We start from the raw sequence: 117,270 nt of genomic DNA on the forward strand, positions 1-117,270 counted from the left end.
AATGGGGTGAGAACTTAACCCCTGTCCAACTCCACTGGCAGAGGTAATAAGGTCAAAATCATTTTACACAAATACACTCCTGCATGGAAGCATCATTTCAACAGCTCGTAAGAGGAATGAATGGTTGGCATCCCACTCACAATTCAGGGTTCAAAATCAAATTCCCTCCATGAGTTTGAGTCTTACTTGTCTTTCCTGCAGCTGATGAAAGCCTCAGTGTCGGCATCAAGTGACTGGTCAAAAACCGCTGGTAAAACTCTAGGCTCAGGCGGAGATGACCTCATGACGTAGCCAACACACATACTGTACAAACACACAGAGAGGGAAGGAGGAAACCAAACTCTCTGCAAGGCAAACACACTCTTAGAATGGACGTGTTGAAAAATAACACAAAAAATGTGTTGTCACGTTTAACCCTATAAAGCCATTTGTATCATATATGATACACATTTTCAATTCTGTTTTTCGCTTTCAGTTTAATCAATACTTGACCAAAATACTGTTGTATACCTTTGAACACTTCCCCTGTTCACCCTGGACCATACCATTGGCACTTCAAGTACATATCATATATCATACAACAGAAAGGTCGTGTAATAACATATTTTTTGAATTTCTTTTTTTTATATATATTTTGTTATAGGACTAAATAAAGGGTTTAATTTAAAAAAAAAAAAAGGAATTTTCTGTCAATTCTTTCATAGTTCAGGCTTTATAGGGTTAACACATTTTGTGTTGATTTCAACACAAAATGTGTAAAGAAGCAAAAAAAATAAAAAATAAAAAAATAAAAAAATTAACACACTTAATATGTTGGACACAGTCTGTTATTTTACGGCGGAAAGGGGGCGCATTTTCTTCATTGTTCGCCATTCGCGCCACTCAAAGGAGGCAGAGATGGAGGCTGCATCACCTGGTGTGTTCCCAGACCCTTCAGTAAGTCTCCACAACCATAACATGTGTTAAATGTGCTAACACACTGATTGTGTTGAAAACAACACAAAATGTGCTGTCCTTAACTAGACACGCAGGTGTGTTAAAAATTAACACATGATGTGTTATTTTCAACACGTGTTTTGAGAGTGCACACACGAGAAGTTCAAAATGTGCATTAAATTATTTAAGACTTAGACAAGGCAAGCACAACAATGGTTTTTGTTCTCTATAGCTTGAGGGACACACACACACACTTTCTCGGGTCCTTTATGTTACCTATGAATAAGTCAGTCACGAGTATTGGCTGCTCTGGGGGCTTTTATGCTGTTGTCAACTACACCAAATATATTCCCAATTATTAATTATTATGGGATTCTTGGTTGGTATAGCAACATAACATGGGAATTTAGGAGGCTATACTTGAAGTTAAAGCTGCCCAAGGCAACATTTTTTGAGCAAAAATTCATGTTTTATCAGTGTAAATCACAAAGTGGAGCTGCCACCCAGGCAAATACACAGTCTCGATGATGTACGATGAAATGCCCCAGAATCATGCTCACTGGTTACAGTATTAGCAGATTTATATGAGTGTCAGTCTGGTCAGTGGCAGGAAATCATCTTGACACACACTGACAACCTGAAGCGCTTCATTCAGACAAAGCAGGGACTCAGCAGCAATCACTTTACAGGACTTCCAAGAAATGAAACCCACAAAATTCAGTGTCGCCAAAACACCTATAACTACATGGTACTTATTCACAGCTACACTATATTACCAAAAGTATTCGCTCACCTGCCTTTACTCATACTATGAACTGAAGTGCCATCCCATTCCTAACCCATAGAGTTCAATATGATGTCGGTCCACCTTTTGCAGCTATTACAGCTTCAACTCTTCTGGGAAGACTGTCCACAAGGTTGAGGAGAGTGTTTATAGGAATTTTTGACCATTCTTCCAAAAGCGCATTGGTGAGGTCACACACTGATGTTGGTCGAGAAGGCCTGGCTCTCAGTCTCCGCTCTAATTCATCCCAAAGGTGTTCTATTGGGTTCAGGTCAGGACTCTGTGCAGGCCAGTCAAGTTCATCCACACCAGACTCTGTCATCCATGTCTTTATGGACCTTGCTTTGTGCACTGGTGCACAGTCATGTTGGAAGAGGAAGGGGCCCGCTCCAAACTGTTCCCACAAGGTTGGGAGCATGGAATTGTCCAAAATGTTTTGGTATCCTGAAGCATTCAAAGTTCCTTTCACTGGAACTAAGGGGCCAAGCCCAGCTCCTGAAAAACAAGCCCACACCATAATTCCTCCTCCACCAAATTTCACAGTCGGCACAATGCAGTCTGAAATGTACCGTTCTCCTGGCAACCTCCAAACCCAGACTCGTCCATCAGATTGCCAGATGGAAAAGCGTGATTCATCACTCCAGAGAACGCGTCTCCACTGCTCTAGAAGCCAGTGGCGGCGTGCTTTACACCATTGCATCCGACGCTTTGCATTGCACTTGGTGATGTGTGGCTTGGCTGCAGCTGCTCGGCCATGGAAACCCATTCCATGAAGCTCTCTGCGTACTGTACTTGGGCTAATCTGAAGGTCACATGAAGTTTGTAGCTCTGTAGCAATTGACTGTGCAGAAAGTCGGCGACCTCTTTGCACTATGCGCTTCAGCATCCGCTGACCCCTCTCCGTCACTTTACGTGGCCTACTACTTTGTGGCTGAGTTGCTGTTGTTCCCAAACGCTTCCATTTTGTTATAATAGAGCTGACAGTTGACTGTGGAATATTTAGGAGCGAGGAAATTTCACGACTGGATTTGTTGCACAGGTGGCATCCTATGACAGTTCCACGCTGGAATTCACTGAGCTCCTGAGAGCGGCCCATTCTTTCACAAATGTCTTGTTTCACAGTCTGCATGCCTGAGTGCTTGATTTTATACACCTGTGGCCAGGCCAAGTGATTAGGACACCTGATTCTGATCATTTGAATGGGTGAGCGAATACTTTTGGTAATATAGTGTATCTGGCCTATGAGGATACTTGTGACTTGAAATCATTCCGATTACAGTAAAGACCCTTAACCACTGTGTTTGTGGTCGATGTGCCAGCAGCAGGACGGCTGACTGGTTCCAAGCAGCCAATAGCAGTAATGAAGCTTCTCAAGCCAGCGCTGGCACTTTGATACAGAGCTGACACAGCAGTTGAGATTTGATAATCTTTTAGGCCAAACCACTTTGGAACGTTTTTCAAGATCAAGCAGCATTTTGTCAGACGGGGTAACTAAAGCAGTGAATTCAAGTTCCTCTGCCATGTTTTAATCCATTCCTAATCTCCAGTTTGCCTGGAAAAACGTTTTTAAACCCAAACATTCAGAGATCCAGACAGATACAGGGGAGTGAAATCCAGCTGTCGGGGTCTAAACGCTGACCGATTAGCTCGGGCTGCGCTTTTAATCATGTGTTTCTATTTTGCTCAGCTTTGACATTGATGGTCTTTAACAGCGCAAAGCAACTGAACCTTGATATTACAAAGAGAAATCCACCCCAAAACAGAATTTATGTGTTTGATGACCATGAATCTCTTAGTTTCAATTAGCATTTTACATGGTTAAGGTCTTTTTTTTACGTTAAACTTCAAACGTGACAGTAGATAATTAAAACAGTGAATCCATTCTGATTTACAGGGAGCATCCGTCTGAATTACGGTGTTTCTTCATCCCCGACACAAACTGATCAACATGAAAAATGACAGATCACATTCTGACCACTCTCGTGATTAAACCCAAAATCCCAAATTTATTTGTCCATATACAACAAAAATACATTCAAATAGATGACTTGACTTAACATGGAAAAGTACGTACAACAGTCATACCTCCCCGTACCTCAAAATACATTTTACTTCAGTGTGAACAAATTATATTCTCCATTTGTTATATTTTTCTCTTTAGGGTCATTTTCTGCCGTTGTGATGACCCCAGTTCCCACAGAAATCCTTAAAGTTTCATCCAACATAAGCAATGGAAACCACCTTTTGCAGCACCAAACACATGCAAAACCTGTTTACATAGACAAGGCCACAAATATTTCAATTTCGGACATGTCACTGAAGAGAAAATCCACCTTAAGCCACAATTCAAGCACTAAAATAATGGACCCTTCAGTCTGGATTTGGTTTAGGATGGATATTCCCTTTTAACTCTGACACTAATTGATTCAAACAAGTCAAGGTAACAGAATCCACTTCCAAAACCATGACACTAATGCAAATGGACCAATCCAACAAACCAAATCCTCATCTCTTTGTTCTGCACCGCAAAAGCCAGGAAAAATTACACACCGGTCCCATGATGCAACTGTCATTCCGGGAGAGGGCATGGAATGATGCGGAAAAATACAGCGTCACAATAATATTCAAGACACTTCCAGGACATTGGTGGTCAAATGCATAAAGATATCCTCAAGCTCAAATGTCTCCTCTAATTGCTATTGTACATGCTATAATGTGATTTCAGAAAACAAATGAAGTGTAGTGAGAGGTTGTAACATAATACAGCTATGCTGCTACAGGTAGTGCAGTTTATTTTATGGCTGTGGATCAGGTAGTGAGGTCTGGAGTGTGTTGCTTCACAGAAGAAGGTTTTTGCTAAAGATTTTGTAATTATTTGCAGGGCCACGACAGGACCGTCCAAAGGCCTCTGCGTCATTTCAGTCATTTTCCAATGTTTTGTCTAAAGGAAATTCTTGTGTACATCTAGGCTCCCCCTTCAGCCTCAGTGGCCTGTGACTGACACTGAGTTGCATTTTCCCGGCAGACACTTGCAAGCAAGCCAGAGCACAGATCCATCAGAAATGTATACACTAAGGAGCTAATATATCGCCATGTTTAATACTTGTAGAATAAATACTGCTTGGTCATGTACTTTTGCCGCTTGAGCATAAAAATCGATTGGGTTCCAAAACAACGCAAGTATTTTGAGTTGAGGTGACACTCATCATGTCAACACAGATATTACAATCATGTTGTGCTATAGAACAGTAGAAACCTTACTTATTGCCCCATTATGGCTTATCTGTCACTTTAAGACACAGGCAGATACATTTAGCCCCTAACACACCTCAAGATTAAAGGTGCAGTGTGTAGTTCTGAGAGATACATTTTAAACCAAAATTCAAACTGTGATATAACAAATATATTAAAACTGTTTATAAAATTTAAACAAACTCTCCTCAGGGGAAAACTGGGTCCCCGGGACACTGAGGAGTTACCTGTTCATTACTGTTTACAACAGCAGGGCCCGCAAGTGTGTTCACCTACAGATTTACTGTTCAAAAAAGCATCTTCTAGCTTCTGATTAATGGGCTCCAAAAGACTTTTTTCTTTTGATTTGTTATAAAATGGGATTGAATAAATCAAAAAACTGCATGTATAGTAACAGGCTGTGCCAGAAGTGTAAAAAAAATATACATCACTGGCAAAACCACACAGTGCTCAAGTATAACTAACTGGCAACAGGAAGGGTCTGTTTTCATATTTGACATTTATGTAACCCTCTTGTATCCTGGAGCATTGATCTGTGAATGAACCAACCCTCCACTGTGTGAAATAGTCTGCTCTAAAATAATTGACCGTTGATACGGCAATAATGGAGTGTTAAGTGTACTTACTGAGCTTGCTCTTGTGCTTCTGAGTTTACGTTTTTTGTGAGTTATTAAAAAAGTTCTTTTCTAGTATGGAAGCCTACTGAACGCTAATTTACATGGATGCTGTTTATTTTATATACAGGACTAAAATGGAGCATGGGTGATTACAAATAAAACCGCAAAATACTATTTAGGCGTATTTTGACAAAATAGCTTATGATCAAGTCATAATAAATGAGCTCATAGGCTTTGTTGAAGAGTGAAAAAACCACAAAAGCATGAGTGTATTTTTCCTTGAAAATATTGAGAGCTGTCAGCAGTTTGGTCAGCCACAGAGTTCACAGGGAATCTGTCACAAAACCATATCAGTGAGACGGCATCAGGAAATGAAACTGATAAAATAACAGACTGACAGTCAGCCTCTGTAAACATCTTGTGTGTGTGGGTGTGTGTGTGTGTGTGTGTGTGTCTGTGTTTGGGTGTAATGTCACATTAACAGCAGGATAGAAATTATAAATAGAGTTGATACAAAAATATATTCATCAGTATAAAAAGATTTAAAAAAAAAAAAAAACTTCACAGCAGTGAAATATTTTCCTCTGTATGTAATAATCCTGCAGAAAAAAAAATCTCCAGCCTATGGCAGTCAACCTCTTTGGCCTGACCCTCCTGCTTCCCACCATCCTTTGTGTTTTTCTACAGTTCAGAGTGCAGTGGAGGAGTGGAGGGGTTGGAGGAGGAATCCCTCTCCACTCGTCTGCTACCACTCTCAATACCTCCATCCCTGCTCCTCCTCCTCCTCCGTTCCTCCTTGTCCTCCTCTTCCTCTTCGCCCTTCTTCTCTTTGGACTTTGAAGTTCTCTGCTGGGCATAGCCTGGTACTTCCTGGTCCATGGCTGACAGGAAGTCGTAGAATGGGACTACAGGAGTCCAACGATCCTCCTCTATCATTCCTACCCACATGGACACAGAGACAGAGGTGTAATTATAACACATTTTTAAAAACAGAGTTGTATGCATTAGGCTGAGTTGGCCTTTCACCCAAAAAAATGATATGGTCCTGTCAGTCCACCTGCATTGTTTCACTAAACTATATTACACTAGGGTAGCCCTCAATTTGAATTTATTCTAATATATTATTTTGATTTTACACCACACGTTTTCTTATTATAATTGTTATTCAGTGTATTAGTCTTGTTTTAAATGTGTTTTAATGTGTAAAATGTAGAACCAGGACTTAAAACCTGAACTGCTAGAGGCTTAAAAAAAACCCAATCACCAGTTTCCCCATGGAGCATGCAGGGAATGTGCCGGATGACAATAATGGATTAGCTGTGGTGTTTTGGACAGATGGAGACGAATCACAGCAGGACCAGTGCCTTGTGCAGGCTCTCACCCATACAAACTAAGGTCAACGTACTGGGTTCAAAGGCTGAAGGTTAATGATTTCAGATAGCCAAAAATTACATGGACAATCACTGCCATCATTTTAAAGATGTTTTATGGCAATTATATATGCAGACCCTTATCTCAGACCATCCTGCACAGACCTCTCAAATCTTAGACAAGCAGAGGAATGCTATGAGCTGGACTCTGTCACTGTTGTTCTGCTAGTACGCCTGAGAGTAAGAACAGCATTGCATAATAATGCAACAGGGGTGACTTATCCCTGTAATCTCTATTCACTGGAAGAAGAGGGCGGTATTGTCATAAAGCCCAGTTTCATTTCCCTGCAAAAGTAAATTTCCATAACTGGAACTTTCCACTGTTATATGTTCCTAGATAACTATAAATTCTATTTTATGATTCACTGTACAGCACTTTACCACATTCATTTTCCATATGAACTCATTAAAATCTTTCAATGCACACAAATTCAAGTAGCCCACAGCCTGGCCCATACATTACTGCTATTTCTAATATAGTTTCCATCATGGGATCCATTAAGTGTCTCACCTCTCAACATTTAGGCTGGTAAATGTTAATGAAATCAGCATTTAATAACATTCACTTAGGCTATTCTACTCCTGATGTCTGACAAGGATTGTGTTTCAGCGGGCTCCTTTGCCTTGAGCTTTCTTTCTCTATCTAATTTGATCCTTGAGCCTCAAATGCTCTGAGGTCTCAGAGCATCCCTGACATACACCTACCCTGTCTTATCTACCAACGACTCCAACAGTAGAACAACATTCAGTTCCTAGATCATTAAGCATTACATGCAACCAAAAATAAGAGGTCAAAGGTCAGGGTCTACTTCTGTTCATTCTATAAGAGTGAGACCCCAGCTGAACCCGGGATTGGGGTTTAGAGCCAAAGGTGAATAAGTGTAGTTCCCATCTGTGCTGAACAAGAGTTTTGTGCAAAAGGAAGGCCAGGCCAGTTGGATTCAATGACTGAAGCAAATGAAAGCCCCCGGTGTTAATTGAGGTTTTAAGGTTTTACTGCACGATTCAGTCTTTGAGCAGCCAGAAGAGAAGGAGTTTTTTTTTTTTAACCGTTTTAACAGACCTATAGCTCTCTCTCACATTCACAATGCCTAATGTTTGCATGCAATGTGCCACTAAGAGAGAGCAGTGAAGAAGGCTTACATCGTATCCAAACTGGTACATATTTCAGCACCATGGACAGAGAGTGGAGGTCTAATTATCATTTGTCATTTGTTAAACTGTCATATAAAATAAAGGAACGCATTACATTACATGCTATTTCCTGGTAGGTAACAAAGGGCTGTTAAAACACAGCAAAACAAAAGGCAAATGTGGCACAAAAAAGCAAATTTATTGTAGTTTGACAGTACTAAGACGGATTCAGTGTAGGAGGCTGATTCAAAACAGAGCGACTCAGCTAGGTATGACAACGTAGGGCAGCAGCCATACCTTGCCATACCTACCATTTGATAAGTTCCTATATTGTATAGAACTTCAAAAGCCTTGGTGAAAGTAGCTGAGCATCATTTTAATGATGAAGGTATTCGTCATTATCTTGTTTCAGTGTTCACTGAAGTGTAATTGATACATTTTAATTAAAATTTAAGTGTTTTTTACAATTGTTTACTGACATATGCCCAAATTCTCTATTAGCCTGTTGGGAAAACGTTTGTGCCAAAAAGGCGTACCACACACACATTGCTCATTTTTTAAAACGTTTAATAAACATTTTTTGAACTTGAACTGTCACAATATTATTTTATAGTGCTCTAAATCTAATAACACAAACAGAGGAAATATTCTGTTCAGAACATGGTAACAGCAGCTGATTCAAGTTATATCAATATTTGTTTTGGCTCTCCTGTGAAATTTGATATAACGCACTTACGCCCCTTTGGCTCCAAGCCCTCGTGGTTAAAACACACACCACACACTGCAAGCGCAATGCCAGAGCACTTCCAGAGGTGACTGGATGTCAGCCAGAGGCAGACAGGTGGAAATGCCATCCGTATAATGTGCTGACTTCAAAGAGAGAGCGTCTGCCATTCAGCAAGAAACAATATCTCCGCAGGTGGAAAATCTGCCAGAAGCAGAGGCAGCATACTGGCTGGTATGACTGTTATGATGTCAGCTACTTCTAGCCAGGTCACATTTTTAATGGTCATGATCAGTCCAACAGGGGTGAAGTTATAACGTTTATAACTGGTGTGAGGATAATTACCAGGATCTGAATATGAATAAAACCAGAGCTGCTTATTCATTTTAGGAAAAAGAAGGAAATGGTTATTATTTAAGACAGATCAGTTTAAAGTTGTTTCTTCTTATACAAGTATCTGGGAGTCCATGTTGACAAGGACCTCAAAATGAAATGCTTATACAAAAGACTCAATCCAGGTTGTTTTTTCTCAGGAACATTATGACCTTTGAGGGTTTTTTTTTGTTTGTTTTTTTAAATCAAGTCCCATCATTGTGCAGTGACTTGCTGGGGAAACCTCTAAGCTCATAAGAGGAAGTGTTGGAGTTCAGAAACAGAAAGCATTCTCAAGGGTGATGACCATCCTCTGAATGGTGTATTAAATTGTTTCAGGAGTGAATTCAGTGGCCACTTAATATTGGCTAGATGTTCCACAAAGTGTCTCAGGAGATCATTTATTCCAGCAGCTGTAAAGATTCTTAATAAGGTGACTGTTTTAGTCACTGGTAGTCCATTTTAGTATTTATTGTAATTTTTAATGCCTCCTTGTGGGACATGTTATCTGACCTTACTATGGCATTGATCAGGTATTGAATTTTAGTGTTTTAGGCTGTTATTTATTAACATATTTATTGGCTGTTAGCTGTATAACATCTAATATTTATTGTTTTAACATCACAAAACATCATATCACATATTGTCACAGCAGTTTTATTAGCTTGTTGATTCTTAAGCAATAACTGGGCCCTTTTGTACAAACTGTATTGTCTGTGTCTCTTTGTAATTTGTGTGGCTCTGTGCATTGGTGACAAACCCAGTTTGCCCTTTAAAGATTAATAAAGTGTATCTAAATGAGGTCTGAGTGCTGGAAAAAGGAAGAATAAGAGCTAGGTATTATTTTATTCTTGGATAGCAAATAGAATGACTAGAGAAAAGAAAGGATTCATTAGGGAGAAGGTCAAGTGAGGCATTTCTGAAAAAGATGAATTTGACAGGAGTGTTCTGTTCTGACTGGAAGGGAAAGATTATTCCACTGTTGAATACCCAAAGGTAAAAACAACATAGACTAATCTCAATTTCACCAGTTCATTCAGGCCATGTCAACAAGCAAGCTGACGTTTTGGCCTAGTGGCTTTTATCACATCAGGGTTATTCCACCATTAGGAATCCACAATAACATGTTGGTTGGGTCCCTTGGGTGGGATCTCAAGGACTACATGTTGGAAACCCCTGCTTTAGCTAGGCCAGCCAATAATGGGCTATCTAATATATAATGCAGCTTTTGGAATCCCACATTCTCCTGGACTTTTAGGCTTGCTTTTACTTGGTGTGTAGTTTGTCTTTATTGTAGTTTTCATTCTCCTGTGCACTTGGTGTTTTTTATTTTTCATGTTTGCTGCCTGGTTATACTGGTTTGTTAGTATGCTGGTGTACTGGCTGGGTACCATCTCATCATCTTATGTTTTATTCTTTTTTTTCTTATCATTTATTTTAGTTCATGTTTCTTCTTTTCATATACCGTGTAAAGTATTTTATGACACGTTTTTTTTTATAAATTCTCTATTAATTAAGGTTCTTACTATTTCTGTGTAATAACCTGTCCTAGGAGCAGTCTACATTGCCTATTTAATCACTTCTCCAAACCCATTTTTTTTAGATAATTGCTTTTATTCAGAAATTTTGTGTTGCACTTTTTCATTGCTGGTGAGTTCATCTGTTTTTTAATTCCTTTGTTCCTTTCCTTTGTTAAGTGTGTTGTCCAGAGTGTTAGATGGATAAAGAGTATTGTTAGATTATATAAACCTATCAAGGTGACAGCAGTACAAAAGGACAGATTGTATGCAGACATTGTTAGGAGGAAGAACATCTCGGATGGGAGAGACAGTGACAGGCTTCTGAATTATTTGTATAATTACTTATTCTCAATTTTGGAACTGCTTTATGTTATTATTATAGGTATTATGAAAGTGTATTATGTAATCCTCATTGGAACCTTATTCTATTGTGCTCTTTCTTCTTCCACTTCCATTTTATTTTTTAGGTCTCCCCTTTTTGCTATTGTGTACTCCACCCTGATTACCTGCGGCTGGTTCGCTCCCCTCCTCAATCCTCTGCAGCCACTGCAGGACAGAGTGTGCCACTATGGGGGTGTTGGAGGGGAAGTGGTAGATCTCTCCTCTGGAGGGCAGATGGGTGAGGACGAGAGCCGGGAGGGGGGGCAGAGTGCCCAGGTATGATTCCAGGACAGAGATACCAGCTGGAGTATGGCCGCTGGAAACACAAATGAACATAAAAAATGGGGATTTTTAAATATAAGTGGAAATGGTGGGAGGGCCCTGTTAATTTATGAAAACATCTGGGTATTGGGAGGAATAGTGTTGAACACACTAATATACATACAGGTGGATCCAGCAGGCCAGGTATCTCTCGGTCCTGCTCCCCTCACTCTCCACCACTCCTCTAATCTCCTCCACCACCGCCTCGTTCTCCCTCCTCCCCCACTCGTCCTCCTCCTCTCCCACAAAGAGGAGGAGTAGGGCTTTACCCAGCGAGAGGAAGGATGGCAGGTTTTCCACCGTCAGCTCAGGCTAGAGGACCAGAGAGAGAAAGAAGGAGGGAATAAAGACGATAGAGAGAGAAAGAAAAGAGACAAACAAGGGTGGAAAAGTGTAAAAATTACTCAGAAGCGCAAAACACAACATTAAAGTTCCATCATAAGCTCCACAATAATTGTTGTAAATTAAAACCATTGTTCACCCTAGATAGATAGATAGATAGATAGATAGATAGCAGAGTGCTTTGTCAAGTTGAGGAAAGCTCAACTTTTAAGTAGAGACTGTTTGATCTGGACCAACCAATCACAAGGAAGGAGAGGCAGGATTTGACACTATATTATATACTATATATACAAAAGTAGCAAACAATTTAACAGCAATCAATATGCTGTGACAAAATTACAAAAAGAGTATAGTCTCATACTCAATATTAGTGATGAGGGAAAAAAAATCAATTAAGTTACAAATAATGATTTTTTGTGATGATTTTTATATTGTGATGCGGAACCTGAATCAAAATTTTGTCCTTAAAAACACAGATGTACTTCCTGAGCACAGTCCTCTGATGACGGCTGTCTTCCCCAGCAGCATGTTTTCATGCTTTTTAATGTCTCTATGCCCACTTTTTAATATAGGCATTTTAACGTTACATTCCTTGTCAGTGCCTCTGAATATTAACTATCTTGAAGAGTGTCTTCCTTTTTTCCAAACAGCACCACAAGATTTCTTCAGATCCAATAAGAGCTCAGACGCTACATGACACTAAAACATCTGCATCCGTTTGCTGGTTCCATGCCAGTCTATAGCGTTGTTTACTTCAGAAAATGTGGATTCAATTTCTATAAGGACAGATTCATTTGGCCATGCAGCCAGGAAACCCTGCCCAAACTTACTGTAAATCCACATGTGGTGCTTGTTATTTGTGACATACTATGAACTGATTCCATATTGTGGCTCCAGCAAACTTCCAAGAAGTTACACCCCCATCATTCATACTGCTGTTATCCAGAATGATATTTACATACTGATTACATTCTTACTGATGGCTCATAAGCTGATGTAAGACACTCTGGCATTTGAAATTTTTATCTTGAAAGTTGAATTGTTGTTCTCTGTCAGACAACTGTGGAGAAAATGTTTCAATGTTGACAATTCAGCCAAGGAAAACATGTATATTTTGCATTTTTTGTATTTCTCATAATGATTTGCTGAGCCAAGTATGCACAAACACATGCACACACACAAACAAGCAGGCTTACCAGTGTGTGCAGCAGTGCAGTGTTGATGTGTGTGAGCAGCTCATCAGCAGAGGAAGACAGAGGCAATGGCGAGGGGCGAGTGTGTGTCCTCCAAGAAGGGAACACCAGCACTACAGGTAGGTCCAGTGTGTGGTCTGTGGCCCTGCCCACACACACACACACACACACACACAAAAAAGATTGTTTTGTCAGATTCCAACCAAAAAGAACTAGAGCATCTTTAAATCTATTTGCCACTTCAAAATAATAACAAAAAAACTGCCACCAGCTTATGAAGAACAGCTGTAGCTTCTCCAAAAGAACAAGAATGACTCAGTTTGGTGGAACTACCATTTCTCTGCCAGCTTGTCTGTCAGCAGTCCAGTCAGTGCCTGTCCTCTCAGTGACTTTGCTGCTTCAGTAAACACTGGTATACCTGAAAACACAGAAAGAAACATATCAGTTTAGAACCTCGTGTCACCTGACTAATACTAGAAAGACCAATGGATCTTGCATCTCTAAGAGAGCTAACATACCAGGTTTTTACAGGAAGTGGGCCTTGGAGGAGTCATGGTGAGACCTTATTAAAGCTTAGATATTTCTAAGATAAGATCAATGAGTTTGGCCGTTCTAGTGGAACTCAATCATTTAAAATTCACATAAATTCACCAGAAAACCAGCTTTACAGTTTTAGGCCAGTGGTTTTCAAAGTGGCGTCAAGGGACCCCTGGGGGTCCTTGAGGATCTTCCAGGGGGTCCTTGACAAAATGAGGAATAGGAACAGTTTTAAGTTCACTAGGATTTAATTCAGTAGAAATTATTAGAATTCAGAAAATGTATGAAGGATCATGTTAACATTGTACATATGTACAAGAAAACTTTATTTATTATGATTAACATTATTTAAAAGTGAGATCAGTGATGCTGGATTAATATCAGGTTTTTTGTGTTTAGGCTGCGCTCAGATGCTTTTCATCAGCATTTAACATTGAACACAAACCAAAATATCCCTTGAAGTAAGAGTCCCTACAGGGCAAAATCATTTCAAATGAGGGTCCAAGGCTTATTGAGAGTCAGCTTGAAAGTCAACATAAAAAAGTTTGAAAATCCCTGCTATATGCCATTAGTTTGACTGTATATCCAAACTGGCCCACACACAGTCATAAACCCACATTTAGATTGAGTGCAAGATAACACAATTCATGAACTGCTCTGAACTGGAACACATCCTCTGCCTCACTGCATGTGTTATGAATTTTGGGGCCAAAACAGCAGAAACTTACTAGATTACTATAGTGAGTTGGAGTATTCAGGTGTTACATTACTGACTTTTTGCAGCAGGCCATGAATCTGTAATAGATTACTTTTATAACATTGAAGGTAGTGTTTCCAACTCTGAAGTCATCATGCTCAGTTACGCCTGTAGCCAAACACACACCATGGCCTGGCTGGAACATTTACCTTATCTGATATATCTTCCAAATCCTATTATGTCTTTTTAAACCTGGAATACAGACATCAGCCCTCACATTTGGCTCTGACTGAGACAGACAATAATTAACACTCAAATTGTAACTTAATATAAATCATAATCATGGGCCTCTTAAGACAAAAATGGCAATCTCAAGCACAGCTGCATAAAATGAGTTTCTGTGTAAGACTGTTATATGTTTACTGTAAATGTTAAATCAAACTGAATAATTGTGGCAGCAAAGTGAATTTAATCATATCAAATTATGTTGGATGGGACACTGGGACTAAGAGCATATTTCATGTCTCGGGGCGAAAAGATGCATTTTGCAGCTTTAAATCTTGAAATCTAAAAAATGTTTGTTGTAATAGGATTACACGCCTCAAGGCAATGAAAACTGGAACATCTGTCATCCACTATATGCAAGAAAGGTTATTATTGGCCGCTGATGGTGCACCGACTGCCCAACATACAGTTATAACGTCCTACCTGAATGTGTGTGTGTGTTAAACAGCCCCAGCACCCTGTCAGGCCTGTAGCCTGCTACATCAGGGAGGGGCACCTCCTGTAGGAATGATGTCACTTCCTCTTCAGTGTGCAGCAACACTGGGGACGCTGGACAACTCCTTGTTGAAGAACAGACAGATAGGCAGGTGTTCACACATGTGCACACTCATCCCTAGGCATTGTTGTATGAAGGTCTCATGACAGTGTTGCAGTCTTTGTAACCTGCACTGGATGAAAGATTGAGCTACTACTAATCCCTCAAATGTAAAACTCAATATATTTTAGCTCCAAACAGTCATGGTCATCCATAAAGAAAACTGCCATGTTTGCTTGAAAATCCAATTCACTGTGTGTATTGCTTCAGTGAGGAACTCACAGCATGATGAAGCGATGCAGCGCTTCGCTACCCAGCATTCCACGGTAGCGCTGGGGTGATTCCTGGGGGCGGAGCAGCAAGACGGTAGGGAAAGCAGTGATTGGCTGGAATGGCGTCGGCTGGGAGCTGACTGGCTGGGCGGCGCAAAGGTCTGTCCATTCTCCACAGTCAACCACAGCCATCTGCACATCTGCAATCTCAGAGTCTGAGGAAATATATTAATAAATTAACTGGTCAGTTTGATTAATTAAAAACCAAGACCAAAATTAAACTAATTAAAATCACCACCAAAAAAAAAAAAAAAAAAAAAAAAAAAAAAAAAAAATCTGCAAATGGATCGATCGATCTGCTAGCCAGCATCAGCCACATCAACCAATGTCTAATCAATCAGTCCACCAGCAGCAACAATAATACAAAACTACTGGTAATAATCAGAATTATTAACTTTTATTTACTGTTTATTGCACTTTTCAGTCTTTGAGTGTTACAATAAAAATATGATTTAAAAACAATTTAAAAACAAGATTACAAGAAATAACCGAAAGCCTGTCTATAAAAAATGTGTTTTCATAATTTAAAGATTAAACATCCACCATACTAAGCTACTATACAATGACTACTACTAATACTATGACTTCATATAGTCTTATAAGTGGATAACAAATTACAGCCTAATTACAATTCTTGCCCAGGTGTCTTGAAGGCACCATACCAAGAGCATGTTTTAGCTGCATGGTCATGTTTACCTTCCAGCCGCTCTGCCACTTCAATGAAGGAGCTCAGAAAGGCCATGGAAACAGCATCCCCTAGTGGCAAAAAGGGACACTACAATTAATCTTACACACTTTTATGTTAACTTTAATGCGTGATTCATATTGAGGAAAGCTAAGAGGAGCCAGTGACTTGCCCAGACTGTGAATTTTAATGACACTATTCATTTGCTCAGTTGGCACAATCAATTGACTCCACATCCACTTGATGTAAAAATGTAACTGTATTCAGAAGATAAAGTGCATTTAAAGACTATATTTAGACCAAAAATAGACCAATGAAGAATAGGACTCTGCACTGTGTATTTTCATCCTAAATTACAACAGCCAATATCCCTCTCAAAACTTCATTAGTTTTTCATGCACTTTGGGAGATGACACACTGAGTAGGGAAAGCTTGGCTTACATTTGAGGTAGAAGAGCGCCACTGTCAGGCTGTTTTCTGCTACTGCTGTGTGGAAGCTGTCAGTGGTGAGCTGGGTAATGGAGTCCATGTTCAGAAGATGGCCTCGAGTTCTGTAAACAGACTCCTCGATCTCATCATCCAAGACGTCTGGAGGCACAAACACAGAAAGACATACACACACAAGCACATACAGATACATTGAGATTAAGATGTAAACCCAATTCTGTTCTACCGAGTCACAGTCTTTTCTACCTGATATGCTTCTCCTTTGCTCCTACATTTCCCCCTCTTCCATCAGACACCTTACCAAGTGTCTCCTCATCCTCATCCTCCTCTTCCTCTCCTTCCTCCTCCTCATCCTCCTCCCTGCCTTGGTTTGTGAAGAGCTCCATGACGTCCTCGAGGTTGGTCAGGGTCAAATATTTCACCTCTGACCCCTGGGAATAAACACACACACATGCTCACAGATGCCTTATGACACACACGTGGGTAAAAATACTGTAAAGAATATATTTGAGCTCCATACCTGCTCTGGCAGCCTGTACGCAGCGTTATATTCCTCAGGGGTTTTCACTGCTGGACTCTCTCTTTTACCACACACACACACACACACACACACACACACACACACACACACACACACACACAGAGGAAAAAAAACATGATTACAAAAAAGAATAGAGCGAATGTGTAGAACAATTTCATCACTTATAATTTCAATATATTATATAAAAATCTATCTCTGAATGATAAATACATAAATAACATACTGAGACAAAACAAAAATATATGCAGAAAAAGAAATTACATCAAAAATGAGTGTTAAATCAGTATGAAAATTAACGGATATATAAATATAGTAATCAATAGACTCATGAGGATGAACAAATAGCTTTACGGCATAAATACAAACAATAGCAATGTCATGCATATACATACAATAAAGATGCACAGATTTGCATGGGTAAAGAAAAAAACAAGAAAACAAGAAAATTCACGAGAAGCATAATTCATATATTTTATCAATTCTAATTATTTAATTTAAAAAAAAAAAAAAAAAAAAAAAAAAAAAGACTTACTCATCCCTGCCTGAAAAAAAGTAATAATCTATAATTCTGATCACTGGATACATTTGTGCTCCGTCACCTGTGTACCAGCACCAGCAGGGCAAGACCGCGGAGCCTCCAGGCCAGAGTGGTGGCCGTGTCCAGGTCCAGGTGCTCAGTGCTGGGCCGAGAGAACAGGAAGAGCTGGGGGGTCTGGAGGTGGGGGGGCTGGGGCGGCTGCACTGAGGAGGGATCTTCATACACTTCAGACTGTGGTAGACAGACACATACACTGGCTATAAAAGGTATTCATAGTATTTCAGTGGTGAATTGTTCTAATTTTACCTTTCCTTCTAGAAATCTCATTACATTGTTCAATTCATCCAAACAGAAACTTAAGGTAACTTTGTCTATTCTGTTATTAAAGGATGTCATGTAATTCCAGCTCCTCTGCTCCCAAAGAAAACACAAACTATCATCCTACCCCCCTCCCCACCCCACACAGTCAGCATCTATTACACACCTAAATGGCAAGGAAGGTGTCCCATCTCCCTGTGGTCCCTCTCGAGATTTCTTCCCTTTTTCTCTACTTAATCTGTGGGTTTTTGTGGAGTGTTTTCTTTACCACGATGAGGGTTCAAGTCAGAGGGTGTCCTCCTGTTGTGTTTGTTGTTAACTTGTGGGCTTGTAAAGCCCTTTGAAACTATAAACAGGAATTTGTGGTTCTAAATAAACTTGAACTTGAACTCCTTGAACTGAAATGAGTGTCTCTCTGCTCTCCCTCTCTTTTACTAGGGAAGTCACTGAAGAAATTGGGAAATATGCACTTTTATCAGCTGGTTTATACATAGTCTAGCAAAGTTAGACACCATCAGGGCTAAGACTGAACCAGCAATGCTGTGACGACTTGGCAGAGCTCATCATCATGCTACTGACCGATGTTAGTGTTCGTTTAATTTGGCGATTGAATACCACCAAATGCAACTTAGTGGCCACTAAAAATAAACTGAATGCAAACAATGTCCAAAGACATATAGTAAATATTGGAGGATTCTCAGCAAGAGAAATGATGAGAACTCCTCATATAGATAATAGATATCCTGAGGGGTTTCAGTTGACCTGTCTGTCTGTCTGTCTGTCTGTCTATCCATGCACCATGTATTTCCATCTCTCACTTTACCACTAGTGGAGCCTCCATGAGCTGCAGAAAGGAGTAGAGACCGAGGGTGGACAGGGGCTTCCTCATTGGGGTCAAAGGACACCGGTCAGAGGTCATCAGGGTCATGAAGCCCCTGTGAACCCTACAGTGGAGGAACCACGCGCCGGATGAGTGAGAAGACGCGCTGACACTAAGAAAGAGAAAGAGAGAGAGAGAGAGAGGGAAAGAGGGAGAAAGAGAGAGACAGGGTGAGAAGGTTATTAAGGTCACAAACCCTTTGACCCCTGCAAAGAACCAGACTGGATTAACAAACAGAACAACAGTTAAACCAAACCAACAGACAGGTGAAGGGGCAATGAGTAAGATTCTGCTCCACCTAATGTTACACAACCTCATTGTCAAGTTGTCTGAGGACCTCAGGAAGACGTGTACGGAACTGAAGCAACAGCTAATCTTAGCAAAAAACTAAAATAGGGAATAAATAATTGGAATAAATTTATTCAGGCAATCAAAGAAATATATGTATTATGCTTTCACAGCAAAAAAAAAAAAGTTAATATGAACTTCTTATTAGAACATACTGCTCACCTCAATGCTTACTTGCTAACTTGGGATGTGGTGGTGATGGCTTCCAAATTCTCTAACTTTCTGAATTCACTAACAAAATCTGTTTTAAAATATCTGTTCAACTCCATTCATTCACATGGAAGGGAATGACAAAATAAGCAAATAAATGATTTTTATTACATGATAATTACATCATGAAAGGACGCAACTACTTGGCAGCTTTTATGTTTCCAGTTAACACTGAGTTGTCGTATAACAGTATCAAACTACAGGACCTTCCAAGCTGGTGTCAAGCAATTCCAGAAGTTATTGTAGAATGAGCTGGATGCATCATTCAACACCTGGCAGCTAACAGTAACAGACAAAGTCAATGTTTGTCTCCAAGGCCTTACAGAGAAAATGTGATTCATGAGGGTGGGCATTCATATATTACTGGTAGTGAATGGGGCAGCAGGCATTTACTATGGCTGTGTGACATTGGCTGTAAGCGCTGCCCCCTTGTGGTTATCCAGTACAATAAAACAGAGTAGAACAGAATAGAATCTACCCTAAGTGTTCCAGAATAGGTCCTCCGGTGGTGAGGATGAACTGATATTTGGCTCCATACACAAACACCGTCTCCATCAGTGCCCTGTGCTCTGAGCAAAGCAATCAGAACAAACAATACAATTAATCAATCAACTGAGCCATCAGACAAAGTGTCAGCCACCATCAGTGGTCAGCCCTGCAGACAACAAGAGGAATGAGTCAATCACTTTGTAAGACAATCTACATCACTGAAAGATAATCTAATCAACAGAATCTTTCAATCAGTGAATTTGAAAGAAAGAAAGAAAGAAAGAAAGAAAGAAAGTGTAGATCAGTTCCATAATAAATAAGTAACATTAACAAACTGCATTTATCCATCTGTAATATTGGAGGTGGATGACATTGACTGCACCAGATCTGATTTTTAAGAAAACGTCCGTATCAGAGCAAACCAATATATTAATCTCATCTAACAATTTATATGCTCCCAATCACATCAAAAACACCCATCACTTTCTTCATCTTCATCCCTTGCTTCCCCTCCTTTCCATTCCACCCTTAATCAATCCCTCACTGCTCACTCTCTTCACACCTTGAGTTCCCAGCATCTGGACATATCCCAACACCAAGTCTGTTTTCCCCTTGGCCATCCGCTCCAAGGCCTGGAGGTCTGCGTCCGACTGCACATACCTCACCTCGTCAAACAGAATGGCACTGAGAGAGACATGGAGAGACACAGGAGCTCTGACTGCATGTCACCATCAAGCAAATTGTAAGAACATTTTCTAAAATAAATGCACTCCATTTCAAGGAAACAGGACTGAATTTCAGCCTGATAATATGCTTTAGGACAGGCAAATATTATAGGTAAGAACTGCCACATTCAGATGTGATCTTTTTTCACTCTTATTTTTTCCACACTATCCTCAATACAATTCTAGAAATAGTGAGTACTTGGGAGTGTACACTTACAACAGGACGTGGGAGACTATGGCATTGACGTCAAACACAGTGTCCACGTCAAAACTCTTCAACACCTCGCCACTCCTAAGAGAGGAAGAGAGAGAGGAGGAAGTCTGAATCACCTTCTAACTTAACTGATTACGCAAATTATTACATTCCATTTTGACAAAATCAAAATGAGCATTGTGCAAAGTATCCTGGGATCCTGAGTGGAACTGGATGGCCGCACCAACCTTGCAATCTAGGCTCAAATGTTTCAGTGGACATGAACATCTTGGTATCATTTGATCCAGTCGACACCGCCAAATATCATTAGCACTACAACTGTGACTGCAGTTATGACTTGTGTTGCTTGATTAAATTTTGTCTATCGTCAAGGCTTTCAGGAGAGCTTTACCCGTAGATCTAAGACTGTGTTCTATATGTAGGAAGTTAAAAGATCAGCAATACAAACAGAAGGAAAGCTATTTACTGCATTAAATGTTATAACTACATATTACAATCGCCTCTAAACTCAACAAGTATATACTGCAGGATAGCTGATAAAACTTTCTTAGTTCTGGCTTAAAGTTCTCAACTAGCAGCAGAAAGGAAAGACCTTCACAGTGAATACAATTTTTTTCTTTAAATCCAAAAAGCTGAGCTGACTTGCCCAAGTTAAATCACATAAGGCAGTTGCTCAGTCCAAACGTTTGATCAACAGAATAAATACAAGACCTGAACTCAAGAGAATTGTAAATCCATACAAGGTCAACTAATATGGCATAAATAACTTCCTCCCAGTCAGAAGAGGCCAGACATTAGCTAATTTTATAGATGTTTCCCAATTGGTGGAAACAAAACTGGACATCACTGAAAATTTATGTACAAGGTCAGTGAAAACATTTTAAACCTTCCATTCACTACAGTAGTAGATGTACTGTTGTGACTGACAACTATTTAGATAATGACAGTGTGTAGTGGAGAAGTTTGAAATATTATGTGTCCATCCAAGGACTGACATTCTCTAGCTCAAATGTGGACCACAATGCAACAGTTGCTGCAATATGTTTTGGACTGATAAAGCAGGGTTTAACCGATTTTGAGGTGTGACGATGTTCAAACATGAGACCCAAAAAAAAAAAAAGTGCAAATCTACTTAAAGGGATCAGAAGCACAAAAACATGGGACATGGGTTTTCACATTTAAAATGACATCTTGCACTAATGACTGACACAGTTCTTACTTTTTCTAACAATTGCGTTTGTACACGTCCAAGTGAGCCTGTATGACATGTTTCAAACCAGCAAAATATATATTGCACATATACAGTATGTCTGTAGATCTTTTCATATCTTCAGCATACCTAAACAGGTAGGCTTTCCTCATTAACTTCTCTCCTGAGCAGAACCCGGCCACTAGCTCTCTACTGCAGTTAACCTGGAGAGATGACACAAGAGGTACTGACAGGTCACCAGTCTGTCCATCTGAAACAGCAGTTCATTCATTCATCCAACCATCCACTCACTCACTAACAGAGTTCAGTGCATTTCACAGCTGGACAAAACAACAACAGAATAAGAACCATCAATCTATTCAATCTTAGGTTCTTGTGATGTTCATTTATTCATCCCATCTGTATTTCTTTAAGCCATCCTTTTATTTACCCATCAATCTATATTACATAAAATTTTTACACACCCCATAAAGTCTGAGAGTTTCTATTGGCTTGCATCCTGAAGTGGAAACCCATTAAATCAGACTCATCTTTTCAGTCGTGTGGTTTTACTTTGATTTTGCTGGTTTGTGTATCCATGCCTTGTTTAATGGCTTTTTATTTAAGGCATCAACACACATTCCTACAAAATTATTCCCTCCTGTGATTAGATGATGACGTTTCCTGACCCCCGGCTCTAAAATGCCTTTGATTACCTTGGCAACCGATATCCCATAATCGTGCAGGGCTTCAGCACACTTCTCCAGCTGGACTATGAAGAGAGAGATGGTGGGGGAGACTAGAAAGCGAGATGGGGGAGGAGGATCAGTGATCAATGGGTTAAGGTGATGTAGGCATCAATCCAAACACTGGACGACTATGATATGGAAAAAATCATACATTCAGGCTGAGCTCCTATCTGCTGGGTTTCACCATAACTCAACGGATCTCTTGCAGAAACTGCAGAGAGACAGCAGGAGTTGCTCTCATTGATAAATTGATTGGACCTTGGCTTGACACAGCACCAGACCCTTGCAACTGAGGCAAATTCCTGCGCCTTAATACATCAATACTGACCCAGTGTTTCAACACACAATGGTGAATGGAGGGTGCGTGTATTGAAGTTGCAACTTGCCGAATTCTCCAAATTCTTAAAAAGACTCCCTCTATCTCACGCTGCAGCTCTTATGCTACGTTCCAGAAATGTCAACAAGTTGGACATTTGGACATCCAACTTGGAAAAACAATTTCAAGTGGGAAATTTGGGCAAACCAAAAGTTTCCAAGATGCAATTATCTGTTGCCTTCTCAACGCAAACAATGTAAACACAACACAGCATTACTTTTTAAAATGCATTTAAAATCAACCAAATACACTTAGGTTTGATTTTCAACATTTAATGACATTAAATCCATCAGAAAATGTATGGAGTAAATGGCTAAACATAAATTTGAAATGTGTAGTTGCACTCACAGTGTCCAAGGTTCTCTGCTATCCTGCCAGCTAATGTTGCTAAATGTCACTGACATAACACAAGCTGCGGGGAACACAATGTCACACTGGGCCAATGAAATCTCACAGGCATCCATGTTTCCTCATGTTTTTTTTTTTTTTTTTTTTTACCAGCTGAACCACTGAAACATATAGAGGTTGTCCTTACAGTTGAATTTTAAAGGACCGTCCTTGTGATTTAGAAAGTTTGACCTGTCAGCTACAGTTTCCCCACATTTTACAGTGTAACAAACCATTTTGTAAATCATGATTTCACAGCATATAACTAAAATCTGTCTCTGTCCAATCATGAATTTCCAGTTGAAACAGTCACCTTATAATGTTCTGTTTCTGTGGCTAACAAAGACGTCACCATTCAAAAACCATGGACCTGATAACTTGCTGTGTAATGCAAGTTTCCCTGGGGACTATTTTCCGACAGTGAGACCGTTTCACTCTGCCCAATTTCAAGCAATTCAGGTCATTAAAGCTGTCATCACATTGTGCTCTGTGCTTGAAAAGATGCCATTCAGTACTAATAAAATAATTATGGTGTTACAATTATGACCTAAAACCTGGGACCCCTCTAGCGCTGTTTAGTTCAATACAGCATTTATTTTGTTTTTGTTTTTTATACCCACGTTCGTTAAGTTCACTCTTAGATGAATTTCATTAGCAAAACACCACGGCAGTGGGATACAAGTTCGAAATAGTTTATTGTATGGTGCAGAACTGAGATGATGTGCTGAAGGTCCGGAGGGAAGGATGTGCGATGAAGGGATGGAGGTAAGGGTCAAGGGATGAAGGGATAAGAGGAGGATCAGGGTTGAGAATGGATGGATAGAGATGATCAACAGATAAAGACTGATCGCTGGAAAACAGGAGGCGTGGTTTTTATTCCCAAATTTAGATATAAAACTTCATATTGTAATGAAAATTGCACCGGGACTTTTTCTTGTTTTTGGTGATGTAGGAATTCTACTTTGTTCTCCAGTCCAGCTCACTGTAACTCATTCTGATGAATGCATCACCTGTAAATGTATCATCATCTATATCGTTGCCTGCCTTTGCAGCTGTATTGCAGTTCTATTATTGCAAAAATTACAACCACAAATTTGGGGGAGGGAGTATGTTGTTGCTTATTAATTTAGAAGTATCATTGTCTGAGCAGCTTACCTTGATGCCCGAAGTAGACAAAGATCGTTTTCCCTGAATTCAATTTCTCACTGAATCCCTCGGCCGTATATTCGATTAGGTTCGACGTGTTTGCTGTCACCAAGCATCCTCCTGGGCTCAGCCACAGCAGGAAAACAGCAACATACAGCCACATCACGGCCAAGAAATGTGTCTTTGCTCGGAGGAAGATGTGCTATTGTGCTCCTGTGAAGAAAACATCTTTTATTAGACAAAGACATGCCATGACCAGGATGACACAAAACAGCAAGAAAACATGAGCGAACAGAAGGAAAAAAGCACCATTAGGGACGGGTTTTACTGATAAGCCTTGAGATTAGTGAATTCATGTTTTCACGGTGCAGAAAGGTTTATTACATGTAATGTGCTGTGATTTGCACCTGGTTGCCACTAATTTTCAAGTGGGTCCCTTGACCTCTGACCTCCAGCTCTCTGAATGAAAATGGGTTCTCTGGGCACCCATAGCTCTCCCCTTTTGCAGACATGCCCACCTTATGCTGATCCCATGCAGATTGGGCCACAAACCATGCAGTCCACATGTGTTCTTGTGGCCTGTTGTAAAATGGTGTGTTTGTGCAGACTGGGACTTAAACAGTCTTGGAGCTGCATCAATTGGCTTTGACTGGAAAGCTGAGACTCTTGTGGATTCCATGAGCCACATTTGATTCATGTGTGATGATGTTAGCCCCAATAGCAGCCATTTCATTGTAGTGAAACCATTTTTTTTTTTTTTTTTTTTGAATTTGCACATCACTGCATAAAATGATCTGTAGAGACATTAAAGATAATCAAAACCTCAAGAATCTTTATGACAAACTAGAGGATAATTCAAAAAATGCAGTATATTATAATAGCAAATCGCAATACTTCGGCACCCAAATATCGTGAAAGTACTGAATCGAGAGATCAGCATATCCTCCCTGCCCCTTGTGCCCACCTACAATGCAGACCAACATGTCCACTTTTTTTCAAATGGGGGCTCTTGGCCTATACTTTTATCTATATGTTGGACATGAAACTGTTTGAGAAATCCTGAACTAAACGCACAGATGTATAAGTGATCATAAAAAAGCAGTATTACCTGGTCGGGATTTTCTTACAATGGCGTTTTCTCTGCAGGTGCAAGTAATTAATGACCCAAATTTAACTAGTCGCAAACGATGGAGACCGTCAAAAATAAATAAAATTAAATACCACGGAGAAATACCCGCTAACTGTGTACTCAAAAAGTCTAAACTCCTTAGACCACTAAAAGAGCTGCACTTAAAGTAGGCAGGACAACGTTACATGTAATAGCAGCCTGAGTTAACAGCTAATTGTTTACTATGATAATATTCATGTTTTAATGGTCTTGCGTTAGCCTCCTGTATTTAGCTACAAGCTAATGCTACATATTGGCATATTTTCGACACATTGCAAGTTTACAAGGTTATTATTATTATATTCCGCGTGAAAAAAAACGTATCACAAGTGAAAAATGTTCGTTTTCTCAGTGAACTATTATCAAGTTAACACAGTCGAAACAACTTCCTGTTGTCGTATCGAAGTAAAACCTAGCTACAGCTGTCTATGTGTTGGGGAGTTATGGATTGATGCAGTTTAACTGCGTGAAATTGAGGAGTATGTATGTAAATTCAAATATAAGTGTTGGCTTTTAACCTCATAAGTCGCTGTGCCCCCCAATACTGAATTAGTCTATTTTTAAAGGTCAAATTCCACCGTATATTTTGAATGCGACGCCGCCACATAACCGGGGTTACCCTGGTTATGTCCCGCTAACTTGACGCAGCTCTCTGCAAGTTGTTTTGACGTCTCTCTTCCTGCGACACAAACCCACGTTCCCTCGGCGAGCCAATCACATGAAGGGATTTTTTGACTGTACTTAATGACCAATCACGTGAAATTAAGGGGCGGGTGCTTCAACAGCTGACATCATCACAAGCCAATCGAGTGGGGAAATTTTGGAGGCTGGGCGGCGCGGATGTCCAATGAAATTGCACATTGGGTAAGTGGGCGTAGACGCGTCCTTCGCCATGGAGATTCTCGCGGAAACTGGGGAGAACTGCGGCTCCAGAGCGAGGCGTTTTCGTGCGAAAAACAGTGCGACATTGAGCCAAGATGGCGCCAAACCGAGAGCCAGTTTCCGTATTATTAGAGAACACGGAGGCGGGTCTGAAACTACATCACAGCTGATCTGGAGCCCCCCGCCCCCCTAAGTTGTTTTTTTTTTGCAGAGAGCAGCTTTGCAGAGATTCACAGGGGTACCTCTCTCTTTTTCTTTCTCCCTCTCTTGTTTTTAGCCCAGCGTTTTTTTAAACTCCCTCTTTCTCCAGCCAAACCTCGGATTTAAATCCCTGCGCCGCTCAGTATGCCACTTCTTTTCAGAATAAACTGTTTTTTATCGCTTTTTTCACAGGAATATCCTCCTCTTTTTCCCTCACCCGCGGTGAAATTAACCCAAGTTTGACCTAATTTCAGTGTTGTTGTTTTTTACCTTCACAACACCTCCGTGTGGCAGTCTGGGCAAGTCAATGGAGATGTTTTCGGCGGAAAATGAGGTCAATTCTCATTTGTTTACCTCGGTGAAGGAGTCCCCAGGAGCTGCCATCTCCCCAACACTGGAGCTCAGTCTGACTATCATCTACACCGTCCTCTACTCGTTCCTGTTCATCTTCGTTTACCTGCAGCTCTGGCTCATTCTGCACTACGGACACAAGCGCTTCAGCTACCAGAGTGTGTTTCTGTTCCTGTGCCTGCTCTGGGCAGCGCTCAGGACAACACTCTTCTCGTTTTACTTTAAAAATGTGGTGCAGGCCAACCAGCTGCAGCCTCTGGCCTACTGGCTGCTCTACTGCTGCCCTGTCTGCCTGCAGTTCTTCACCCTCTGCCTGCTCAACCTCTACTTCACACAGGTAGGTGTGTGTGTGTGTGTGTGTGTGTGTGTGTGTGTGTGTGTGTGTGTGAGAGAGAGAGAGAGAGAGAGACAGAGAGAGAGTGAGAGACTGATGGAGAGACAGAATGGCAATAGAGAAAGAGAGCAAGGTAGGTGTGTGCACAGTGTACAGCAGATAGAGGATTTTGCAGTGTGTGTGTGTGTGTGTGTGTGTGTGTGACCTGATTCCATAAAACAGCTGACGTTGCAATACTGCACTCATTGTATCCATCTGACATGGTTCAACTTCAATGTATTTGCTGTTTGCTGGAAAATATACTGAACCTATTGCACAGTCCACACAGTGGATATGCAGGGAGACAGGAAAGTGTTCTGTTGTGTTGTGTGAAGAGACAGTGCTACATGGCTGCAGGTTAGGGAGGATTCCTTGTGAGTGAAGGTTTTCATGCTTGATCGCCATCGTCCACCACTACCCCGCTGTCTTTCTATCCCAAATTTCTCCAAAGAGTGTAATTCAGCACCAGTTAAAGGTGCTACTGGACACGTTTTAAAGGACCGTAGCGGTGACTTTGTGTGTTTAGTGTAATATCTACAAAATGTGTGTATGTCACTTTTCTGCTAATCTTTTCCCAAAGCAAGCAGTTGTACTTTACAACACCCATATCATTTTTCCTTCCTTTTATCCAACCACTGGTTTCCATTCATTCCACTATGATATGAAAATGAACTTTCAGAGACTTCACACTTTCCTCACACCAGTGTTCCATCACTGTAATAAAGTCCTCCACATTAGTTTTCTTAAAACGGCCAGAAAATAGTCCCTGAGGAAACATTTGCTTTACACAGCGAAACATCAGATCTGTGGGTTGTGAATGGCGATGATTTTCATAGCTGCAAATGTAGAGCCGGAAAATCCAGTGGGCATATTCAAAAATGTCAAAAGGTAGCAGATCCCAAATTTTCAAGTCAAGGATGACACACTTACATTTCACCTGTTTATTTGACTCACATCACACTGTTTTATCACACTTTAATATGGTACACTGTAGGAAATGGACCAAACATGCAAAATCACTGGTATGGTCCTTTGAGGCACCATGTTTGTTCCTTGCATGTTTTACCTAGTTAGTACCATGCAGGCATATTTTTACCTTACCACCGATTATCCAAAAACATGCCAGATTTTTCCCATGGCTCGTGCAGCACTGCCATCATGGGCTATGCATGGCAAATTGTGGACATACACACACTCACTCATGGAGGTTTAATGGGACACATGTCCAGCGTGCACCACGTCGAGAAAACACTGTGGACCACTGATTGGTCAGAGAGAAACTGAAATAACAAAGCAATCTCTCTCTGCCATCATCTGTGCTGTGTTTTACCTCTTGTGTCTCCGGGTCAGACTTTGGCCGGACCCACAGCTTTCACAGTTCCTGGCAGCTTCTGGCAGACAGTGGAAGGAGTGGAGGTCTGATGTGAAAATCACTACCAACATGATTATCGCCTCCAGGGAAATCAAAGACACCAGGGAGGGGGGAGGTTTATGGGAAATGTTGTCTTCATGTGGAGTAACATTAGCCTGAACAACATCACTGGTGTCAGACAGAGACCGCCAATCATCTCCATCATGGCCTCTTTTCTTTACAGTGGTTATTTCAAGATGCCACTATTACTGACAATAAGCACATTTTGCTATATCAAATAAAAAATGCTTGATGGACAATGTTGAGTAAAATTCTAAACATGTGACTAAAAGCTTGAGGTGAATAAACCTTTTATTCGATAAAAAGAAAGGCGGTGCTTTGGGGTGGAAACATTTGCGCTGAAAGAAAACAAGACATACATAGGATAATCCCATGACCGCTCGCCCTTTGACCTCTGACCTCAGCCAGAGCTGCTGTCATGGTAACGTTAACAGGTGGACAGATCAAGACATTCTTTCATCTTATACATGCAAAGAATGAAACGGCTGTATTAGATGGGAAACAGCAGTGCAAAGCAACCATTTATAAAGGTGTGGAAGTGCAAATGCACAAATGCGTCTTTCCAGAACAGGGAACAGCCATTTGGCTAGCAAGCAAACTGGTTGCTCGTAGCAACGGTCACATGATGATGACGTAGTAGGATGTGTCATCATTTGGCACCAACAGGGAGCTGCATTTAATTCACTTTAATGGATTTTACTGAAACGCAACTTAATTTCCTTGATTTTCCTGTGACACTTTGATTAATTAAAGTGTTTTACAATTAAGTGAAACTTGCTCACACTTAGTTGGTGCAGTTATATCTGTCGTCATGAAAAAAAGAATAAAAGCACAATGTGTATTAATTCACATTTACATTTATACAGTTGACACTACAATCTTGTCCCTGACCTTTTGGGAATATCTCCGCAACATAATCCTGCTCTGGAGCTGGGTTCATGGGTTTAGTTAGCCCTGGGCTAAGAGTGAGGATATCTCATATTCTAAGTTGTACGTGTGAACAGACAGTTGGCCCAGGGCTAGGTGTACTGTGAAAATGGCTTATGTGTTGTATTGCTATGCATATTACCATGCTTCACCGTATAGTAGCAGCAGAAGCATGGGGGTTGCTCTCTCATGGTATAACATCAAAATTCATTTGAATATGAAAGGCGGATTGCAAAAGTTATTAAAAATCACAGCTAGGATGTGACGATTCAAAGGTGCACTTTCCCAAGAGCTGACTTGATTTGCAGCAATGTTTTTCCCCCCGGCTGATGTTGTTTGTTGGGTTCGGTTCAAGTGTGTCACTGTGACTCACCAACATTTACCTTTTTAAAGGGTTTATGTAACAGAGAGTAAATATTTGATTGGATTAGGGGATGTCTTCTTGGTGAGTATGTCTCACACTGTTGTGGGCCTGCAGACATCACTGCAGAGATGTTTCTATATGTAGATACATTGTAGACATATGTGGTGTGCTGTGCCCAGATTCACATTGCTCACTAAACTATGGGTGAAATTCCCCAGCGGATCTTTTAAGGTCTATTTGATCTTATCTTAGGACTCTACCGAAGAGTACGCAGCCCCCAGAGGGTCACAGCGAGATTTTTTTTTTCATAACATCACAATAACTTTTGCGTTACCTCACTTTTTTTTTTTTGTGCTCTCTCGTAATAGTTTTGTTTTACCTCACAATACTTTTCTACTTCCGGTAGAAACCCCAGTATACGACAGCCCGGTCTTGTCAGCTCTTTGAATTTTACTTTGAACTGGACATTAGTTCTGCTGATATGGTACAACTGCTCACTAGGCACGGTTATGTTATGAGTGAAAGTAAACTGAAACACATTCTCAGATCAAGAGACATGAAGAATCAGAATCCGAATTGCAGAATTGTGAGCAAAATGTCAGAACTCTTAGATTAAAGTGAGAATTCTGAGATTAGATCTGTGCAAAAACTCAGAATCTCAAAATCCGTTCTAATGTCAGAATTCTTCAGACTTTTGAAGGAAAAGTCAGACGAATTCTGACTTCTGGTGAGGTCGTGTCGACATGTAGGGAGCGATGCGATGTGGCGTCATGCCCCACAGAGTCAACAGCTGCCCCGTGTCTATTTTCAATGCATCATGCCACCTGTTCTATTACTATCACCAATGTTGCCTGTTTGCAGAGAAATAGAAATTAAATCCATGGTTCGTTTACCTTTTGACTTGCTGCATGGATGCAGTTAGAAATAGATGTCGTCCTGTTCAGCAGTACAAAAAAAGTCACAAATGTGTGATCTGTGCCCTCCACATAACAAACCCAGTGAATCCCAGTTACTTTAATATACTAGCATTCAGATGCATGTAAAGGCTAATTTTTAAAATCTTGTGGTTAAGAGAGGTTGAATGAAATAAAAGCCTGCATCAGGGCTCATGGGTCTCTCAGGGGCTATTGTGACACTGCTGTGGTGTGCTCCTTGTTTTGACTCTGTATCAGCTGGACTACCATGTAACACCGAGTTGAAATTATCACAGAGTTTATCAACTTCCATTATTATCAGCAGAAATCCATTGAAGAGAGCCACCAGGATCTCGCAGTGAAAGCCTGTGTTGCATACAGGCCGAGCCTCCATTGATGTGAACGCTGTCCTATTCAATATGTGGACAAGACGCAAGCAAACATCCCCATCAGCTACATGCTATCACAGACTGTGTGTGTGTGTGTGTGTGTGTGTGTGTGTGTGTGTGTGTGTGTGTGTGTGTGTGTAGAGGGAGAGGGACAGAGAGACATTTGGTCAGCCACAGTTGTTGAACAGCTGCCCACTGCAAATATCAAAGACCAGTTTGTATCTGTCACTAACACACACACACACACACACACACACACACACACGTTGTGGTGGTTAACATATTATGACTCGTCAAGCCTATTGACTTATTTTAATGATTATCACTGGATGTTATCATGACTTTATTATTTTAATAATAATACTAATAATAATAATTCTGGAATAATTCTGGAATCATTAAGTGGCAGATTCATATAATACAAGGAACATGCGACTCAAACAAACTGAAGACATCACCATTTTCAATTTATGACATTTGGAAATTATTTTATTTCTAAACTCTTTTCCATTTACATCCACCTTCCGGGATGGAAGAAGTTCCTGTTCAAACAGCTTGCCTTGGCGATGTGTAGGACACACACACACACACACACACACACACACACACACACACACACACTGAGTAAAATCCTATAGAATCATGTTACAGTGGCCAGTGTCTTCCTGTGTGCTGGTTAATGTCAGACCTCAGCAGTTTATCCAAGTCACTCTGATCCTTCAGTTTTGCTCCAGTCATGCCTAATGTGCTCCTCTGGCCTGCTGTTAAATGGTGTGTTTGTGCATAAACAGTCTTGGAGCTGCATAAATGGGTTTGACTGGAAAGCTGAGACTCTTGTGGATTCAATGAGCCACATTTTATTAATGTGTGATGATGTTAGCTCCCATAGTAGTGAGACCATTTTTTTCAAACTTGACATCACTGTATAAAATGACCTATAATGACCTTTAAGATAATCACAGCCTCATGAAACTTTCTAGCTGCCTATAACCTAGAGCACAGGTACAAAAAATTATACAGTGATTGATGATTTTTTTTTAAGTTTTGAATCTTTTATTAACAGCTCTGATTGAAGAATAGATTTGCCAAAATTGTTTGTGAGAATTTTTCCCCCCTGTACAGCCCCTAATACTTTATAATGATGAATAGGTGGGCCTTGGGGTGGAAAAGGTTGAGCTCAATTGCTCAGAAAAAACAACCAGAGGACCTTTCTCTGCATGGACAGGACATCTCATTTTCATGATGTTTTCTACACCCAAAAGTGACAATAAACAACATTTAAATGAAAAATTCCCTATTTTACAACCTTTTAAGGTGCAGTGAATTAATCAGCCTTGTATGAGCAACATAAAAGTACTTCTTCAGGTAGCAGTGTGAATGTGTGCAGGCAGATTGTCATTCGGACACAGTGTGTGTATCAGCAGTGTGCTGGTGTGAAACCACAAGCTGAAACCTGACATAACATCATGCCACTATGACACAGCTCGCCATCTGACGCACCACTATGGAAACCATTCTGTGTGTGTGTGTGTGTGTGGTGCCATTTTGTGATGAGTCAGGCGTGAGTCGTGACATGTGATTTACTTCTCCTTGTTAAGTTCTTAACTCTTTCTTCCTTCCTCTCTGCACAGGGACTGTCATTTGACACAGGGTGCAGTGCTGCTTGAGAAATGGTGGAGTGCTGCAGGAAATGCTGACAGTGATGAGTTAAACTTGCTGAGATAAACACCATATTCCAAACGCATATGGAGAAATATTGTTGGCTAACACATTTTTGAAGGCATCACTTATTATAAAATAACTATTGCATGCTATAATAATTCAATAATGAGTTCAGTAATAGGTTTACATGAGCATACCACTGTGCAAATTGACCTTTTGCAACCCAGCAGCCCGCAGACAGGCTTTTATTGTGAAATGTTTTGTGTAACCTTAGTCAACAAAAAACAAAACTGCTACAGTGGCATATGAAGAGGCAATTTTTTCCTGTAAAGCACAGAACCTGGTCCAAAAATATATTTTTAAAAAAAAATGCTAACTAAAAGAAAGAAAGAAAAAAAACACAAAGAAAGAAAGAAAGAATAAAATAAAAATAAAGTTAGATTCCTTTTTTAGAGGAAAAGGCAAAGGAAGAAAAAGTAACCACATATAGAAAATATTTAAAAATGTTTAAAAATTATGTGCACAGAAATAGCAGAAATATATCAAGTAGTTCAAAAGTATTTAAAAAATAAAAATAAATGCATCTTCACAGGATAAAGGATTTTTTATTTATGTATTTGCCTTTTTATTTGGATTTTTTTTTTTTAAAGAAACAAAGCAAATTCCATTCAGTTTTCAAACAGGTTAAAGTCTGTAAGTGAATACATTGTTGATTTAAGTGCATATTATGTGGATCAAAAAGTCAAAGTAACCACACACACACACACACACACACACACACACACACACACATACACACAGTCAGACACGTAAACAGGCTGGTTGCTTCATTCTGGGTTACAAATTACCACCCTCTGGCCCACATTCTCACACAAACGGCTTCTGTGTGTGTGTGTGTGTGTGTGTGTGTGTGTGTGTGCCAATCATGTATCATCATGAACACAGAGTCATTAATTGGCAAGTTTAAAATGTCTACTTGGTAATTAGGCATGAGGCTTTCATCAGACCGTAGAAATATGTCTGGCTGTATTTCTGAGGAGCTGAGACTAGATTTTGGAAAACCTTGCTCAAACACAAAACGCCACTTCCTGGAAGTGTGGACTGACTCACTCGAGGCCAGTGTCCCAACTTTTCCACACTTAAATAGAACGTGTCTACAGCTCAGCTCCTCCGCTGCTGATGTTTTGCAATAAATCTTCTTGGAGCTGATATGTTTTTGCTGGTGTTCAAGTATTTTCATGCCAAGAAATGAGAGGGATTCATTGTTTTTGCCAGAGCAAAGTTTTTTAAGAGCATCTGAAACAGCATCTAGACCATCATGGGACACTAAAACTGTCCACTGAAAGGCAGACAGAATGTTCTTTCACGTGGGTGGTAACCTGTGAGCTCTCACCCATCACTCTCATGTGTTTAAACAACAAGGCTGATTTGCTGTCTGCAGAGAAACAGGATTCCCATAAAACTGCCATAATAATGAATTTATTTCCACATGGGAGGCAGGTTTTGGCGTGAGGAGAACCTCAGTCATGTGGACAACATGACCAATAATCACCTTTATAGTACTGGGCCAAAATCAGCTGAACACCATACTTGTCATTTTCCAGAGTCTATTTTCCAACCACAGGCTGCTCTCCATCATGCTGCTGTTAAAGGGAGGCGAAACTAAAATGTGCAATTTTGCATTAAAATGTATTTATGGTCATCACTGGGTGTAGAAATCATCCTGCAGCTGTGACACTCCTGCATGGCAGTTGTTTTCTCGAGCGGTTTTGCTGTGCATCAAAAGTCACTTTCACACCTAAGAGTGGAGCGAGCCAATCAGAACACCTCCCTCGGTTTTATTCCCCTCCCCCCCTTTGATTGACAGTTAAAATGCACCTGTTATCCTGGAATGGATTACTGCAGAGGCCCTGAAACTGCATTTTCTTCATTTTATTACAGTTATTGATTTTCAGGAACTCTTATAATGTTAGTGGATGAATCACAATACTTGCAGCAATAAAACTCAACATGCAGAGTGCAGACAACAATTATGGACATGATTCCAGTGTGAATGCTGTTCATGAACTTAGCAGAGTTATTGCATTATCCTCTTTTTATTTTGCCTCCATCCTGTCCTCCAGCTATCAGTCAAACAGTGCAGGCGGGACAGTGACGGCTTCCTCCTTCGACTTTCTGTTGACAGAGTTTGAGTGTCTGCAGGTGGCGCTCTTTTCTTTGTCTGATCAGTCCCGGTGGCTGTTGCTGCTCATGCAAACCACCCAGTTCTGCTTCCCTTTATTCTCAGCAAACTTGAAATGTAAATCGCGTCACTTCCTGTGCAGCAGGAAGGAGCTACCAGACACTGAGGCCCAATCCCAAACCAGCCCCGACACCCTCGCCCCGTCCACTCCTTCTCCATTTGTGCATTCACATCAAGGGTACGCCACATTAAGGACTGTCCCAAAGCACTTAGCAGGGAGTGGAAGTGGACAGGAAGTCCCTTGACCTGCAGATTTTATACACCAATTACAAGCAAACATAATTTATCTAACAGCATAATGAAGATTATGGTGATGTTGCACATTTGCAGGGACAGCTGAAGACACCAAGCACTCATGAGACTCAGAATATCAGTTTTGTTCATATACAGAGGTTCCCTCTGCAGCTGGGAGTGTGACTGCATGAGGAGTGTCCACACGAGCTGAACGGAGCAGAGTGGACATGCAGCTGTTTGCTGTGCTCACTTGGCTCGATCAGAATGAACTGGGGTCCAGTGGCAGCGCACATCCACCCCCAGAAAAAAATACTGCTTGTTAAATGGTTCATCAGAATGCTCTCTGGTTCTACAAAGGACCATCACCAGTTGAAGAACCTCCCTATTTAGCGGATGGTTCTACACATCCGCTGAACCATTTTGGTCCACAAAGAACTTTCTTAAAATGGTGCTCTAAAGAACCTGTTTTTGCTCATTTATGATCCCTAAAAGAACCATTTTTGATCGTTCTTTGCAGCACCTTTTGGGGCTCTTTAAATCACAACACCATTTCTGTGGATGTGGAACCAAAAATGGTTCGTTTATGGCATCACTCCAACGAACCATTTTTGGGTCCAGTTAGCAGCTTTATTTTTCGGTGTGCAGAGCAGTGAATAGTGTCACACTGCTTTGGGAACTGAGAGGATCATTACCACCAGCTGGACTACACAAGTTAACCCAGCCCAACAGGCATGGTTCTGTGCAAACCATCTCACAGTACTGATTTGAACAGAAGTCTGTTCTACTGGAGTGTCACTGCTTTGCAAAGTGTGAGGTGGGAGGGACCCGTTTGGGAAGGAGCCCGAATGTTTAGAACAGCAAATATCAAATCTTTCAGTAAATGGATATTGGGTGCATATCAACTGGCACAAAGATTTGTTTATGAAAATGCAGATTGTTACTAAAGCAAGCCTTGTGTTGACAGCGAGCACAGCGTGTGTGTGCTGAGACGCACAGCTGAGGTGAAAATGATGTGTCACATTAGCAGAGCTGTGAAGTGGCCAGTCATTTTTTCCCATTAACTGCTAGTTAATCTTTAAACACAGACATAATGTACAATGTACAGTATCTGCTCACACACAGCATCATGTGACAGGCAGCGCAACCTTTGCCCTGTGGTTTTTGTATGGTGTGTGTGTGTGTGTGTGTGATTTAAAGGTATACAGGACTCTCCCTTGGTTGTGTTACATTCACAGTTTTCTCTTTAATCGACCTCACCTGAGCTCACCTAGAGTTTTATAGAGCAGTTGCTTTAAAGATGGGGCCCTGGGACCCCTAAGGGTCCTTGATGGCCTTACAGGGGGGTCCTCAGCAAAATGAGGACTAGTGTAATTCTACTACAATGGAATTCAGCAGAAATCATGGCACAGCATTTTTGCATCTCACTACTTTGAATCTATTTATCAGGTTCCATGTGTGACATTTGTACAGTATAATACATAACACAAACCATAATATAATATTTTAAATCAGGGTTACTATAGGGCAAAATGACTTCAAATGGGGGTCCATGGCTTAATGAAAGTAAACTTGAAGGTCTGGAACATGGAACGTTTGAAAATCCCTGTTTTATCCAAGTATCAGAATTAATGAAGGTTGATTATATATTTTACCCGTTTAGAGGCATACTTTATCATATTCAGACAATTTTTCCCTCTAGTTGCTAGATTTTCAATTGCTATATCGTAATTTGATTTAAAACTAGGCAAAATGTGAGTTCAATCCATATTTTTAGCTTTTGAGTGCAAAGTTCAGTCTGCTGATGTGTGGCCCGAGTTGTCTCTGCCTCGTCTCTCTTTCCAGTTCAAATTTCATCAAGCCGCTCTTGAAAACATGTATTACCCAACACGATGTAATGAGCAGTATCAGCACTAATATTAGTGTGTTTCTCTCGGTCTAGGTGATGTTTAAGGCCAAAGCCAAGTATTCCCCCGAGCTCACCAAGTACAAGTAAGTGTGTCTTTTTGTTGCTGTAACTGGACCTCATGTTATTATTTGCAGTTATTCCTGTTTTTTTGACATGAAGACAAATGGGAGGAAGAAACCTGTTGGCCTACATGGATATTTTGCGTTGTAAAATGCTATTTGTCTTCCTGTGGCAGTTGGAAAATAGCTCCTATGTTGAAAATATCTATAAGGAGTGCAAGCGCTGCATTTAAACATATAAAAGTTTTCACTCACATTGTGAGAAGTACCTATTAAAGAACAGAAGTTGAGAATATGGATGTATGACTTGGGTCTCTCTCTCCTCAGGGTTCCTCTGCGTTTGTTCTTCCTGTGTGTCAGTATTTTCTTCTTGGTGGTGAATCTAACTTGTGCACTGCTGGTGCAAGGAGCTCTGGAGCGCTCGGAATCCCCGAGGTAAAACATCTCCTCGAATGTATCATTAAAAAAAAAAAAAAAATCTCTTGCCGCTCATTATTGAAAGGTATAATTGAGAGATTGAACATTTGAACTTGCACATTAATATCACAGTTAGTTCCCCGAGCATGAAAAAAAAAAACCCAGAAGACATTGACAGCTTTCCTCTTCATAGTTAAAGGATTTTTTTTTTTTTTTTTTTTTTTAATCAGAACTAGTTTTCTTTGCTTTATTGCTGTTAAATAATATCAGTTGGGAGTTGACAGTTAAATTCAATGATGTGTTTCAGTCAAACATATACATGTTATATATCAAACTGTTCAGTGTCTTCTGCTGAATCTAATAATTCCTGGTCTGAAGAACTTGCTCTTCTACTTTTTACACCACAACCTTCAAATTGGCCCAAACAGGCTTTTCCAGCAGAAACTAGCTTTAAACAGCTCTGTATGTCTGAGTTCATCATTCTCATTGGTTCAGTCAAACGTACACATTTTATATATCAAACTGCGGAGTGTCTTCTGCTGAATCCAACAATGTCAGGTTTGAAGAAATTGCAGTTGTAGTTTTTATGCTACAGTCTTCTGAAGCCATGTTCAACACAGATTTTACTAGCAGCGACCACCTACAATCACTGTAGCGTCGGTCTCTAATATGGCATCCACATCAAAAAAACGATGTCAGAGAAACGCATGAATACCAGAAAGTGACACTGATGTGTTGATGTGTCCACCCCCCAGTGAGGGAGGCATCAGACATGCGGTGCTGGCCCGGGTCCTGATCAACGACAGCCTCTTCGTGCTGTGCGCCGTCTCTCTGGCCGTCTGCATCTTCAAGATCGCTAAGATGTCCTCCGCCAACGTCTACCTTGAGTCCAAGGTAGGAACGCAACTGCACTCTAAATTTACAGGGACGATAAGTATGATGCGAATCAATTTATCAACCAGTAAATCGATACAGCCCAATAATAAGCGCTCGATGTGTGTTTTCAGGGGACATCAGTGTGCCAGGCGACAGCCATAGGAGCCATAGTGATCCTGCTCTACACATCCAGAGCCTGCTACAACCTGGTGGTGGTGGCTCTGTCGCCCCAAGACAGACCCAGCCCATTCAACTACGGCTGGTACAGTGTTTCTGACCAGGTACCATCAGAGTCCCTTTGATTATGAATGAAAAGTACATTTAGCTGGTGTGTGTGTGTGTGAGTGTGTGTATGTGTGAACAATCCATCTTAGGAGATTTTGGAAGGCAGTGCTTAGTAGGGTAAAGGGCTTTGTTTGACTATAAATAGCCATCTGTCTGTGTGTGTGTGTGTGCGTTTGTGTGTGTGTGTGTGTGTGTGTGTGTGTGTGTGTGTGTGTGTGTGTTGACCTACATCAGAGCTCAGCCTTTGAGACAGACAGCCCATTTTAAAGGGTTTCCTCGACCTGGTGTGTGTGCTGCTGTGCATGTGTTCAACATGATCTCCATCGTGTACATCCTCTGTGTCTTTGCGGGCGTAATCTGAAAATTACAGATTGTCCCTTTAATCTGTCATTACTACATACAAGCTGTCAGTCTGCCATCACAGCAGATCTGTTTGACAAGTTTCTACTTGTATGGCTCTCTGTATTCTTTTAAAAGTGTTGGCTGGAATGGCAGAAATATATTTCATAATAGGGAATGTATTGAATGTATGTATCTTTAAATGGCTTGAAAGTTCAAATGTGTGTGTGTGTGTGTGTGTTGCAGGCTGATGTGCAGGAGATCAGCGGTGAAGCCTACATTGTGTTTGGGATTATTTTGTTCTTCTGGGAGCTGCTGCCTACAAGCCTCGTGGTGGTTTTCTTCAGAGTCCAAAGACCCAACCAAAACCTGGTGAAGAGAAATAAACTCTATTCTATTCTATTCTATTCTATTCTATTCTATTCTATTCTATTCTATTCTATTCTATCCAGAGCTTTACTTAAAACACATTGCAGAAATGCAAATGCAACCCATAATCTACCACTGATCACAAAGTCTGATTTTAAAATAGTGTGTATGATATATTTCTATTAATACACGTCCAGAAACCACAAGCATCTTATTTTTCCTCAGATATTGATATGAGGAGGCAAACAAACGAGTAGGCAGGCTAGCTCTCTCTGAATGTTCTCTCTGAAGAGGTTTGTGGGAGTTGTGGGAAAATGTACAACTAGGACGTGAAATGTTCATAATAATCTAAATTTGACTTTGTTCTATCGAGTGTAAATGGTAATTATGAACCTGATGGAAAGGAACACATGGATGGGCAGACACTGTAGTGATGAAGCTTTATAGCAATCCAGGTATCAAGTGGCATCCTTGGCTGACTCACCAGAGTTTGATTTGAAGACCACAGAGCTCGATGAAAATGTAAGAAATTTTATAGTAAAATATGATTTCTTTCCCGTCTTCATGTTAGGCTCCAGGAGGCATGATCAACAGCCACAGTTTCAGCTCCAGAGCCTATTTCTTTGACAACCCTCGACGGTACGACAGTGATGACGACTTATCCAGGAGCATTAACAGCAGGGCTGACAGGGCCAGGTGGGTATGCACACACACACACACACACACACACACACACAGAAATACACACAAACATGCATGTATACAGCCACACTTATACGTTTGCCAACACTACATACAGTTATTGACACTATTCCAATGCCTTTAATTAAGGTTTACACAGTGTGGGTTTTGAAAGCCAATACTAATATTGAAGCTGCCAGAATTTTGTGCTGATATCTTTAAAAAAAAAAAAAAAAAAAAAAATCACCATTTCTGAACAAAAGCACATCATTGTGCTGTGGTAACAAGCCAACACTTTTTGTTCCTCACTACCGTTTGATTGACAGCCGCCAGCTGCACTTGAAGGCTGTCAATCAAACGGTGGTGGGAGGAATAAAAATTGAGGTTGTGTTCTGATTGGATCGCTCCACCTTTTATGTGAAAGTAGCTTTTTATCCCCAGCAAACAGTTGGTTTTACTCAGGAGAAATCACTTCAGATTTCAGAATCTCACAGGTTTATGCTTTTCCTACAGCCAATCAGTGAGATTATTATTGATCCCACTTATGGTCAAAGGAAAAGAGGAGGAAACTATGTAAAAAAAAAAAAAAAAAAAAATCCATTGATGTGTTTTTCTTCCCCGCTGTTAGTTTATCAAGGCGATAATTTAGCTGTGCTGCCAGAGCTTTTGATGTTGCTATGGTTACATATTGGGCAGTGGATACATTTAGAACCGTGATTAAGCTTGAGCCAAACTACATGTGCAATACACGGTGTTAATGCACACCTGCCAGCCAATCAGAAAAGAGTATTAACCCAGACCATGGCGTAATGATAATTAAAAACATTCTAATGCAAAATTACATATTTAAGTTTACTATCCCTTTAAGGCCAATATGTCTAACTGACATACTGGTCTAACCACACTTTCAATTCTAGTCTTTATGTTGAAAATTTTTTGCAATAGCTAAAATAACGTGTGTCTCTCTGTGGTGTTTGTGTCTGTCCCCCTCCCCTGTGTCAGTCTCCTGTCCACCACTCCCCAGCTGGGCTCCTCCAGCTGGTACGGCTCCATCCAGCGGAACGGCAGTTTGACGGGAGCCGTGGCGTCCGCCCAGCCCTCCTCCTCTACGGCGCCCCTCCTGTTTGCATACGGGAACATCCAGAATCACCACCACCACCACCACAACTACTACTCCACCCCGCAGAACAACAACTACCACCACCACCATCAGAGCAATTACTATTCCACGCCACAGAACTACTACTGCGGCTCGCAGACCTATTTCTGCACCCCGCAGAACTGACACCGCTCCGCGGGGCTTTGGGGACTTCTGGCTCAGGAGCCAAATTCGCATCACTGAAAGAGAAATAACTCCATCACCATCAGAGTACATGGCAATCGACCAATCAGAATGTTTGTTATGGCTTTGTGTTGATCTCAGCTCTGTAATTCCTGTCTTGTGCCATATTGCTTCCCTAACTAAAATCAAAGCGACTACCTAAGAGTGATGTTCTAGCCAAGTCTTGCTCAGGACCAAGTTGGGCAGCAGGAATAGAAAATAATCCTTCACCAAATGATTCTGGAGAAATGTGCTGGCTTGAGCATGTGAGGATTTTGCCTGGACAGTCATACTGTCGTATTCCTGGAAGACTGAGCGATCACTGCTTTCCGGAAACGTTACCGAAAACCTTTTTAGAACTTTTTAGGAAGTTGTATTAAAGCTTTCTGGATGCATTACTGTATTAAAATACCAAGATCCACTTTTTAGGTCCATGGTTTTGGCTCTGAGTTGGAACTAAACGTGTGTGAGCAGCCCCATAACGGCTGCTTGTGGGAGCTGCAAGTGACAGCCGAGGATACACGGCTTCTCACACGACTACATTCCATTTTCTTGCTTTATCTTCTGCTCAAGTTTTTGATTTCCTCGATTCTTTCAGACCTTTTGAACGTACCAGCATCCCCACTCAGAACTGTGATAGAGATTTCTCTCTTCGTTCTTTCTCCTTCACGAAGGAAAACAAAGACTTCAGAGGATGTGAGCTGCTTTAAAAGGCATGACTAAAAAGAAATCACGTCAGCAGAAAGCCAGGCCATCGACCAGTTTTTTGAAATGAACATGGCTGCTACTGAACACCGCAGTGACCAGTCTCTCTGTATATGGCTTTGGACCACATTATTTTCATTGTCATCATCCTCGTCTCCCCCTTTCCTTGTAAAATCTGGTTCAATCCAGTGGACAATCCTCATTCTTTGGACGCTACCATTCTGTGCAGCCAGGGGCCGTGGCGCCGCTGAAAACTGCAAGTCTGGCAATCAGCTTTGAACTGGGACCAAAAATGGCTGGCAGCACTGTTTGAGAATGGGTGCCCACGTGACGAAGAGTGCTTTAATTAACTGCGAAGAACACGTAACGCCACTTTAGAAAAAGTTTTTGGATACAAATCTAGATGTTGAGTATTTCGGACTAGTCCGGCAAGGCTATTTGGTTGATGTCATCGTACACTATTGTTTGGCTCCTGCTATATTACGCTTGTCTGTCGGGGAAATAGGCTACTAGCAACAGGATGCTGACGTCGGGCTCGTCCTTCCTTCAAATTCTACAGAAATATACAGTAAATGTGTTTAAAATGATATGCCACCCACAAATGGCATTTCATTGTGTTTCTAACCCTAGATATCATAATGCTCTTTAACATCGCTGTCCATGCATTTGGGTGGCAGGGAACATTTCAAGCCGCCAAGACGGCGACACAAACGGCATCAACAGGCTCATATCTGCACACAGAAGAACATACACAAGTTCTGCTAACTCATATGTAGCTGTTACATATTGTCAGGCTCAATCGCACATTCTCCGAAAATAACCTAAAGTAGGAGAAATAAATAAAAAAAATCAGTTCATTGAAGCTGTTGATGGGGCAGTAGTGTTTCAACAGGGGGCGCCGTAGCCTGCTATAATGATGGACATGGGCTTTAACACAATCTGCGCAGCTACAAGGACATATCACTGCTGTTGCATGGGAAAAAAGTTTCTCAAGTTACTCATAATGTGTTTTCTGATGGGTTTCAGTTAGCCAAGTTACTGGAGTCATGTAACCCGACAAACCAGACATCTATCGCCAAAATGACACACTCTTTGATGTGAATTTCATATTTCATATTTAGGAAATATAAAGTGTGTGTTTGTGTGTCTGGATTTGCCCACTGTTACATTAGGACCATGTAAACTGTCATGTTGTTAAGTGGTGACAAAGAAGACCACCAAAATCAGTTTTCGTGATGTTGCCATTTAGAATGGACCACATGAATTTTAGGAAAATATGTCCTTGATTTGGGCAGTAGGTAATATGGGTCATATGCAGCCTATAATCAACACGGAGCAGAAATCATCTCTAGGAATGTCTTCTTGTCCCTGAAACGTCTTTTCAAATGAGGCAACCCAAAAACTCAACGTGTAAATCAAGACTAACTGATCCTTTGTGAATTGTGAGGCAGCGTTTTGCACTTAATAGAATAATCTTTGAACTTCATGTTCTGAAAAAAAAAAAAAAAAAAAAAAAAGCTATGGATATGAATGTAGAATTTCATTGTCTCTTTTATTTGTGTGTGGGCGTGTGTGTGTGTCTGTCTTCGTCCTCTCTCTAGTAACTGTATCGTACAGCTGATTTTAATATTTATCCTTTGAGAAAAGAAATATCAATGTGCCATCACATCATGTCCTATCTATTAGTTTGATTCCTTAAGGAAAAGCTTTTTGCACAAATGATGGCTGGATGGATGGATGATAGGTTTTTGTTCTCGTGTCTCCCTGCTAATCAATCTCTAATCCCAGTTTGTCTCACTTGCATTTTGAGTCAGTTATGTGTGTGGTCTTTAATTATTTTGTTTTGGGGTATTTTTGCGAGGGCGGACACTGAATTTGAGGTTCAATCTTTTTATACGTTTAAAGTTTATTTTTCATTTTACATTGATTTTACTGTCTGATTGATTTTATTACTGTTTCTCTCCCATAATTCTTATAGACCATGGCCTTTAAGCAATATTTCACTTAGGTAGGACATTGACAGCTTTTGGTGTGTGTGTGTGTGTGTGTAACACTGTTGTCTTGACCAAAAGCCATGTCTGCGTAAACTAGGTTTGTCAACAGTTAATAATAATAATAATAATAATAATAATAATAATAATAATGATAATAATAATGATGATGATGATGATGATGAAATTCTATGACACCCATGTATTTGTTTAAATGACATGACTCAGCAGTCAAAACACACATGTAGATGACCATGCAAAATTTCTCTTCATACAAGAAAACATAAAAAAAAACAAAGTTGCAGTTGGGTTTTTCTCTCAGTAGCGAGAAGTGTTGGGAGTTCATCAACAGCCAGTCATCAGGAATGATGCCACTCTCTCTGATTTCGTTTACATCAGTCAAAGGTCATGGCTCAAGCACATCGACCTAGTAAAGCAGGGTGACAGACATACTTTAAGCTGAAATTAGACTAAGGTGCATTTGTTCCAACATCTTCAGGTAAAGCAGACCTGTCATTTTGATTTAAAGCAAACTGAATTGTTGTGTTGGCGTGCATAGTCCCTCTGGTGTGATAGGAGTCCACATGGTGGTGAAACAGTACTGGATTTCTATCCCTCTGTTCACTTCCATAGCAACACAGCTCTCAAAATAACACTTTCAACATGTAAATGAACACAAACAAAGTGAATTACGACAATATGAAAAGCAACAAGTCCCGGTACCCATTTTTTTTTTTAACATTATTTTTGTGTAATTACAATTATTTTTTTAAAAGTACTCTGAAGTTGTTTCTTTCTGGTGCAGATCTACTTTCCATTTCACATAGGAAAATAACAAGAAAAGAGACATTTAATTTACTCAAAAAATGGGTACCGGGACTGTATGTTTTTTATACTTGCATAATGCATTTTGTTTGCATTCATTTATGAGATAAAAGTGTTATTTTGGGAGCTGTTTTGCTGCATGATGGAAGACAGTGGTGTGAAAGAAACACAGCATTGTGGACTAGCAGCAGGAACTATACAACTCAACATTTTACCAAAGTTACATGTTGCTTTAAGACAAAGTCTCAAAGATTCATGAAAAAAGAAGCAAAGTTCTCTCACTTTATGGGTCCGTTGGTTCATCTGTTTCAGTAAACTGAACATTTGGAGTGCATGTCTCTGCAGCAGAGAGAACATGGTGTCATATTATCTTTCCAAGGTGATATTATTTCTGTAAAAATGTATATTTGCTAAATCCACTATGACCTGGCAACGAGTAATTGTTTTGTTAATTGTTTATGTTTTGAATTGTTTTATCTGTGGCCATAATGAATGTAACCCATTGTACTATAGATCACTAATGATGTATGCAAGGCAAGCACTACCATGTTTAAATAAAGGCCTACTGCACTGTTTTTAAAAGAACAACATCGAGTTCATCCAAATGATCTCAAACAGCTGGACCTTAACTAGACCACAAATCAGAGGATCTGTACCCAAAAGAAACACATCATCAGCAAACAACAATATAAAAAATGATATGACAGATTAAGGAGGTCATAGTCAAGATCATCTTGCTTCCTGATCCTATTGTGATGTATTTTGATGTACCCTATTTTGGACTTAATACGGTTGAGGCATGATTTAAAAATGCAAACCAATGAGAGATCAATTAGGGAGGCAGCATCACTTGATGTGAAGGGGCTGAGGGGGCAGGACTGATAAAAATCTGTGGCGTTATATTGGTTTAACCGTAAATCAACATATAATATTCTGGGGGGAAAAAAACCTCTGAGATTAAGTTTGTATATTTACAAGAAAAGTTTGAATAATATCTTAGATTAAAGTAGTAAAATTATGAGAAAAAGGCTTGCAAATTTACAAGAAAAAACTTGTGATTCTGGGCTAAAATCTACAGGATTTCCTTGTTACTAAATTCTAATGCAAAGTAGAATTTGATGAGAGCATCGGCTGCAGGCCTGATTCACGGCAAGCAGCGTTTTTCACATAAATTTTTGACTTTAAAATCTCAGAATATTCAGGGTTTTTTTCTCATAAATTTGTGAAGTTTTTTCCTCATAAATTTACCACTTTAATCTCAGAAATTCTACGTTTTTTTCTCAGAATATTACCCCCCTCTCCCATCTCCATATTTTCCCCCTATAATCATAAAATCATAAAAATTTGCTAACATGGGAATTTTTTTTTTATTTCATTGTAATTTTCAAGAGCTTTGAAAATACTCATGACTATGTCAGTGCAAACAGCACTCAGGCTAACTTTTGGCCTTCTTGAGCCAGCCGGCCTGCAGAACACACTGTGTATGGTGGCCTGTGAGTGCCACATGTCAGCAGTGTGTGACAAATGGCCCATGAAGGTCTCCACCAGCAGAGGTAAACAACAGCTGGCCGGCTGCTGCGGTGCCTGGTCAAGACGAGCCTCAGCACAGGGTCAGTTACCTTCATAACCTCTCGATCAAATGATCCAAAAACAGCAGCAAAAATCACAACAGCCTCATAAATAATTTTTGGAAACCTGTAGGCGCTTGGTATTTCTATATTGTTGAGTGTTTGAGGTTGTCTTCTTCAGTCCCTTGTCATCATGCCATCATGGGGTTGAAACTTGTCTTTGCCTATATGATCAGATTAAGAGTTATTTTGTAATCCAATAAATTATTTCTGAGCATTAAAAACAATATTTCCCTCAACAAGTGGGGAAAGAAAATAGTGGCTCGCAGCGGGATTGGCTGATCCTCCGCCACCCAAAATGAACAGCAGCACGGAGCACCGAGTTCATGATGCATTCAGGTGCTCAAACGGCTGGGAAACTGGAGAACGTCTGCGTTTGCCGCTGGGTGACCGGCTCCAGCTCCATGCTCACTGCACATACTCCACCTTTGCATGCTGTGATGTGTGATTTACCATTCATATGGAAGGATGATTCAGAAAATATGATCACATATAGAAATGAATAAGTCTGTTGTGGTAAGTACATTGGGTTTGGCGTTTCCCACCTCAAGGAGCAGCCTGGTCATGTGATACCCTCAGCAGTTAAGTTTATGAGGAACATCCGAATGTGGCATGAAGTCAACTCAGCTGACCGGCTCGCTGCAAAACATGGCCACTCTGTAATGAAGCATTAAGACTTAGATCAAACAAAGTTAACCCCTTCAGCTCTGGTTTTCCCTTAAAATTTCCCCTTAAGTTGCTTCAAAATTAGAAAAAGCATCCTTACATCACACTTACACTGAGTGAAATATTCAAAACCAAGATGTCATTGCTTTATAGCTGCAGCATCACATCACTTAAAAAAAGATCTCCATGTCTTGTGCATCATTTTAGACACATTTCCCTGGAACTCAGCAGGGCATATTTGGGATCTTTGAAAATATTGGGATCCTCACTAGAATTTGAAATACAGCTCTGTGGGTTTCATCACCGATGCGACTGACTGGAGTGAAGAGTTTAAAGAACCATATCAGTGATTTTGGCCCATTTCCTACAGTTTCCACACATTTTACATTGCAACAAGCCATTTTGCAAATCATGTGAGCGGACTAAAGTTTTCACAACATACAATCAAAATCCTTCCGTTTTCAAATTAGAATTTTTGGTTGAAACACCCATCTTATAATATTCTACTTGTCACCATTCATACACCACAGAACTGATAATTGGCTGAAGAAAGCAAATGTTTGCTTGGGGACTTTTTTCTCTGGCGGATGGAGCATTTCACTCCGACCAGTTTCAAGTCATCAACACACAACAGTGCTGCTGCTTTTAGGAAAACTAATGTGGACGACTTCATTATGGTGATGGAATACTGGTGTGAAGAAAGTTTGAAGTTCATTTTCATATCATAGTGGAATGAATGGAAACCAATGGCTGGATAAAAGGGAGGAAAATGATATGGGAGCTGTAAAATGTGACTTATTGTTTCAGAGAAAGATTAGCAGAAATGTAAAGTTTATATTTCTTGTGGATGCATGGAGGTCAGAACATAGTCACAAAAATATTTAGTCTAATAGTCCAATAATGCAAATGAGATCAAATAACTTTGGCATGCTTGTCGTGTGTGTGTGTGTGTGTGTGTGTGTGTGTGTGTGTGTGTGTGTGTGTGTGTGTGTGTGTGTGTGTGTTTGTGAGTGAAAGCAGCTTTGGCTGTAGTGCTGAATGGACTGATTTGATTGGACCTGAAAGACTAATGATTCTGCATTCCTGAGCTGTGGCCAGCTCTCATCTCTTTAACTATCTCTCTCTCTCTCTCTCTCTCTCTCACACACACACACACACCGCTGTTGTCCTCTGTCTTCCACACCTCATGAGTCTTGTTACCAGTCAGTTCCTGATCCATCCCTCTGCTCTCTGCTTCTGCCAGTTTTTTAAAAATCTAAACCTACTAAATCATTTTGCACATTTTTTCTCCATAAAAGTGCATTATTTATTCATTTATTTATTTATGCATCTACCTATTTATCTATATATTTATATACTCCAGTTGTGTTCTATGTCAGGATGCTAAGATTGATGATGTTGTTTTTCTGATACTTGTAAATTTGTCTCCTGTGCTAAGATTGATGATACGCTTGATAATTGTAATTGTAAATTCCACCTTAAATGATTAATTAGTGACCTTTATGCAGACTAATCCACATTCCTCATTATAGTTTCTTGTATTTTGTACCCAGCTTTTGTTTTTAGACTTCTTATAAAGGTTTGCATTTTGTTTCTTTCTTCCTTCTTCTTTTCTTCTTTTTTCCCTTCCTCTATTCCTTTTTCCTTCCTTCCTCTATTCATTACTTCTCTCTCTCCTCCTTCTTTCCTTCCCTCCTCTCTCCTCTAAAAGTATCTGGGTCTTAAAGACATGTCCTGGGTGTAGTGAGGAGCTCAGTGAGGCTCCAGGTTGCCGCAGTGGACACTCAGCACTGGACTCGCCACACATACACACTGGCACTGATCCAAAGCTGCAACATGTTTTTCCAAGACCCGCTGACCTCCATGACATGTGACCTGCCCCCCCCCTCCCCAGGACCCTCTCACTCCTCCTGGTGGCAGCTACAGGTGTCGACATGACAAGTTTGACATGAATATAGCAGGTAGACACAGGTGTTACTATTGATACACTCAGCACAATGCCACCAGATGGACTGAAGGAGGACTGTGACACCAGGCCCTTTGTGTTGGCTCCCCCTAGTGTCCATTCTCATATTTTCCCTTACACATTATTTCTCAAATATTGTAGTCCTGTTATTGAGCCCTTGCATTGTTGAGGAATCTGATACTAAGGCCTTTATTACTCCTAATAGGAATAAATGATGTGACTGTGGATTAGTGCATTATGATATCTACTGTTGACAGGAGGTGGGCTTGTTTGCATTTTGTTTCCCTCTCTAAGTGCCTTTTCATTTCGTTATTTTATACTTGTTCATGTGTCAGTTTCACTGGACAACATGGCTGACAAGTGCATTATTGCATATTTTTTAGACTTGTTAATTCATCTCCTATACTATATATTGTGTATGTTCTGGATACCTGTTAATTTGCCTCCTATAACTGATGATATGATTAACAAGTGCACTTTTTATTTCACTATTACTTTATACTTGTTAATTTGCCTCCTATTCTTAGATTGATATGGCTGACAAGTGAATGTTTTAATTTAATATTATTTATTATAACACTTAATTTGTCTCCTATGCAAGTCTTAATGATGCGGTTGACAAGTGTATTTTTATTTTATTAGTAATACTATTATTTTGATACATTTTAATTTGTGTCCTATGGCAGGATATGTGCTGTAGTTGAAAGGTGTATTATTGTATGTTGTGTATGTTTTTGATACTTGTTCAATTGTACTAAGATGACAAGTGCATTTATTTATTTAATTATTTTTGGTACTTTTTTTTTTTTTTTTTCTCCTATGCTTAGACTGATGTGGTCAACACAGTGCACTTCTTCTGTATTCTCCTGGGCACCCACTTTTATTTTTCTCTTTGCCCTTTGTATGTTTTGTGCTAGATGTATACATATTTCTTCAATAGTTAGGCACTTCGAGGTCATGTGCTGTCGTGAGCTTGGATTTCAGAGTTTGTCCTTGGTTGCAGTCTATGAATGTTTTTACTGACCTGGCACTATATTTTGGTGCATGCTGAACAGCATAAAAGTTAATTTTTTTTTAACATTACATGCTGGTTGTAGCACCACCTTGAAGAAATCTGACTTTATCCTTCAGCTTATGTTGTGTTGGGCCAGACGGGACAGTTGTGCAAAGTTTGTTTTTTTCTCATGCACGGGAAGGCAGGTTTAGTACAAGGTCTGTGACTGATCTCTAATATAAATAATACATTTTTTTCTTTACACCAATTCCATATCCTCTTTAATAAGAGCTTGGCCTGTTCTAGTATAACATACAGAATTCCTTACACTTCTTGTCACCCGCTCATTTTTCCTCTTCATCTTCGATTTATCCACAGCCTCTCAGTTTGTCCTGTGCCATCACTGTGCTGCAGCTCTAATTCATCTTGATGTTCTTGCTGGCTTCAGTGATAAATGCTACCAGGCTGGATTTATAGCTGAGTAAAAACTAACTTAGAATGTGCCAAGTGCCTGTGAGGAAAAAAAAAAAAAAAAACTAATACTATTAAATCCCATTATAAGAAGACAAAGAAGATGACCTTAAAAATGTCTCCATATCACAGATATTTCAAGATTTAGGTGCCACTACTGAAATGACAGGTGAATAATATTAGAATAATGAAACAATTAAAAACACATGAGAAGCACTTGATTTATTTGATCGCAGAGGTGACAAGTCCACTGTTGAGGCAGATTTAAATGTCTGGAAATATTCTCAAACGGAGAAAATCATCTTTCTGCTGTCCCTGGTCACAGTCAGAGAGTAGCAGCCCAGCAGCTGGTAGGAGTTCAGTGTCTCGATAAATCAAACGCACCTCAAGAACTGTGAAACCCTGAAACCTCCTCAAATCCACTGTATATCCTGTCCAGGGCTGCAGGTTCAGTTCACATCAGATTGTCGTGAACTCCGCCACCTCCTTCCCCACAAAACACACACAAAGAAACGGAGCATTCCTCTTCCACAGGACCGCTTACTGGCAACCAGCCTGTCATACTGACACTCACTCTGTTAAGGCAACATGGTCGTCAGGCCTCCAGTAAATACACACACACAGCCACACACACACAGCCACACACACACACAATGATGTGATCACATAGGGAACCAGTGGAAACATGCCAGGTCTGCAGCCATTCTTGTCTCAATCTGAGAAAGTGAGAAAAGGGTATTTTGTCCAAAATGTTGGAATATCTCTTTAACCTTTTGTGTTATTGCAGTTTTTCTATACCAAACATCTTCAAGTGGTTATCAAGTAGAGTTGCAACTATCAATTATTTTCATTATCAGTTAATCTGTTGATTATTTTCTCAATTAATCCTTACTAGTTAGTTGTTTGGTCCATAAAATGTCAGAAAATGGTGAAAGTGGTTGATGTCAGGTTCCCACAGCTCATGGAAATGTCTTCAAATGTCGAAAGAGACCAGAAAATATTCACATCTGAGAAGCTAGAATCTGAGAATTTAGAAATTTTCTTCATAAAAATGACTCAAAACGATGAATCCATTATTAAAATAGTTGGCAACGAATTGATTATCTGCCTAATCGTTGCAGCTCTGCTTTCAAGTGTCTCATTTTGGGTAATCCAGAGAAGTATTGCTTGGGTTATCATTCCTTCAAAAGTCATTCCATCTGCCAGCAGACAAAACTGATGCTGAACAAAATACTGGAACAATTTCCGTAGGATTTCCAAGAAATTTTGGTACTGTATCATTTTTCATAATTTTCTCAGGGCAAAAACTATTTAAAATCAACTTTTTTTATTATTTTCAATCTAAAATCTTGTTTTTCACTCATTCCTCCATCATTAAAAAAAAAAAAAAAACTGTGTATTGGACCGGCTTTGCAACCCAAAGCCTGGGAGTCTTTCCACACAGCAGGCTGAATAAAATCTTGTCACCCAGTCATGAAGCGTTTTCGGCACTTCAGAGCACGGCTGGACCGCACACTCAGCTCAGAGGAACTGTGTGTTTTGCCCTGCTGGGTTGCCTTGGTGTTTCAACGGCCACAGTACTCTTATTTTCTTGTTAGTTTGGAGTCCTGACATATTTAAGAAAGTTTTAAAAGCTTTAGTTTTCAGAAATCGTTACTTAAAAATGTGTTGAAAGTGTGTGCCCTCTGACCCAACAGAGGCTGGGCCTTCGTGGACCCATTTTGGATGGCTAGTTTTAACACAGACGGCAGAAGACGAGAAGAACAGCTCATCACAGGTCCCAGCCTGGAGTCGAGGAAACCATGCAAAGGTCACCAGAGAGGTCCCAAAGACTTTTAAATTCAAAGGTCATCATCGTCACTGCTGTCCCAGGAGGCGTAGCCTATGCATCTCTGTGGGAGGAGCTTCTGCGTCTGTCAGGACTCCTCTCCGCCGTCCTGGTTGATCACATGCCGGTATCTGTGGCTGCTGCTGGGCTCTTTCTGCCGGCAGATGAGGCTCAGGAGGATGACGATGAAGAAGAAGAGGAGACAGCCGGACACCGCTAAGCCGATGATCACGTCTGGAGAGAGGAAAAAGAGACAAAAGGTGAGAGCAGGTAGACAGGGAGATGAAGAGGCAGTGATGGTCAATTATGATTTAAAAAAAAAAAAAAAGAAAAAAGAAAGAAGAAATGGTAAGACAAAAAAAAAAAAAAAATTCCTTGCACCAACTTGCAAATGCCAATTTATTAAATTCAGATATTTTAGTGTCTTGCCTGGGCAGGGCAGGGCTGAGCAAAGCCACCCTGTATAAAGGTTCAAATATCAATCAACTGACTGATCGATCAATCTACGATCGATCTATCCTAAAAAGTATGATTTCATACAACCAAACTGTACTGTGTGTACGTGTTTGCAGCTCACTTTTGTTTTCCCGCTTTGAAGACACTTGACACTCTTTGTCCCGGTCCTCTGCTATGGACGGCTTGGTGAGTCTCACAAAGTCGTCCAGGGGGCAGTCGAGGGTGCAGTTGGGCAGCAGCAGCGGGTACGGCTCCACCGTGCTGTCGTTCCGGTAAAACATCGACACTGAAAACGAGCTGGACAGCCAGGAACGGAGAGGGAGGCAGAGAAAATGACAAAGACACACATCAGTGAGAAAGAGGTGCGAATGAAAGAGCTGACCCTCAACATTTTATTTGCACACTTACTCATTTAACTGCATAATAATGGTTTTATGAATCAGCCAGTCTTGAAGACATGGTTTTTAATGTCCCATAAAGGTCTACATTCTGTTTATGACACTTTCCCACTCTGACAAGGATAAAATTGAAATATATTATCATCTAGAGGCAGTTTTGATCCACAAAAGTGGCTTGATTTTCATGCTTCTCTTGATTTATTCCATCTTATTTTCCGTGTTGAACATTAAATTAAAGAAAATGTGTGTAAGTGTGTGTGGGTGTGTTTGTATGTGTGGTTTACCCGTTGTCTCTGTATAGCTCAAAAATATGACAGGAGGCGTATGGCGGCTGTCTTCCACTGAACACGTTCAAGCTGGCCTGAAGAGCTGCTATAGTGGTGTCATGCTGTGGAACACACACACACACACACACACACACTTATTAAATAAGTACAACAATTCTGAATGCAGCACTGCCCTCAGTCGTTTGACGGTACGTGGAGTAACATCTGTGCTTCATGTTGTTTTTATTGACAGGGATACAGGAATTCTTCAACAGCAGAATTATTATCAGTATTATTTGGAAAACGGTAAAATTACATTAATTAAGAAAAAAAAATATTACTGTCCTTGTTACTATAGTCACTGCAACCAAATACAATATTCCAGTCTTTCCAGAACTTCTATGAAAAATTTACATGATCAAAATAGTGGGACTAAGTTTCAGGACACACTTCACAGAAAGAGCAGTTCATATGCAGTATTGGCATCTCACCGCTGACAGCATCATCATCTTCAGTCGCTGTTTTGAGTCCGGGGCAGCCATCTTGGACAGATTCTTCACAATCTCGCCCAACAGGAGACCTGAGAGAGACAGAAAGCAGCACCTGTTCTCTCAGCCGTCCTTCATCTAACCACACAGCCTCTCTGAGATCACAGCCACCAGCCTGAGCTGTACATTAGATTGAAGGGGAACCAGCACTTTTTTCCCTGTTCCAAATTTAAAGTTCTATCCACACTAAAGACAGAGACCAGTAAGAAACAGAGAATGGAACTTTTGCAATGTTGCTTGCATTCATCAGGGTTTACTGTAAATGATGACTGTCTTGTTTAAGTTTAAAAATGTGCTTTAACAATGCAGACATAGTAAGATGAAATAAAAATTAACTTAACAGATTGATTTTTATTGTTGCTATTTATTCACATATTTATTATTTTATCTTTTCAGTATATTTAATATTTTTAAAAAAAAAAAAAAAACAGCATATTCTTTTGTTATTGCTGTTTTTTTCTGTGTAAAGTATGTTTTGTACATATTTCTTGGCACAGTTGCTAAAGAGGGTGTCTGTCCTCAACATGTCTTCCAAGATGAAATAAAGGATTCATGATGATGATGATGATGATGATGATGATGATGATGATGATGATGACCCACCTCCCTGCAGCCGGCTCTTCTCTTGTTGTTTGTGCACCCCAAATAGGACCTGTGAAAATCAGACATCACACAGTATCATCACATTACAGCTCAGTGGATCCAGTGACACTCACTATAAACCAGCATCAAATAGCAAACTGCACAACTGATAGTGTGCCTTAATACCAAGAAACATCTAAATATTTGATACTTTTATGCCAAGGTTTTTTTTTTTTTTTTAACTAAATAGATACTAAAAAGATGCATTGCACATTGCTATCTGTAACTACTCAATGCTCCCAAGATTTGTACTCACTAGCTGATATGACCTGCCACTGAACTCTGCACGATGAACATTTTACCGCCATTACCTGAAATCCAAAGTCTTTCAGTATTCTGAGCTTCTCCATGACTTCAGCAGTCACCCAGTCAGGAGCTGTGAGATTGTGACGGGCCTGGACACACACACACACACACACACACACACACACACACACAGAAGAGTGAATTCTATAGGAATGCTTTGACAAAAGCACAAAGCAAAACTATAGATAATCACAAAGACTTTCAGAAGCCCCAAAAGCAAAGAAAGCACTTTCGTCTTTGGCCTTGACAGTGCTTCATATTTCTGTGATTTCTATTTCTCCCCTCCTCTCTCTGTCGGCCTCAACTATCTGTCACTTTGCTGCTAAATTATTTGGGGGCATGGCTGAACACACTGACCCAGCCATCTGTGTGCTATCCAGTAGCTGGGTGCAGAATGATCATTTAGACACAGACTTGTGCTGAGCTGGCAGATGCTTGTGTGAGTGTTTTTGTGGATGTGCCTGTAAAAAGGAATACCCTGACCTCTCAGGGAACAACTTCTCTGATTTACTTTCATGCAATAAACCCTTTCGGAAATCAGGGGTTACTAAAGATTTCACAACACATAATCATTATCCTTTGATCTCCAAATTTGAATTTTTGGTTGAAACAGCCAACTTATAATGTTCTGCTTCTGCAACTAACAAAGTCATTAACATTCACAAACCACAGAACTGATAAATGGTTGTGTAAATCAAATGTTTCCCCGGGGACTGTTTTCCCTGGGGGGAGGGAGTGTTTCACTCCGCCCAATTTCAAGTCACCAAAACCCAACAGTGCCGCTGCTGTTCGGAAAACTAATGTGGACGACTTTATTACAGTGAAGGAATGCTGGGGTGAAGAAAGTTTGAAGTCTCTGAAAGTTCATTTTCACTTTGTAGGGGAATGAATGGAAACCAATGACTGGATAAAAGGGAGGAAAAATAATATGGGAGTTCTAAAAGACTGTTTGCTTTGGGAAAAGATTAGCAGAAATGTGAAGTATATACATTTTGTTGATATTAGTCAATACATGCAAAATCACTGGTATGGTCCGTTAAGAAGCTTAGGAGTAGTCAGGGCTAGTCGAGCTGGTACAGGGCTTGTGTCAGTTTGAAGTTGGTTCAATTTAGTCTTTGTTGGTCCTTTGTTGTAGACCAGCAAAGAGTTTTTGTGGTGCTTTGGAAAGAGTTTCTCCTGGCCAAGAGCCAGCTCTTTGGCTGCAAACGAGAGGAACTGGTTCAAGACAAAGCGCTGGCTCCGAATAAGCCCTAAGGCTTTGTGGAAAAGGTGGATTGATGGCTTTATTCTGAGCTAAACAATACAACACAGACATGAACGTGCTACCTGTTTTATTATTATGCAATACCTGAACCCCCCACCCCAAAACAAAACCAGAAAAGTCAGTGTGTTCCTTGGAATAGTCTGAATCACAGTAAGTTCTCAAACACATGGTCTAGTACCCGTCTCTCAGTCGAGCTTTGGTTTACACATAACTTCAGTAAACTTGTGTTGAAATGCTGTGGGTTTGGGCAAACAGCACTAGTGATAATGCAGGGGCAGTGGAGAGGCCAGATCAGGCGGTTCAGACTTGAACTAATAGCTATAGACAGAGTTAACCAATATGTACTAAGGCCCTTCCTGTTACTGGGTTAACTCATATGATTCATGGTCCACTGGACTGACATCTCTATTCTGCTTTACTGCTGTTACCACACTGCATGCCATGCTGCTCAAACACACTTAGCTACTGTATAATGAACAATGGATGCTGAATAAGCGACATCAGTACAGTTTTCACTTCTGTGAGGAGGAGCTCTCACTTCTTGTTTTCATCAGCAATATGGCCAGCTGTGGCTACTACGCCTGATTCTGCGTGCATGCGTGTGTGTGCGTGTGTGTGTTCTCACCTCACAGAAGAGTGTGTCGTAAACGCTCCAGACAGATTCCACTGTTGTGGAATTTAGGCCTGTTTCATTCCTCACCAGGTCTATAATGTCCTGATAGGAAATAAATAAATAAACAAATTTTTAAAAATAGTGACCTGCCTAAGGAGCTTATGCTGTCTAAATCTCTATCACCTGTAACAGCAAAATTTCTCAAGTTCAAGGTTTACTGTATTTTCTTTTTTGTCTTCTTTGCTCGCCCACAAAGAACTTGGTGACAAGATGATGATGTGATTCAAATACTTTATAAATTCAAGGAGGGAAACTTGAATACAATCATTGCAAAGGTTTAGCATTTAAACACTTAACTAATGAACAGGGATGACATATGCAGTGCTGTACTATTTGTTGATGTGGATACAATAGAGAAGTGAAGTGAAGAATACCTTGTATTTATTGGTGACACTGATGAATTCATCTGTCTTCTCAGTTTCACTCATCAGCTGCTTGTATCGAGGACAGTCTCCCAACGGGAACGACAGGAGCTGAAGAGACGCAGACAGAAAAGACGGGGACACAGAGCACTGAATCTCTTTCAGCAAACACACCTGTAATATTTACACTAGCAATGGGATTGTATTGCGATTCAATATTAGAATACCAAGCAATTTTCAAAAAAGTTAATTTAATTTCAAAATAATGTTGTTTAATGTGTACAATTTTTTTTTTTTTTTTTTACAAATTACGTCAATTTAATCAATACTCAAATGGTAAAAATTGTTTCTAAATTAAATCAATTTAATTACACAATTTGTTACAAAAAAAAGTTGTGTTTTTTTAATATATTTTTTAATAGATTTTTTCCCTTTTTAAATTTGATTAAAATTCAAGGTAGCACAGGGTCAGCATGGCGATATAACAATCTCACAAAATAATTTCCACACACAGCATACCCTCTCCTGGCTTTGCGGTACTGTGTGCACAGGGATTGGCTGCCAACTCAAGTTTGGTGTGAAGACCTGGCGACCTTCAGGGGGGTAGAGACCTGGAAGACGACGAGACAAAGGAATAAAAATCGCCAAGTCCCAAGAGGAGGAGCGGTAGGTTGAGGAAGATGATGAAGAAGAATGTGAGGCAAAAGGAGGAGTGCTCGGAGGAGAGGCAGTAAGTTGTACAATGAGAAACGACAGTAGAAGTGGGTGAGAGAGTGATAGTGCTCATCAAGGGAGGAGCAGCAAAAGCAAGCAGAGCAGAGGGAGGATTAGTCACAGAGGGCAAAAGCTAGTAACAGTGGGAGGAGGAGGGAGCTGGTGTTCAAACCTGCCAGGTTGGCCTCGGCACTCATCAGGGTGCGGTCATAGTCTGTACTGCGAACTGAGATCTGCGGACACAGCAAAACTTCAGTTAACACGTACAACTCTGGCACAGTCATCATTATATGTACTAGGAAACGAGCTGCAGGATAAAGGTATGGAGGGAGGGAGAAATGATAACTAACATGGAAGAATTTCTGATTAAAATTTGCTTGATGCTTAAAATTATGCTGCTGCTTTCAGGTTTCTTACATGACTGTTCCATGTTTTTCTGTAACTCTGATAAATGTTATTTCCACTTGGTGTGTTACTGTCCATTTTCTGCCTCCGTGTAATGCAACTAATGTCTGAAGCAAGCTGGAAAACAAGGTGGTACATTCCTGTAAAGTGACCTATTTCTTCAATTTCTTTCATATAATCCCATGATATATATGATAAGAATTCCATGACCAGTGGAGCCTGTGTTAACAACATTAACATGCTAAGAGGCCGACTCTCTCAAAGATCAGCTGAATCACAGCTGATCTTGCAGTCGGCCTGTTGTCGCCTGAGAAGTCTGAATTGAGTATTGCTTTCGTTTTCTTTCTTTTTTTTTTTTTGTTTAAAAATACTGTTAATATGCATTGCAATACTACAATAAAAGTGACGCACCTTTACCAAGACGCACTTTTATGATCACAGTGACAAACAGCAACAAGAGATGCACACAAACACACTGCTGGCTGTAGTGTTCCTACAATATTCGTCTAGTAATTCTATAGCATGGCTGCTGTTCAAAATATACATGCCATACGTAGCTGCTAGAAAAAAAAAATCCAGGGGAAACATTTAAAGGACTGTGGTTAGGTTATAATATATTTGCATTTTTTATTAGTTTTTATTTTTATTTTGTTTGGACTTTTTGTTATCAGTTTGTTTTAATTAGTTTTAAGGGCAGGTTTGCTAGTTAAGTTCTTATTTTTTGAAAATGCTTAGTTTTAGTTTAGTTTTATTAGTTTGTCTTTCTTGTAATATGGGGTTATTCGTCAGGCGAGATTCAAAAAGGTCAGAAAAAATACTGTTATAAAAACTCAACAAAACACCATATCATTAAAAAATTATTCACTTAGGACAGATGAACAACCAAATAAATTTAAAAAGGTGAAAAGTAAAAGACATTTTCCCTACAATTTTAGTCTAGTTTTTATTTCAGTAAACAAAACATCTAGTTTTTGTAGTAGCCTTGCTGCAAATTTAGGTCTAAACTATTTAAAAAGGTAATTATTTACATTTCCATGTTTAAAAAATTTATTTTGTTATAAGCTTCATTTAAGCAAAACAGCCTGCCTGCGTGCTGCCTCATCATTCCAACACTGTAACTCAAAACTTGATGCAGAGATTGTAACACTTAAATATGTTTGCATGACTCTGTTGCGCTTGATTATGAGCGATTATAACTGCTATGTTTATTAACATGGTCTATCAACATTGAAACTTATGCCAATGCATTTTCTAATGAACAGAAGGACCACGCACCTCGTGTCTGTCATAGGACTCGTTGAGGAAACCTTGGTATCTCTTACGAAGGAACTGGCCCAGCTCCAGGTGCTGCCTCATGCCCTCCTAAACACACACACACACACACAATAAGAGGGTAGGAAATGTGATATTACTTTCCTGGTATGAATGACAGCGTTGCAGACTCAAGCGTTGACACCTGTCTCTGTCTGTGCATGTGTGGGTTTGGAGCGAGACACAAAGCTCGCCTGTTCATGGCTGTGGCTGGATGGCCTCTTTACCTGGGACAGCTGTCCAAAGCCTTGAGGCCAGGAGCTCTCCTTGTAGGGGTCGTTGGGATAGGCCCTGACTGGTGATCTGTCTCCATGCCGAAAGAGCTGCAGAGGACAGGACAAAGATGACAGATAATGTCACAGTGTTTCTGCTTCTGGGAAATCTGAATATCAGCAGCATTTAGCCAACGTTTTCTTAAAAACCGTCATTGCTGATGGGGATCAGCAATGACTCCCTGATACAATACAAAAATTAACCAAATGAACTAAGTGAAATAAAGTTAAAATTTAAAAAATTAAAAGATAATAAAATACAATAAGTATGTTACATACTATAAGATTATATTTTGAAGCAACTAAAATACACTACTCACAAAAAGTTAGGGATATTTGGCTTTTGGGTGAAATTTATGGAATATATAAAAAGTTCATGCTACAGTGATATTATATCATGAAAGTAGGGCATTTAAGTAGAAGCATACACTGGTGATTTCCTCATCTCAAACAATTTCTTGAAACAAAAGTCAACAACAGTGGTGGGTATACCACAACAAAAAATGTCAGTGTCAATAACTTGTCATGTGCCCTTGAGCATCAATTACAGCTTGACAACGACGTCTCATGCTGTTCACAAGTCGACTTATTGTCTGCTGAGGCATGGCATCCCACTCTTGTTGAAGGGCGGCCCTCAGGACATTGAGGTTCTGGGGTACAGAGCTCCGAGCCTCTACACGGAGACTCACCTGATCCCATAGGTTTTCTATGGGATACAGGTCTGGAGAAAGTGCAGGCCACTCCATTTGAGGTACCCCAGTCTCCAGCAGCCGTTCCCTAATGATACGACCTCGATGGAGCATCACACCCCTGATGTGAATTTTGCCATTAAACTCCTTGTTAGAGAAGAGCAACTTGTGCAAAAAGTACTGAAACACTGAACAGTTGGACATGTGCATTCAAAAGTTTACAGAAGGTCACATTAAGTTCACCTGTAAAGGTTATAATGCATTTTAGGTTCATCCTGAAATTTCACCCGAAAGCCGAATATCCCTAACTTTTTGTGAGTAGTGTATTGTAATTTAGGCTACTCAATTAATGAGAAATGTTTTGATTTTTTTTCGTTAGTTTTTAATTTAATTTAAGCTTAAGGACGAAATATCAATTTAGGCTTGGCATGGTAATACAAAACAAACAAACAAATAAAATAATGTGCTTTGTATCCAAATCATTTTTTTTGCTCCTTCCTTAACTACTACAAAATGTTTTGAGGATTTTTCATATTAACAATTGTGATATCACCCTTCATTGAATGAAAGCATATTTCAACATTTCACTCACGCAAACAGAAACAAAAACTTACTGTATGAAACTGTGTTGAAATGTCAGTAAAAAAAAAAAAAAAAAGTGGCTGTTTAAAGAGTTCATCATTTTGAAGGTATTCCTGCCTTAATCTGAAACAAAACCAAGTAATTTAGGTATGTTTTTCTATTACAACCCAAATCACCAGAGTTAGATTTTGTGTGGACTCTCAGGCACACATTTCTTTTTCTTTCTTTTTTCTTTTTTTTTGGAACTTAAGCTAAAACAGTAGATTATCAAAGAGCATAGACCTGTGGATATAAAAAAAAAATGTGCTGGAGAAACCAGACAGATGTCACAGAGCAGTGAAACGGGTGTCAGGGACCAGGTGAAACTAAAGAGACAAATGAAATAAGCCATGCAGCTGCTGAATCGTCTTCATTTCCAATCGACGATGGTTAGTTAAAGGTTTGCAGAGTTTTCCAAAGGCGGCAAGTTGCACCGGGCGCCCGTAATTTGCAAGAAGTAGCAAAAGTAGCCCCATCTCTCGAAATGCAATGCAGTACTGCCAGAACGCATGGACGTGGACATGTATCATTTATTTAATGAAAACTACAGTTGAACAGTTGGACAAAAACAATTAGTGAACATTATTAATCTACCTTTCTCATTGTAATTTCTTGTATTTAATGCCTAACTCAGCTTTTGCTGTTATATTGTACTTAATATCAAAGGGAGAGTCTGTCTGTTTGCTGAGGCTATCTTCCCCCTCAAAGCAGCCTGTGCCAAAGACAAGTTTAGATAACATGCTTTTCAGTTACATCTGTACTCAGCGCTTTGCTCCTTTGTGCCCTTTGAAAACTACTGACTCCCTAGTTTAAAAAAATTAGATCAGGAGTCGTGTTTTTATTTATCTAATTCTGCTCTTTTAGTCTCGTTTTTATTTGATGAAAAAAATGTCATGATATTTTGTCATAGTTTTTGTCAACAAAGGTTTGTTTATGTTTGAGTTTTTGTCTCATTTTCATCCGGGAAAAAGGTCATGTTGTTCAGTCAGACACACACACACACACTGGCCTTATCACACCAACAGCCTCCAGCAACCATTTCTCTCCAAAACATGTGGTCAAAAGGCCATGAGCCAAATGAGGGCAAACGATAAGTGTAACTGTCTGAGGAAAATAAAATCATTGTGTCTTCACTGTCATGTCCTAATGTTCCCTTTATCTCATGGCTAGTCCAGGCCAGACCCCTCACTCTAGTCATAGCCTGGAGTTTGTGGTTAACCTTTTTAGCAAAAACAGGCCAGTCTTAAAGGGATAGGTCACCCATTTTGAAAAATTTGATATTACTAAAAGTACTAAAAGATAGCTGGCAAGTAATGCTGTAGCTAGCTTCTTCTTTCCTCCATTCACGTTTCACGTACCTGTCAGGCAGCGGCCAGCCATCACTGTGACTCAAGACCAGCACAAATCTCAGACCAGACAAGAAAATGGTTGTACTGTTAATAATTATTTTGGTTTTGAAAACTGCTGACATTTTTTAAACGCCATTTCCAGCTGTAAGAATTCTGCAACACACTAAACCCAAACGTTTTTTATAATTCTTTGAATGGATTAAGGCGGTTATTTTTAAGACTGTTAGCTGAGGGGAAGTCCACCTCAATGGCAGGAGGCTAACAGTTAGCATTTGGAGCATCCAGCCAGTATCCAGCACTCAGTAACAAGGAGAGGAAGATAGGAACAGCACTGACCTACATACCAGCTATGTGAAGTGAAATAATATACTTTTCAAAATGTGTGATCTATCCTTTTAATTTTTATGCCCTTTGTTACATCAGACTGGTGTGACATGGGTGTTACACACCAGTCTAAAGATCAGGAAAGTCTGTGTTTGTGCAACCGGCTGTAACCATTAAGTGCTGCTTTGATAAAGGAGGAAGAACTAATGCTGTCGACTCAAATGTCTGAGCTGTCACATGTATGCGTTATTTCAGTGCTTTCATGCGAAAACAAATGAGGAAAAGAGCGTCTTATCCTGTAAAATCAGTCTAGTTTCCGTAACCATAGCCACACCGTTCAGTGACAGTTACATAGTTTCAGGGTTTGGCTGTGATCCCGCCACAGACAAATGTAGGTTTTCGGGTCCCTGGCATTGACACATATCGATTATACTGTTCAAGATAAAAGAACACAAAGTCAACTCTATTTAAGGGTGGATTATCCCTTTTAAGCACCTTGCCTCATCTCCACCATGAGCTATTTATGTCGCAGGTCACAGTTTCAAGAAGCTGTAGAGAAACTCTGGCTCTGGCTCAGGGAAGCATCAGCTGCTCGCTCCACAGCTACAACAGCTGTGCTACATAACAATATTGATATGATATCTCATTCAGGACTAATGGACAGTCAGCTGCCCCCCTCCCCCTACCTTCTCTGCAACTGCCCTGACCCAATATTTTAACAGTGTGTGTGTTGTGTCAACTAGGGACTGCATGACCTTGTCCCAATGGCATTTCAATTCTCACTTCCCTAAAAAATGTAATGTCCTCAGCATTACAAAAACACAAAGCAGTCATCACCGGTATTCTGCCACGGTAAACAGCAGCTTTGGATACAGCCTTTCTATTCAGTGATTATAATGACTGCTTCATAAAACATGTTCTCTGTAATTATGGAAGTGATGTTTTGTGGTAGGATCCAACTCCTTTATCTGGGTGACTGTAGCATTCAAATGGACAACTCCGCATTCACGTTTTTGCTTGTCACTTTTATTCTGAAATACACAACTTGATGATTTTAACTTTCAGTGTAGAGCCGAATCAAAACCAGAGTTCCAGCAGTGTTAGCCCTGTTCACTACCGCAAAATCAAGCAGCGTAATCTGTGAAGTTTTCAAGTCAGTCAGTGTTTTGCTACTGCCCATTGCCAACAGATATATCGTCACATCAAGTTCATGAAAGCTTTTACATTTGTTGTTCTAAACACTTGGTATCTTGTAGCCCTACCAGGAAAAATCTCCTATTGCACAGGAAGTGATAGATTTTACATATCAGGTTTGTTTAGAATAAACAAGAAAAACTGGGTGGTTAGAAAGAGCAGTGATGGCCACCAAAGCTCAAGAGACAAACAAGAAAAGAACATCAACAACTGAGTCTCAAACCTCATCAACAGAAAATCCAAGGACAAAGACAATAACAATCCTGGTGAGACAGCACTTAAAATGAAGATGCTGTATAAACTGAAACAGCTCTGAAAATCAAGATGTTGCAGTTAACCACTTTAATCGGGTTGACTGTGTACTAGGTTTTGTTGTCATAAGGTTGTTTATCACTCAAGCTCTATGGTCATCCTCAGTGCATGGAAAACCATTAACACGTTGTCACAAAGCATTTTTAACAGGCATGTGAATCACATGGGGTGAACTTCGACCTGCACTGACTCCTGCTTTTGACATTTTTTCCAAAATATCTTGTTAACTCTTCATAAGTTCTTTAGTACAGATTAAGTCTTCAAGCTAGACTGAGGTAGCAATCATCATTTTACTTTCCACTCCAACTAGGCTTTTTGGCATTACAAGGTTTTCAACTGAAAACTGTGATGATGCTTTTATCAACCCCCTCCACACCACTGTGTTAAACGAGGTCTTCCAGCCGATGTTTATCTGTTTGCACAATAGCATAACTCTCACATGACCACCACCCTTGGAGGAAATCTACAGAGAGGACTTCATTAGCAATTCAGGTTGGTCAAGTGCAGTAAAACAGGCCATGAAATAACACATTATGTGCATTTCAGAGAGGACTGGGTGGAAATGTTGCTATTTGTGCTTTGTGTTGTGAAAAGGGGGTCATAGACTAAGAGGAACCGACAAGCAAGCAATTCAGAGAAGCAATTCATAAACCCAATATTAAGGAAAACATTGTGCATAAAACTCAGAGAGGTATGATTGGATCATATTGCTGCTGTCATCCATGTAACTCAAATTTTGGTGATTTTTATGTTTTAAGGGATAGTTCATTTTGAAAATGTTGACTTTATTTCACAAGTGTTTATGTAGGTCAGTAGTGGTGCTATCTTCCTCTCATTGTTACTGAGAGCTGGATACTGACTGGATGCTCCAAATACTAACTGGACTTCCCCTCAACATTCTTAGCGTTCCGTGACAAAAACGCACATACTGCATGCAGGTGATAGCTTTCAAATTACTGTTTAAAACTTTATTTTTCCTGTTATCAACACCTAGAAAGATCCCATCATCTTCTGCACTTCCTGTGTCACTCTACACTAGAGGAGCAGTAGACACCACAGATACAGAAGTAGATTGCTTGAGTTTGCTATCATTTTTTTTTTCTTCATTGAAAACATGCAGGCATGTTGGACAACTTTCTCCACAGTACTACATGACAGCTGGCAAGTAATGTTGTGGCTAGTTTTTCCTTTCCTACGTGCCACTCCATTGCACACATTTTACATACTTTTCAGACATGTGGCTCACAACTAGGAGGGAAATCAAACAATATCAAATTTTTCAAAATGGGTGAACTAACCCTTTTACTTCACTTGAGGGACTATCTACATCTCTATGGCTTGTCAGAGAAGAAAACTTCTTGGGCAAGTTTAATAAGTATGAGAAACCCTTCATATTTGTATGCAGTGTGAAAACATGCTTTTTTTTTCACTGCTTCTTTTCTACATTCCCTCGGCTATGCTTCCGATCACACCCAAAATTACCCTCCAGGAAGGGAGAGGGGAAGTAAGAAAGCAAGAAAAACAGAAGAGTCTGGCAACACATATTTACCACACCTCGGCGTGGACATGGGAACTTGTTCAGTCAAGGTACCTTCGCTTTACACTGTTGGACATGTCCCATGTGAAATATACGGTGCAGGGCAAAAGCAATGCTTTGCTAATATTTCATTTTCAACACTGCCTGTTTGTGTGACAGCTGTGTTTGGATTAAACAATTTGCATTATAGTCAGTTTATAGATCCTAGTTTGGAAGGTTACTGCAAGTCAAGTGTGAGCAGTAGACATGCCCACCTTATGTTAATCCCATGCAGTTTGGGCCACAAACCCTGCAGTCCAAACGTGTTCTTTTGGCCTGTTGTAAAATGGTGTATTTGTGCAGACTGGGGCCTAAACAGCCTTGGAGTTGCGTCAATCGGGTTTGACTGGAAAGCTGAGACTTTTCTGGATTCAATGAGCCCACTATTTATTCATGTGAGGATGTTAGCCTCCATAGAAACCATTTCATCATTGACGTTAATGTATAAAAAGACCTGTAGGAACCTTTAAGATAATCACAGCTTCATGCAACTTTACATCCACAAACTAGCGGATAATTTAAGAAACAAGAATCACAGTGAATCGTAACATCGAATCACAATACTCAAGCATCGCAATACATATCGAATCAGCACCCATGTATCGTGATAGTATCGAATCAGGAGATACATTTCTTCCCAGCCCTTGTGAGCATCCCATTAAACAGGACACTACCACAGGCACAAAGCTCACACTCTTGTCAGCTGACATGCACTGCATTTACTGTCTGAAACGATTAACACTGTCAGACATAATGACTAAATAAACTACTTCAGCTCTGCATGTTATTTCCGGACACAGGTGAAACCCCACGCATTGTGAAAATAGCTTGTTTGATCTCCAGTTTAAACTTGGTCATTGGGGAGGGGAAGCAAATTAGCTCACTGTTACAGAAAACAAACACATCACTGGAAATACATTTTGGAGATATAAACTAGGCCAACTTAGCTAAAGAGAGTTTTTGGCTGTGAGATTGCCTGCACTGACTTGGGGCATGTTAACTAACTTTGGTATGGTGCTTCTATTGTTTGAGCTGTGAGCGCCTGACAGGACGAGTTGGTTAGCTAACCCCCCTGGGACAACAGCTACAAACTGTGCTCTCTTGTAGCGAGAGTCAGGGGACGCCAAATTCACTTGGCAGATTAATGTTGCCTCACATAACGGCTCACACCACTAACAATGTTGTGAAACCATAAGAGGAAAAAAAAAAATCAAAGTGTCAGTCATCAGCCGCACCAGGCCACCCTCACAGTTTTGACTTTTAAAATAGCGCTCCTGCTATTGCCACCGTCGTTCACCGGAGCACACCGTGGTGGCATTTGAGGATTTTTGGCCTGCTTGGTGAATTATTTCCATGCCGAACTCACCACAACACCGCCATTTTTCATATTAGCGCCTAAGTCATGTCCTGGGTTTGGTAAATACGCCTGTGCATGAGTAGTTATCGATATCCACCGCACATATGCGATAACAGTCGCTAACGCGTTCGCCCAGCTTTAATTACGGAATGCCGCTGCTTTACGGTAAGTTACTCACCACAGTCACGAAGGCTAATTTTCTTTCGGCTGAAAGTTTCCCCCAAGCAGAGGACAAAGTGAGGAATAAGAGCACCGCGCCGGAGACCATGGTTTCTTCCTTCTAGCTAGCCGTACTAGCTAACCGGAGACAGCTGACTGCTCTGCTCTCCTTTGGTCAAGGGTCTTCTCCTGGCTGAGCTTTGTCAAGCTAGCGGTGATTAGTCATAACAAAACCGGAAGCTGAAAAAATAAAAGCGTACGTACCGGATGGAAAAACTAATGAAAATGTAAATGATATTGATCTAACACATATTGAGCTTACTTTTGTCATTGATTACATTCTTTCTTCATTATTGGCATTACTGAAATGTCGCAGCAGGAGTTGAGGTTGGTCTGTCACATAGTTTTAATTTAATCCCATACAGGCGCTGTAGGAAGTAATGTTATTATTGTTTTTTGGCAAACTTGACGCCCTTTGCAATAAGGGACGGAGGGGGAGGGAACGTAACGTAACGTCGTGCACATGGCCCAGCGGGCCAATGGAGTGCTGCCAGGGAAGTTTTCTTTTTTTTAAAAAAAAATGTAATAATAATAATAATAATAATAATAATAATATTATTATTATCATTATTATTGCAATACAGAACAATGCAAAGGACAGGAAATCAATATAAGTAAAACTGCACAACAAAACATACATCACATACACTTACAATGAATAAACAAACAAACAAATAAATAAATATTTTCTGTTTTTCATTACACTTTGGATCATTTGAAGAGTATTTAAACAGTTTTCACACATTTCTTTTCTTTTTTCCTTTTTCTCTTTAACGTGAACAAAAATTTTATTTTAAATAAAAAAAATTATGGTCTTTTGAATAAATGATTTGCCCATTCAACACAATATTTTAAAAAGAGGATCTATTTTTGAGGAGCCAGTGCTGCATAGAAGGAGCAAGAAATGGAAAGGTATCAAGTGTCGTCCATCTGCCACTAGGTGTCAGTGTCGAGGTATATTTGCAGTAACACATCCATGGTCAGACCAGCAGCAGGTGTGCAGGGCCTCAGTCAAACATGCCTGAATACAACAAAGAGGATCACTGTAGTCCAGTGTTATTATAGTTTTGTATTGAGTGCTTGTTTTAGTGTAATTTTAATGTTTAGTTTTAGTTTTAGTTTAGGCTTTACTCTTATTTGTATTCTCATATGGGTGGTATTTGACTAGTCATGCAACATAACAGAGTTTCACTCACACATTTTTTGTTCGTTCATTTATTTCTTTGGCCCTGACTAAAAAAACAAGTAAACCTGTGTCCCCCCACTGATGGATCAGTAAATACATGACGCAGCTGTGTTTTAAGACCTCAGGTGAGAAAACAACACTTCTCCTAACAGTGAACATTCATACTTAGATATAATTCTTTGACACATGAATGCTTCCAGTGGTAATCTTGATGTTCCTGCTGATTTGAAATGAATTTGTAGGAACACTTTAAAGAACAGGAGAATAATGGGTGAATGTGGGGTTGATTCTATACAGGTCCTCAACATGTAGTTCCAGGATGCCCAGGGGTTTTTGAAGGGGTTACAGGGGATCCTGAGAAAAATGGGGAATATTTTAATTTCACTATAGTTTTACAGACTTGAAGTTAGCACAATGAGAGAATGTATAAGAATGACTTTTCTGGTGGCAGGTTTCACACTCTTCACTGTTAATCTTCCAATCAGTTATGGAATCACTAAATCTTATCAGATGGGGATCCCTGACAATACGTCTTATCAAATATGGGTTCAATTTGGGGGTCGATGACACCAAAAAGGTTGAGAATCACTGAGGTAATACTTATTCTGCAACTGCTAGTGTGTCTAAAGACTGACTGACTGCACTTTGCATCAGAATTTGGTCATTCTATTTGACATAAATGCATGGCATGGACTACATATTTGTGTAAGGAATGAAAATGCTTTATATTTTCCGAGTATGTAGCTGTGAAACAGGGCCATCCAGTGGTTAGTTGCTGTGACAGCTCACTGATCTCTTACATGTCTTAGGTGTTTAGGGTGTTTAGTTTAAATAGTGGTGCTAAATTTAATTAAGCCGTCCTTAATTTAACTTATGTTACATACACGTCTGCAGTATTTCTGTCCTAGATGTCCCATGATGCACCTGAAAACACCCAATCAGAATGTTCTAAAACAAATGTGTTTTTCACATTTCACACCCAGAGCCAACACAGGAACACTGGGCAGATCAGACACAGGTGAACATAAGCAAAAAAAAAAAAATAAATTAATAAATTAAAAAAAAAAAAAAAAAAACATTTACAAATAGTAAGATTATTTTGGAAAAAATGTTGTCTTTTCAAATTAAAGCAAATTAAACAGGAATATCAATGTAGACACAGGTGTTGCAAATGGCATTAATTGGGTTTCTATTAAATTTGTCTTTTGTATTTAAGATTTGATCTTTGGGATTCAGTATTCACATTTCCATTTTACTGTGACACAGTTGTCCCTCGCACAACATAATAAAGTGCTAAAAGCGGCAGGCAGTAAACCCAAAGTGAACGCTTGCAAATGAATCACAGCACTCAAAATCAACAGTCCCACAGCAGAGCTGAAGCAGTCACGGGCTTCAAGGACTTCCACAACACAGTGTAGCCTATATGTTGTTTTCTGCACAGGTCGTGTCTCATTAGGTCACTGGTTTCACCAAAGCCCCCAATCTGCTTGACATAATCTGCAGTCAATGACCCTGTGTGTGTAGGTCGATGGCTCAGCTGCAGGCTGGTGGTCCCCATAGACACGCAATTTCTGGATCACTGATGCCCTTTGCTGTTTGTGTAAAGATACGCTCATCCGGAGGAGCTTGGACTGAGGGTTAGTGGCTCTTAAGGTCAAAAAAAAAAAAAAAAAAAAAAAAAAAAAAACACCTCATGGGCTATGATTCCATCCATTGTGGATGCTTTTCAGGTAAATATGACATGTACTCATCTGCAACACATGCCAATTCCGGTTTGATGTTAGTATTTAAAGATTATTTTTGTAAGGAGGTTTTGAAAACCTAGAAGGATGACTTATCTCTATAAACCAACCAAATGCATACAGCAGATCTTTTTTGCTTTGGTACATGTATTCAGAGATTAAAATTGGATGGCCTTTTTTTTTTTTTTTTAGCAAAATTGTCCCCCATCCAAAGAGCATCAGATCAGTCCCCAGTGGGGCTATAAATACTAAAGTATCCATGAATGCAGGGTCTGTAATCCCTACAAGATCCCAGCTCAGTGCATGTGGTTGATGATCCCATCCCATCCAGAGGGAGATTTTCAACCTTGTGGGGTTTATCAAATCTAACATAATTCCAGGGTTTAATTCTTTTGAGGAATTTCTAGAACAGTGGTCCTCGGACGGTCTAGCCTCAGGGTCCACATTCATCGTTCCAGTCAAGTCACAGTTCACACTCAAGCCAATGTACACACAGAACTTGAATTGAGTAGCTAACACACCAGGATGGTCGGAACACCTGCCATTTTTGTATACTATTGCTTTGGTACCGGTCTATCTTCCGTTTAAACCGATTTCAGGCAAGTCCTTGACTCACTGTTTTTTTTTTTTTTCCAAAGCAGTTGGAAGGCGTCTTACTTTTCAGCTGGTGCCTGTTAGCCATTTAAAGTTAACAAACCCTTTTTGTTAAAGTTGGGATAAACTATGACAGTTTGTGGTATTTGTGAGGTTACATTAAGTTAAAGGTCTGTTTGATGATGCTGACCAGGGTTTGCTGCTAGTTAGCTCTTGCTGACTGGAAGAGTTAATAGGAGAAGCACAGAAGTGTATCTGTATTTCTAGGGTCCTATGTTCCCAAGGTCCTGTGTTCCCAGGGTCCTAAGTTCCCAAGGTCCTATGTTCCCAGGGTCCTAAGTTCCCAAGGTCCTATATTCCCAAGGTCCTGTGTTCCCAGGGTCCTAAGTTCCCAAGGTCCTATGTTCCCAAGGTCCTGTGTTCCCAGGGTCCTAAGTTCCCAAGGTCCTGTGTTCCCAGGGTCCTAAGTTCCCAAGGTCCTGTGTTCCCAGGGTCCTATGTTTCCCAGTTAAATATTCTGTTCACACACATGAGCCCTAACTCTAACCCTAATACAGAGCTGGGGAACATCTTTTTCAGGTTCCCATTATGTGCTACATAGACCCTGAGAACATAGGACCTTGGAAACATAGGACCCTAGGAACATAAGACTTTTTGTCATCTCCCCATTATGTGCCATATAAATCTGGGAAACATGGAACGTTGGGAACATAGGGCTACTCTGCTCTTATTTTTGCAAACTGCAGTTGTTTTGACAGTCATTTAAGCATGTAACACAGCAGGGCATGCCGATTCAAATTTTCAGAATTCTTTTGGTAATTTGCTGTTGGACCACAGCCACAGTAAAACATATCTGCACAGTTCTCACATGTGACACACTTTATGGTCCTACAGACTTGTTACCATACCAAAAACAAGTTCAATCACCATTTTGTTCTGTACCAGCCAAATTAAAGTAAGAGGACTGTTTGGTAATTGACCATCCTAGCCTCCATATGTTTATCTTGCAACAGCTTTTACATATTTGGTACCCTCAAGTGAACGGTCCGAAGACATGTGAGGCTTGTGTGGCATTTGTGTGTGTGTCTGCGTGTGCATGCCTACATGTAGGGGATTTAACTTTGAGACCTTTGATCCAGATCTGGCTTAACAAGACCCCAAGACACTACACCATAATCATACTTGTTTCAAGTAAGCCGGTTAATGCCTCCAAGCAGCAATCTGAGAGGTGTTAAAAGTTAAAGCTGCATGTGTGGAAGGTTGGAGATCAGACCCTCAAGTTGTCATGGTTAACTTGACAGCGTTACAAAGCTCAGTGAGGCAATGATGGAAAAAAAAACAACAACATCTTTTTCTTAAAGGGGCACTCAGACTTTCCGGGAGCTTGGCTCTTTGGTCCTCTTACCCAGCATGTGACAATCATTCTGTGTCTGTGTTAGAAACCCCTGTCCAGTGCACAGGCTAACACTAGCAAATATTAGATAATCACAGGTGACTGATATCGACCAAGAATGAAGATAAAGCTATTAGCAGTCCAAAGCCATCCAAAACTGGCATTGTTTTTTTTTAACTCTGTGGCCTGTGAAAGCTCAGTGTTTATCACTAGTGAAGCAACTATGAAACATTCATTTTCTGCCTCAAAAACAATTTTCACCATTTTGCTCAAGCAGTTCAGAGGGACTGACAATGTTCCTGTTAGAGGACAGAGGGGAATTCTAAGGAGTCACCAAACTTTTTCATGCTAGGACCCAAATGCTGAGGTGCTCTTTGCCCCATGACCCACCACGTAAATGTGAAATAAAGTTGTTAAAAGTAGTTTAATTTTCAGTGCACTTCTGTCCATCATTAGCATGAATCCTAATGAACCTTCAATATTTGAAGAACTTATTTTCAAAAATAAAAAGCACATATATCCAGTTATACTCTTTTATCTTATAAACCATGTTTGTTTTCCCCCACATAATGTCGATCAAAAGATAATAATCTATAGGTAATATTGGGTTTTGTGACAAAATTTTGGATTCAGAAAGAAGTTATTTCTTCAGGAATATAATTTATCAGTTTTTGCAGATAAGTTTAAAAACTTTCTTTTTCTTTCTTTCTTCCATATGAGAAAATTACTAAAATGTATTATTTGTTTTGAACATTAAATGCCATTTACATTTGTTCAACTGAAAAACATCAGCATCAAAACATTAAGCTTTAAACCTAAAAATATTTTAAAGGCTACAAAACTGTTACAAATGATTTATTACATTCCGAATGGTGCCTTTGTGATTTTGGAGTATGACATGTACTTTTAGGCAGAGCACTGGCAACTCTTGATTTAAGAAGAAGTTCTATGATCGCTGATGAATGAAGAAATTGTGCCACCTCCATGATTTAGAAATCTCTGTCTGCCATTATTGAGAAAAGAATGCATTTCTTTAGCACGCCCATCTCGATGCTGGGGCCTACCAGTGGATCATGACCCCCAGTTTAAAAAAATCCCTGATCAAGGCTATACCCAGCAGCCCATTGGTGTAAATGGTTTGTTTTTTCATGACATGAAAATGGAGACTCCTGCATCCTAGGCTGACCCTGTAAGCATGACTCTCTCGCATGCTGCTGATCGTTTGTTTACAACAGTAAAAGCAGCTTTGTTGCATGAGAATCTGGCGACCTGGAAGCTGTAAGCCTCAAAGACTTTCTTCTCAAACCACAGATCCCTTGAAATGCTCGAAACCCGAGTCTTACCAACATCCCAGTTTGGGTCACCAGTAAGGAGATCAGAGGGAGTCTGACTTTCCTGAATTGCTTTTACCACAATTCAGTTGTGTGAGGACGGTAATCTGACAGCCCCCCCTCACAGCACAACATGCATTCCATAGATTTACATACATGGACACAAATTGTCAGGACAACTTTCAAGATAATGGACAAAGTCTGTATTAGGAGGTATAGGACAAGTGCTGGATGGGTCAGTCTGAGTCCCATGTTAAGTGAGACGGATGTTTGTTTACCTTTACATTACATTATATAACATTTCCTAACCTTAACCATGTCATCCTCCTATCCTTAACCGTGGCTTTTCATAACCTTAACCATGATCAGGAATCTTTTCCCAACCTTAACCGAGCAGTTTTCCTGGCTGAAGCAAATGAAAGTGGCCAAAAGTAACATTAGCTAACGGCACCATTGCAAAAGAAATGTGCAATTGGTGTCCATCTGAATTTCATAAATGTCCATAGAAATTCCATCAACAGACAAATAATAATCATTTAAAAAAAAAAAAAAAAAAAAAAAACCTGCAGGAGAGTGCAAATCTCAGCCAGGCATCTCCTCCTCTGATGCTAGGACTCAGTACAGCTGATGGAGCATTTTAGTTTCAAGAATGATCTACTGACTCAGTGTTCTCCTTAAAAACATTTTTAAAATTATACATTTTATGCTTTTACCTGTACTGTGGTCTGTATTTTGCTGTAATTCTATTTTTGTGTTTCTTCAATTATTTTGTGCATATGCCCTTTTTTTATTCTTTTTCCCTCTTCATTAACCTCTTCAGCTCTGCTGCTTTCATCAGTGGGTTTGTCATTACAATGCATGCTGCATGCTAACGCTTTGTTCAAATCCACAGGATTTCCAAAAATCCTAAACATGTGCTGCTGAATTCCAGAGAACTGTGTCTAAAATGATGCACAAGACATGTAGATATTTTCTATTTGATGTGATGCTGCAGCTATAAAACAATGGCACCTTGGCTTTGAATATTTCCCCCAATATCAGTGTGATGGAGCTTCAGTGAAGCTGCAGCCAGTAGAGACACAAAATTTATTGGACATTGCCATTCAGTATGGGAAAAAAAACTGCAGATCAAAGGGCTAATTTCTCCAAGTTTTATTTTATTGATCATATATTTATTTCTCCTGCTAAAGCACTTTGTAAATCTGTTCTGATAGGTGCTCTAGATCAAACTACACTATTATTAATCAGAACTGAGGATTGTTTGATTTACTTAGATGCTGTACCTTCACATCACAGATAGGTGGTGCTATAGATTTCTGGTTGTAATTGTAGTAAATGAACAGTAAAACAATGTAATAGTTCAAGCCAAAATGTACCATAGATGTTGATTTTAATACACCATTATATCTAAAAGCACACACATTTTATTATTACTCTATTATTCACTGCTATTAATTTTCTAATCCATAATTCTAAGTTTTACCATAACAGTGAAGTGCTTGCCTTAACCTGTACATCATCTATAATTACACTAATTCTCATTGTGAAGTATCTCTTCACCTTCAACCAATGTGGTCACAAGAGGATAATTTGGAGTATTGCTGAGAGGACCTTGCTGTCTGTTGTCATGTGATGTTGTGTATGTGTTTGACTACTGGCTGTAAAATGAGTTTCCCTTTGGGAGCGATATAAAAAGACTCGCCCTGCTTGACACAGAGGTTGCCGGAGCAGGGTGACAAGAGGTTGATGGTGCATGTCAAGCGCTGGGTATTTTAATGAGAGCTGATTTCCAGATGGTCCTTAGAAGAGACCCCGGCCTCCCTTCCTTCATAGGGCTCAGTGGCCGCTGCTGGCTCGCTGCAAATGGACTTGACCTAAGCCTATTAGCCCACTTAAAACAAACACAAGCCAAAGCCTCTGTCTTCCAAGGCATTTTTTACGCCAGATTTCCGCCAAGGCCGAGGCAAACTTTGAATGAGGCTGTTATTATTTTTGCGCTGCTTTATTTATTTATTTGCCCCACAGCAAAGCCTCCACGCAGGTGATTATGTTATTATCAACTACCCGGGCTATTTGTACTGCATAATATGGTTATGCAACTGAAAGGTCATCTATCTGACTGACTCATGGTGCTGATGATGAAGAGTTGACAAGGGAGTTTTCAAAGATCTTAATTTACTCTGACATTTTATTGTGTTTCCATTTCAAAAAGGGAGGTCTGCTGCCTGTCTTGAAGAGCGTCCTGAGATTCAGAATTACACTGAGGGTGCCAAAATAAAGGAGTCACTGTCCTCTCTGCACTTTCCCTCGCTTATTTTGGGGGATCTTTTCTTTTACCAACGAATCAAATGAAAAAGGGGAGGGAGGATTAACCTTTGGGATATGGTTTCCCTTCTCTCTGAGCTTTTTCCTTCCTTTGATGTCACTTCATTTAGACTTTCCTGTGTGTGTCTGTGTGAGAGAGAGAGAGACAGAAGGAGATGAGTGGGTGACAAAATAAAAGGCAGGGGGCAGGATGTTCATTTATCCTCTCTGCCTCACCTTAGCTTCTTATATCACAGTCGTTCTGACTTTTAAATCTTTCTGGTCATTTTCTTGTCTTCCATTTCTCTTTTGTTCTAATTTTCTGGATTTTTTTCTATTTGTTTTTACTACTATTCCTGTAAGTTTTTTTTCTAATTTCTTCATCACCTTTCTCCCCATGGTTTTTAAAGAAAATAAAGTGAATTTGCTTAAAAAAAAACAAAAAAACAATGAGCAAGTGATCAAACAATGACCCCAAAATTAACAAAAAATCAGTAAAAAGTTACAAAATAAATAAATAAATGAATGAATAAATAAATTACAACATAATTTTTAGAAAACTTGCACAAAAATTTGCTAAAAAATTACCAAAACATTTACAAAAAAAAATTACAAAAAAACAAATACTACTGCCCCATCAATAAAGTACAATAAAATAAAATAAAATAAAATACAGGAATAAAAGCTTTCAGGTTGACCATTCGTTGTGACACACAGGGGGCCCAGAGGGATTTCTGCACATTGGCCCCAAAATGTCTCAGTACAGTACTGAACAACTGAACATTTATTACAACAAATTGAACCTAATTGTGCTACATCCATTGACAGCCTCTCAGGACTGATCACTGTACTACAACTACTGCTCTGGAGGGATTCTGTGGGGATAAGAACTCATTTCTCACTGCTTACCAAAATCACAACACATAAATAACATAAAGTTCATGTGCACGTCAAAATGAAAATAATCCTGTGTGGGTAAGTCGGGTATTTATTGCCCATGGAGCAGCTCCACACTTCACACATGATGGCATTACAAGTTTTTACGAGTTACAAGTGTTACTCCTGGTAGTGTTACACCAGGAGCTGAAAATTAACCAGGGGCGGACAGAGCGCCAAAATGTCTCACTGAAATAGAATACTGCTGCTGTGCTGAAATTTGTGTTAAGTAGAGATAGCATTACCACTGTCAAAATTGACAGGAGCAGAAGTGAAAGTGGGTCATTAAAAAATTATAGAGAAATTATAGACTGTCTGTTATTGTGCAGAAGAGAACATTGTTACATATTGTATCACTTTTCCTATAAGAGAGCGGATAGCTTGAACATTCATTTGCATATACAAAGATACATAATACCCACTGTATATTCCAAAAAAAAAAAAAAAAAGAAGAAGAAGAAAGAAAGAAAGAAACCTAACTTACACTTATGGATGGCTTACAAAATTTGTGCTTAAAATGTGTTAGAGTAAAATACTTCAGTTAAAGTGCGCTTATGTAAAACTGAACATTTAAGTAAAAACAAACTGGTTGAAGTCAGTAATTTTATTGACTTAAAAATGCTACAAAAGAATAAAACTATATAAAAAGGCTGACTGTAATTCTTCCACACGTGAGATAAACCTGTTTTTGCTCCAGTGAACTTTCCCACAGGAAAAAACAGGGGTGTGTATATGGGAGCACTGTTGTTAGCACGCTACAAGCTATGAACTAACCTGCAAAACAAAGCGACAGCAAAACATATTCAATATTCAACAATATTCCCGCCCTGTTGTTGTCAGTTAAATGTCAGCAATAATCTCTTTGTTCCCTTCTGCTGTTTGCTCCAGGCTGTTTATTTCTGTGGTCAAATGAGGTGTGTGACCAAATCCTCGCTGAGGTGTTGATGTTTTTGCTCACATCTCAGATTAGAGGTGGCAGCTAATGCTGAAAAAACACATGCTACGGCCCAGCTTAACCTCAATAAATTAACACTTGGGCGAAACAGAAAAATAGGCAATGGCCAAATGTCGCAGGGATCACAAACACACCGGCAATAACAGAGAACAATACTGATTAGAGACAGGCAGGGATTACTTTTAATCTGCAGGGTCTATGTTTGTGTGTGTTGGGTGGGGTGGGGGTGACAATCAAGATACACATTAGGTCAGGGTACTACCCCCTCCACCCCTCACCCCCAATACTAATACACACAATCTGTGCAATGTAATTGACACTGACACCTCAATGGGAGATGTGTAATCTGCTTTTGAAAGATTATTAAAAAAAAAAACAAAAAAAAAAAACAATCCAAGTGTTGTTTTATGCGTGTGTGTATGTGTAGAAGGGTGAGAGGGTGTGTGGGGTGACCTGGTCTGGGGGGGGGGTCCGGGCTGTGCTGCCTGGGACTGACATGACTGATCACCAGGGAGATCACAGAGAGTATTACTAACATAATTACCGAGATGATCTGATGAACAGATGTCCCCTGGCCTCCTATTTACCTCGTGTCATCTGACAGGGCCTCCGCATCCTAATACGGCAGCTTGTTATTTTCATCACCGGTTCTTGTCTTCAGTTGTGATTTGCACTAAAAGAAAAACAGATAGTTCTGTGTGTGTGCAAATATGTCCAGTGTGGGAGCTCCAAGGCCACAGAGTGGCAGGGAGGGTCCAAGCTGCCAGATGATGGCAGCATTTCCGCAGCATATGTTGCTCTGCGCCTCTGACGCATTTACTTCAGTCGTTCTCCTCTGTGAAGTGGATGTTTTTTTCATCCAACATAAACATTATGTAAATATAAGTGCAATCTAAGCATAAAGGTCTATCATGCAAGAGATAAAGCAAGTAAGGGCTTTCTAACTCCAGACTGAGAACTTTATGGACAGCATAGGTTGCATAATCAAAAGTTGAGGACAGATAACAGCAGTAAAAATATTAGTAAATGTTGACACTGCTAGAATATTAAATAGGTAAAGAAATGAAGGACCTAGTGAAATGGGAACACAGGGTTCCAGTTGGAGAGGAATACCCAGGGGGTTAAAAATAGGCCACAACACTCCTTATGTAACAAGTGGGGCTTTAGGGATGTTTACATTGTTACTTCTTGGCAAATGAACGGTTATAATCTGTGATCAGAGGCTGCATTGTGCAGCACAGTATTTCAAATTCCCAAATGGGATCACTTGGCCTGATTGATGCCTATTTTTTTAAGTCTCTGTGCAAGTCTGTTAAATATTTCAAAATGTTTCATTCTGCATACTTAAAACTGATCAACAGCCACTGAGGTTATTTACCATAAAGCAAAATGCGTAGTAATCCTTATTAATAATAATGTCAATTTAATTTTTCCACTTGAGAGAGATGTTGGATGGGAAGGCGGTCTCCATCAATTCATCCGCCCAATGAGCTGAGACAGATCAGGATGAGTGACAGGCACGGCCCCTGCAGGGCGCCCCGCCCCCTGTGTTTTAGAGCAGCAGCGTCACATGTTGTTTTTCTCCAGGATCAGATCAGTCAGTGGACTGGTCGTGCAGCACTGCTGCTTCTACCGTGGCGGATAGCAGACGCAACGATCGGGTGTCTGCAATGGATTAGAAACAAAACGGGTTTCCTACCTCGAGTGTATTTAGAAGAAGAGATATAATAAAGAGTTTGTTTATCAGAGAGGAGAAGAGTGCAGGCGAAATGGCAAGTCCTCCAGCGACAGGAGGACACCTGTTATCTAACGGGACAAACAGCGTGAAGAAGTGCGGATACCTGAGGAAGCAGAAACACGGACACCGACGCTTTTTCGTGCTCCGGGAGCCGACCGACTGCTGCCCTGCCCGCCTGGAGTATTACGAAAGCGAGAAGAAATGGAGAAACAAGTCCGCTGCTAAACGGGTCATAACTTTGGACTCCTGCTTGTGCGTAAACAAGCGAGCCGACGCCAAACACAAGCACCTCATCGCCCTTTATACCAAGGACGAATACTTCGCCGTGGCTGCAGACAACGAGCAGGACCAGGAGAGCTGGTATAGGGTTTTGACTGATCTCATAACCGAGGGGAAAATGTACGACAGCCCCGCTTCCACGTCCTCTCTGGTGGGCTTTGAGGAGGCCAGCTACGGGCTCATTACTCCAGCAACAGCTGCGTACAAGGAGGTATGGCAAGTCAACTTGAAAGCCAAAGGACTGGGTCAGATCAAAAACCTGACGGGGGTGTACAGGCTGTGTTTGTCCAGCCGGACCATCAGCTTTGTCAAGCTGAATTCAGAGGTGGCTGCTGTTAGTTTACAGCTAATGAACATACGGAGATGTGGCCACTCAGACAGCTTCTTCTTCATTGAGGTGGGCCGGTCGGCAGTCACTGGGCCTGGGGAGTTCTGGATGCAGGCGGAGGACTCGGTGGTGGCTCAGAACATCCACGAGACCATCCTGGAGGCCATGAAAGCTATGAAGGAACTGTCTGAGTTCAGGCCACGCAGCAAAAGCCAGTCTGCCAGCACCAACCCCATCTCTGTGCCCACACGACGCAACCTCAACAACCTCCCCCCAAGTCAGACGGGGCTCGTGAGGAGATCCAGAACGGACAGCATGGCGGCCACGTCCCCTGGAAGGAAGTTCACATCCTGTCGGATAAGAACAGCCAGCGAGGGAGATGGGAGCATGACGCGACCCGTATCCATGTCCATATCTGTGAGTGGCAGTCCCACCAGTCCAAACTCTGGAAATCACCTCATCCGGTCCCACACCCTCAGTAGTGGGCGCACCTGCCGAATGCTGGAGTCCTCCTCCAACCTGCAGCACAGCAGGTCCATGCCGGTGTCCAACTCCCCTCCAGCCGCCTCCAGCCCCATCAGCATGTCGCCCAGAGCAGGGGCCAACATCTCCACCCCTGACAAAGCACGGCGTCCCTTCAGCTGCAGCGCCTCCATCTCAGGCTCCCTCAGCGACACCGGCTTCATGCTGTGTGATGAGTACAGCTCCAGTCCTGGCGATCTCAAGTTCCTCCCTCTGACCCGCAGTGACACCCCCGACTCTCTCTGCAGCACACCCCCCTCACGCGACATCAGTGACCCTTGTGGCTACATGATGATGGACAGCGTGAATGGCAACAGGCCAGGGAGCAGTGGCGAGGGTTTGGCGATGGACAAGGCATACAGGAAGCGGACCTACTCCCTGACCACGCCACGCCAGCAGAGGGTAGTGGCCCCGCTATCCTCGGCCTCTCTGGATGAGTACACGCTCATGAGGATGGCCCAGAGCCAGAGCTCTCACTCTGCTTCCCCCAAAGTGTCTTACCCCGAAGATTACGGGGACATTGAAATTGGCTCGTCCAGAAGCTCCAGTAGCAACCTGGGTGATGACGGCTACATGCCCATGACGCCTGGTGTGGCGCCACAGTCTGGCAAGGTAGACAACTATGTGCCCATGAGCCCTATGTGTGTCTCTGCCCCAAAGCAGATTGTGAACCCCAGGGTGCACCCCCAGGCAGCTGCTAGCAGCGGCTACAAGACCAACTCCCCCTGTAGTGGCTCTCTGGAGGACAGCGGCTACATGAGAATGTGGTGTGGCTCCAAATCCTCCATGGAGAGCCCAGACAACCGGCTGGCAAATGGTGAATACATGAACATGTCGCCTGGCAACCCACCCCAGCTCCAGACTCCTCCTGACTACTACCTGGGCCCGCTAGCTGGCGAGCCGGCATCAGTTAGGCCATCTTACCAGGCCAGCTCTTCACCACACCCAGCCAAAGTGCAGACCTCCAAGAATGAAGATAACAACAACCAGTATGTTCTGATGAGCCCGCAGAGCCAGAGGCCAAGAGGCGGGGAGTCGGACTACTACGCAGTGATGCAGCCCAGTGGAACACAGGCACTCAGTCCCTCAGCACCGTCGCCAGTCAGACACAGCCGGGAGAGCCTGTCTTACCGGGGGAGGCTGGGCAGACCCAACAGGCTGTCCCTAGACACCCTGAGAACCCTGCCCAGTATGAATGAGCATCCCCTACCTGGAGAACCCCGGAGCCCTGGGGAGTACATCAACATTGACTTCAGCAGCAGCAAATTCTCCCCACCTTCCACTGTGTCCACAGAAAGCCAGTCTTCATCTCTGGGCTCCAGCAGCGGCGGCCAGAGGAGATCCCCGCTGTCCGACTACATGAACCTCGAACTGGGCTCACACTCTCCCAAGGAGGCCGACACTCCCGCCGAACGTTTGGACGCTCTCCCAGCGTTAGCCATGTGCCCCTGCTCAGACGAGGACGGAGTGTACCATCTGGACGGTGAGAGGGAGTCTCAGGGCCTCACTGACGAGGTGAAAAATGAATACACAGAGATGACGTTTGGGATGGCCAGCTCCCCTCCGCAGCTCGTTCCTCAGACCACAGCAAGGTATGTGTTGCAGAGGAAAACCTGCTTTTATTCTAGATGCCAAGAGAACACTTTGGTTGTATGATTGATAACAGATCTGAGTCTAACAGACCACTCATTCAGTTGACAGTAGAAAGGCCAAGCTGACAGTAGTTATGAATTTTCATATTTAAATATCTGTTCCCTCTATGATGTTCCCTGTAGTTTCAGTAAAAAAACAGTGTTACACATTAGGGGCACTTCCTCCCTCTCCCTCTCTATTAAGTACATTGATGAAGAGGTAAATGCCAATAATAATTACTTAGTTCCCTCATTAAATCTACACCAATCACATAGGAGGAAATGAATAAAGAGAAGCCTAGGGTTTTTAGACAACTGAGATGTAGATTGTGCAAAAGGGGCTGCAAATCAATGTCAGGAAAATGCATGTGAAATTTTGCTTAAATAGATGTCTTGATGGTCTTCTAAACCAGTGGTTCTCCACAGTTTTTTGTGCCATGAACCCCATGTTGATACACATGAGACCACAGACCCATATTTGATAAGATTCAGTCTCAAGAATCCCCATCTGATATGTTTTAGTTATTCCATAACAGTCTATACACTAGAGCTAGACACTACTGAAGTCAACATATTCCCCATTTTTCTGGAGACCCCCTGGAATCAACTCAGTGACCTGTGGGGTTCCCAGACCTCAGGTTGAGAACCGCTGTTATAGACCACCAAAATGCATTGGCCTTTTTAGTCTTAGTCTAGTATGAAATGCTCGTTTGTCATGTCTTAATTGTATGCCTTAAACATGATTCCGCAGTGGCCAGGGTGGCAGGGAAAGGACACTGTCTTTGGAAGACCAAGGGGTCCCAGAGGGCATCGGGGTCTTCCTGCTTGGCGCCTCCTCTTCTTCCACAGTGGACCCCGACTGCTCAGCTAAGGTGATCCGGGCCAATCCACAGGGACGCCGGCGCCACAGCTCCGAGACCTTCTCCTCCACCGCCACTGTGACGCCCGTCTTCCCCTCTTTTGCCCGCAACGACACGGTGAAGAGGCACAGCTCGGTGGAGAACATCTCGTCCCGGAGCAGCGAGGGCTCCGACGAGGAGTGCGGGAGTCCCGTGAACCGGCAGACGTCCAACGGCTACCAGAACAGACTGAACTACATTGCCTTGAACCTGCTGGACGACAGGGTGGTGGAGAAGTGCGAGGACCTCGTTGGCTTCAAACCCACCAGCAGCTGCAAAGGAGGAATCAATGGATTACACACCACGCCGTACGTCTGTTTGGGATTCAAGGAGGCTGCGACTACTGCCAAAGGTGAGTGAATCTGATGTCACAGGTGTTACTAACAGAAGCACATCACAGCTAGTCCAAAAGTGCTTGTTTATGCACTAAGTGAGGCATGTAGTGGAGGACAAATCAACTCTTTTATTCTGCAGAATACAGAGTATCCCTCGTTTTAGGCTGTCACAGTCCTACCATTTTAAATGGATGCTGTGCATCAGATTAAGTAGCTTCAAGGTAACTGATGTCAGTAATATAAGTGAAGTACATACTGTTCCTCTGAGAATGTAATTGATTCAGGTTTATGTTGCTGGTTGTTTGCCATATGATGGTCATCAGCCAGAGGTCAAAGAAAGTATACTCTCTTATCACTACATCACTGGTCACTGTAATATACCAATAAATCAATTTTATATATTAGTGTAAATATATAAAAGAGTTTGCTTTGAATTTGTATGCTTAAAACAGTAGAATTTGCTGGAAACTGCTATGGCTTCATTGAAGATGGAGTTACATATAATTTGCTTTAATGTGCCACATTTCAGCAAAGAGAGAAAGGGATAATCAGAAATGGGCAGAGCTGGCTGGCTTGACTGTATGAACAAGCTAAATGATGAGAGAGCTGCAGCTTCCAGTCAGCAGTCAAATGGCAGTTTTTTTTTCTCTCTCTCTCTCTCTCTGTGTAGCCGAAGAGGGAAAAAAAAACAGATGAAAGCAAACTTGTCTTTCCCCTCAATTCAAATTCAAACGGGCTCTGTGGATTTCAAAGCACATACGTAGGTGGTGCTGATGTTGCCTTCACGGGCTCCTCGGAAGCTCCTACATGTGCGTTCTCTCAAGTTGTTTAACCCCTAAATTAGTTGTTGACGCGGCGTCCGTGCTCTGCGCCCCTCCACCCCACCCCCCCACCCCCCATCCAGCACATTTTGGCAGCTCGGGTGTCAGAGAAGATTTAACTGTTTTCTTGGGCGGTTCATAATTGGTAATAACACGTCTGTCCTACGGCATGTGAAGGCAGCACGAGTTCCTATGAAACGTGACCAGGCTGAGGGCTGGGAGCTCTGAAGTAAACAAGCACCATGACAGAGCAGGACGTTGCCTCGCTGCCACTCAGGGCTGCAGGCACATGGACACGTACGCTTGTCGTTTCCAATGACAATGAAAAAAAAAGAAAATGTTTAGCATGTAGAGATCTTTAAATTACACCGATTTTTATTTCAATTTCTGTTTCTACAGAATGAATGAGGAAAGAGTGCAGATTGATCACAAACTGTCCGATTAAAATAGAGCTGAACGATATGGTTTAAAAAAAAAAATTGTGTTTAGTTTTATAGCTGTGATATGATTCACAATTTTAGTGGGAATGATCATTTTTCCGTGACTGTTTTCATTACAGTGAAAAAACCTGCTAAAATGACAATGTTTCCTTACATCTGGAGAATACGGTTTGTTCATTCGTTCATTCATGATGCTTTACCTTCATCCAAAAATTACAGCTCCAGATTAGGTATTGCACTTGGCCATATTGCGATTTCGATTAATTCTTCAGCCTTAGATTACAGTATACATAATTTATGAATACTATGGAAACTGAGAATAAACTGAGCTCTTCATTTCTTAGCAATTTGTGTGTAACACTGGGTCACTATGGCTTAGTATTACTAGTGCAGTGGGTTGCACATCGTATTACAGTTGGTAGTGCTGAAGGAATGCCTCATAGATGATAGTTATGGTGTCAGCTGTAATGTCACATTGAGCCTCAGGCATTTCCGGCTGTTGTTTCTCAGTTGGATAGGCATTAGGATGTGTTGCACATCGCCGCGACCTCTGTGCCCTCTTACTCCCACTGTCCCATGATCAATATGGCGTCCCAGAATATCCCAAACAACAAACAATGCCCCGCGTTGGGAGGGCGAGGGGAGGAGGGTGGATGTCGCCGTCGCTGTCGCCGGTGGTTGGAACGGCAGACACTGTAAACACGGAGCGGACGGACGAGTGTTGACATGAAAGCTGGGTTTGACCCCCGCGTCCCAACGCCGTTATCGGTCACAGTGACCCCACGTGTTTGTGAGCTGGTGAACGCGCGGGGGGGGGGGTGAGGGTGCACGCCTACATGTGAGGCCCCGCTCCGCTGCGTTTGTGTGTGTCCTTGTAGGCAGCGAGGGGGAAAAAAACAAAGTGTTGTTATGCAGCCATCAGGTAACTAGATGTCACGGTCCACATTCCTGGCTGAGTGCGTTGAAAAAAAAAAAAGTTGCTGTGAGAGGTGCCTGTTTTTGTCCTGGCCCAGAACTTATTTCAACAGAAAAGAAAGGGAGCGCTTTATTTCTCTACAAGTCCCCTACGTATGAAAGAGAGAGAGAGATTTAGTTTGGATGCATGCGGTTTAACCCTTTCACAGCTATCAGCCAATCAGTAATAACACCTCCTGCTGGGTCATATAAATTAATAGAAATGATCTTTTATGATTGAATCACCATGACAGGTATGTGCTCATATGTTTTTTTTTTTTTTTTTTTTTAAATCCATGATAAGCTGTATTGGTAGTATGTTTTGCACTTATGCGTCAACAGTGCAGGGATCATTTAATAGAGCTAATAAAGCTTCTTGAATGCAATTGACTTGAGAAAGAGAAAGAGAGAGAGAGAGAGAGAGAGAGAGAGAGAGAGAGAGAGAGAGAGAGAGAGAGAGAGAGAGAGAGAGAGAGAGAGAGAGAGAGAGAGAGAGAGAGAGAGAGAGAGGGATGGGGAAGGAAAACAGTCAAGCACGTACATGTGGACTCTGGCACGCACACGCACACAGGGGTATTTTTTTTTTTTTTTCAGTCAGGGAGGTTTTTTTCCAGTGGCGCAGCCCGTATTCGTGAACACTTGGCGGAGAGAGAGAGAGAGAGGGAGAGAGAGGGAGGGAGAGAGTGGCCTGTTTTGTTTTCCAGTGCCTGCCTGCCTGCCTTTTTGTGGGAGAGCGAGTGAACGTGTGCATAATGGGCAGGATGGCACGTGCACTCCATTGCCCTTCTGCCTCATTAGGCTGTTCACTTAGCAGAAGTAAGACAGAGAGAGAGAGAGAGAGAGAGAGAGAGGGAGGTAGAGATGGAGCACAGGCTCACAGCAGAGTGAGGAGGGGAGGGGCTGGAGCGGGCGGGCGGGCGGGCTCGAGCCAAGGCTTTTTAAAGCAACAAACAAACTCATTGGTGAGGCCCCCCTGAACCAAGGTGCATTCTGGGAGCGCCCGAGCCCGGCCAGCGGAGCCGATCGCTTGTTTACTGAACACCGTGTCCCGCTGCCGCATGGGACGGCAGGGTGAAGGAGGTCGAAGTGCACCGCGGTGTTTTTTGGCGCCGGGCCCCCCTCTCTCTGGCAGAGTGTCCTGACACGGTGTTTATCAGGATGCCACGGTAGGGCCCCTGGAGCCGCGGCGTTCGAACCACGTGTCTCCGCCGCTTGGAGTGAAAATACGCCGACGTTCGGGTCACGCCGGCACTTGATGAACGCCGGTGATGTGAGCGAGGACGTGGCCGCGGCATCAAAGCGCCACTAAACCCGGTGACCCACATGCCCCGCGCCCATGCCAACCCACCACTAGGAATTTAGCGTTTGCCCCCCAAAACCACGTGACGGCCTCCCGAGCGCGCCACGTGACGCTCATGAGGCGTGATGACTTTGTTGACACTTCTAACAGCCTGACAGGTTGTTTTTTTTTTTCTTTTTTTTTTTTTTTTTGGCGCAGCCCGCAGCCAGCTTAGGTGTCTTAATGGCCGGTATAAGGGTCAAGTGTTTGTTTACCTCTCGCTCTGTCAACAGGACATGTGACGCCGAGGCGGTGTTTACCTCCGCCGCGCCCGAGCTGTCAGGCGGCCGCGGCGGCTCGCCCGGCTCGCCGTAGCTCAGCCAGGTGGATGTTCTGTTCCAGATTAGCTAAGTCAGCCGTCTCTGTTTCCACCGCCTCCTCTGACTAATACCTTGATCTGACGGCGACAACACGCTCCGGCTCCCGCCCTCTTTTCTTTTTGACTTCCAGTGCAGTCGGTTCGGCTCACTCCTCGGCTGATGCTGACCTTTTGCCACCTGCGACCTGCCTTTTTATTTGATTTCATATTTCTAACACAGTTGATCAGGTGCTCTATGAGTTGTCATTGACTTGAATTGATTCTAGTGCAATATGTTGATCAGGTTGCACACATACAGTGGTGGAAAAAAGTTTTCAGACACCCTTAAAATTTGACACAATCTCAAATATTATCATGAAATATTTGTGGAAAAATCTTTTTTGTGTTTCAAAAGGTGTGGCTGCATTAGACAGATACAAACAAATACAAATTATATATATATATATTTTTATTGTTTACAAGAAGATAACTAACAAAACTAAACTCTTGACAGTTTAATCTTCATCTTCCTGCGTTAGGTTCCTTGTTTTAGCCATTTTTGTGTCTGAAGAACTTTCAGATGTGCTGGCTTTATATAGACGTGAAGCTTGGTAACAAAAACTGTGTCTTTTAATAAAAAGAAGGACCTTCATCACTGGTACCAAAATGACCCAATACTCAAAATTTCTTATGTATTTTTATGGAACCAATCAATTTGAAGTTTTTAATGGCTTTTTTAGGATTTGTTTAGTATTTTGGCTGTGACTGGACTAAAAGAAATTGCACTTGAAGACCTAAGAGTGATTCTTAATGCAATATTTCACAAATGCATGGGGTGTCTGAAAACTTTTTTCCACCACTGTATTTGTATTAATATGCACTATTATCATGAGTTTCAGTGGACAGCTTAACGCCACATTCACATCATATGGCCATTAAGGCATACTTAGAATGTAGAGGTCAGAAAAACTCTGAATTAATATGACGTAACAATGTTCACATTAGTTGGAAAGTAAAGTAGGCTAAGTGAACAGGAGATCAAAATCAGCTGATATTACAATTCAATTTTATATCAAAAGGTAGCATTATTAAACCATGAATTGAACAAAATAAGCTCAGCAGGGTTGGCTTGTTGGTTCAAAAAAGCAAGCGTGATCAAAATATTATGTTGATGTGGACGCTGTTTACAAGTGGGAAGATGGTATGCATTTGGCATTGGTGCCCTATGATGGTCAAATCATATCAATGAAAATCTGCCAAATTATATATGGTAATAGCCCTTTGTCCCAGCAGCCATTTTGGCATGAAATAGCAGGGTAAACACAGGAGTTACTGATGGCATTCATTAAGGTTCCTTTCCATTTAAATGCGGCAGAGCCTTTCCAGTGACCCTGGTTCTGTTAGACCTGAATGGACCAGAACCTTCATCAATATTATCAGTGTGTTTACCTGCTACTGCTTTGAACAGGGGTTATTATATGTCTTTCTCTTTGGTGGAAACTTGGCTGGATGATATGTAGTGGGCTGGTCGGAGGTGTGTGTGCTGGACAGAATTAGAGCCTTGTGTAATGTGTTTGGTGTTTGGTGGGGGCTGATGGATGGAGATGCAGGGGTAAAAAGGGTAAGAGAGGCTCCAAGACCCTGATTAAGAGGCCAGGAGTCCTGCTGTGACACCCAGAGGCCCTCCTGAGCGCTAGTGGCAGATGGCCACTCTCTGGAGGGCAAGTGTGTGTGTGTGGAGGGTTTAGGGAAGGGGGGGGGGGTGAGGGGTTAAAGCACCTGCCACCCAACCCTAACTTCACACATGCATGCCCTCTCATTAAACCCCCAGCCCTGCCCATGCACTCACACATAAACACATACATCCCCGTCTATCGTCACGCCGCTCGTTTTCTTTACCATACACACACGCACGCCGCTACCTACACACCTCCTCTCTCCGCTAATGACAGCCCACCATCTGCTGCGCCCACGGGCTGCAGAGAGCACAGCCGTCAGTATTGTGCATGTGCATGTGCATGTGCATGTGCGCGGCGTGATGTGATGTGTGCGTGCGTGTGTGTGTGTGCGTAATTCATCAGCGAGATTAAGAAGCCTGCGTGTGCACCGTCTCGGGGCCAGCTTCATCACAACCGTCATGCAGGCAGTAGTAGCGCGCGTGACGTCATCAACGGAGGCGGCGTGCCATTGGCCGCGGCAGAGGGTAGATCCAAGCGCACCCAGCGACTGCCGGCCTATGCGATCTATATGTTTCAGCTGACGTGTGTTGTTTATGATGTTGCAGAGACAGAGGGAGAGAGAGAGAGAGAGAGAGAGAGAGAGAGGTCTAGTTGCACAACCATGCATCCCTAACTCGCTCTGAGCGCGAGTCTTTGAGCATGCTCAGTAGAGGCGGCTGGCTGTCACAGTGAGGTGGGTGATGACAGTGAGGGAATCAGAGAAAAAAAGCCAGTTTTCAACCTCTCCACCCCTCTCTCCACACACACACACACACACACACACACACACACACACACACACGGATTCTCCTCTTCCACCCTGACTCACTACTCATTGCTCCTCACTTCCCTCCCCCCACTCCCTCTCCTGTTTTTGTGCCTTTCTACACTTAAAAAATATAGGTCAGGACCATTCATTTGATGCTCAATTGGCTTCAATGGTTTCCAATATATCATAACAATATCGCAATATTTGTGCAATTGCCCAAAATCAGGGTTTATCAGACTATTTAATGTCCTGGATCCCCAAACTGACCTGAATTTGAAGTGATTTCGCCAGGGACCCTTACATCAAGTGATATAAGTATTAAATGCTTGTGGAATTTTATTGTATTTTTTTCAATTTTTTTACTAATATTCCTAACCCTAACCCTGCCGATCATCTATTTTGTCCTGAGAAAGGTGAGAAGACTGAAACATTGACTACAAAGACAAAATTAAGATGCATCATATGCCGATATTTCTGTATGCATATAGTATGCATAGTAGTATGCATATACAGGGTGACCCAAAAAAACGGGGATCTTTGAAGTGCGTATTGGCAGACATGAGCAAGTGGCAGCACAATTTTTAAAAAATGAAAATTCCATCATTGTTTCTTAAATGGCATGTTTTCAGGTTTCAATTACTATGAATAAAATATTTTTCTTCCATCACTCTTGGTTTTATTGGATTGTTAAAAAGTTCCCGTTTTTTGGGGTCACCCTGTACGTTCTTAGTATATGCATACTATATGCTTAGTATATGCTTTTGTTTTTCCCATGTTTATGAACATAGGGAAAAGTGCAGGGTTCGATGTCACACTTAAAAACCAGAAAGAAGAAAATGTTAAAATGATCATCACACATTTTCAGCATTGTAACAATTTCTAGCGAATTACAGTGAAATTGATCCAGCCCTCATTTTGCTGAGGACCCCTCTGGAGGCCCCTCAAGGACCCACTTTGCGAACCCCTGCCTAACATGACCCCCCGTTTGAGTCAAGTATCGGCCCAGTAATCCCACACCCGCGCCGCTGCATCCATCCACGCTCTCATAAACAGACAAACACCCGCGCGTGCTGTTAAATCATTTATTCACGTCCTCGTCGGATGCGGCCGCGGCCTAAACTGGAGCGAGGCAGATGTCTTTGAAAACATCACAATGCAGCGCAAACGGCAGCCAGGACAGGAATCCAGAAATGCCATGTTACTTGATATATAGAGAACAAACATGCACACGTAACACCGCAGGCTCTTGTGTCAGAGTTTCCAGGCAGACGCTCCATGTGTGTGTGTGTGTGTATGTTTATGTGTGTGTGTGTGTCATGGCAGAGAGAAGCGGGAGGGAGGGGGGGGGCTAAAGTAGGCCGGGATGTTCCAGACAGAAGCGCTAGCTGCTAGATAACTGCGTGGCCAGCGTTCCCCACGTTTAGCCAGCCACGGCTCCAGATGAGATTACAGCCTCTGCAGGCAGGATTAGACGGCCAGGGGTAAAGCACCAAGAGCCAGCGGCCACTACGTCGGCGTCAGACGGGTATGGCGAGGTGTGGGCATTCATATACATGGGACTAAATGAGTTTAAATGAGATGTTATGGATTTTATCTTCATATTGGATAGGAAAGATCAAGTTAAAATGGGTAGAATTCTATTTCAGTCAGTGCATCTATCTATCCTATCTATCTCTATCTATATCTATCTATATCTATCTATCTATCGAGATTAAATGAAAGTGATCCCTGTGAGCAAACTAGGTTCTTACAGCAGCAAATAGTAAAAGGATACAGCAGCGAATATAAAAAATAGAATATTAACAAGAATTGAGTTACAACACTGGAATGTAATTAGGCAAAAATACACAAATGAAAAGCAGAACCAAAATCGTGCTGTCGCAGAGGGATGGCGTGATCGACGCGCGGCGCCGAGTTTTGATCTAAATCGGTGTCGCCGCTCGCCGGGCCGAAATCTTCCGCGTCTCCAAAAACGTCCGGCTTTTCAGGAACTGAGAAAAAAAAAAAAAAAAAAAAAAACACACTGCCTTGTTTTTAGCGCCGACCGCCGCACATTCTTGAGGTCGTCCAAAAAGCTTTTTAAAGGGTTTCATCGGCCCCGAAGAGTTGTAGAATTTTTCTTTTTTTTCCTCTCTCTCTGTTTTTATTTTTCCGACCCTCCGTAGACGAGAATGTCTTCCTCCGGCTGAAGTTCAAACACGGGGGTCTGTGCTTCACACGTGACACGTGATATTGTTCTCTCCTTGAACTGGATGGGTTGAGACCCCCCCTCCTCAACCCGTCCCCTTCGGCCCTTCACCACAGGACTGCAGCCTTTCCTGCAAGATTCTAGTTGACCCTCTGACCCTCCAGGGCCCACCCATCACTCCGCCCAGCCCACTCTCCTCCAATCCTGTCTCACACACACACACACACACACACACATACACACTGACCCAGACCTCTGAGAGCCTGTTGTCAACTGTGGCCTCTCAAACATCCATATGCCTCTAATAATATTCCCATTGTTAGCGTTTTCTGTATTATCTGTCTGTCTCTCGCCCTATCTTGCTCTCTCAATCTGAATTCACTAGAAAGTATCCCAAGAATGGCCATTCCAATGGAAAGTTTCACTCTCCCTGCATACCGTGTAAACAGATATAGTCCAATAGTAAATCAATAACAATATTGGGGGTCCATGACTCTGAAAAGGTTGAGAACCACTGCAGTGAAGGGATGCATGCAGGGATGTTTGCCTCTGCCTGTTTAGTCACCATAACCATGTAAACGTCTTATCAAAGTACCAGTGGTCCTCCCAGCAGTCGTGATATGAAGGTATTTGGTTGGTGATGTGATATTTGATTTTGTCCACATCGCCCAGCCCTGTCTATAATAATGTCAATCAGAACCAAACCCCTCTCTGTGTGTCTGTAATGGCAGCCCAATTGCAGATGCATTAGCATCAGTACAGTTTCTACTCCTACTAGCTGGTTTCTTTCTGATCAGTGTGTGTCCATAGCAACACGGCAGCGCGGCAGGAGCCCCCCCTCCCAACCCTCCAGCCCCCCAACTCCCATCGCTCTGCATAGCAGATTATGTAATTACGGCCATTGCAGACCAGCAGCAACCGCCTCCAACCCCTCGGTGATACTGTGGCAAAAAGGGCTAGTGGAGTGATGGTGATCTGAACCTCTGTATGCCCACCCACCCCCCTCCAGCCTCCCCCTACAGCGGCTGAACATTATGGCAATAGGATTAGAAGATGGGGGGGGGGATTAGCTCAGCTGGAGCCCGGCAAGCTGCGTCCCGCCGGCCGGCCGTCCCGCCACTGGAAAGACGCTGCGGTGGTCAGAGTGCTGCCACTGATGCCACCATGGGCCTCCACTGCACTCCATCATGTAACAGTTCATTTGGAGTGCATCGGGCTACACTTGGAGCAGACTGAACCCTTACAACCATTACAGGCGTAGATAAACTTATCTTACTGTGACATCATCAGATCAACATCAGAGAACTGAATTCACTTTAGTATCGCGTCATCAACCACACAGATGCTCCATTAAATACTCAATTTATACATCATACATTCACAGTGTGCTAATAACGTGCTTATGATACCTTTAAAATGCTGTATGAGCAGCACTGCTGAGTACAAATAGCACCTTATAATTGCCAGTACCTAAAGGCAGGGAGCAAATATGCCTCATAGGAACGCAAACATGCATCTGTGCAAATTAAAGTGTTTCGATAACGTACCATAAGAGGAAGGATCACAGTGTATTGCATTATCAATTTATTGTTGCACTCGTTGTGACATGCATCTAGTCATTTATAAGGGAATGAGACAGAAGCAGAAATATAGCAAAGAGGGAGCAGTTTGTGTGTGTGTCTGTGTGTGTGTGTGTGTGTGTGTAATACAAACAAAAACACCCCTAGATCCACATAATTTAACTTGTGTGCGTGCAGCCGCTGTCCCTATTGTTGAAGCTGTTTATTTTTCCCACTCTCTGGTTGCTATTGTGGCACAAAATAAATGGGCTAATCTCAGGCTGGAGTGTGAATGGGTTCCCGCTGCATGCCGCTCTGCTCTCCCAAACTTCTTACGGCTGCTGTGTGAGAGGCCGCCGCTGTTGGCACGTGCGCTAGTCCAAGAGAATAAAATGGGTTGATGAGACTGCAGATGAGGTGTTTCACGTTTTGCGGTTAAAGGTGCTCCGTGCAGAGTTGCAGTGGGTCATTTTAAGTGACGATTGCTCACATTCAGCTGATAAAAAAATGTAGAATAAACAAGGAATCTACCAGAGAGACTGCTTGGCGATTAGAGCGCAGTAGTCTTCACTTCAATCGCCGAATTTTACACATTGCACCTTTAAATTCAGACAGTTGTGTGAAATGGGGCGAGCTTTCCCTGTTATGTTTCTACAGCTGGGTTTCCATCCATACACAAATATTTTTATGGGAATAAATCTATAGAGGGCTCGGCATGGGAAAAGACAGAGACAGGGATGGGAATCATTAGGAACTCCCCGATACTATATGACTTATCATACTTTAGGGCCAATTCAATATGTGTTGTTATTATTGCCATTTTGTATTGTTATATGATATTATGCAATTCCAGACAAAGTTAAAGACTTTTGAATTTTTCAGTTACCATAAATAATACACTGTATAAAGATGCAAAAAACTTCCAAAATTAAAGAATTAGCTAAATTAAGTAAAATAGATCAAATAAAATAATATGTGAAAATAAAAAATGATAATAAAATAAATAAAATACAATAATAGGGATGTTGCACATGTTAATGTATTTTGTTGCCACCAATGTAATTTAATTGTAATTTAATTTGTCATTTTTATTTATTTTTTTATTTATTTTACTAATTTATTTATTTGTACTTGATCTAAATTATTAAACCACTATCACATTTAAAATTAAATTAAATTAAAATTATCTATTTAATTTGATTTAAGGACAAAATATGGATTCAGGGTCAGCATGGTGATATAAAAAACGTCAAACAAAAAAAAAAATGCAATTTTTAATGTTTTTTTAAATGATTTTTCTCCTCATTCCTAAGACATTGTTGCTGATAGCAGCTCTCCTGCTTCTTCTCTCCTGTTGTGTCTTTTCCAGACTGAGGAGTCTTCTGTCAGCGACGTGGCATCTTCACCGACCTGCTGCTGGAAAAATAAACGTTACCCTTCCACCGGGCCATCAAGCCCTGCAGACTGTCTGGACCCTCTGTAGCACACACACTCACACACACACACACACACACACACACACACACAAGCAGGTCACCAACTATGCATGTCATGAATTTGCTGAAGGCAGGACTGATTGTGTGTATGTGTTTGTGTGTTGGGGTGGTCGGGCGGGTGTGTATGTTGTCCGTTGGTGTGTGCCTCACTGTTCCCTGCGCTTTCAGAGGCCATTTCTCCTCCTGTGACCCATATTTTTCACGCAAGCACAGACGCAAAAGTAGTCAGACAACAACAAAAAACTCTGATGGCACCCAGATACTATTTATTCACTCGGGGGATGGATTTATGATCGCCTGTGTAACTGTTGAAAGCAACCACAGAAATGGCCCTACCTCACAGGGAGCAAGGATCCCCAGCCTGAGAGGTACACTGAGTATATAACTATATTTAGATTAGATATTTTATTTATTTTTTTGAAGATGAATGTCTGATAAGACCAACCCAATGCCTTAATGTCTATACTGTCCTTATGTTTTCTATGAAATATGAGATAAATATTCTGTTATGTCTCTATATTGTTATTCTCTTGTGGAAAAGTATAAAAAGCCTAGTTTACCATGAAAATATATTGATATTATTTCAGAATTGTACAGTGGGGCTGCTCGAGATCTGATTTATCGTACTGATATTAAAGTATTTTCTTAATTACTGAATTCCTATTTATTCTAACCTAGTTTATTTTTTTTGTCCAATCAAAGCGCTGGACTTCTAAAGAAATATATTTCTAATTGTCTTTAAGAGTTATTGCATGTCTTTGTAAGAGTAGAACTCGGCTCAGACCCCTCAACACCAGGCATCTGAATGCACTGCACCTCCCACAGTTCCTCAGTCACTTGAGCCTAGAAACCTCAGACACTCCTACCTTCAATCCTGCGGCCCGTTGTTTTGCTCAGCGCAGGCCGCATCGCTGTGATATCATTGGACGGTACAACGGTCGTGTTGAGTCGATGACAGCCGGGTGGAGCCGATGATGTTGAGGTCGGGGCGCAGTCCAGGCGGTTGACTTGTTTGTAGTCAACAAGTCGCTGTCGTTGGGGGAAAAAAAAAAAAGACAGTGTCATTAGTGCTGGACAGGCACTGAGGGGGAGGAGGGTCCGTCACCACAGGAAGACGGTTGTAAAATCAACATTTTTCACAGCAGCCGTGACAGGAAATAGCAGGGTAAAGGTAAAGGTTTAATGAAGCTTTTGTTCCAATAAATCACAATGGAGCCAGAGTCCTGCAGTTGTTCATAGTGACTCTGCTCCACTTAAATGGAACAGGACCTTAATTCATGTCATTAGTAACACCTGTGTTTACCCTGCTATTTCATGCCAAAATGGCTGCTGGGAAAATGCTCTATAGAGGCTTTATACATGCCACAGATCTCCTAGCAGCCATGTCTTGTGCCATTATGGAGGTCCATTGGGAAATTTGGTGTTTTCAAGTCATGCCAGACAACCAGACTTGGAAAAGCCTAAAAACAATTGATGTACTTAGCATGTGAGTCAGTGATAGTATCAGTAAAAGTGAGTAGTGTGATTAATAAGGTAGACTAGATTTGTCTCCAAATATAAAATACTGTGGCGCAGTATATTTTCATGGCTTTAGGCCTTGTCTCTGCTCCAAAAAAGCAAAAAAAATAAAATAAAATAAAATAAAACAAAACAAAAAACACACAACTTCACCTAAACATTTTGTTTTTGGCTTTGGTAGCTAGCTAACTAGCCAACTGTATTGTTAACATGCTATCAGCTGCTAGCCATCATTAACGCTAGCTTGTAGTGTGCGAATCAAATTATTTAACAAGAGGGGAGTGGTAGTTGGCCAATGAGATGCTACGGTATTTAGCGAACATTTTACTCAAGGTGAATTTGACAAGAAATGAAGACTTCCTGGTTAAAAAAAAAAAACCTCAAACACACCCAGCTGTTTGCAGCCGCTGTTTCCCAGGAGCTGCAGGACCTCCCAATATGGCCGCCAGAAACATGTCCAGTGTGTGCACCTGAAAGCCTCTATAGACGTCCTGATAGAAGCCAATGGAGATGGCTGCTTGGGCTTTGTCACACTCTGTGGTGTTTGCGTCGCCCCTGTGCCGGCTCCAACTGGCTCTCACCCCCTTTAGTGTAGATTGTAAAATACTAACCATGTCTGAATGTATTGCTGAGCAATCGCTGTGTCCACCACAGAACTATAATGTGGGCAGAGGTTATGACAGAGTTATTATATTAGAGTTGTACCACACTCGCGGTATCTATTTATCTTCAGAGTCCTGAATGTGTATATTGTGTACATAGAAAGAGTTTAACAAAGAAAATATAGAGTACTTAGATTTTACCTATGTTGCAATGATTTTCCTGTGTAAAAACTTTGGCTACCGATTTTTCAAAAGGGGGTGGGGTTTTGCTTTGGGCTTGTACAGTGTATTGTATGCTTTTTCTCCCTCACGGTCTCTGTGACTATATGAAAAAATACTCTGTCTATTTTATTATAGAGATCTCTTTGCCTTGTCGACACACTTTACCTAACGGCATATGCAATAGTGACATGACTACGATCTAGTTTACAACCGTGGAACCAAATGTAACATTGCATCGATCTTATTGTTTGTACATTTTATTTGTTTTTTGTTTTTTTGTGAAGAGAGGAAGCTATTTTGCTCTTTGTACATTTCTCTCTCTGCCAACTTCTGTTTTTTGTTTTTGTCACCGGAAAACTCCGGCCCGGACATGTTTGACAGCGCTCTCCCCATTTCTCTGTACATGGGCAGACTCTTATTTTGTAGATTTTGGTCTTGGATCGATTCGGTTCGAATGTGTCGTTGTCTTCCATTGTACATAGTTCAATATACTGTTTATTGTAATGCTCACAAGAGATGATTATGATGATTTAAAAAATTTCTGGTAGTAAAGTATTGCTTTTGTCTGTGTTGACTATGAATAGCAACCTGCAGAAATAAATGAATTTATTTAAAGAGCTATAACTTTGTCTGGAGTGTTTCATTTGATCTGCTATAAACAACAAATAATAACTTTACTATGACAATCAGCAATAAATCTGAATCAGAAATACTTTCTTGATCCCCGAGTGGAAATACTGTCAGTTGCAGCATAAGTGAAACTTAACGAAATACAAAAATACGTGCTTTAGAAATTTGTTAAAGTGCATTCTGCATAAATATGTGCATTAATCCTACTTGTGCATTTATCCTAGTTGTAAAAAGTATGTGCATTATGTACAAATTTAACTTACAAATTTAATTATTAACTCCCATGTGCAATTTGGAGTTTCAGTAGCATAACTACAACACACACACACACACACACACACACACACACACATTTATAAAGAGGAGAGCAAACTAACTCACCAGTCAAGAAAATGCATCAATATTTGAAAAAAATAAGTTCAACTTTCAGAACTGTTTTTCCGCTTTAAAGACCCTTATTCTATGAATGCACTTCATTTTATAAATAAGAGCTGAAAACAGGTTGGCAAAATAAAGTTTAGGTGGGTTTATTACAACGGCGTATCATGGCCATTGTAGGGGAAAAGAAAATTACGGAATTTACAAGAAAAATCTCAAATTTTATGAGAAAAAACTCCCAAATTCTCTGAGATTAAAGTTGTAAATTTATGAGAAAAAAACTCACAAATTTATTTGAAAAAAAAAAACTATTAAGGATTTCCTTGTCACTAAATCCAATTTCAAAGTAGAATTTGATGATGTCATCAGCTGCAGAAAGAAAAAACAATTTTTCACTTGAATTGTTGACTTTATAAATTCAGTATTTTTGAGTTTGGTTCTCATAAATTTGTGAGTTTTTTTTCTCGTAAACGTACCACTTTAATCTCAGAGAATATTCAAGTTTTTCATTCTCGTACAAGTTTAACCTCAGAAATTCTGAGTTTCTTTTCTTGAAATATTGCCACCTCCACCGCACCTCCATAATTTTTTTGCTCCTTACAATGGCCCCAATTTGCCGCCAAAGTTTAGCCCCTACATTCAATTTTAATACAAAAAATCTGAAAAAAATCGCATCTCAAGCTCTAATTAAAAGACTCCAAATCCCATCAAGCCCCTCTTGCTGTCCCGTGGGACAGCAGTTCATTTGGCATGAGGACAAATAGCTTCCTGAGTTGAAAGAGAAGGACATCCTACCTCCCATTTCCTGTGGAGAGTGAAGCGCTGAGCTCCCCCGGCCTGACACACTTTCCCTGTTCGTGTTTCTACTTTGGACAGAGACCGTGGCAGGAAGCTCATATTGAGCCAACGACTTCCTGCCAAGCCACACGTCTCGACAGTGGACTGCACAGCCATTGTCAGGAGGTCAGGAGGTTCAAACATGAAGTAAACAAGACGGGGCGTCCGTCTCTCCCGCGCTCACACACACACACACACACACACACGTTTGGTATTGATGCTGTGGCTTACTTTTTATTCACTCTGCATTTCTCTATTAACATTCAGCACGCACCTAATCCATCTATTGATTAGCAAATCTGACCCAGATTATACTCTAAAGTCACGGCATGAGGCTTATTCAAGTGCTGCTAAATTTAAACTGAACTATACTGTAAAGGGAATGAGTGGCCCCTCTACACATATGCATTTTTTAACTGACACAGCTGTTTTTGCATAGGTTTCAATGGCCCCAGGCTCACAGAGCTCAACCCAGGATGTAAAGGATCATGGAAATTTTTTGGTTAGAAGCACAGACCAACTTTTTTCGTACACTATAATCATCAGACAAACATCAGAAAATTGCATTTAATTGAATGTCAAGTATTCGCCCATGAGGTTATATTTAGGGGCAGACAGTTCCCCCCGCAACATTTGGCCGGGAATCAGCTGTCCGTCAGTGAATCCTGCCTCAAAAACACACACACATTTGTGCTTACTCCCTGTTTTTAGAGAGTACACTCGTTTTGTGATTGGATTTGTATGCCGGCGCATAGGAAGAAAAAAAATATGGAACCTGAAGGAGCAGACGGTAATATTCCAAGAAAAAAAAATTCCAAGATTAAAGTGGTAAATTTACGAGAAAATCTCTTCAATGTCCAGATGCTGATGAGAATATTCTGGGCTCAGCTCACCAGGATTTCCTTCTCACTGAATCCCAGAATAAAAGTATTTTTCTAAGAAATTTGTAATGTTATAATCTCAGAATTTTCAAGTTTTTTTCTTATAAATTTGTGAGTTTTTTTCTCATAAATTTACAACTTAAACCTTAGAATTTCAGTTCTTTTTCCTAACAAAACTGTGACTTTATAATCTCCGAACTCTCTTTTTTTCCCATTAATTTGCTACTTTAATGTCAGAGAATATCTGAGTTTGTTTTTTTTTCTTGTAAATTTACGACTTTAATCTGGAACATTCTGTGTTTTGTTTTTTTTTTTTTTTTGTTTTTTTTCAGAACATGACTCCCCTCTCCTCTGGTCCTAGTACACCGTTAAAGACTGTGGCCTAAAAAAACAAAAATTCTGGTAAAATTCAGCAAAAAAAAATGCATTCATTCAAAATTCATAACAAACAATACCTCTGATATCTGCAAACTTTCGTGATGTAAATATATAACTTCTGTTTCAGTCTCACCGGTGAAGAGATTTACATTTGACTACGATTATCTTCATAGGAGAGGTTTTTTTTTTTTTTTTTTTTTTTTTTTTTTGTTATTTTGCATGACAGTGCAGTAACTATATGGCCATATGCATGCACACACACGCACACGCAGCCACCACAGGCATATCTCCAGCTCATGTGTATTAATTAGCAGCATGACACTGTCAGTGGGGCTCTGCTCTGCTGCCAGGCAGAAACCCAGCCTTACATAAGAAGCAACCAGCCGCTACAGGAGGGACACAGTGTTCCTCGCCCCTCTCTGCACTCCCTGCCTGAGCAAAATAAAGATATGTTTTTGTTTTTTTCTTTCCCTCTCCTGTTCCTTCTTCTTCAAGGGGTTCTGCATGGCCACATTTCTGCTCCGAAGGCAAATCTCCGGAGAAGAATAGCAGAAGTCTTTGTTGCATTACGCCTTTGTTGTTGTGCTTGTTTGTGTTGCTCAACAAAAGGACTGCTTGCTAAATGAAGTGTGTCGGGGAGGTGGCTCTCTTGGGCCTGTGCAGCAACACAGTGATGCTTCCTGAAATACAGTGGATGGCATGAAAAGAATGATTAGTCACTGCTCCTTTGAGGAAAATTTCTAAGTGTGTGTGTGTGTGTGTGTATGTGTTGGGTGCGGGGTTGTTAATGTCTATCTGCTCTATTCCTGGATGCCCCCAATAAATCCCAAACTTAGAATCACATTCAGAATCACATGTTTACACACACACACACACACACACACACACACACACACACACACACACACACAAAGTTTTACAACTCCCCAATAACAGGAAATCTCCACTTTTATGGCGACATCAAGTCTGTTAACCTAATAAGTGACGGATGGTGGCGCGTGCTCAATTTGTTAATTTGATTACACATCAGCACGTGCAAACACACACACACTCACACTCACACATACACACACACACACACACACACAATACCTGACAGCAGTCAGACATCATCAAACAGCTGGACTAGAAATCATTGAAAGGATCTACCTTACAGGTTTAGATGGTTCAGCTAATATTTTTAAGTGTCCCCACTGTTAAATCAACTGAATCTGAATTGTGGCAGGATTTTAGGCTTGATGTGGAATGAAGAAGAATCGCCAGAGACTGACATCATGCTCTGTTATCAGGAAATATCAGTGAACTTCATCTTTGAAATGTGTTATTCCTGTGTCCGAGGCCAGCTGGCATTTGAAAGCATGTTTTCGGGCTCTCATTTTGGGCTGCCATTAAATCACCAGGACGGGACGGGGTGAAGGACATCAGGATATCAGGATATCAGGACAACAGACATCAGGACATGACATGACCTAATTTGAGATGTTAAGTGCATGCTTGACCAATAGAACCAAACTAATGTGGACGACTTCATTACAGTGATGGAATACTGGTGTGAAGAAAGTTTGAAGTCTGTGAAAATTCATTTTCATATCGTAGTGGAATGAATGGAAACCAGTGGCTGGAGAAAAGATTGGAGTTCTAAAATACTGCTTTGAGAAAAGATTGGCAGAAACATGAAATTTGTACATTTTGTAGATATTATGCTAAACATACAAAATCACTGGGACGGTCCTTTAAGCCTAATGGATTCATGTATTTCCATTTTGGGTGAGGAAATGCTAAAGCCTTCCCTTTTCGTTTCCACTGGGCTGAGAGAGGTCGGCTCTCCCCATGCAGACCCTCGTGCACGGCTCCAATGGCAACCAAACTCCCTCAACCCGACCCTACCCATGCTTCGTCCCACCTACTGAGCTGCAGAGGGCAACCGCATTGGAAGTGCATACGTAAACTGAGTGGCACTTCCCCTTCAGTGCTCCTGCTGTAGGTTAGAACAGTATGTGCGGTATGCACCGTAGATTACAAGCATGTGAGCAGGTCTTGGGGCCAGTAGCTGCTACTTTGGCAACATCATCCACCCTGCGCTCCAGTGGGTCTCCCTGCCAGCTTGATGCCGCTGTGCTGCTGCTCAGAGGGGATTGGGAGTCGCTGGCCCCATTATTTCTCCCTGAATCAGCCTAAGGAGGGCTTCAGCGGGGCTCACTGAGCTCCACCATGCAGCGGCAGGGCGGAGCTGTGACCCACTTACAGTAGCCGGCTCTGTATCATGACAGAGGGGGAGATGAGAGAGGCACACAGCACCGGTAGTCCAGCATGAACATATAACACACTGACATATATATTTCAAATAATACCATCCTAAGCAGAATAATTGAAAGGACCGCACCAGTGATTTTGAATGGTTGGCCCATTTACTGCAATTTACCCATCGCAACAAACCATTGAGCAAATCATGCGGGGGTAACACAGTGTGGCATGGAATCAGCAGCGAGCAGGCAAAACCGAGCGCTTATGAAGAATGAACACTTGTGCGAATGTGCTTGGATAACTAATCAAGCTGGGCCAATCAAGCAAGCTGTTTAGAATTATTGTCAATAAATATTTAAAATTAAATTACAAGGGAATTGATTACACCAAATCACAAAATCACCCAAAAAAAAAAAAAAAAAAAAAAAACTGCAATTTTTTTTTTTTTCCAGGTCTGTGGACATTTTATGTTGATTTTCTTGTAATTCAGCGACACAAAAAATCTTAAACCTGCACTTTCGAAATGTGTTCTTCACCCCTGATGAATTGCCTTTTCCTCTCCAATGCTGTTTATTGTCACCTGAAATTTGAAATTGCTCCATTCCAAATAAGTCCTCTAATTTGAGTGAATCATTTGCAAATCCGTACCCAGCGTTCAGCTTTTAACCAGTTCTTGCGTGCCTGCCTCCCGTGCGTGCCTCCCATGGTGCATCACTGCATGCCTGCCATGTGTCCTTGCAGCTGCCCGACACCTCACACACATGAAAAAAAACAATGTAGAGTATATTTCATAAACAATCCAGTGGTGCATTTGTGGTGACGTGTATAATGATCCGTTTATCTGAGTGCTCTCTCCCCCCCATCTCATGTGATGATCTAATTCATCCCCATGGAGAATACATTAACATTAGAAACCATCATTTCTAACATACCCGATGCATAGGTGACCCTGCCCTGTGCCTGGATTTCCTTGTTCCGCTGAGCTTGGGACTCTTCTGGGCGTCGGACGTTGGGGCGTGTGTTTGGGTGTGTAGCTCCCAGCCAATCACAGTGCGCGGTGCCAGATCGATAGCAGCACATCCAATAGGAAGCTACAAAAATCGAGGATGCGGATCACGGGAAAAAGGTAACACAGCGAGGTGAAATAGCAAGCTTGTTCCACAACGAGAGTGAATCTTAATCTGAGGATGAGGATGATGAGTGAGGCAAAGTCCTGCTCTTTCTTGGAAAGGTGGGTTCTGTACCTTGAGGGTACAGTTTGAGAATCTGGGAATATAGGTTTTCTAAATTGAGAGTACAGATTTGTACATGGATTTTTTTTTTCTTCCATGGGGAGGTTGGCCTGTTTACTACATATTTCACACTGCAACAAAACATTTTGCAAATCATGCAGGGCTACAAAAGATTTCACAACATATAATCAAAATCCCTCAATTTCAAATATGAATTTTTGGCTGAAACAGCCACCTTAAAACACACACACACACACACACACACACATAGATGAACATGCAGACAGCGACACAGTCACGCACACCAGTGTCACTCATAATTCACCCCTGACGGATTGCATAAAAAGGCATCACTATAATATTCCTAGAATATTCCTATAATATTTGTCAGACAGTCTCAAGAGGAATCTAGTTGTAGTCTGGCAAATGACCCTGCAAGATCCCCAGTGTCAGGAAAATCTGATTATGACACGTTATCTTGTGAGAGGCTGTCAGACTTTAGTCTTTTAAAAGTCTGTTCAAAGTCTTGCAGCGTATGGTGCAAGGTTATCATTGTTAATGAAAACTAGGTGTGAAAACACATTTGCATTAACTGAAATAACAGTAAAAACGAGGCTTTACAAAAAATGATAAGTGAAACTGTATTGTGTGTTTACAAAACTAACCAAAATAACATCATAGCAGCAAAATGTGGGGGAAAGACTAAAACTAACACTGAAACAAATAAAAAACAAAATAAAACTACGCATTTTCAAAAGATACAACACAAACTTAAACCGGCAAACCTGCTTTAAAAATAAATTAAAACTAAACTTTGATTAAAAACAAGTCAAAATGAAATAAAAAAAAAAAACTGAGGAAAATACAAAACTATAATAACCTTGGTATGGTAGGCATAACCTTAACCATGACGATGAGTCTTTTCCTAACTTTAACCAAGTAGCTTGGGTGGCTAACGAAGCTAACAATGCAAACAAAAGCGGCTTAATTAGCGAACATTAACAGTCATGTGATGCTGATGCAGGCTGCACCACATTGACTATGAGTGTAAATATTAATATGCGACGTATTTTTGGTTGAGAAACATTGACATTTCAGTGTATTTGTTGGTTTGCAGAAGCATGAAAACGGCAACATTTTATTCCGGTGACTGGGTTGTTTTTGGCTACGAGCGACGTCAGAGCTTGTGTGTGTGTGCATGTGAGTTAGTGTACGTGTGTGTGTGTGTGTGTGTGTGTCTGCGGTATGTGCACATAAAGCTCAAGTCTCTGCAGCTCTGTATCTCTTGGTTCATGGTGTTCTGACTGTAAACAACTCCACGTGTCTGGACAGCATGTGGAGCTGGAAGGACCCGCCCCCTGCCCAGAAACACTCCTGCTGTTTACCACACTGGCATGTGGAGTGCAAGCCTCCAGCCTGCCGCTCCACATGCCTTTTTATCAGCCGACACACTCTCTCACACATCGTAAACATGTTTTGCGAGGGAGATTCACATAAAACCCTTAGGTGGTATAGTTTTAAGCATCAATCACGAGTTAGCCCAGAGTTTTGTGTCTCCCTCAGCGCTGGTTGTGGGATGCAGAGAGCCGAAAAAACAAGATGAAAAATCGATCTGTGCGCGCTGAGCTGCTGCCTACATCAGCGTACTATTTTGGAAACGGCTAAAACAGATCTCTGTGGAAGCAAAACTGCCCCGTTGGATGGATTCCTTCCAAGATCTCCTGCTTCCCACCATTGCAAAACATGACCTATACCCAATTACGTCATGCTTGCACCATGGCAGATTGGGGTTTTAGTTAAACAAACATTTCTCAGAGAAAGAGCTGCTCCGGAGGAAGACATAAGCTGATTGGTTGACTCCGAGCCAGATAAAGGTTTTTAGAGTGCATGTTTGCCAGGCTAAATGGCAAACTTCAATTGTAAGAGAGAAAATTGGGTCAAAATAGAAACTAAAAACAGATATAGCATTCATTTTTCTTTAATTTACTCATTGACAGCCATTGTATGGATTCACTATTTAACTATTTATTTAACTATTTTACTTTTACATGTAGGCCTTGACAACAATTCAACAGTGCAATACCCCTGTGTGTATATTGTTTATATAGGCTGACTTTTTACATATGCTCAGTGTCTATTTCTGTATTTATTGTTGTAATATTTTTGTAGGATTAATGCACATATTTACACATAATGCACTTTTTTTTTTAACAAGGTAGCAACACTCTGCTTAGATTTCATATTCCTCCTCTCTTAGCTCATGTTGTTTTTGCACTGTCCTTCAGTTAAAAAAAAAAAAAAAAAAAAAAAAAAAAAAAAAATCTTTGGCTCCACCCACTCAGGTCAACCAACAGCATTATTTCTGCCTTAGCTGCACACACATATTTCTTTTTATCTCTCATTTTAATGGAAAGCACTTAACTGTAACCTGTTGTTTTGACAGATGCTGTATAAATAAAGCCTTACTTACCGGCATGTTTATACCCAGGCTTCTATAGGCCTATTTCACATTTTTACAGATTCTCATATGTCATTTTTTTCTCCTCACTTAGGCTGTTTCTTTATCCTCAGCATGCTCTGTGGCAGTGGTTTTCAACTGGCCTGGCCTCAAGGGACACATTTGTCCTCAGTCATAAGTCACAGTTCACACATAGGCTAACCTGAGAGACAGTATTATTTTGCAAAATAAGGGCAGTAATCCATCCAGAAAGTGCAATGAGGGCCTTCCCAATGAAATTAAAATGCCAGTGTGAAAACTTGTAAGTAGTTCATATGTCCATAACTAGGCACTAATATGTTAGTAAGGGACAAATATAGGTGTTTTTCATGAAAACAATAAAGAATCTAAATATTTTATTAAATTGGTGAATTAAATTTGGCAAATTGGTGTTCCAGCAGCAGGTTGTCCAGACACAGGAACAACAGTAGAACCACACAAAATCTTCCTCTCATCACTCGGAGAAATATACACAGTATCTTTAGAAAAATCACCTGTGGTCCACTTTTAGCCTGCATCCCACCAGTTGAGCCCCACTGCTCTACAGCAGCTGCACACCCGCGCATAAGCGAGCTTATTGATGCACCAGGAAATGCTGAACTTCACATATCATGTGTCTGTATGTTTGTTCGGATCTCTATCTGTCCGCGTCGATGTTTATGTGCGTATCAGTGTTTCCAAGGATGAATGCAGAGCGAGAACGAGTGTGTGGAGAAGTTCGGGATCATCTGACTGAAGCACACGGGGCTGCATGTTACAAGCCAGGCCTCAGGCCAGAAACATGAGTTGTGTGTGTCGTCTCCCAGCGCGAACCGGTTCAATGGCGCTCTTGCGAAAAGCTTATATGCAAATCCATGCCCTGAAAACGCCGGTGTCACCGCTGCCCTGCTTTGCATGTACTCAAACTCCTGATATTTACTCTCTGAAACCTGCTGAAACCGGCTCTCATTTTTCCTGTTGTGATATACATTTATCAACTCATAGCAAACAATCCTTTTTTTCTCTAAAAATTTGAAGAAACTACATTCATAGATAATATAAAATTTCAATCTGTTCTCCTGTTGCCAAAGCCAAACACAGGTATTATATATTTTTTCCAGTATATCCTTTATTTTCTTGCATTTATATTGTTTGTGAGAAAGAAAAACATACTTAAGAAGGTTGGGACAAGTTTATTTACCATTTACAATTCAAGGTCTGTGTCAATATATTCAAATTTATATGGGCTGAATATCTAGGAAGCAGTTTTAAATAAATAAATAAATAAATAAATAAACAGGTTCTAGCCAAGTCATATTCATTTATTAATTTATTCATAGAGCATGTTTAAAAGTACTGTACAAATTACAACAAAAACATAGCAAAAATTATAAAGAAGAAAAATTCCTCAAGCAATAATTATAAATGAATATAGAACTGCAGAAAATATATGGATAGGAGAAAATCGTCTGGAGCAAGCCTCTTCAGTATTTATGTCATTTAATCCATTATTTACCATGAAAACACCAACCACAGAGGCATTTGCTTTATCTCCACTTACTCCCTCTATATAATACAAAGCTCTTTGAATTCGTGGAAAAGCAGCACATAAACACAAAATCCATCACGCAGTGTTTGCCCTCCAACGTTTAATCCACACGTGTCAGGAAGTGCGGCTTCTGCATGACATCTGAGTTTTAAGCGCTGCGTGGCTGTCACAATCAAAACCTCATGTGGGTCAGCTCGGCCGTGCTGACGACGCAACACGCAAGCAGAGATTAGGAGATGTCGTGATTTCGATGCACACATGCAGCCCTGCATGTCTGTTGGTATATCAATCCATCTATATACACATAAAGTCCAGTAAGCGGGATTTTGGTGTCTGTAACTTTACATGATGGATGTACGTGCACTCTTCTCTGGTTTCCTAACCAGTTTGGAAAAAACACGCTGAAGTAGGTGAATATGCTGACCGCTTTCCAAGCTTGAGGAGCTGCTGGCTATCAGATGTTAACACTCGTCTTGTTGTACCCAGCAGGCCTTGTGTTTTGCGGCTGTTTCCTGTCTCGGTGCAGTTATTTGAGTTCCAGTGGCATCGTTCCCACCTGGCCAGACTGAGGGAGGAAACGCTGCGCACTTCAAACACGGCGCTCCAGAACATGCTTGTTGTGAGCGCACCAAGAACTGAGATCTGCAAACTACAAGGCCCCAGTGTTAAAAATGAAACGTGAAACTCAATCATTTGCAAGTTTCATGGACAAAACAATAACAAGTAAGCCACAGAAGACGACAAGAAATAGACTTTGAGTTACTTTGTGTGGTTGGCGTCGCTTTCTGGTGCTAGTTGGATTACCTCTGGCACCAAAGCATGCCTAAAGCTGTGCCTGTGCGTGTAGTTTTGATGGCTGAGTCTACCTAACCACCATAACTAATTATGAATGCATGCGCAAATATTGAGTTTGTTTGAAGTGACACTTCAAACTCATTTCAAGTGACACTTCAAATGAGTTTGAAATAATGATGCTGGCGTGAAAGTAAAATTAATTTCGCAACATTATGGTTATTATCCACATTAAAGGGATAGTTCACCTATTTTGGAAATATTAATGGTATTATTTAACTATTTAGCTGCTCTGTAGGACAGTAGTGGTGCTCTCTTCCTCTCATTGTCACAGAGTGCTGGATACAGGCTGGATGCTCAAATGCTATTATGGTCATTATATTATGTTATTGTTATTTTTCAGAATGTTAGCTGGGGGGAAGTCCAGCTCAATGGCAGGAGGCTAACAGTTAGCATTCGGAGCATCCAGCCAGTTTCCATCACAATGAGAGGAAGATAGCACCACTACTGTCTTACATAACAGCAAGGGGGGAAGTGAAATAAAAGATGGACTGACTACCCCTTTAAGACCCAGTATACTTCTGAACAACTAAGTAATATGATGTAACATGTATCTGTTCGAGAGGCTGATATGGAGCATTTGGGCATCACATGCGTCAGTGGATTTTCCCAGGTGGTTCACGGTGAGGCTAAAAGGCCTTCTCTAGCGGAGGCCGCTGGTTCAGAGCGGAGTCAGTAAAAACACTGGGCTGATGGTAATGAGGCATTAGCTTAAGCCCATAATGTGGTGGCATGACAGTTTAACATTGAGGGTGGCCCAGAGCACAAAACCAATCTGACTCACTGGATTTGAGATGATAATGCTGGCGACCAACAAGCCACACAACATACAGTACGTTCACAAGCTAGTACAGATAGATATGCACGCACACACACACACACATACACACACACCACGGTCAGAGTCCTGACAAGAGTACAATTGAGGCAAAAACACTACAGAAAAACCACAACAAAAAAACATGAGCACTTTTTTTTTTTTTTTTTTTTGCATGAAAATGATCCATTTTAAAGATAGTGAATATGGCTCCTGTGAAAAAGGCCTAACAAACACACCTTTAGAATGGCAGGTCATTTCATTCCCAGTATAATGACATTACTAATAGATTTCCATGATGTTTTGTTGAATTTTGTGATACAAAAAAAAAAGTGAAAAAACAATTAACATTGAGGAATCAAAACCATCAAACCCTGCCTAGAAGTCTATAGTGTGAAGTCTGGGAGGGACTCGGAAACAGAAGGGATATACAGTGGACTGTCACTCTGCTTTTGGCCCATATCTAAATCTGGCTTTCACCCCATATACATTCCTCTAATCTCATCTCTGTAAATCTATTAACTAGATTATTGGCTGCTCTAACTGTCAAATAGGGCTCTAAAACCCTAAATATATGCATCTATACATCCATCTACTGTATCTTAGCCCCACCGATTTCATATATTTACATCTGATATAATTTCCCTGTCATTTTATTTCTCATTATACACACACTCAGTTGAAGATGGTGATTAGACTTAAATTGCATCAGCAGTTGTCTTTCGTCATGATCTGTCCCTGCTGCTGGGCGTTTTGTGTGTACTGTACACGCACCGGTGAGGACGAGGGACGCTGCTGTCCGGCCCCGCCGCTTGTCACGCCGTGCACTTCAGCTGTGCCACGGGCTTGTTGAATGTGGCACTCGTGCACTATCTTTCAGAAAAAGCCTTTATGGAAATGCATTTTAGGTGTCGCCGGGGTCGGCCTGGGCATACATTCAGGTGCTGGATGCGCAGAAACTCGATTGTGGTTTTCTGACTCAAGACATTTCAGATAGTGCCGGTGATGAGGGAGGAAAGCAGAAAAGTAGAGCAAAATGACCTTTGCTGTGAGAGTTTAAAATCATTGCTACATCCTGAAATTCCCTCTGTGGCAAAATTCACCCATTTGCCAGACCACAGAGGCAAAAACAGACATGAAGAACAATGACTGAATAAGATCTGGCCCTTTCAAAGTGATTAAAGGACCATAACGAAGCATAAAAATTGCGAGTTAGGTCGGCGCAGTGTTAACAAATGTCACATTTGCTTTAAAGAAGAGGAAGAGGAAGAGGAAAATGAGATACAAATGCTTCTGATTTGCTGACATCCCACTTGATCCGTAGCCTGAGGATATCTGCACAGCAAAAAAAAAAAAAAAAGCCCATTTTACAAAGCACATCTCCTTACATTATTTATTGACTTATTTATTATTAAAGGACTATACCTGTGATTTTTGAATGTTTGGTCTGTTTACTATCACTGACCCACATTTTACATGTCAGCAATGAATTTTTGGGTTGAAACAGCCACCTCATTTAGAACGTTTTGCTAATAATCCTCTGTGTAATGCAAACATTTCCTCGGGGACTATTTTGATGGAATACTGTATTTACATTTTGTAGATTTTACATTAAACATGCAAAATCATTGGTATGGCCCTTTAAATTAAGACGGTGCAGGGCTTTTTTGCAACATGCGTGTCTGATATTGTGAGGTTCAGCATGTTTTTCACCTCGTCCGGAGAGCAGTTAGGCAGAGCAAACCTCTGCTGCACAGTAGTGGTAGTCAACTGGCTGCATAAAGGCATATTTAGAGTAGTTCTTGATTACTGAGCCAGCTAACCTATTTGGTTTTTTACTGTAATGACAGCTTGTGTTTCCGTGCATGTAGGTCAGTTTAAAGCAGCGCTCAGCTTCATAGTCGAGCTGCTGCCTTGTTGTTTTTGACCTTAGTCCTGCTGAGTGTTTACCTGCTGAGAGGAATGTGGGGTTATGTAAGCCTTAATCTATCAGAAAGTACATGTTCTTTTGTTACCTGGACCATAGGGCAACACACACACGCACTCACACACAAACACATGCATGCACGTACAAAAACAATGATACAGCCTTCCTGGTGTCGCATACATTCACACACAAACTGTGCCCAAATAAAGAAGTATAACATTGTTAAGGCTTTACACACACACACACACATGCGCACACTGACACATGCATGTGTTGAGGTTTTACACCCCGCCTGAGATCAGTATGTCCTAACGCGTGCACTTTTATGAGCAATAACCGGGCTTGTATGGTCACAGACCAAAGATAAAGCTCCGCTCAGCATACGCATGCTGAACACACACACACACACACACACACACACACCTCAGGAGATGTTTACCAGCCTGGGTGTGTTGCCATTATAAAGCCTGCTCCACCTCCCTGTCATACTATGGAAATTTCCTCATATTTGCGCAGATAAAGCACAACACTGACGTGTTTCCGTTTTATGTTTGTGTGTTACTGATGCGTGGATCAAGTCGATATTCTTCTCCAAAATTCTGGCTTCTCTGCCCTCGTCCAGCTCGGTGTGTGTGCTGCCCCCCTGCTTCATATGCAGCCTCACTGGGTCAAACTGGGGCTGCTTTACCCAGCTACACTCTGAGTCTTTAACTTAAAGGACCATACCAGTGATTTTAAATGGCTGGCCCATGTAAAATCAGTTCGCCCACATTTTACATAGCAACAAACCATTTTGCAAATCATGCTGGGGTACTAAAGATTCCCCAACATATAATCAAAATCCCCTGATCAAATTTGAATTTTCTTTTTATGAGTTCCACTCCAATGTACAGTGCATTTCCTTATATTTCCGATATTTACACTGCATTTTGATTGCTAGTATGTACTAGGTCATTGCTAGGGTGTTTCTCGGTGGTTGCTAGGATGGGTTGAGGAAGTTTTCAAAAAAATAATAATAATGATAATAGGTTGCCAAGGTAGTTTTAGGTTGATCTACGTGGGACATCCTACACTCTAGTACTTCCTTGTTCGTACAACCTCCCAACCACCTCCTGGATTGCATAGTGGCATTCAATCTTACATTGTTATTGTTTCTGATCTTATCGAATGAGAATTTTTATCTTTTCATCTTTTTGTTGTTATGCTAGCACAAACATCATTTAAAGACGACACACCCAAACCCTCAATAAGTCCTCCTGCTGGGAGAGACTAAACTGACACACTGGACATGCATGTCACAGGAAGGCCCGCCCCTATTCTGCCTATGATTTGCTTATTCTAAGACACACCCAACCCTAACCCTAACTTTAACAATCAGAGGCAGGTAGGACGGGGTACGCACGTCCAGTATGTCAACTTAGTCTCTCCCAACTGCTGCTTTGCAACCGTGCTGACTACCTAAACTTTTTCCTAACTAGAAAGTTTATTTTCCTTGTAACCATGGTGTCCCTTAGTGATACCTTGTTTTTTAAGGATGACAGCATAAGTTCTCAGAGAGGTGTAAATTATTACAAGCCAAGACATGTAGAGGACTTAAGCTCTTTTAAGGTTCAGATCACTGGCCTGGCAAGGACAAGCATGAAGGATTCTGGAAATGCCTGGGTTAGTATACACTATTTGATACACCCAAGAAACCCAAGTGATGCTCAGAAGGAAATGTATTTCATGAAGATGAAGTAAGAATAGGACTACAAGTCTTTGAACGTTTTTTTTTTGAAAATGGCCTGGCACAGCCTTCATGTTAAAGCCTCATAACTGCTTGTCATTTTGATGATTTTCATAGTGCAGCGTCGCTTGAAGGATTACATGCCGCTATGCAGGTTGAGAAAACTCTACAGCCCGTGGTACTTACTACAATGAATCCTTTCAAAAGCCATTGGACAAATTCAAAAATGCATTGTGGCCAATGTGCAAACAAAAGGCCGCTTTTTCTTAGCTCCTTAACAGTTGATATTTTGGAGATACAAGCTTTCACATGACACAAACACTAAAAAAAAAAGCGATTCCGTTCATTTTTCAACTGTTGTTTTTATGGCCTTTCTGCCTTATTTGATGGCGGATAAAGACGTGGGAAGGGAATGATGTGCAACAAGGGTCCAAGTGACAAGGTGTGAACTTTAGCTGCAGTTTCCTGAGCAATGTGTCTTGTGCCCTAACCTATGGACTCTGATGGCTCTGATTCCTTGAGCCACAAAGGAGGGCAACAGTGTTATTCTGCTTTACAACAACCTCCCATATGACCCATATGAACTTTTACCAGTGGCTGTCTGCATGCCTTTGGTACTGAGCCCAATCCTATTAGTGAGAGTGATTTAGAGCCTATAGGAGTCTTTCAGTGGTACACCAGGCACCCACCAAACTGAGGTCACACAGTGTGCATGTTTGCACGCACAGCCTTCAAGTAAATCAGCCATCAGACATGCCAGCCACCAGGCTAAAGCTTAGAGAACAGGGCAGAGTTGGTGGAGACACACATTTGGAGGGGCTTAATAGACGGCGCTGGCACGCAAAGTTGCAGGACCCAAGCCCTTATCCAGCAGCCAGGCCTGTGCAGGAGACCCACATAAACCCGGCACTGTCCCCAAACAAGTTGTGCAAACAAGCTACCCAAATAAAGCCGAGATCCAAGCTGTAAACTCCCCTGAAATAAACACAGTTGCTGTGTCTCACAAAAGAGAAGGCTGTAGCGTGGGTGTTCACTCAAAAAACTAGACGGACATATTTTGAACAAGCGAATGATCCCTTTGTGTTGCCATGATGGAGCATGAATGCTGGACCGAGCTGTTCGGTAAACAAAACTGTTTGGACAGTATCCTCCAGATTGAGCTCATCTTAATTCTCATGGAGAGCAGCCTGTAAACAGCCCAGCGTTTCAAGGGCTTGACATTTCATTGCTTACACAACAATTCAATATGACGTGTGTGCATATGTTATGAAAGGAGCTGTTAGTTGGCTGTTTTCGGGTCAACCTCCAGTGCTGTCTTTGTCTGGCAAAATGTTGCTCAGCTGTGTGTTTGCGTCCTGCTGGACAGCGAGGGTGGCTGATGATAAAGGCTTCAGACTGCGGAGTTTATCCTTGTCAAAACACAGCACAAGCCTGGCCTCAGTGAGCGGCCAGCTGTCTGATACAAGGAACTTTCTCATTTTCAGATTTGACACCAGAATAAATAATCTCACAGTCCTCAACAATGACGATTGAAGCACTAACGCTGCATCATTCAAGCTTCAAATGTATCCCATGGTTTTCTGTGTCCTCTGGGTCACACAAATCTATAGAGGAAATTTTTGTGCCATGAGACTGGGCTGGAACACTTGCTGGATTTTGTCATTTGCGGTTGAGTTTCACCTGTTGCACTGCAAAAACTCAAAATCTTACCAAGAATATTTGTCTTATTTCAAGTCAAAATGTCTTATTTCTAGTCAAAATATTTCATTACACTTAAAATAAGACATGATTGATTGATGATGAAGCTGTTTAAATTGTTCATATTTCTATTTTTTTTATATTCCTTGTTTATAGTGTTTATATTGCTTACTGCTATTTATCATCTGTGTATACTGTATATTTCTTCTAAATTTGCACATTGACCTACATCTATGCACATTTTATACACCTATGCACACGTTTTTTTGCACATTGCTTTTTGCACACTGGGTTGTACTTAGATCTTATTCTGTTGTACTTAGATCTTATTCTTTATTTTTTATTTATTTAATCTGTAATCTGTGGATACTGCCGAAAAACTGCGAATTTCCTTCGGGATGAATAAAGTATCTATCTATCTATCTGATGACCTAAGAAATAACTTGTTTTTAGATAATTTTAGATAATAACAAGCAAATTGTCTAAAAACAAGTTACTTCTGAGGTGATCATGTTTTATTTTAAGTTTAATGAGATATTTTGACTAGAAATAAGACATTTTGACTTGAAATAAGACAAATATTCTTGGTAAGATTTTGAGTTTTTGCAGTGTGTGAACCTGAACTCAAATGGATCAGTCCATGTGTACAGTGTGAAAGAGCTCAGGAGTGACTGAAGTCTACAGAAAACCTCTGTTGTGACAGTTGAAGTGAGTTTTTGCTTTTACTCTTGATGGTTGTTCCCATCTGACTTGAATGCAGCCCTGTTCATGCAGCCCTGTGTCACGCCAAATCCTACGATCACGTCGGGTATCACAAATTGTACAAGTTGTGGTGTTTCAAAATGTCAGCTCAAAATGTCAGAAATTTGTTCTGATAAAACGTCACCGAGCCACAGATAAAAATTTCAAACATAAGCTCAAGTTTGATACATGGAGCCCCCAGATGCTTTGTTTTCCACTATGGTTGTTTTAATAAATCACAGAAAAACCTAAGCTTGTTGGTTAAAGCTGGCCTTTTCTCATTGGCTTATTAGGCTAATTAGCTGTTCAGCTAATGACAGCAACCTTCCTGCACGAGTCACAAAGCACATGAATGAAACTCTCAAACCACAAAGTGGGAGCTTCCGGTTTATACCAGGAATCTGATGAGGACGTGAACGCAGCATCAGTTTTGGTCCATGTGAACTGTG

General features: G+C 41.1%; 4 protein-coding genes across 4 annotated transcripts; 2 read left to right on the plus strand and 2 right to left on the minus strand.

Moving 5' to 3' along the window:
- Positions 1-3,702: 3,702 nt before the first annotated feature.
- Positions 3,703-26,146, minus strand: txndc16 (thioredoxin domain containing 16). The gene is made up of 20 exons (XM_030068812.1): positions 25,743-26,146; positions 24,644-24,847; positions 22,693-22,775; positions 22,127-22,200; positions 20,791-20,865; positions 20,411-20,532; positions 19,838-19,928; positions 18,745-18,913; positions 17,665-17,834; positions 17,045-17,105; positions 16,826-16,955; positions 16,519-16,665; positions 16,089-16,148; positions 15,343-15,547; positions 14,949-15,085; positions 13,340-13,424; positions 13,010-13,151; positions 11,596-11,783; positions 11,276-11,466; positions 3,703-6,527 (listed from the first exon to the last, which is right to left on the minus strand). The coding sequence occupies exons 2-20, from the start codon at positions 24,795-24,797 to the stop codon at positions 6,271-6,273; spliced, it is 2,541 nt and encodes an 846-aa protein (XP_029924672.1). The 5' UTR covers positions 24,798-24,847; positions 25,743-26,146; the 3' UTR covers positions 3,703-6,270.
- A 647-nt stretch (positions 26,147-26,793) lies between these two features.
- Positions 26,794-46,132, plus strand: gpr137c (G protein-coupled receptor 137c). Its single transcript, XM_030068825.1, has 8 exons — positions 26,794-27,573; positions 37,713-37,762; positions 38,066-38,173; positions 38,911-39,049; positions 39,163-39,312; positions 39,902-40,027; positions 40,596-40,720; positions 41,708-46,132. Exons 1-8 carry the CDS (start codon positions 27,193-27,195, stop codon positions 41,988-41,990), a joined length of 1,362 nt encoding a protein of 453 aa, XP_029924685.1. The 5' UTR covers positions 26,794-27,192; the 3' UTR covers positions 41,991-46,132.
- Positions 46,133-51,479: 5,347 nt separating this feature from the next.
- On the minus strand, positions 51,480-68,501 carry acp2 (acid phosphatase 2, lysosomal). The gene is made up of 13 exons (XM_030073070.1): positions 68,318-68,501; positions 60,673-60,768; positions 60,410-60,496; positions 58,902-58,962; positions 58,535-58,626; positions 58,028-58,126; positions 57,606-57,695; positions 55,722-55,805; positions 55,372-55,420; positions 54,712-54,800; positions 54,239-54,342; positions 53,678-53,853; positions 51,480-53,334 (listed from the first exon to the last, which is right to left on the minus strand). Exons 1-13 carry the CDS (start codon positions 68,405-68,407, stop codon positions 53,189-53,191), a joined length of 1,263 nt encoding a protein of 420 aa, XP_029928930.1. The 5' UTR covers positions 68,408-68,501; the 3' UTR covers positions 51,480-53,188.
- An 11,887-nt stretch (positions 68,502-80,388) lies between these two features.
- LOC115369680 (insulin receptor substrate 2-like) lies at positions 80,389-99,076 on the plus strand. The gene is made up of 3 exons (XM_030066350.1): positions 80,389-83,258; positions 84,049-84,548; positions 95,987-99,076. Exons 1-3 carry the CDS (start codon positions 80,569-80,571, stop codon positions 95,989-95,991), a joined length of 3,195 nt encoding a protein of 1,064 aa, XP_029922210.1. The 5' UTR covers positions 80,389-80,568; the 3' UTR covers positions 95,992-99,076.
- The last annotated feature ends 18,194 nt before the right edge of the window (positions 99,077-117,270 follow it).

The sequence above is a fragment of the Myripristis murdjan genome, chromosome 2 (genome assembly GCF_902150065.1).
Source record: "Myripristis murdjan chromosome 2, fMyrMur1.1, whole genome shotgun sequence".
NCBI classification, from domain to species: Eukaryota; Metazoa; Chordata; class Actinopteri; order Holocentriformes; family Holocentridae; genus Myripristis; species Myripristis murdjan.

Excerpts from the sequence above, each read along its gene's own strand:
- txndc16 (XM_030068812.1), bottom strand. The coding sequence starts at position 24,797 with ATGTGGCTGTATGTTGCTGTTTTCCTGCTGTGGCTGAGCCCAGGAGGA. Across the intron at positions 20,866-22,126 it reads AGGAAAGCCTACCTGTTTAG|GAGTGGCGAGGTGTTGAAGA; the intron begins GTATGCTGAAGA and ends TTCCTCTCTTAG. Across the intron at positions 17,835-18,744 it reads TCATGGAGGCTCCACTAGTG|TCTGAAGTGTATGAAGATCC; the intron begins GTAAAGTGAGAG and ends TGTCTACCACAG.
- gpr137c (XM_030068825.1), top strand. The coding sequence starts at position 27,193 with ATGGAGATGTTTTCGGCGGAAAATGAGGTCAATTCTCATTTGTTTACC. Across the intron at positions 39,050-39,162 it reads ACGTCTACCTTGAGTCCAAG|GGGACATCAGTGTGCCAGGC; the intron begins GTAGGAACGCAA and ends GTGTGTTTTCAG. Across the intron at positions 40,721-41,707 it reads AGCAGGGCTGACAGGGCCAG|TCTCCTGTCCACCACTCCCC; the intron begins GTGGGTATGCAC and ends CCCCTGTGTCAG.
- acp2 (XM_030073070.1), bottom strand. The coding sequence starts at position 68,407 with ATGGTCTCCGGCGCGGTGCTCTTATTCCTCACTTTGTCCTCTGCTTGG. Across the intron at positions 60,497-60,672 it reads GCTTTGGACAGCTGTCCCAG|GAGGGCATGAGGCAGCACCT; the intron begins GTAAAGAGGCCA and ends GTGTGTGTTTAG. Across the intron at positions 58,963-60,409 it reads AGTCCTATGACAGACACGAG|ATCTCAGTTCGCAGTACAGA; the intron begins GTGCGTGGTCCT and ends CTGTGTCCGCAG.
- LOC115369680 (XM_030066350.1), top strand. The coding sequence starts at position 80,569 with ATGGCAAGTCCTCCAGCGACAGGAGGACACCTGTTATCTAACGGGACA. Across the intron at positions 83,259-84,048 it reads GTTCCTCAGACCACAGCAAG|TGGCCAGGGTGGCAGGGAAA; the intron begins GTATGTGTTGCA and ends ATGATTCCGCAG.